We start from the raw sequence: 121,896 nt of genomic DNA, 5'->3' as shown, positions 1-121,896 counted from the left end.
TTCTGACCATGTCAAGAATGGAAAGTTTCAAAAACAGAATTAGTGTTACACCTGATCACTGTATTTGAGTCAATCATCTTATGCACTTCATTTATCAGTTTAGTGGTAAAGCAGAAATGATGAGAAATGCTCAGCAGCCAAGTAAAGGTCATCACACCTCTTTGTCTATTCTAAGGGCAGAGAAAATACAAGTGACTCAACTTCTCTTTATCAAAATAGTTTATTTAGAAGGCTTTTCTCACAAAAGCAAGACAAATCTTGTCTCTAAATGTCCCTGTTCCATCTCTCATACTCCTGAAACTAAAAATATCACACAAATAAAACATCGGTTTATCGCTTGAGAAGAGCTCAGAACAAAACAAAATGCTGTAGATAAAAAAAAGCAATACTTCACATCACTGTTGTCTATAATCTTACACTTGAAAGGATTTGATGATTTGCTATTTTTGTACAAAGTGTGACAGTAAACTCTGCCTTTAACACAGAACGCAGACAAATTGTTGGTTAAAGATGAGTCTGCTGTGAACGATGCCCCCGCTCATGATGACTTACAGGGGCTCTATATGAACGTTCAAGAATTTGTGCATCTATACAAATAAACAGTGAAAGCTGTCAGAAACCTGTAGAGTTGAGTCCACATGGAGGAACTAAAGAAAATGTGTGAGAACAAGACGATAAAGAGGCCGGAGAAAGACAGAAGTAGACTCCTTTAGTAAAAATCTGTTGTTCTTCACACCACATGAGAAGGTGCTTCCCTCTGAATGAAGAACAGAGTGAGCAACAAGTGCACCTTAATACCTTCTGTTTCTGTGAAATCTATTCCCCAATCCTGAGACATCCCTCCCTCTTACTCCTGTTTCTCATTGGCGAGACATTCAGAGACTTAAGGGAATCTAAAATGTGAGGAAGAGACTCTCTAGAAGGGAGCAGAACCATACTTCAATAAAAGGATGGCCATTGTATGGCCACTTTTCTGCTCTCTAACAATATCCTCTGTACATGAACCATACAACACCTTTTATGTCCATTGAAGGCAGGAGAGAAACCTGACCCTCATAGTTTTTCCAATTCACATGGCCTCACTCAGACAGGCAATCAGATGACATGTGGGCTTTGTTTATTTGGTGGGGATCTTTGCTCGTTTTCGGGCAATTGCGTCTTCCACGGCCTTCAGCTGTTTCAGCAGCTCCTCACGACGGGAAAGTGTGTTGCTGGGTTTGCTAGAGCCTGAGCCAGAGCCGGTGGCTGGAGCAGAGCCTGGGCCAACTGGCTTGCCCATCGGCATTGTCGGGCCTTTTCCAGAGGACTTGGCTGGGGGTGACAGAGGACGTTTTCTGAGGGAGAGGAGAAAAAGTCTGAGATAAGAATATAGTATCACATAACTAAAACTGTGCTTTTAACCTAAAAGATGCATTTTTTAACCTCTATTTTATCTCTGGTTCATTTCTTTTTAGTGTGGTTGGTTCAAAACAACTTGTAAGAGTTAGTCCCTCCATCATGTTTGTGCTCACAACATCACAGAGATGGATTAATCTCACCACCTCACCCAAGGAAATCATCTAAAATGAATGTTCTGCTGCTTCCTGATACTTAAACATGGCATTGGAAAACGCATTACTAGATGTGTCTATGACACTTACCTCTAAACTGGTTCATAGTTTGTGGAATTTTTTTAGTAGCTCTATACAACAAGGGGGACAGAGGAACATGTATACCATCACTCTACATATCGACCTCTTGAGAGGGGCCCAGTTCAAGCCAAAAATGCCAGGGCCAAATTTTCTCTGCAGTCCAGCCATGCCAGTGGTTGGCACTTTTTTACTGATCTTGGCTAAAATCTGTCTCCTAGCTAACCTGACATGCCAGATGGATTTGTTTCACACATCCATCTGGGAAAGCTTCAATAGGAAAAATTTGAGAAAAGGCAGAGGCTTTGAAAAAACTTGGAGTGTGATTGGATGAACGTTCTGCCCGTCACATGTCTACCAGCCAATAAGAGCAATAAAACATGTGATGTATCAGCTATCCGGGGAATAATGCAAAACATGCCGACTACAGACATGTAAGTACTCGACTTTTGTCGTTTTGAAAAGAAAACAACTCACTGCAGTTCTTTGTTCTTATTTTAACGAAGAAATGTTGTCAAGTTCTGATAAAACTTACGCTCTAGCAGCATCCATGCTAATCTCTTCCGCCGTAATTGCACCGGCCTCTTGCTGCTGCTTGTTTACGTCACGACTCTGTGTGCCTGAAAGTACTGCCCCTTGTCGCTGATTGGTCCTGTCACTTTCTAACCGGGCCCAAACGGTTCAGATGGGAGCTTAACAAGATGGATTCACCAGTGAAAAACAAGGAAATCGGCGCATCCATCTGCATTGCAAGGTTATCTCCTAGCAGCTTTATGAGTTTAATCTAAGATTTTCCTGTACACTGCAATAAATAGGGGATGCTGAAATCCCTGAATCCTGTTGATTTTAAGAAGTCATGTTATGCTCTGCCAATAAGCAAAACAGCTCTTACTTTTTCAAAGTATAGTTTCTTTTCTGCCACAATCTCAAACATGTAAAATCTGAATGCTGTCAGACTTAAGCATCATGCAATTTTCAAGTTCAAGTAAATACACACAATTTGCAACTCATGATCTGGATTCCTAGGGGAAATGTCACAGCTGTGCACTTTGAATGTTAAGCTTATAGACTTTTAAAACAAAATAATAACCTAAAATTTAAAAATCAAAAATACATTTCTGTGTAGATCGGTCTTATCGTTCACCTCACAAACCCATTATGTTAAAACTAGCTCATATTTACATTAGTCTGCCAGTTCATGTCAAAACAATGAGCTGAAAACACCATCAGTGTTTTACACTTAGAAACACATGGAGTAAAGTTTATAGAGCAAACATCTTAATTTTTGTGCAAAGGTCACCATCTCAACTTGTTTCAGTTTTACGGTGTGTGATATGTTGCTTTAACACCATCATCACCAAAGTTTAGTAAAGCCCAGCACCACATACACTCGCTTTAATAGTTGACAATTTAAAGCTTTGTTTACATCTATAAAAAGACTCAGGCTGTTCAGAAACTTTCCATGTTAGCGGAGTCATAAAATAAACATACATTTCTAACAACATGACTAAATCGAATCAGGTTCCAGCTCATAAATTTGAAAATAAATTGTCCTAGTGGGTGTTACCCTCTAATCATCAGGTACAGCTTGTACTCCAACACAGCTGACTAATGGATCATTAGTCTTAGCTAAAAAAAAAAAGCTCTAAGCTTACTCAGTTTTTGGCCTGATTACACGATAAAGATTGACTAATGCAGATGATACGTCTGATGCTACTGTTCAACAAAGGGTGACAAAACATGAGCTGAACTCAGTGAAACTTAGGACAACTTACTAACTTCAAGACATCGTAAAGATTAGTCAATTCTCTGTTCATGTACAAAAGCTGGTAAACTCACATTGTTGCAAAAAAACAGCTTGTGGTGCAAACACAAGCACCACTTAAATCACCAGTTTTGCGTGTCTCTGAGATCACTTTGGTTGCTGTGGTATCGAAACAGGCATCAATATTGATTTTAACTAATTTTGTGTCTAAATTCAAAATTCTTGTATAGTAACACCTCTACACTTGTGTGATTGAACATAACTGAGCCCTTTTAAGAAAATCTAATTCTGTGCTTATTTTTAACATTTTGTCTGTAGTAAGAATCATTGGGTCTGTGTATGAAAAGCCCAGGTAGGGGAATAAAGTTAGAAATTATTGACAAATTAAGAGGATGCACTCTCTTTTTTCTGCATATGTGCTGCATGTTTTCTCCACCAGCCAGCAAGTCCAGAATCCATGGAAGAAAATGTATTGATCATTAACATTTTATTCAATACATTTAAAATACTAGCTCAAATAAAACATCAATTTGATTCTTGCCCAAAAAGTAGTGCTGTCAACTGATTAAAAAAAAATGAATCAAGTTAATCACATCACTATTCTGTGATTAATCAAGAGTAATCACAGCATTTCTTTAGGTTTAGTAATTTTTGGGTTTTTAAATGTTCTCAATTGTTTATTTTCATTATCTTAACTTTTAAGTACAGTACATTAAAATGCTTTTTACTACAAAAATGTATTATTAATATTATAATAATGTATGAATTAACATTTAAAATACTACTATTTACTTGCATTTTTGTTTCAGATAAATTAGTACAAGTATGGCGTTCAAATGAAGAAATATGAAACAAACTAGAGTTTTAAAACTTATTTGGGGCCTGTGTAAGTATTTCTAATAATGCCAGCTTTCGTCTACATTTCTCTTAGACTAAAAATATCTTTATGATGACTTAATGATGACAAGTTGACTCACTTTTAAATGTGGTTAAGTCGTTTAATTTCAAACGTTAATGTTGGATTTGAAATCTTTGATCTTCGGTGTTTACAAAGCTCGTATCATTACCTGGGGAATTTATGAAAGACCTGGATTAATCATGTGACGCATGCAGTGATGATGTAATGTTTGTGTGCTTCTACTTTTGTGGGATGTTCCCCACTTTGGCCAAACATTTGTGGTCAGCTTAGGTTCACACTTTAAAAACCCTGATGTGTTTGGCCTGAGTAAACAACAATGATAGGGATGAATGGTGAGGGGAAAAAAAGGATGTCAAATGTTCCACACTTCCACCTGAATGCAGCTTTCTTTTATGACAACAGTATAATAATGAAGGCTGCACAAACCTGTCTCCCTGGGGGGGCATGGGTCGGGGCCCTTGGCCTCTGGGACGATCCATACGAGGGGAAAGTGGGGGTCGACCAGGAATCCTCTTATCCCGACCTGGGAAGCAAAGATTTGGAGTTGTTGAGGTTTTAGGGCTGAATAAACTCATTGTGTAGTTCATGTAATCCTGCAGAGCACAATCAGTGTACAATGTATAAAGGCTTTGTTGTCTGTTGTCATAGCAGTGAAAAATTTCAGGTGCTGTCGCCACTTCCACACTGGGTGATCTAAAACAGGATGTAGGCTTTTCTCTATGTTCGATTCGATGGACAGAATAGAGACTTTCACAACAGCCCTGAACTTTCAAACCAGAGAGAGAACAAGAAGTAATCAGAGCAGGAAGACCTCTGTGACCTTTTCGTTTAATTCACATAAGCAGAGCAGCTAAAAAATAGGAAATACTGTCAAGGCAAGATATGCTGACACAATGAACGGATTATTCTATGAGGCAAAAACCCTGTTACAAAAGAAATGGAAAAATTTTACTTGATCTAGCCCCTCAAATGGGAATATTTGCAAGTTTTTGTCATTTTCACAGCTCTGCCCTCCCCTTCTAATTCATTACAATTTTGATTTGCACTTCTATTAACTTGGAAATATTAATTAAATGGTGCATGCTAAAGCAGCTTTTGACAGTAAAATGAAATTGCTTTGATTGCGTAAACTAAAGCTGGTCTGCCAAATCAATCATCAGATTCAGTAAAATCAGGATTAAAAATAGTTTTACTGCAGCTCTCAAACACATGGGATATACAGCTTTATGTCGCAGAATACATTGTAATACTAGTTTTCAGTTTTTCCATTATATCCCTATTTCCAACTGTCTTGTTTTGAACTTTAGTAGGTGTGCAAAATAAACAAACTTGCTTTGCTTACATTAAAAGTACGCAGGTGGCTGTGGAAACTGGAACTCCTGACGAATTCGTACTGCTTTGCATGTTTGATATCTATGTGGCCTCTGTGCACATAAAGTTCTGGTTTAGTTGTTAAATAACAGACTGATAACCAAACTGTGGCAGTATCTGGAATATAACCGTACTAAGACTGGAAAGTTGATCTTTCAGGGCGGAGGAGTAAAACTGAACCAGAAGAAAATGTGTTGAATATATTGGTTATTGAAATGGACATTGAAGTCTCTGTTAAGTAATACAGAAAAAAAATCTTTAGTTTAGGTTTTTTGTATGACAGGCCACAGTGTTATGAACCATCAGGTCAAATTTCAGTCATGAAAAGCAGCTCCAAGTTTATAAAACTGACCTTCAAAATCATGAAAATGAGGCAGTAATATCTGCTCTAAGATGGTGTGGGTGTGTTGTTTAAATGAGCCACAGCCACGCCCACTCACAGGAAATATGATCCCCTCCAATTTACACTGTGTTCCACATTATTATGCAAACGACGTTTTTCTCTCATTTTCTAAATATCAGTGCAAATGACAGTCATAATATTTTTCAAGTCATCAACAGTTAGAGTATAATTTAAATGTTTTTGAACAAACTTCATAATGATAACTATTATTTTTTTAAAAATAAAAACTTCAAAATGCACTTTTCCACATGTTCCACATTATTAAGCAGGCCACAGGTTTCAGCAATATGGGAAAGAAAAACGATCTCTCTGCTGCTGAAAAGTGTCAAATAGTGTAATGCCTTGGACAAGGAATGAAAACATTCGATATTTCAGGAAAAATTAAGCATGATCATCATACTGTGAAGAAATTTGTGGCTGATTCAGAGCACAGACGGGTTTGTGCAGATAAAGGCATACTGAGGAAGGTTTCTGATAGACAAATACATCAGATTGAAAGAGCAGATGCTAAAATGCCATTACAAAGCAGCAAACAAGTATTTGAAGCTGCTGGTGCCTCTGGAGTCCCACCAACCTCAAGGTGTAGGATCCTCCAGAGGCTTGCAGTCATGTATAAACCTACTATTCAGCCACCCCTAACCAATGCTCACAAGCAGAAATGGTTGAAGTGGGCCCAGAAATACATGAAGACTCATTTTCAAACAGTCTTGTTGACTGATGAGTGCCGTGCAACCATGGATGGTCCAGATGGAGGAGTAGTGGATGGTTGGCGGATGGCCACCATGTCCCAATGAGGCCGGGACGTCAACAAGGAGGGGGCGGAGTCATGTTTGGGCCGGAATCATGAGGAGAGAGCTGATAGGCCCCTTTAGGGTCCCTGAAGGTGTGAAAATGACCTCAGCAAAGTATATAGAGTTTCTGACTGACCACTTTCTTCCATGGTACAAAAAGAGAATTGTGCCTTCTGTAGCAAAATTTTCTTCAAGCATGACAATGCTCCATCTCATGCTGCAAAGAATACCTCTGTGTCATTGGCTGCTATGGGCATAAAAGGAGAGAAACTCATTGTGTGGCCCCCATCCTCCCCTGACCTCAACCCTACTGAGAACCTTTGGAGCATCCTCAAGCTAAAGATCTATGAGGGTGGGAGGCAGTTCACATCAAAACAGCAGCTCTGGGAGGATATTCTGACATCCTGCAAAAAAAATTCTAGCAGAAACTCTCCAAGAACTCACAAGTTCAATGGATGCAAGAATAGTGAAGGTGATATCAAAGAAGGGCTCCTATGTTAACATGGAACTTGTCCTGTTAAGATGTTTTTGATTGAAATAGCTTTGATTTCAGTAAATATGACCCCCTGATGCTGCAATTTCTACAAATGACCATTTTCAGTTCTTTACAACCTATAAAATGTTTTAAAAAGCTGTTGTGCTTAATAATGTGGAACAGTGCATTTTGAGGTTTTTATTTTTAAAAAAATAATTTTTGTCATTATGAAGTTTGTTCAAAAACATTTCAATTATGCTCTAATGACTGATGACTTGAAAAATATTCTGACTGTCATTTGCATTAATATTTAGGAAAATCAGAGAAAAATATAATTTGCATAGTAATGTGGAATGCGGTGTAAAAGACAAAGCAACAAACTGAATGGAGAAATCATTAGTCTCTTATGCTGCTATGTTACAACTCTCTTTTTAAGCCACCAGAGAAACAATTAAGTCTGTCATGACAGTTAAGAGCTAGAAAGTCTCACTTTCTGTTAGTGTGAGAGTTATCATGTTTTTCATGAATCATGTAACACACAGCTAAAGTTATGTTTGGGGATAAGAGTGGGCAGGCATCCAGAAGCACTATTTGGGGAAATGTACTATGAGTATGGGACTGAAGTCATCACACGAGTTCCTCCACAGATCAACTGTCAAGAGCATAGATTGATTCAGTGTGTGCATTCTCTGTCTTTGCTTCTGTCAGTGACACAGCTCAGCTGTCAGTTAAACTCTACAGATCCCTCCAGTCTGTCCTTGACATTTCTGAATCTTCCTCTTGTGGCAACACAACAAATATTTCCACACACAACACTTTCATTTCCTCTTTCTGTATTTAATACTTCAGGGATTCCTTCAATCTCATTTTCTGAGTTATATAAAGTTACATCTCTCTCTCTCGTTCATGAGATGTCTTTGTTACGAAATTGCTGAAAATACTCAGTTTCCTTAACCTTGCAAAGCAGAAGGATACGCCCGTTTCTGTATTTCTCACTGGCAAATCCACCTTGCAAAGCTCCCGTCTGAACCGTTTGGGCCTGGTTGGAAAGTGACAGGACCAATCATCGTCGAGGGGCAGTACTTCAGCGGAGTTGAGATGTATGCAAACAGCAACAAGAGGCCAATGCAGTTATGGCGGAAGACATTAGCCTGGATGCTGCTAAAGCGCCAGTTTTATCAGAACTTGACGACATTTCTTTGTTAAAGGAAGAACAAAGAACAGCATTGAGTTTTTTTTTTTTTTTTTTTTTCAAAAACAACAAAAGTTGTGTAGTGACATGTCTTCAGTTATCATGGTTCGCGTTAGACAGTTTTTTTATGGAGTTTACTCCTTTGGTAGGGGCGCAGCTCGGTAGCGGCGACGTCATGTGTTTTGTTGCTCTGATTGGACAGTAAAGATGGGACAGACAGAACGTTCATCCAATCACCCTCCAAGTTTTTTTCAAAGGCTCTGCCCTTTCCCAAACGCTGTCTTTGAGTGGTTACTGTTTCCTGCTGTTGCTCTTCAAAATGAAAGCTTTCAATGATGATTTGCATCAGAGGCCTTCACTGTGACAGACTTGGCAGGAATAGAACGTTTCTATCATCAGACACTTTAATAAACATAAGCATCGCAACACTAGCAGATATGAACTCTTATTGGTTGGAGAGAGACAGTCACAGTCTGCTCAGTGTTTTAACATGTTTAATTCCAACATATCTATTAAGGGTGGGTAAGGATGGGGATACACTGAAATATCGCGATACTTCCGGGCGCGATATTGTATCGATATTTTAAAATGCAGTATCGATATTTAATTAATTAGCTAATTATTCACTTTGTTGGTGCGGTAGTTTGTGGTGTAATTTCACCCCCTGACCGCTAGTTGGCGGCAGGCATCGCCAGCTGGCAGTTGACTCTTGCCTCTTCTCTCTTGAGACAACGAGATCACACGAGACTTCCGGTCTGCGTGAGCCGGTTGCTTGTATCTACCCAGCAGAGCGACTTCTGCCGCATTCATAGTGAATGTGTAGACTTATTTTGGCTTCCAAAACATTAAAGACAGCACAAACTTAGACAGGAGTTAGGCAGTCGTTTGCAAGATATGCCACGCCAGAGTAAAATACTGAGACAACACGACGAATCTACAAGTTAGGCATCATCGCGTTAGCGCTACAGCTAACGGCTAACGTCAACAAACAAGCCCGTCGAAGCTACCGCTGGTCTCTACTCATGCAACCATAATCACAGTCGTTTTATTTGTAAGGACCTGTCCCGTGTAGTGTCGTTAAGAATGACGGCTTCGGTAACACAAGAAAGAAATACTGGCCTGTCACGTCATGCCCTCCACAAAACACAGTCCATCAGTCTTAAAGCTGGATGTGACGATCAGCTCGTCTCCCATAATCTCCCTCAACAAACACATTATGTGATGACATAAAAAACTGATAAAATATGAAATATAAAGGATTGGAGTACATTCACTCTATAATAATTTATTCCCCTTTTCTTAAAAAAAAATCACGGTAGCATTTTAATTCAGTGCAACAAATGGGGAAAATCCTCATCTTCAGATTGAACAAAGATAGGTAAAATGCGAGATGATGCAGGACTATATATTTTTTAAATAGCTTAATTCTACATTGTTAAATTCGAAATTAACTTAAAATTCCATAATAAGTTGTACATATATATACTACACACATATGTATAGACTTTATGCACTTCATATTCAGTATTTAGCTCAGTCTGTGTCAAATTCTGTGAAATTGATACTAAATTGTTATGAATAAACTGAGAAATACTGCACTTGACCATTTTATAACTATTTTGTATTCTCTAGTTAGACACATTTTGTGATGTATCGTTATACACATGTGATGTGTATTTTTCCTGATATAGTCTGTAGGCATCATTATCATTCATCTTTTTCACTGGTGTTTAAAAAGCTAACAAAAGATTGCAAAAATCGGCAATATCGTAGAATCGCGATTTAAATCGAATCGGCACCTAAAAAATCGTAAAAAACTGAATCGGGAGAAAAGTGAATTGTCCCAGCCCTAATATCTATTGTGTTGGGACAAAAATTTGGGATTTCACTTTACAGGGACTTTAAATTGGCATCAAAGAGGCCACGATGAAATCATTTACTGATAAGAGCTGTTACATCTGTATGATTAGCACTAAAAGATCAAATATACAGTACATTTATTAAGGACTAATAAATTCACTTTCCGATAATTAAGACCTACTTATCGTTATTCCTCAAAGCAGGATTAAAAACTTCATGATTTTTGAAACTGTTAGGCTTGCCACACACAACAGGATTTTCAGCCCGATTTGAGGCAAGACTTTCATCCTCCAACGATCAGTGGGGTGTGTCCTGATTGGAGTCTCGTTGCAGATGATTACCATACAATCGTAAATATCACACGTTTGATATGTGTGATTCTAGGTTCTAGGTTGTAGTGTCTCCGATGGAGTACCTACAACAACCAATGAGAGCGAGCAGCCCAGGCAGCGTCACAAGACGGATCATACATACTTTAACCGCTCACAAGCTTAAACCCAACTGTAGCTTCATTCCAGCCAAGATTTCAGCCTGATTATACCATGGTCTTGGTGAATACTTGATTCTGACTGGCTCTGGAAAATTCCATTGGTGTCCATTAACTTCTGATATATGGACACCGTTCGAACTTCACAAGTGGAAGCGGTCAAAAAAATCATTACACTGTTCCAAATTAATGCGCAGCAGTCATTAGCCGTTACTCCATTAGGAGTAACTATAGCAACCAGAGACAGTCGTATTTTCTGAGCAGGGAGTACAGCGCTGCCAGCCTAAAGAGCCTACAGACCAGCATCAACTGTCACTTAACTGACATAAATAAAATGAAAGACTCCAGGTTAAAGACCAGTAAATTAAGATGGTCTTATCTCCTATATCTGACATACTTCTTGTTTCCAGGCTCACCTTCACACTGAGAAGTGAGTGTCGCAAAAACTCACTTCCCTCCTGTTCTAACTGCTACAAACTATTGTCAGAAGATTTAAATAACATAAATAAAAGAGAGGAAGCCATTATTTATTTGTAGAGCCAAAGGAAACGCTTCTGATAAACTGGCATGATACAGGGTCCAACATTAATGGTTGCCTGAATGCCTGGGGCAACTTCAAAAAGCCGACAGGCAAGCAAAACTTGTGAGGACTTGCCCAATCGGGCAAGTATGACTCTGAGCTTTTCTATTCATTAATTTTATTATTTTCCTCTCTCGTTTCTGTTACTACGGAGCCCCCGCGTAGCCAGATGCAGTGTGTTGCGGCCTCCATTGGCTGAGCGTGTCTGCTGACGTGCAGACAGCTGCACAAACTTTAACTAAAAACCTTTATGAGGGTAAACACTGTCATCAGTAAATATTCATGGTAGATCACATAAATAAATCTGTTACCCACATAAAGAAGACAGGCTTTAACTTCCAAATTTAAACGTTTATCATTTTAAGTCCGTATATTATTACCATTTGATGCTCTCGATGGAGGAGCGTGTGTAAGAGAAGAGAGTGGAGGAAGTCTGCCGGTGGTGTGTCTCTTCAGTAAGCTCATCTTTTGACAATTATGCCGATGCAAGTCACCAATGAGCATAACTCACACAGATCACATGTGGAGATAATGTCATATCTAGTGAAACTTGTCCAAACAGGGGCGTTATATTTGATCTTTAATGAACGAATGATCATAAATATTGTCAAAAGAGCAGAAATATAAAACCAAAGCTCCACAATGAGGCAGGGTGAAACGATGTGTCTGGAGAGCTGCAGGTGTCAGGCAAGGCTGGTTTTAGTCATTTGGAGGCCCAAGGCAAAGACCAATATGAGGCCCCTCCCCCTTTTACTAAAGGATTAATAATGAGTAGGAAAAAATTAGAAAGCATCTCTTTTATTTTAACAAAGTCACAGAACTCGAGTAAATGCCCCAATGTGAGATATAAATACCCAAATAGCCAACCATAATTCATCATTTTCTTTGAAAAGCATCTCAGAGCTCAAACTCAGCACATTCTAATATCTTAAAAAGTCTTTAGGCCAGGTGGAATTTTGACAACGCTGGTGTTGGGCCAAAAACTTGTATCTCCAAAATGACCACTTTTCAGGGAATGAAACGTTTACAATTTATAAAAATGATATAAATATTATTTATAAAATCAAATTAAAATCATGAAAAATTGAGATACAAGGTTTTAGCCTGATGTCAGTGATAAATAAATATATACTCATTATCAGTGACATATTGGTTCTTCTGACTCTACATAGACATCTGTATCCCATTGAACCTCATAATTATCCACCAATCCACTGTTTAATTTCATTTCAACTACAGATTAACTGATCTATCATCTACCTTACATTCCGGGTTTGTATTGTGGCTCTTGCTAAAGTGTTTTTTAGACATTGTGGCTCTTTGGTAAAATAAGGTCGAGTACCACCGGTCTAACTCCGAATTTCCATATACAGCATGCGCGCCGCGGAACGCCGGCTAATCGAACTGCGGAGCACTCCGCTCACTCTCTAGTCTATCAAAGCATTTCCATAGCTGGCGCTCTGGACCGACAGCGGCGCGTGCCTGGAGCGCCACTCCGCTCTGCTTCGTTTCAGATACGCTGCAGGTCTATTTCAGCGCCGGCAGCTGCCAAACCTCGTAAATTCACTGTCGTTCAGAAAGCACCAACCATGGAAGTCACAAGCGTAGAACATCCGGTTCTTTCAAAATAAAACACAATGCACGGACTCCTGATCGTAAATCATTACTTTATCAACATTACGTCTCATCCTGCAGCGAGAGCAAAGGGTCACCGAGAGGTCAGTGGGTCACAGAGCTACAGCGGCTCCATTAATGAGGAAAAGTTAGCTTTTTAGAACATTTAGCCAAAGAATTTTACATAAAACAACAGATCCTTTGAGCAAACATTAACCTTTTAAGTTCCTAATGTACTCACTAAGTGGCAGCAATAAGCAATAATAAGCAATAATATCATGGACTCATACCGGACACCACTCAACGGAGGAAGCAATAATATCATGGACTTGTACCAGAAAGGATGATAAATTAACCCCAAAAGGTAAAATAGTCCGCTGTTGACATGCTATTCCTGCGTAAACTCGCAGCTCTCCCTTGATCTCTTCCTGATGACCAGGGCTGCGCGTCGCGGCGCAGCGCTCTAGACTTGCTTCCAGAGGGCGAGGTCGCTCGCCTTTCGGTAGGAGCAAACCCGCAGCGCTTCGGTGCGCGCGCACGCTGTATATGGAAATTCGGGGTAACTGTTACAGTTGCAGGGTGGAACTGTGAAATAGCACTTTAAAGGGGCACTATGTAGTTTTGGGGAAGACATTTTTAATCAAACAAGAAAATCTTAATTGGTTGATTTTCACATGTCAGCAAAATTTCTTCAGTTTCATAATTAATAGACCAAATAAAAACAGAAGAAAAGCACCATTTTGTACTTGGTGCATATGTAGCAGACCAAGGTTATTATAGTTAACTAAAACCAACTAAATAACTAAAACTGAAATGTAAAAATCCTTTTAGTAAACTGAAACTAAACAAAAACTAAGCTTTACAAATAAAACAAAAACTAACTAAAACTGTGCTGTCTGCTTACAGAACTAACTAAAATGAAATATAATTAGGGAAAAAATCTCTTTAGTTTCAGTCTTTGACATTAGCATAGTGACTGACATGAACACCCAAGCTTGGAGAGAGTAAAATGTCCTGATTTGGTTGAAGATAACTTCACACCATGGTCATTTTAGGGCTTGAGTAGTATACAAACATTGAAGTTGAATAATTACACTGAAAAGTACAGAGGCTTTTTAGGTTTTGCCCCAGACAGGTATCCCATGTTGCCGATAAAACTAAAACCAACACTAAAACTAATGAAAACCAAACTAAAACGAAGCATTTTTGCAAAATAAAAAATAAACTAAACCAACAAAGTGGCAGTAAGAACTATTAAAACTAAACTGAAATTTAAAACAAAATGGAAAAAACTAAATAGCAATTAAAACGAATTAAAAATCCAAAACTGTTATAACCTCGTAGCAGACCCCGCCACCTCTCTAGTGTCAGTGTTTTGCTGACCTCATTTTCCTCTGAGTATAGTTGGTTTCATCAGTTATGAAAAAATGTTTCTGAGTTTGTATTATTACCTTATTAGTATTGTAAATATGAAATTCCTGAGTTTGAATTTCTTTGGAAAACAACCTGGTGCAGCTTTCACATTGCACTGATCTGTACAAAGTTAAATATAATTTTCAGTGGGCTAACATGTAGCTAATAAATACAGTTTTCTTTAGAAAGAAGTGTTGTGTATTGCCTTCCACAGTTGACAGGCAATGGATTTTAGTTCTAAGTATGATGTTGTGAGCAAAATGTATGCACTTGACAGCCAGAAAAATTACCTCCTGGACAGGGCAAGTAGGTATTTAGATGGGGCAAGTAGATTTGGAAAGCACTTGTCCTGAAGGGCAAGTAGGCAAAAACCTTAACGTCGGACCCTGATGATAACATCAGATAAATATTGATATGCCTTTGACGGAGAATCAGCACCTGCAGGGCGTGGACAGCTCCGTTTCATGTCTGTGACCTCGTAGTGCTGAAGGAGGAATTGTTCTGTTTATTCAAACAGCTGGTCTGCTAACACTTAGCTAACACTTTTTATCAGATGACTGTCCATGTTAACTTACAGGTTTATAGTATGATCACAGATGATCCTCCGACTCCCTTGTCTTCATGCCTTTCCATTGATAAATCCATTCAGAAAGTGTGCTGAGCGGACTAGATGTTTTGTTCCGTTGTGACTTCATACCTATGGCCTGTCCTATTTACTGGAGTACTGAATAACGTTTATATTCCCTAAGAACGTAATGAAATTGGAATGACTATTCCAGTTATTAGTCGAGCTCTTAGGCATTGCTAGGGGAAAAGAATTGTTGTTTTAGTAAAACTTTGTATTTTGATCACAACGTGTAAGAAATTATAAATTAGTAGTTTTATTAATTTTTCAATTTAATTTTCATTGGTAAGTGACAAAGATATAAGCGGGTTAATGCCGTTCGAGGTGTCCAGTTATCAGATAATGTTGGACTTCACGTAGGCAACCGTCCTCTGCAGGTTCAGGCCTCCACGTCGTCCATTAATCCTTGATAACTGGACACCTCGTTGGGCATTAACTAACTACCTATGTTCCTTATGTTATGATGTTTGCAGCAACTGCCAGGACAGCTTGTGGTGGAGGGAAAGCATGCTGATGGTATAAATAGACATGTTTGTTTTTCTTGTTTCTTGTTGTCTCCCACATTTTAAAAATGTATAAGATTTGAAAATCATCTAGTGTGTGGCCAGCCTTAGTCAAACACAAACAAAATTATCTAAAAAACAGCCTAGTTTAAAATGTGGGAGTTCCCCTTTGATATTAGAGAAGTGGGAAAATACCTGAAAGCAAACAGGTTATTTAGTTAGTTATCTGAAGTAAACACTAGATACTCGTGCCCTTAGGTGAAGAGGGCAACACAACACAGCCATCACGAGGGAACAAAGGAAGAAGGTTGTGTTTCAGATCTTATCAAAATCTGTCTGATGTCAGAAAGGTAAACTTGGCAATACAGGCTATTTTTGTTTTAAGACCTGAATCACAACAAACCTAGATGTATTGTCATTACTAATGCTTGGTAGATAAAGAGGAAAAAAATAGACAACAAAAATAAATACTACTACTAATATTAATTAAATTAATAGTACTATAAAAATGGTCATTTTAAATATATTTCAAAATTCTCAATTTCATTGCTGAAATGTGTTCAAGTTCACCATATTTTGCAGCTAAACTGATAACATGATTTTCCAAAACTCCTCTTGTTTATTGAAATATTTTTTGCTGCACAAATTCTGGTATTACTTTTGCATCCAACATCAGAGACATGCAAATGATAGTTTATCAAACCATTAGTTAATACATGTACATGAATATGTGAAGTCTACAGAATCTGAGCAGCATTACATTATTTGTGAGAGTGAACAGGAGGGAACAGAGTTTCTCAGGACGTTTCTCACCTCGGTCTGGAGACATGGCCATTCTCTTGCTGAGGGGGGAACCCGGCCTGTCCTTGTCTGAAGGCAGGTACCTCTTGCGGCTGCCCTTATCTCCCTGCTGCTGTAAAAAGTTCAAATATTAATTTAACAGGTAGAATAAGTCAACGAGACAATTTCAAAGTCACCTTTTAAGCAATGAAAAAACACTCTTAATTCAAGTCGAATCCACCCACAGTTTTCTTCACATTGATTGATATAGACTGTAGAAAGAGGTGGATGTAGTTACCCTGACAATTACTCATCTATGAAAAACTTTTTTAAGCTTCAAGTGAATCATTTAGGCCGTGGCAGTCTTTGCTATTTGTGGCAGATGTGATGGTATTTTGAGAAGATGGGAGCAAGAGAGAGAGATGCACAGGATGAGGAGTTACTACTGTTGTGAGGGTATAGGTCAGCCAGTGGAGGATTATTTCATTTCAGAGTAAATGTTTTTGCAGCTGCAAAGAAAACCTTACTAAACCCACGTCAACAGTGTAAAAGATGCATTAAGACGTTTCCAGTACAGTGTCAATATTAACAGTGTTGTCAGGGGGTTTTCCTAGCTAAAATTTAGGGACACTTTTATTGACATTTTAAAGTTAACATCAATCTAATGCACTCAGAGCAAAAAGAAGAGGCTAAATCTACAAAAAATGTTTTTCTCTTTAAACAATGTAGAGCTCTTATAGCACTCAAACCAGGGACACACCAATTCCAATTTGATTGGTCAGTATTAATTTCTAAGTCTTTCGTAGTCTAACCTCCTGATAAATATTTTAGATGATACCAATTTTTGTCCATAAAATCTGTTATTAACATCAAAAAGCTTTAACCTTTCTTTAATTGATGTTTAATTTGATGCCCATAATAAAACAGTGTCTGTCAAATTCTCATTGGGAAAAATCTTGAGAATTGGTCATGTATGATATGTGACCTACATGTCATCTCTGATTTTTAATAAGACTAACTTTCACCCTTGATTTCATTTTACCTTTATTCCCTAATTAATGTTGTTTTAATGTTTGTAACTAAATTATTTATCAATTATCTATTGTATTCTGTTATGTGTTTGAATGACGTGATTTAAGTTCTGGGTAAGTTCATTTTCTACAAGAATTAACTCTCTATCCCCTTTTGTTTAATGTCTTTAAAAAATATAAGCAATGAAACTGTAAAGATTTCTGGTCTGCTGCCATTTCAAGGCTGGACATTTACATCCCACTAATGTCTCATTATCACTGTGAATGTGACAGAAACAATGTGGAGTGACAAAGTCACCGTATCACCAATCCAAATGCCTGAGAGTGAGTACATGAAGCACCATTATCATTCTGTTACAGATTAATTTTGTTTAAGTATGAAGGTATAGTGATGACAGAGAGCTTTGTGAAAGTGCTGTTGTAGACTCACACCAAAGAGCACGTGACCCTCTCAGCACACATTTATATTATAATTTTGTCTTTCTCTGTTTTTACAGGATGTCTGCAGTATGCTAGAGATGTTCAAGATGTTTTTATCTTTGACACATACAAATGTTACATCTCTCAGTTTAGAGAAATTGAGAAATTTTCTTGGAATTCTTATTTCATGTTATTGACTGAGTTCTAAAGGGCATGTTCATGCTTAAATTGTGACTAGAAGCTGATGTATAGGGCCTTTCAAGTCACTGGCACATCACATAAAGAGATTCTGCATGTTTTAACACTACTGCTAATACTACTTCTAAAAATAATAATAACAACAATAATAATACTAATAACAATAAAACAGATGCTGTAAGACAAACAATGATTCTAACAGTTACCTTGTTGAGGAGTGTGAGCTTGATATCTTTGTGAGATCCTGAACCTCCGTAGCTCCCTGGGGGGCCCATGTTACCTGGTGGAGGATGCATTGGGTGGCCACCTCTGCTTCCAGGTCCTGATCTGGGCATGGGGTTGCCCCCTCTTTGGGGGGCTCCAGATGGGTCCATCTTCCTACGGTCTTCCCTGAAGGGCTCATCTTTTTTCTGAGGTCTTTCTGCTTTAGGAAATAAAAAAAGCATGTGAATCGATGAAACACACAGTAATAACAATACACTTTTATACCCATTTAGGAAAATTCATAAAACACTCTACAATCTTTAGAATTTATACCCTGATATCAAGACATTTAAACAGCAAATATGTGTTAAAATGAATTCAGATTCAGAAATGTTTTGATTTTTCTTTAAACAATGTTTAAAATAACCAGGATTCCCCTTCCAGACAAGAACTTTTTCTGCAGAAATTCACAATGGCATGAATTGTTGAAAATCCTGTCTTCACAGAAGATGGACTCATGTGGAATTTCATAGGTTATGGGTTATGGATATATTGTGTACAGTATGCATATTTAAGTATTTTCCTGGCAGAATGCAGTGATTGCTACACACCTCTAATGTGTGATTTCTAAATCTTTTAATTATTTTGTGTTCATTTGAGACAAGGACTTATTTTAATATTGGTTCATTCAAGAACTTATTGTTCTTATATTACATTGTTGCTTTTATGCTTGCTTTGGTGTCTGTGCCTTAACTAACCCCTGTCTTTGTCTCTCCCATGTGGAGGCCGGTCCCGTGGCGGCCCTCTCTCCTTTCGTGGGTGATTTGGTGTGGGTGAGCGGGAGCTGGCAGAAGACACGGGGCTCGCCAGGTCAGCATACATGTCATCTGAGTCTGCGCTCCGCACAGAGCTGCTGCTGGATGATGCTGATGACACAGATGAGACGCTACTCACACTCAGTGACCTGCAACAAGACAGTACGATGAAAGCAACTGGTTATCCATGAGATTCTAATTACACACAGGGATGGCAACTGTGTGTACAATTTTCAGCATGACATTTTGGCAGACACCATGGATGTTGGCTATCATACCTGGATTTCCTGGATGGTTTTCCAACAGAGGCAGCACATGAGAGAAAGAGAGAAGAGCACAGAATTAATCTGCATTTGGATGTATCATCAGCATAACCCCTTTAGTGCACATTTAAAATGAGCTATTTTTAATTCTCGGCATCTAGCAGACTGCCTCATGACATGATAAAACACTGAGCCTGATAAAGAAGCTGGATATCTGCTGAATAACTAATAAGGATTTAAAAGAGCTTTCTGATCTTACATAACACATTGAAGTTTTAACGGTGAATAAATTGCTACTTTTTTTTACATCATTAACAGCCTCAGAGACAGTATGCACTGATATGATTTATATTATGCACTGACAAGTTTTTTTTTTTTTTTTTTTTTCATTTCCAAACATTTACTCTTGGAAATGTTCCTTCTCTCAGCAATTCAGTTCACAGATGGAAGTAAAGGTAGTCACATGCGTGCGTACCTGGATTTCCTGGATCCAGAGCGTGAGCGCGAGCGAGAAAGGGAGTTGGAGGTGGATCTGGACCTAGATCTGGAGCTGGAGCCAGAATAACTGCTGCCACTTCCACTAACACTGCCACTCACAGTTCGCCTGGAAAAGACAGAAAAGAACCATTTCACTGACATATTCCATTGATATTCTGCATGGAGAAGCCAAAGTGAGCACAGTGGATCTGTATAAGGTGTTCACTCAGCATAGTATCACAACATCTATTGGGAGTACCAGGAAATTCTAGATTTTCAAACTGGGGTTAAGAGACTCTCCACGTGTATGAGAAGGGCTGGGAAATTAAGCTAAATTTTGATTAAATTGCAATTTTTAAATCTGAAATGAATGTCAAAATACCAGTTAAATATATTTTTCTGCTGCATAGATGTTATGCTCTACATATCAAGCAAGCATTTAAGTTTCGTTTTTTTTTCTACATTTTCCAAAATCACTCAGCCCTACTTATCAGCCAGATTTTTTTTTTTTTTATCAAACCTGACTAGCCATCCAAGATACCCTATGCTGGGAACACAGTAAAATATTTGTATCAGTAGAAATTAATGTCACAGAGGATATCCATAAACAATAGCGGTTGATTGTTAACAGCAACAAATGTATTTCTATTTCTTCACCTTTTATCCTCAACAGTAAAATACTTTGGAGAACCATATACTGCTTTTAGATTCTCTCGCTAATGAAGCTAAGTGTAAGTTCAAGCAGGAAGACTGATTCATCTCCATTCATCCTTCCATTCATTAGTGATCATTCACTCTTGTGTCTTCCTTTTCACGCACCATTTCCTGCTCTGGTATTCAGCTGGTATGGGCGTCTATTCAAATAAACTCTGAGCCAATCCCTTTCAGCCATGACTTCTCTCAATCCTATCATCCTGCAGCTGTCAGATTATAGAATATTTTCTTTTTCCTTCACAGTCAGTTGTTCACTGTGACTGCTGCAACCCTCATCCTCCCCATCCACCTCTATAACATGTCATCGGTGTCAAGGTTCAACTCCTTCATGCCATCCTAAATCACCTCATTGCCACCTCCAAGCTGTCTCTTTGGTATCTGGGTCAAGCTCCTCTGTATGTTCTGCATCCCTTTATTGCTACTCCAAAGTCATCTCATCAGAGTGTGGGTCAAGTTCCTTGGAAATCCACTCTACAGAAGTCTTTTACTCATCTTATCCTACTCCTTCCATCACATCCACCAGGGTCTAGACTCTATAGGGTGGTATCCTATCCTGCTGTGGGCCTCACTACCCCTTCAAGTTCATAAAGGAGTATATTTGCCAAAGACATTTCACAGTTTCAAATATTTCCATACTTGTAAAATGAATCATTATTTAACTTGTATTAAGTTTCTCTTGATTGAAATAAACGCAGCTGAATATTGAACATGTTCTCAGGACCACTGATTGTCCGCCAGATCATGAAAGGAAAGAACACTTCAATAAGAGCAGGCTTTCATTATTAGGCTCATGTTAACGCAATCACCTAAAAATATTTGAGATTACAGTTGAACATAAATCAAGCCTTACAGATAAGAAGACTTCACATTTTTGAGATCTCTAAACGTTAGCCAGACCAAAGATTTGTGATGCAATGGTTTTAGAATGTGTCTGGGGAGAGTCCCAGCAGCCTGAAGCAAGGTGTTGCAGCTTGAATGAAGCTGTCTGATGTAACCGCGATTCAGCCTGTCACGATGCAGAGAGCTGGTTGCAGAAAGGTACAAGCAGATGAATGTGAAAAGGAAATGAAATCTCATTTTGAAAAGCTTAAAACACCAACTCCATCAGATAGTCATGCTTTAATTTCTATGAGTAATATCTCTTTTCTCATCGATCCTCCTGATAGACTTGTCATCACCATTGCCGCCGGGCAGCAAAATTTCACAGCACATATAAACACAAAAATGCTTTGTTAGATCAGTCTTGTTATAACAAAGATATCAGCTGAGAATTATAAATTTTTCATGGACAAATTCAGCTCCTACAACCTTTAATTTCTCATGTTTTATCCCATAAAGCACAGTCAAATAAAGGAGCCCTTTTTTTAACAATGCTTCCATTTCATTTTTTTCACATTTATCTGCTTCTTTGACATAACGTTTTTTTTTTGTGTGTTTTTTTATTAAGCCTGTTAATATTAACGCGTTGATGTTTGTGATTAATCTGGAAAGCTTAATGCATTAAAAAATAATAATGCAATTTAATCATATGACTAAGTTTGACCACAACTTCCTCCAGTAGTCCTCCTGTGTAGATGTTTATGTCCCTGGGGTGAAAAGGTTAAAGGCGGGTCAAACGCAGCCAGCAATGATGAGTGAGGAGACAGACTCAGGTCTGCTTCACGGCAAATTTCGATTTAAAAAGCTGCCTATTGGAAGTCTGGATGAAACAGAAGTTGTGTGTACATACTTCTGTGATGAACTGTCTTTACACCGAAGCACAACAAGTCTGAATTACCAACTCTGGGCAAAACGCATCTTTGCTAATGTTAGCAAAGATGCTAACAACAACACGGGATCAAGCTATAACGCCAAGCTACACCGGCGCAGTCCAGCAGACCCGGATTTGTCCCCAAAACGACAAGATCTAAGCTAACTAATACGATCGCTGATGGGTCGCCAGAGACTGCTGGCCATTGACATCGTTGACGACAAGGGGCTTTAAGACATTATCCAGGTCGCCTGGGATGACCCGTACCACAGAACACCTACGAGAACTACTGTCACAAGAATCTGTGAACTGTATGGCAGCTAAAAAGGCAACTGAAGTGGAGCAGCTGGCCCAAGCAACATTTAAATTTACGAGAGACCACTGGACATCAGTCAGCAACTTCAGCTACCTCGGGCTAACAGCACACCTGATCATTCACTTTACTGCAGAAGTTATTTTTTACCTGATGTGTTTGTCTTCTGGGCTTGTTTGCGGTCTATAAATATTATATATTGCTCAGTGAATTAAGACACTCTGATTTAAAAACCACAAATAGGTTTAAAAACTCTAGTTTGTTTAACATTTCTTCATTTAAAAACCAAACTTGTACTAATTTATCTCAAACAAAACTGGGAGGTGTTTAGAACATCTCAGAGTGGAAGGTTACAAGCATTTTTAAGTATCAACACATCTCATTGCAAATCTTTGGTCTGAACTTGGCTGTATGGGCTATTCTCAGTTCAAGTAAAATAGGAGAATGATGAAGTCATCTTCTTCAGTTACACATGTCTGGACTTAACTATGCTTGATCTGCAGATAAGATGTTTTCCTTCCCCCTGACAGAGCAGATGGGCTTATATATTCAAATTATTCTTAAGTATGGGGTCAAATAATGATGTAGCTCTATTGGATTTCACACAAAGAGAGAGCGTTAAAAAAAGTTTAACCAACTAGAAATAATAAAAACCTATTTTATAGGTTATAGAAAGGCTGTAGTCAACCAGCCTTCTCTCACTCACTCTCTGTCATTGCCCAACCTGGTTGACTGAAATGACGCTCATGCCCAAAAAAAAAAAACAACCAAACAAACAAAAAAAAAAACGCCTGCATGTTATCTCTATTTCAGTCTTACCAGTGACAGTGTTCTTACTGTACCCTTGTAGAAGCTTAAATGAAACTGAAACAAAACAGTAGAAATATACAAGAGTGTGCAGCATCATAAACTACTTTTAATGACATAATGTTGTAATCAACAATGAACTCAGAGCTGACAATCATGGTCCTGGCTATAATCACATGATTTCTGTGATCACAGCACAATAACATCTTGCTACTATAATTCACAGCTTGTCTGTCTGTCTGTGTGTCTGTCTTTATTTAAACAACACACCATTTCTTCAACTGTCTTTGATACCTATCAGAAGACTTCTTGGGTGTATGTCCCATCATCACATATACGCACAGGTGTGCAGGAACCCTGAACTCATGCACAGTTATTTAGGGGGAAAACACCCTTTTCCATGCAAATTGATCTTATTACACTAAACATCTAATGATGAGGACGGTAATGTCTTGGCATCAACAGAGTAAAGATTAGCCGACTGTCTGCCAGAGCTGATGCAAGTTTGCTACAGTTTTTATGACACACAAACTTTCCAGAGATCAGGAAACAGTTTCACCTCTGTATGACTTTAAAATAAGTTATATGTAAATAAGATCAGAAAATATTACTTTGACATTGCTATTACTAAGTCATAACCAGGAATTTAATCAGTCTGAGAATCCCAGCTGCTTTTCCCATGTGTGGTATAGTTATGAATGACAAAGATGTGATTGTTTTCTTGGAGTTTCTTTCAATCCAAGAGGAAACTTAATCACAGTTGTGCTTAAGTGACCATATCAATATTCCCTATAATTGAATGCACCATTATTCTGAATATCTAACATCGATTGTTAGAATACATATGGGATGGAGGTGAGACATGACACACCTGCTGTGGGAGTGGGCAGTAACCTAATGATCAGAAATCTAGGAGGTGCGGGCTGGAGGAGGATTACGAGAAGAGGTCCATGCAAGGCTCTAGTAACCTGTAAAATATTCTGTTTGGATACAGATTAACATTTATTGTGAAAAATAGGGAGCTTTAAGTAGACTGAAGATTATGACATGAACCTAACCCCTGAAGAAGAAACTTGCCATGCATTGCATTGAAAAGGAAAGGGTAGCTGTAAAAAAGTAAATGTTTGATATTACGAGATGCAGATGACTTTTGACTTGTCCGCTGAGTTGTCTGTGAGTTTTTTTTAAGTGAAATGACACATTAAGGAGAAGTGGTGGACATATTTTACATCACTGTGGCTGCAGGGTGACTGCAGTGACTTAAGCAAAGCCTGCTGAAAAGTACAATCGCAATGTAAAGAAATATATGAACTAATTATGGACATTAACTACTTCTATTTATCTATTGTATTTTTTGCAAAAATTGCATTAAAAGATCTACTTTTAATACAAAGTTAAATTAAGTCTCACCATTTTGATTGTTAACAGCAACAAATATTTCTATTTCTTCAACTTTTATCCTCAACAGTAAAATACTTTGTAAAACGTATGAAAAGGAGATTGTGAGAGAGTGTGATGACTTTTTAAAACAATGGCATGGCATCCCATTTCTTATTGAAAGTAGCACAACAATGTCTTAAAATACTGAAACTGTGAAATCTGATTTTTCTTCAAAAATAAAAATGTGTTTTCTCAAGGCATTACTTTCTTGTTTTATCATTAAGAATGTTTTCGCCATTTCAATAAAAAAAATGATTCTTAAATGTTTGCAAATCTTATCTGATTTGGTTCTAATATACATTTATACAATAAATTATTTTAACTTTCATTATTACAGCGCTAGTGCTACACCATTAGGTAATAATGTAGAATTGTGATTATAGTGGGCAATATTGTGATTAGCAATTGCAATAAAGAAATAATACATTAATCGTTCTATTTACTTGGTTAACAAGACAAATGAGAGTAATGACAGTTTTGAAGTTTGTAGTTCTCAACTCAAAACATAATATACAAATGTTAAGTAACATCAAAAATACAAAATCTAAAATTTCCACACTACTGCATCCAAAATAACTTAATGTTTTCCAAAAACACAAGTCTTTCCTTTGTTAAAATAAAGGTACCTCTACAAAAACATAGTGGCAGTATTGTAAACTTAAAAGGATTAAAAAACGCCAGCAGAAAGGCCTTTAAGCAATGCTTAATACAAAAACAACTGCAGCCTTTTATGTGATAATGTAACTGCATAGCATGACGTTACAATTGCAAGTGAGATAAGATTAAATGTGCAGCACTTTAAAGCTGCAGCACTGTTTTAAACATCTACAGACCATCAAGACTGTTTAATTCAACATCCACATCACCATCAATATTTATTGAAACTTGTTTCTAAATCTTAAATGCTTAAATTTAGTTTTTAGTAAAATTCTACAGTGCTCAGTTAGGAGGTTTATGTGTATATCCTGATACTTCTGAGACAAGAACACCCCCTGAAATATGTGATGAATGTTACCCAACAGCTGTAGCAGTATCACTGGTATATTTTTATCAGAAAATCTGAGGGAAGCCGTTTGCAAACAGAACTGTAAACTGGTTTTCCTGGATAGTTTCGAATGTGTGCCCACACAAATCCACCCCCACAAACAGAGAGGGAAACACTCTCACACACCCTTGTTCTTCCCTGCCCTTTAACTGTTCCTCCTCTCTGGCTTATGCTGCCCCATGTCATACATATGCCCACAGAAAGAAACACACAGACACAGCACACAACTCACAAAAGTGAAGTTTTCCCTCAAGGCTTTCCACCCTCACGCCCACAGACTCTCTCCGGTCTTTCCACAAAAACCACACAGGTGTTGGCTGTACCTCCGGTATCACTTAATAATGCCAAAGGACACTAATATGCAAAAATGTCAGCGAGTTTCTTTTTGTTCTGTTTATTTAAAATTAATCCATAAATGTCATCCACAGAAAAAAACTGCAAATGGAAACCCTTTAAACAAAACACCCAGGCATCCCACAGTCTCCCACCTTCATGCACACACTGGATTAGTGGGATTCTGACATTTTTTGGTACTCATGCTCTGCAAAGGGAAAGTTGAAGAAATAATGACCTTGTTTCCATATCAGAATGATAAATACATGAAAATAGTGACATAAAGTGACAGGGTCTAGGGGTCAGTTACTCTATTTAGAACATTTTAATCATTCTTTTAACAATTTTCATTCTAGTAAAAATAGTCCGTTATCAAATATAGTCCATCAAATTTCACTGTTTGTTAAAATTTGTCTTTAATATGTCATTTAAAAAAACAGCATTCAGTATTCCAACAAGTGTATGATAGGTCCAGTATAGGAAATACAGTACTGACATGAAATGAATATAAAACACTAATTAAATCAAAAACCTACAGTGTGAGTATTTATAGCAGTCTAGACCCACTGTCTTTTTAGGATTTTTCACTGGGATTTTTTGTGTCTTTACCACAGAGGATGGTGGATATGGTCAAAAACAGGAATGAGAGAATGGGAAATGACATATGATGACATGTGGGGAAGGAGCCACATGAAGGCTGGATTTGCTGGCATTGTTTGCTTTCCATAGCTTCCTCCAGTTATTTACAAGCCTTTCCACCTGGCAGGTAAACAGGATAGCGGAATCACGAGAGGAACTTTATAACACCAGCGTTTATTAAACTGAGGGAAGCAGTGATGTCCATGAGGTCCAGACATCGATTGTTATTGCGAACTGTTTTAAACAATATATGCATTTATGTTCATGCATTTCTTTAGCCTACATTAATGCATGCTGCAGCACCTTATCCCACATGTCCTTCTCCTCTCTGTTCCATTGTGAATAGCAGCAGAAACGAGTTGACGCGTAGCCTTGGTCACTGTTCATCACAGCTAAATTCACTGCTGTAATGAATCTTTTCACCATCCTTCTTGAAATAAATACTGAGATTATGTTAAAATAACATACAGCCACTACTTTACTGCATAACCACATGTCTCAAAAATTAATCAAATTCTGTGTTATATTTATATTTTCTTTCTTTGGCAATCTCAGTCTGTAAACAAGACTGAAGTAAATGTGATATTAAATTGCATATGAACTGGCTACTTGTTTAAAGCTTCAGCTGTAAGAATTCTATTTATAGCCCACAAGCTTTTAAATGAAAATCAAGCTGTTAAAATGTGCCTAATAAACATTAAAGTAGATTTAAAAACACAGAGGAGGACACATAATAATTCTAAAGTGGCACAAAAAATGCAGAAACTTGTTCCAGAAAACAGATCAGAATGCAGGAAAATAAATGTGTGGTATGTTAATATATTGTGGGATAAGACCTCCAGACCGCCTTACCTGATGACGCCAACTATGGAATTTTAAAATAAGATATTTGTCTTATAAATTGAATGAAAAAATCATGATAAAATGAAGATCGTTATCTGGCCATTAAAAAAAACTGTGATATGATTTTTTTTCATATCACCCACCCCTATTATTAATCTGAGAATTCTCAGCTTCTCCTAAATCACAGAGTTTACACAGTCTCTGCTCCGCTGGGAGATTTTTAAATCTGCCGACTTCAAGAGTCGGAAGAAAGATTCCTGTTAACTGAGCAGCCAAAGGTCTCTGACCTCTTGTTAGGTTAGCTTTAACATAAAATTCAATACCCCAATCATACCTGATTTCAATTTATGTCCTCTATTTAGGTTTTAACAAGACGTGGTTTAACCATTTCTCTTCAAATCTAGATAACTTTTTTCTAAGAGTGTTAACACTACATGCTAAATTGTTTCTATACACATATTGTAACTCAACATCACCAAAACAGGATGAATCCCTGCAGCCCACTGAGAATTCTGTACTCTACTCCAAAGAAAAACTGTGTTACTATTATAGGACATATTAATAAAATGACTTCACAGTCTAATGATGTCACATTTACTCCTAATCAAACCAGGATTCCAATCTTACACCCCTTGTTTTTGTATGTGTGTCTTATAAAGAAGATAGAAGAATTCATATTGAATTCACAATGAGTCAAAATAATAGTTATTTGATTATTTTCTAAACTGTTCAGTCTTAGTTTAATTTACCAAATATTGTGGTAATTATATAATTTACTGCTTGTTTATTGAGAAATACATAACATTAGTACTCGAAAAATTTGGGTTGTTCTGATACTGATACCAGTATTGGAAATACGCCCGATACTGCTTAAAATGCAGGAATTGGTATTGGCGAGTACACGAGTTTATGCACTGATCTGATAGCATTTGGTTTTGCTTTATATCTTGCTTTGTTTAGCCATGCTAAATGTTAGCGCTATAGACAGGGAATCAATTCTTCTCCGCTGCCAGACAGCACTGCATGCACGGGCTGCCGTTTTTAGAGCTCCAAAGAAGATCCAAAGGAACCACTGCAGCAGCAAAGAATGGTGGCTGTGTGACAGTTTCAATTGTTAAAATTCCTTCCAGACCGATGCTGTCGTAAACGACAAGAAGTGACACAGTTTATCAAAAGTTTAATAACTTTTGAACTACAAATCATTGCCTCTTACTTGTTTTTCCCCTTGAAGTTAGCCTATGTGCGTTCCCGTTGATGCTAATGATGCCTTTGAATCCTGTGGGCAGCATTTTCAGAGAGCCTGAAACTTGTTTGACTTTTGGGGACTTCAATGATTAAATCCACACCAGCAAACCCGATACTGAACGCCTTTTTTTATCCATTTTGATTGAATTATGATCATTTATTACTGACGGCTTGAATGCTAACCACCATATTGTTTTCCCTTTGTGAGGGTCTGTCAGCAGGGTCCAAAACTAACACTCGCCACTCGCCAATTACGGGTAGATTTTGTCTCTGGCTGGTAAATTTTTAAGACCACGCGCCATTCTGATGAGTTATTTTTTTACCAGCAAAAAATTATTTTTTGTTGTTACTGGAGCATGATGCTGGTATCAACTGGTTTCCTGGCAGAGTAATGTGTATTTCAGGCCGAGATGATCTTTGGTCACCTAAGTGCGTCAGTCATGAAGTCATTCACAGCGTGCCGAGGTGGACAGCGGCGGTGTTGACAACTTAGTGGCTTTGTCGCTATACTAGCGAGTTTTCAGACCCCTGTAGCGACTCTTCAAAGAAAAAAAAAAGCGACTAGCAAAAAATCTAGCGAGTTTTTCCGGTGTTACTGGAGACTTTTAGAGACTTTGAGACTTTTACAGACTTTTGGAGACTCTGACGTGAAAGCACGTTGTTGCTCCAGTGCGCAATGGGTGCCGCCGTGGGCCCCTCCCCGCCCCAGAGCTCTCACAGGTGGCCTTGTCCTCCCCAGTAGTCTGTCAGAGCAGGAAATGTTTACCCCTCCAGATCCAGGCTGCAGATTAATCGCGCTGTGAAGGCGCCTTCACAGTTTTCTCTATTGTCTCTTTGTTCCATTTAGATTGTTAATGAAGACTGTATACAAAAAAAAAAAAAAAAAACACAATATTAATCTTATGGATAAAAATGTAAATGCACTGGGATTTGGTGTTGGCTTTTAAAGGGACCGTAAGGTTTAAAACCAAAACCTAACGTAAGAAAACTTAACTTCTTAGAAAAACAGAATAATAAATAGAAAAATAAACCAAAAATCAAAATTAAAGTAACTCTGCCAGAGTATCTCTTGAGTCATTTTTACCAGTCCTGATCCCAGAAAAAGAAGGAGCGTTAGAATTGTGACATTATAAAAACAAGAATCAAAAGAAGAAAGTTCATTTGTAATTCTACACATATTTAGGGTATTTTTACTCACTTTTTGTCTCTCTCATGACATTCTTCCTCTCTCCTACATTGTCCATTACAGTCTTAATTTTGTCGACAAAAACTCTGACTAAAATTGTTTGTCAGCAGCCTTTTTTCCATGACAAAAACTAGACTAAGACTAACAAAAATAGATCTGTGATGACTAAAACTGACAAAAACTAAGTAAAGTTTTCGTCAAGATGACTAAAACTAAACTAAAATGTAATGTAAATGTAATGTCATGTTCATATAGGGCTGTTGCAGTCTGGTCAAGCTAAAATCTTATGTCTCAACTGTCCAAAGGAGACTGAAGTCAGCGATTCAGGTAAAATTCCTTACTGAAAGACTCTTTTTGCACTGTAGTAAAAATACTGCAGAATTTATTAACTCAAATATTACACTTAACTTTTGAAACAGTTATTCATATTTTAGCATACATTAATGCTAGTATTAGTGCATACTATTAAAATATTTAAAACTGCATACAAGACCCAAATGACATGTTAAATAATACTGATAGCAAATTACAAAACTTAAAAGCAGTTTTTATTTGGTTGGCTGGTAAAATATCTGCCTGGCTGGTAAAAAAATAGTTAGTTTTGGATCCTGTCTTTCAGCCAGTTGCAGGCTGTTCTGTAATCATGTGATGCTATCCAAATAGAGCATAATGGAGAAAGAGAGCTAGAGAGAGCCTGTGAGGTAGCCTGTATTACTGTTATCTTAATTTCTAATGGTAAAACTCAATAACCAGCAGGAAAACAACTTTAGTGTCACAGAGATGCTGAACATTATGAATATATTTGTTGAGCCATGTTCTGAGTGAGTCAAATATAGGTCTAAAATAATTTGCTAGTCTGCACAGTCACTCCAGAAAGTTCACACTAGTATTGGATTGGTACTCAGTATTGGCCAATATCCAGCACCTTGGTGTCAGAATTGTATTGGGAATGAAAAAATGGTAACCGAACATCCCTACAAACAAATAATCACATTAAATTGCAATCGCAATTATTCCCCTAAATCATTCAGCCCTACTTCACACAGTGTTTTAGTGCTTGATTATAGTCCTCTTTAAATCACACTGGGTCATCTTGTTGTTTGTGTAACAAAACTGTAATCCATGGAGTTGATACTCATCCTAAAACTGCTATGATTGTCTGGCCATCGACTGTTAATAAGCTCTGACATTCAAAAGTAGTATTTATCCAAATTGAAATAAGCTAGCAACACATATCAACTTTAATTTCTTTTAGTCCTCTGACCACATCTCTTCTAAAACTATCCAAGTTTTCCTGAATAAAAATGATGAAGAAGCAGTGCAGACTTATGCCCTTGGCTGCATGCACACAGTAAAAGTGATGCATGTGTTAAAGCTGTTTTGTTTTTGAGAGGGTTTTGTTTCCTGTCCTAAAGTGTTCAAACCCTGAAGGAGTCTGATGTAAATCAGTGTGCTAAATTTAGCTAAAACACATTTCTTTCCTGAGCTTACCAGACTAAGCAAGCTCTCTATTCTTTTGATTTATAGTGCGTGACACACGTGAGTCATGCTTCTCACACTAGTATTGCGAAACGCTGATCTGTTAACGTGCATGCTGGAACAAAAATGAAGTCGCCTTGCACCTGTAAGCACTGCTCACATAGTGACTATGAAAGGCTGTAAATAACTGAAGAGTCAGCTCTTGACAGAAGAGTACTATTGCCTGTTATTGGTTTGCCATTCATACTTACTATAAGAGCTAAATTTAGAAATATCCCCAAATGTGAAAGTTAAAGTTTCATTAGATCTGCATTCTTAACTAGTTAAGTAAGACCAAGCGGCAACTTGAGACTGAGCAGTCTGCCAGGAAGAAAACCTTTGTTCTCCCTGATTCTTACCATGAATTAAATTCCTTTTCCAATGTGGGGCAGCCTCATAGTTTATGGTGTTTCATGCAATACATTAAAAAAATCATAATTTTTAGGAAGCAATTAAAAAACGGAGACACTTAAGAGGAGAACCCTACCTCCGAGGAGGATGCTGCTGTCGGTCTCTCCGTCTGTCTTCTCTCTGGTTGGGAGGCTTTCCAGGTTCCCGCGGTGGCGGGGGTCTAATGGCTCCTCCACCACCACCTGCACCGCCACCTGCAACTCCAGGTTCCCGAGGATTGATGGGAGGCTTCCCTCCCTCTGGTGGGGGCTTAGGAGGCCTGCCTTGTGGTCCACCAGGAGGAGGAGGACTGGGAGCTTTCTTCATGGGAGGCTTGTCCCTGCGAGGAGGGGGCATGGCACCCGGCTTCAGCGGCATGCTTTAAAGGGAAAAGGGCAGTTTTTGTCTTTGTAAGCATGCAGACAGATGAGTGGGCAGGTAAAACCATCAGTCATGCCAGTAGAGCACATGCAATATTTAAACAAGTGATACAGGAATAATAAACAGAACAATCGTGAATCTTTGAAGAAGACATGGCTATGGACTCCAAAGTGTCTGGTTGTAACAGTTGATGAGTTACATTACTGACTTTGGTACTGATAGTACTCTAAACCTGGTCCATATTTGAACTCCTGCAGTGTTTTGCCATAAACCAGAATCAATACCATCATCTGTATTATTTCTGCCACAAAACTGATTTTTTTGTTTAACACCTTCACCACTGGTTTAAATTCACACACCGTGTTGAAGTGCACATAAAAGGTAAAAGCAATGCCGGTTCATGTGCTGGAATGTGACAAATTAGTTTGTCATAAATACAGTACAGCAGTGACTTTCAAGTCCAGCTACTATAGTACTTGTCAAAGGTGTGTTTTAACTCGAATCGCTGCTTAAAAGAAGCCAGTTGTGGCTCTGCTCATGTTCAAAGAAGTGGCTGTAAACACTGTGGCTCTGTACACTCCCTGCTATCTCTGTCAAAGCCAAGCTAAATCAATGATAAACATTATTTCTAACAAGTTCTTCACAAATCAAGTCCCTGTCTGTTGTTTTTTAAGCTGTTTTCTTGTGAACAACCTCATTAGGGACTTGGGTGTTGCCAGTTGCAGCTTAGCACACCTCAGCAGGAAGACACAAAACTTAATGCAGCTACAAGCTGTAATGTACTGAGAACTGAACACACAGACTTATAAAATCCTCTCTCTGTGTTCTTATGAACAGACATGAGGTATCTGTGCTGACATCTGCTTGTTTTTGGAGAAATGGGGGGGGGCATAGCACCTGAGCATGCATTTAAAATCCTAATTCCTTGAAATTTTGCAATACCATATAATAGTTGCTGTAAAAGGCAAAAGAACAAACAACAGTGATGTTGAGAGCTATAATGACGATCTGAAACATATACAGTTTCTAGAATTTCTCAAACAAACTGATTTAGTCAGCAACTAGTAAACAGGCTGTAATGGCTGTGATCATGTTTTTGCATCTACCCTGGAATTGACAAAATGCTTTAAGAGCATCATGGAAAGGACTGGGAGAAGTGGGTTTAGATTCTCTCTCCCTCCCTCCTGCTGTACCCGTCAGTCATAACATCATATAGTCTACGATTCTTACTCAGATTTGATTATTAGCCAGAATTTCATAAACACTCAAGGTAGAGTTAAAACAAGCTACCCAAGTGTGGATGATAAATGGTCATGTAGAAGACTTTTATTATCTTTCTTGTTCTAAGGAAACTTAGTCAACAGCATACATTACCCTTACACCCCATCCCATAGTGCCAGAGTGATGCCTCTATTTAAATAATTCCCCCTTTATCCACAAAATTTCAACGTTCAGCAACTACTATTGGATTTAACAGCCGTTTTTCAACAAAAGATGGTTTAAATGGGTAAATAAAGACATATGATCATACAGATGACACAAGTTTGTATATCATCCACTTCATTTTAAGAAAGACATGCTTTTTTTATCTTGGGCAGTAGCACTAAATTTCATACAATCCTAGAGTGTCAAAGCACTGCTCCTGATTGGTGGATGTGCAAATTAAATTGTTAAAGACCCTGTAAAGAGATAATAAATCTGTACTTAGGTTTGTTGTATGACAGGCCACTGTGTTATGAACCTCTGGTCAAATTTCAGTGAAATAAAACATCTCTAGGTTTATAAAATTAATCTGAAAAGCATGAAGAGTGAGGCAGTAAAATCTGCTCTAGGATGGTGTGCGTGTGTCAGCTGAATGCGCTGAAGCCACGCCCCCTCAGGAGAATACAACTCACTCAAATTAAAAATAAAATGCTACAATCTGAATGGAGGAAAGCACTCACGGCATTAGTCTGCCTCTTGACCTTATGATCAGAGTGTAGCTGCCTAGCTCCATGCCAGAGAAAAGACATAGGGCACACTCACACTAGGCCATCCGCACCGTGCCGTATTCTAACCGTGCTGAAGCCCAATTGACCTATGGCTAAGTCCCGCCCTCAAACGCGATGAGCCAATCACAGTGCTTATAGCCATTCCATACAGTCGGACATCTGCTACCTGGACGTCCATTGAAATGAATAGGAGAAAGTCAGTTTTCGTCTGGTTTTATGAGGTTTTTTTTTTTTTGACATTCTAAGTTTAAAAATGGTTAAACGGTGTTCAGCGGGTACATGCGGCTCTAACACAAAGTATCCTGAGAGTCTGGGCATCAGAGTGTATTTTTTACCCCTTCCTAAGCCACATCTCAACCGATAAAAGTGTCTTCTTTGGATATAGTTGCGCGGTAGACCACAACATCAACTCAACATGAATAAAATGAACATGGATGTCTACATCTGTTCTAAAGTAAGCCAACATCGTCTTTGAGGCTACATATTGTCACTTTGCTGGAAAGAAATATAAAGTTATTTTTAACAACTCTAGCGTTAGCTAAAGTTAGCCTACTGTTAGCTCCTAGCTGTGTTGTTCGTTGTGTGTTGGGAGTTCATTGACATTTTTTGTTCTAGTTGTTGTACTTTGGTGATCGTACAACATTGTTAGCTGTTGTCCAAATGGCTCTAGTTAAACTAACGTTAACTTCTGGAGCTTAGCTTCATGAACTTATCCGTAAAAGCCAAGATAACAAAGGTTGGCAAACGTTATGTTGAATGATTCAATGTAAATACTGTAGCACCAAACTAACGGAGAGACACTCTCAGTAAACATGGTAAAAAGGCTGGTATATTTTTCTCATATTCTGAGCCTAAAACCTTAACTTGAGTGGCACTTTGATTCTGATCCTCTATCTTGTGGTCTGAGATGGTGATGGCAACACAATGCGGTTCATCACATTTGCCCTGGGACCTGTAATTTTTGGCTTGTAACTGAAGCTTTTTATCGACCTTCTCGACAATAAAATGATTTAATGTATCCCTCCAGTACATAGTTTAGACCCTTTTGGTGACTTCTAGCTGATATGTGATCTTTCTGTCTCCAAAAATCATCAATGGCCTCCTGTAAAATGTCTCTTACTGTGACAACTGCAATAGAGCCTGTCACTAAATGTTTGTTTGTCCGAGTGAGTGGAGGGGGCGTGGCTTAGCCATAGGTCAATTGACATCCCCCCCCGGCCTTCACTCACACTGCTCAACACATCCAGGCCTGAGCAGATACATCACGGGCTGATGTAATCACACAAACCATCCACTCTTGATGAACTTAGACATACATAAGAATTGTTTTTTAGGCTGTAAAACAGCAACAGATAATAAACGATGTTCTGTTGGAACATCAGCAATCTAGATCACAGTTTCACTTTTTGATAACTCGAAATAGAATTAAAGGTAAATTAATTCAGTAGATGATAGTAAGGCATTCTAATTTTATAAGAGAGGTTAAATCCGCCATGAGATTAACCCCTGCACACACTTGTCCGCGTATTTGGCACTCTCCTTTACGCACGGAGGATGAAAGGTGTTTGTCATCCTGTGAGCTGCTGTTTGTGGCTCAGTCAAAGGAAGAAGCTTTATTTCACCAACCAAAAAAACCTCTCGCAGTCGTTAAAGCCTGACTTTGCTAGAAACTGCTCAGAAAAGTGGACTGGACTGGGATCCATTATAATGAGATTGTGGTGGAGCTGTGCAAAGTTAAATTCTTCAGCTCTGACAAAATCTTTGTAACTTGTTGAAATACAATGAGACAAAATATATAGATCTCTCTCTATCTTTCTAGAAAAAATCCTGCTGTCTCTAGTATGCAGCTACTGCCTGGTGTGCTCTCTGCGCTCTAAGCGGGTCCTCCTGTTGTTACTTCATGTTACGTCACATTCCCGCTCTTGTGCTCCTTCATTTGCATCCGTGCCGTGCTTAGGCCCGCCTCGTCTTTCTGTGCCGGGGCCATGAAGCGTGCCGCGTCGAAGCACAGAACGATTGCACTGACACTGGCCAAACGAACTGGACTTTAGGCTGACACGAGCATGGGCACGGTACGGATGGCCTTGTGTGAGTGCACCCAAAGTCTGCTTTTGGGGCCGTGAACCGTGCCATGCTGAAGTACAGAACGATTGCACTGCCAATAGCCAAAAGTACAGGACTTTAGGTTGAAACAGGCCCAGGCACGGTACAGATGGCATAGTGTGAGTGTACCCAAAGTCCGCTTTCTGACTCAAATCTCCCTGTTATGATGGTTTAAATGATCCATAGGTCACTGTGGCTGATAGATTTGGCAAATTTAACTCGCAATGCACAAAAATACAGCATTTAACTCACTGTTAACTTTCAATGAAGGCAGTGACATCAGCTTACAACAGACTGTAGTGAGGTAAGTGCTCTGTGATTTTATATCATTGTAGCATTAGGGGGCGGGGTATCATCTATGTGTGGGCCGGTGACATCACCAGTCCACATATTTGCCCCGCCATATTAAACCTAGCCAGGAAAGAGATGAAAAAAAAACTTTCTTACGGTCTAAATCCAAAATTCTGTCACATGTAGATCTCAGCGTTTTCATATATTTACAGCAACCTTATTCAAACATATCTTGAGTGTTAAGACACAAATTTTGGATTTCACTTTACAGGGTCTTTAAGTACTGTCAGTTGTTACAAGTGACATTAATGATTGTCAAAGTGCGCTGTAACTGTTGAGCTTGGTGGTGACGACACACTGCACCACATATGGCACTGAGCACCAGATCAACTAGCAAAAATATTCTAAAAAAATTCAGCTGAAGCTGCCATTTTCAGCCCATAGAGGTCAGAAGCAATACATATCTTTTTTAAAAAATGTAGAATTTAAATATTTTGTGCTAAAATGTCAAGATTCAGATCCTAATTGCCCAACAGTACTACTTAAACCCTTTCATACATATGTTTTAATCTGAAATGGGTCTAAGAGGTTTAGGTATTCTTGTTAATTGTTCTCCGGTGCTAATCAATAAAATAGTTTTATATAATTCAGCCATTTAGACTCCATATTTTGCTAAAATCAGGGCCTGAGTTTTAAAAGACCAAGATTTCAGAAGAGGCAAAGATGGGAGAAGATCAAATTATGGTGTTCATAGATACAACGAATGCAGGATTTACCCTTTAGCCATCATAGGTGGAGGGTCTGGTTTGTTTTTAGCCGCCCTTGGTGCTGCTGGACTTGGAGATGTAGAGAATGATCGAGACCTTTGACAGACAAGAAAGTGTTAGAATGTAGTTTGAACATTATATTAAACAACATATAAAAAGTATACATAAGTTTATAAAGTAATGAAGTGTTTAACTTTCACATGTTAAATGATACTAACAGATGAAAAGCTAATGTCTGGGGACAAATCTATCCAGACATCTTTATTTGGGCATTCAGTCTAGTGATCTGTAATTAGTCAGAAAATGTCAGCATATGGTCATGAAATATAATTAGTAGGAGCACATCAAAAGCTGGTAATCAAAAAGGTGAAATACATAATCATGCTGGTCTATGATAAATTGATTTAAACATATACTGTATATTTTACCATCATGATATATTCAGATCTCTGTTGTTATGTTTCTTTTTTAAGTCACTTTTCTTTCAGACAGTTGTAATACTCAGTTTAACTACTAAAAACTTTTTCATGCTGGAAATTTCCTTTCAATGACAAATTCCAGGTTCCTTTAAACCATTTCTTAAAACTGTAAAATCCCTCAGTGAGGACTGGAAGTGCTGTATAAACACTTCTGCACAGTGAGCAGAAACAGAAGAATGATGTCACAACTTTGTTTTATAAGCGTTAGTGAGACATCAACAGCTAGGTGTGGTGACACAGCAGCTGTCTACCTGGAGCGGCTGCCGCTAAAAGAGCTGCGCTGGGACGAGTGGCTGGAGTAGGAGCTGAATGAAGAGGAGCGGCTGCGGGAACGAGATGACCCAGAGCCTGTGTAGGATGAGGAGCGAGAAGAAGATCTGCACACAAAAACAATGACCATGAGGATAAGATTAACAAGGGGCTTCATAAAGACTTATCAAACCCAGCCATTTTCTATATTCTCACTTAATAGAAATACATGAAAACATTTCAGTATATTTTGGAGACACTGCATGTGCAGGTTGGATGTGCAAGCACTCACCCTTTAAAGAATAATGTGTTTTAAGATAAAAAATACAAGAGCTACAGCATTCAAATAAATAAAAACATCACAGTAACTTAGACAGAGTTTTTCATTTTGAGACTTCACTTAATTCTGCCTGCACGGGATGAGGAAATATTTATGGAATTTATCTAACAGACTGCACAGTTAGTAGTGAAACCAGTTATTAATCCTTGTCTACTTCCTTATTGCTTACAAGTTACCATCCACTAAACTTTGCCTTTAAATGTAGGCCAGGATTTTTTGTGCTTTCACTTACACACCTCAGACATGTTTTACTATTTTACAATTTTGTATCACACTGGATGTGATTAAACTTTAGACTCTGATATACTGAACCAGGCCAACCAATTAAGTGCGGCTGTGCATCAGCATAGGTCTCGAAAACATTTCTTAAACATTAGGGGTCCATGATAACACCAGTGTGATGGCATCATATGCTATTTTAGTCATATAATAGCATGCAGGCAAAGACACATGTTGCATTTCAATAACTGGATGGAAAGTGGGATTTTTCAGATCTTTTTCAGTTTTTGTTTGATGTCAATAAGTCATTTAGAACAGGAAACACAATCATTTTATTTTTACTTAAAAAAAAAATTGCACAACGGAGACACTGTGGACACTGCACAGGACTGGCACTCGCAAAAATTGTTTTTTAAATTTTCAGCATTAAAGGCCTTTTTTAAGAAAAAAAGGAAACTTCATACATCTTTAACTAACCACTAATCATTCATTCTGTAAAAATACAGTCCAAGTGATTTAATTCTACTTGTAATTGTGTTCGTAAAATATTTTACAGAGGGACAGCTAAAATTGGAAAAAACAACCCTGATGCATCTGTATTTTACTACAGATACAGATACTTAAGCTTGATTTTTTGCTCACATAGGCCGGCCACAGACAAGATGATTTTTAAATCTGGCATGATTTCAAAAAAGTGGTAGACCACAAACAGGAGGACAATTTCAAATGATTTTTCATCTGCAATCCTCTGAACGCACAGACTTAACGACTCAGTCAGACTGTAAGACCACTTGAGACCACACACCTGCCAGCGACCTTGTGCGATCATGTGACTTCATAAGAAACAAACAAACACAGATATCTGTCGATCCCCTCTTGCTGTCCCTCCACCAAAAGCTGTCCTTCAGCGGTGCAGAAAAAACAAGGTAAACACTCAGGATACAATACTGGCTGGAATGAAGGGTCAGCTATGTCTATGGCTGTGAGCGATAAAAGTACGTATAATCCAGCTGGTAATGCTGGAGGCGATGACATGATCTGGAGCAATCACGTTGCCAAAACACTGATGCAAATTATTCAGACAAATAATCGATTGCGACGAGGCTCCATTCGGGTTACACTCCCATGATTGCTGGGGGAGGAAAATCTTGCCTCAAACCAGGCTTAAAATCCTGTAGTTTGTGGCCAGCCTTATACATCTTTTTATGTCTATTTGCACTGTTTGGGAATCTCACAGTCTTGGAATGCAAAAATTGCCATATCGTTCTCTGTACACTCAAGTAGTAAGTCATTTCAAACTTGAGCATTGATTAGCAGAGAAAAAAATGCCTGCTTGATAAACGGAATTTAACTATTTTAATGGGTAAGCTTACAACATTTCCTAAATTTCCAATTTTTGAAATGACAACATCACATTTAAATATATGTTTTTTCTTCTTCTGAATAATCTTAAAAAAAAAAAACAGGGGTTTTTCTTGTGCATACACAAGCCAATTCTCCATCCTTATCTACAATTGACGAGCAACAAAAGAGCATGACAAATCACTGCACTTGCAGAACTCTAACTACTATGTGACTGCACACTTTGTAAGGAACTAATATTATATATTACTCCTAAAGTCACACATTTTTGTCTTATACAACATATTTATAGGATATTTTGAAAGAAAGAAATATTATTCATATCTGTGTTGCTTTAATTTTATTATCTTGTTTTGCTTACCCATTTTACAGGGAGGGCAAAAAAGGAGCACCCTTCGATCAATTAACTTCTTAAGGTGCATGACAAAAAAGGACTTAATGGAAAACAAGACGTCAGCACTAGAAAAAATGTCATTTCAAGCAGTTTTATTAAAGCCTCCCACTGAGCCTAAATCTTACCAACTGCGACTTAAAAACTGAGGCACAAACTTAACTATGACCTATGTAAACCTTTACATCCCCACTAAACAGTGTCCAACTGTTTTCTGTATGTATAGGATTATGACCTTATTGGAAGGAGGCTTGTAAAGCCACATTATGTAATAATGCCGCAATATGTAATAACCCTAACCATAGGACTTAGTGTGGGCTCCAAGGCATGCCCTACCCAACTACCTTGCCCTAACTCTAACCGCTTAGTAACTTATGCCTTAACCTAAACCCCTTTCAGGGCTCTAGACTAAACACCTACCCTACTACCTTGCCCTAACCCGCTTAGTGGCTTAGAAAATGCAGCATTATTACGTGATGGATGGAAACTGTATTACATTATTACATAATGTGGCGTTATTACATAATGCGGTGATATTGGCTTTTTTACCGATAACCGATATTGTCCAACTCTTAATTCCCGATACCGATATAAACTGATACGGATAATATGCGGGTTTTTTTCCACCAAAGGTAAGGTAACAACATCACATATACCCTGTTGTGAAATTAACACATTATGCCTAATTTAGTCACTTTATTGTGATGCCCCACTGGATGCATTCATAAATGTAACAACAAGGCTTTCAAATGCAAACATTTGATTTTCCTGTGCAAAAATGAGAAACAACTTCAACTTAAGTCATGGAGAAAAGTGCCAACATGGCACTGCCATATTTATTATAAAAGACAAGTGCTTCTTTTTTCTTATTTTTTTACATGCTTCAAACAACAGCTTGGACCATGCTCTCCCTGAGATAATCCTGACAATACCTGGCCACTACAACTAGGGCAAAATACTTAGTTTTGACTTCTTAACAAATGCAAAACTACAACAAAAACAATGAAGGCAAACAGCTTCAGTCCAGACTAGAGTAGTACTAGTAATTGTAAACAAAGGAGTAAAAATCTTGGCTGATCTAAACTCAGGGTAAAAGTTTTTTGAAAGAATTTTTTTTTTCTTTTTTTAATGAAAATCCGATACCGATAATTTCCAATAATACATTTTTATGCTATTATCGGCCAATAATATCGGGAGGCCGATAATATCGGACATCCCTAGTTATTACATAACGTGGCGTTATTACATAATGCAATGCTACAAGGCTTTATAAAGTGTTATGTATGTACCCCAGCAAGTTTAGAGCACTAAGGTGGCTGTTTGCATTGAACAGAGATGGTGGCAAAAATTTCAATTTACATAAAAAAATAAGTTAGGAGTTCAGCTCTTGCACCAGATTTACAGTAGTTTGCCCTTTGCCATTCATTTCTGGTGAGGAAAAATTTAACTATTTCAGTTTTGTTAGTCCATCCATCATTTCTATCAGAGTTATACCGAATGCTTGATCTGTGTGGTAAAAGTAAAACATTACTGTTGCCGTAGCTGAGAAGGGTCAGACTTTACAGCAACGATAAGCCCCTTCACAGTAACTTTTATCATTCAATCAGTCCATGATAAACTACCATCAATAAGCACTGTATGGAAAAAACAAACATCAAGGCTACTTTCAGACTAACATGCTTAAAAAAGAAAAAAAAATTACTTAGAGGCCCAACAGCTGACTCATAATTTTGGGCTACATTTAATCCATCTTAATTCACTGATTTCCTACCAAATATTTGCAGCAGGATTAAATGAAAGTCTATCTGTCTCAACTGATGAAACCTTGGCCCCTCATCTAGATGAGATAATTCATCCTGAACGAAAGGAGAAGATTCTACCTGGAGGAGTTGGAGAGAGAGACAGAAGAGCCAGAGGGCCGATGTCGCCTGCGCCCTCGTGGTGGGGAGCCCATCCCAGGCCGTCTTCTAGGGGATTTAGATCGACGCCATGGATCCTTCCACTCATCTGGCCGCCTCATGACTGGAATCATGTCCTTCTTTGAGGGAGGCTCCATTGACCTGCTGAAAGTAATGAAAAAAGTATAAAAGGCAAATTAGAGGTGACTGTAACTGTAAAAACATTCATTTTTAAAAAAAGGTTCACACAGATAATAGTTTGGAATAAACAAGGGTTCACTTTCTTTAACATTGAATCAATTAGTTATGATGAGCCAGTGACATGATTATTATTCAAGTTTTTTTCTTCTGTTTCCTGTAACTGTCTGTTTTTTTGACAAAGGTAAATGTCAAATAGGACATTTTTTTAATATCAGCAATGAAATAGACATCTCCCAGTTTAAAACCCTGAAATAATAAACTTTTAAAAAGGGCTGCAAAATAAAGTTGACATTCACTGCCAAAGAATTAAAAAATGATTCTGCATTTTTAATTTAGTGTTTTTTAATATAAAAAACGTCGACATTTTTCTTCAAGAGAATGGCAGACTGATTACTGATTTTTCAAAACTTTACACACTTTCGGATTAATGTTCTTCACTAACAGGAACTGCTACAAAGTTTGGGAGTGCTGTTCACAGTGATCTGAGCTCATTTCCAAAGCATCTGGAGTGACTGCGCTGTCACTCACAAACTCTGTGGCCAAAAGGGATGCACCCTAGAAAAGCCAGCCCACGTGAGACATATGTGTCAGAACTACAAGCAAAAACTCAAGAAACAAACAAAGGATCAGGCAGCACAAATGCAAAACAAAGGAGCAAGGGCAAAAGCCTGATCACTGAGAGAGAAAAAAACAGGAACTGTAAAAGATAGATGCTCCAATTTAAAGACTAACAATTTGTTTGCAATTTTGAAATTGTACTCCTGATGTGAAATTTTTTTTGCTTGAATTACATTTTTTGTACTAAAAGTCTTTTTTGTTTGATACCTAAGTTTCGTTTGAATCTTTCTGACCCAAAATTCATTCCATACACGATTCAACAAGAGTAGCATGTCATATTTTTCTTGTGTTGTTGTCTAGTTTGACACTCTGACCTAATGTCAACAATGTGCATCCTGACGCCTACCAATAATAGAGGATTTGCCCCTTACCCTCACATCATCATTAACCAAAGTCCGATCATTTAAGTGGTAATCTTTATGCAGTCTTCTGTTTTCACTGATGGTTGACCATAGACAGCTGATCAAACAATGGTTGTTAGAATACTAATTAGATGGTTTACTCTTGCAGCATTTACCATCACTATGAATGGGACTTTCCCTATTGGTGAGGTCAATATCTATGTTTACACACAGCAGAGCAAAAATACACTGTTTATCTTCAAGAATGTTAAATATTTGTTAGAGGAAATGACCAAGACAAGCGGGTATTCCACATTGAAGCAAAAGGCGCCAGATTTACATTAGAAGAAGTTAGTCGTGTCATTTGCTGTCTAGTATGGGGAATATTTCAATCTATAATCATTATAGCAGCTCATAAATTAAAATGTTTAAACAATAAAATCAGACTTGTATAAGTTAAATGAGCAATAAGCTTATTTAAATTAGGTGAGCGGGCTTCCTTCTGGGTGCACAGTTCAAGTGTGTTAGTGTTTACTCCCCAGGCTGAATGAGAAATTCCACAGGTGTGATGCAAGAGCAGATGGCCTGACTGGGTTACACCTCATAGCAGCTAAAAATAGAATCACAACATGGGTGCTATTTTTAGCTCTTGACAATAATTTCTATCAGCAAAATTTTTCCTTTGAGGAAGAGGAAGTGGGGTGAATAACCCCATATAGCCAAAAGGGTGTACCAAAACGTAATTTGATGTTTGCAGAGTCTCTTAACATGTAATTAGTCAGCCTGAGGAGCCTGAGGGGAAAAGCCCGGGGCAGTCTAAAACATGAGGTGGCTTGGCTGATTTACAAAGTGAAGATGAGCTTGACATGAACCTGTGATGCAAAGAGTTTGTTACTAAATTTAGAGATGTTAAAAATACACTCAAGAGCTGCATAAAGAACAGGCAGACAAAAGATAGTACAACATTTAGGGAAATTTCATCTTTTGCGTCACCATGTTTGTCAATTTTAAACTCAGCAGCTGCAGCCAGCTGTAATTTGCACTTTCCTGCTAGATCATAAATCCTTGTTGCAAAAGGAAGCTCTGATATGGCTCTTTCAAACCATCCTGTTAATGTTCACTTATGTTGTCATCACCATGCTTGTTGTAAAAAGTGAGAGCCAGACACCTGGCTACAGGAGATTTTGCTTTTATTTTACTTGATACTGCCACTCAGCCACTTGATCAGCTGGATGAACGCTGCTTTCAGTGAATCAGCATAAGGCCAGAATCCGCGCATGCGCGGGTGGGAGTAGATGACAGGTAGAGTGGACAAAGAGTCATCACGCTGTCGCCGTTTGTTCTGCAGGTGCAGGATCAACACCACATTGGGCAGAGCCAGGTGACTCTGAGGTCTTTAATTTCAGAGTTTTTCTGGTAGCCACAGCAGAACTTTAGCTTTTACATTTTTATTTTGGGATTCCTTTGCTCACGGGATGCAGAGCGATCTTCTATTTTAAGGGCAGCTGACAGAACTATCAGCATGATGTCAGAGCAAATGATCAAAATATTAAAATGACTGTTTAGTTCGAACTGTAATGGACTGAAATGAATAATTCGTTAGGCCGATTGTTTTGATCACACATTAAAGCAAATTTTCAAGTCCTATATATTTCCTGGCCAGGTAATAAGAAATAAATATATTTAGGATGTTGCAAGATTCAAACCCACGAGTAGGTGAATGAAAGTCCATGATGTTGCCACTCAGCCACCTGATCAACACATTCAGTGACAGCGGAGTAATGTGATTAAGATGTCAAAATTGGTGGGTGCCGTTCAGCTCCGTGCATGGCCGTCAATCTTTCTCCCGTTATTTATATAAATATAAATGTTACAGACCACTCTATCGATCTTATTGCTAACAACATAACATCACCCAGCATCATAATGGGGATTTCTGTTAAATACAGCACATAAAACCCTGTCTTGTACATATGGCAATTCAACCACCACTCTGACACGATTTTAGAGATAAGGAACTCATTATTTTATTCACTCTTTCAATTAAAATATGAATAATAACAATAACAGTATAACACGATAACATTTCTCCTTCCACACTGACGATATATCGAGCCCTTACTAAGTCTTAACTGCTGCCTCCTGTGTGATTCCGATGTGATGAGAAAGGCAGCCTTGCCTGTGAACCTGTGCTGAGGGCAACAGACCCAGCCTTCACGCTTACAGATCTAAGTACACGCTTAAGGATCTGAGTACAAATTGTGCGCGGTACAAGTGTTGCAAAAGTCACGTGTGTATGACAGCCAACTGAGAGGCCCTAACCCTCTGAACCAAAATGAACTAAGTCCACAAATACAAATTGGTCTACATATCTGCAGATTAGTGCATGCATTTGTGGATCTTTGTACAAATTTGCAAAACTTTACATGGATTTGCAGATCTGTACACACATTTGTGGATTTGTGCATGCATTTGTGGATTTGTGCACAGATCCTTGCATGCATTTGCAAATACTTTTACAACAATAATAGCTGCATAGTGATCCAGCTGTTCTAACCAATTATAGACCAATATCAAATTAATGTGTTTTATCCAAAATCCTGGAATCTCTTGTTTGTGATCAGTTGAAAGCATTTCTATACTCTAATAACATCCTCTCTAAATTTCAAAAAAGCACAGTACTATTACCACTACAATGAAGGTGACAAATGATATTATTGTGGCTCTTGATAAAAAACAGTACTGTGCTTTTCTTTTTATTGATTTTTCAAAAGCTTTTGACACTGTTGACCGTGCTGTTTTAAAAAACAGACTACTTTGCCTAGGATTGTCAGAGAATGCAGTTGCGTGGTTCTCAAATTATTTAAATAACAGTACTTAGTGCATTAAATATGAGGGTCTCTGTTCTAAATTTGTTGTTGTCCACAAGGGGTGCCACAGGGCTCTGTATTGGGGCCCCTCCTATTTATTATGTACATCAATGACTTAGGTCAAAATGTCTCAGGTGCTAATTTGCATTTTTATGCGGATAACACAGTTATTTACTGCCATGGATCATCTCTTGTTCAGGCCATTGAATCTCTGCAGAAAGCTTTTGTTGCTGTTCAGCATTCACTTTTTCAGTTAAAACTAGTCCTCAACGCTGACAAGACTAAGCTAATGTTGTTTTCAGACTTTAAGAAGGTGCCTCAAACTATCCCAGTAGTGTCCACACTTGAGGGAAATGTCATAGAGGTGGTTCATGAATATAAATACCTTGGTGTCTTGATTGATGACTCCCTTACTTTTAAACCACACATAGAAAAACTTGTGAAGAAACAAAAACTTAAATTGGGGTTTTTCTTCCGTAATAAATTATGTTTTTCTTTTGAAGTAAAAAAGCGCCTTGTCACTGCCACTTTTTTATCAGTGCTAGATTATGGAGATCTCTTTTATATGAATGCTTCTTCTTCATGTCTTCAAATAGTTGACACTGTTTATCATGCTTCTCTGAGGTTTATTACCAACTGCAGAGCCATGACGCATCACTGTGAACTGTACTCACGAATGGGATGGCCTTCTCTGTCCACTAGGAGGCAGGGGCATTGGTACACTTTTATTTACAAGGCCATGCTTGGATTACTGCCTCCCTACATTTGCACTTTAATCTCATAGAGAAGTGTTGACTCTTACTCTTTACAATCAAATGATCCGCTGTTGCTCTCTGTTCCTTATGCCTGCACAGAACTGGGAAAGAAAGCCTTTGTTTACTCAGCTCCTTTTGCTTGGAACATGTTGCAGAGAGACTAGAAATTGTCTGAGTTCTTATCCTTACATGCTTTTAAAACCAAGCTGAAAGCATTGGAGTCTGCTTCAATAATGTGCACCTGTTTTTCATAATCTGTGATGTTTAAATGTTGTTTTAATTTTGTTTGTATGTTGTAACTGTGCGTCAAATTTTGCTGCCTCTTGGCCAGGACTCCCTTGAAAAAGAGGTTTTAATCTCAATGGGATTCTTCCGGTTAAATAATAATAATAAATAAAATTTATCTCTGCCTAAGAATCAGCAGTGGTCTTCCTTCTGTCTCTAGTACTTAAAATCTTGAGGTGTCTGACATCTGCTTCAGTTAACTTTCGTTTCCTGCCTCTTCCTTGGCGCATTTTCTAAGTACCAGTCTCTGCAATTGACTTCAAAGCATACCTGAACACACTGTGAGAACACTTTATGTCTTTCCCTATTTGTCTCAGAGACCATCCAGCATCATGAAGTGCTTTAATGTGGACTCTTTCATTTTCACTGAGCTCTCCACATTTTACCATTTTGAATAGGAATGAGGGATTTCAAACTGAATTCACCTTTTCATACCCAAATTTGAGCCGGGTCACTGGGCTTCTCTGAGAAGTCAGAAATTAATCAAGCATAAGATTCAACCACTAAAACTAATTTTTCTGTTCAGGAATGCAAGTACATAACTATAGTTTGACATAAAATCAAGAAATATTAATGTGCTTTACAATTTTTAAAAAAATCAGTAAATCAGTTAATTTGAAAATTCATGAATAAAATAATAATGACATTTTAGCATTAAAAATATCATTTTGGTTACAGAGCTTCTACATATTGGTGTATTAAGCACTGCAGAAACATAAAAAATGATTTTGGTAATTACCAACGCTGTTAATTGAGTGCAGCTGTGGCATAAACCTTACTTTGGGTGGTGGTCTAAAAAATTTGTTAAGCACTGTATATATATATATATTATATATATATATATATATATATATATATATAGATAGATAGATAGATATATATAGCAATAATACACCTGCATGGCTGTCTTAAACAGTATTTAGGCTGTACAGAAACCAATGAAAGAATTTTTGTTGAAACAGAGAAAAAAAATGACATCAAATCAGCAATTTGAGCATTGTTTAGAATTCAGCTAAAAGTATTCAAACTATTAGGCAATTTGGTTATACAAAATAAGTATCCCTAAGATGAATAAATAAAAATAACCATTTAAGCTCATGATAATGTGTTCTACATCTTTCTACTTTCAAAACTGCTCCATCAAATTCAAATTCAAATTCAAAAAAACTTTATTTGTCCACGGGGGGCAATTAAAGGCACATAGAGCAGCAAGTAACAACAATATAGAAATTCAGTCAACCACTGCACATAGACAATAAGGCTAATGTTCAAAGTGCTCAAATACTAAATATAGAAAGTAGCACTACTACCAAACAATAAAATAGGGGAAGAAATAAGGGAAGAGAGAGAGAGAGAGAGACAGAGAGAGAGAAAGGGAGAGAGAGAGAGAAGGAGAGAAAGAGAGAGAGAAAGGGAGAGGGAGAGAGAGAGAGAGGAAGAGTTTTGTGTGTTTTTTAAAATGTTAAACAATGTGACAGAAAAAAATGTCAGTACTTTTTCAGTGACTGGAGGCACACTCAGACCATATTGTTTTTAAGTTTTAAAAGTTTCAGGGACAAGGTCTGCTTTGGGGTAAATGGACTATTCTTAGAAAGCTAAAATTAACAAAACAAGGAGATTCATTATAATAACCAGAGTGCAGATCTAATATTAGAGATAAGCAAGTATCTTAAATGTACAAGTTAAAAAGTAAAAAAAAAAAAAAAAAAACATGAGAACATCGTTCAGTTTTTAGCAGGGCTGTCAAACTATCAACATTTTTATTCAAGATTAATCTCAGAGTTTCTGTAACTAATCACTATTAATCACCTGTCACTTTGTAACTCCACTTTTATGCATTTTGAACTGTTTTTGTTTTATTTTGAGTATTTGTACTGTAATAACTTAAAGCTGTGGCATTCCTAGCCAATTCAGACACAAATGTTTGGTCCCATGACTCACTTGAAAGTCAAGCCGACTTTACATCTGATTGTGCTTGATTGGTAATGCTGTTTACAGGGGAAAAACATGGACGACCACAGCCTGGTCAGCTTCTCCTAACTGGTCAGATGGATTCCCAGTAGGGCTGGGCAATATGCAGTATTTCTTAAACCTAAATTTTGTGTAAAAAAAAAAAAAAAAAAACAGTATTTGCTATAATTTTGCTGCTGGTTGTGTTTGCTGGCAATGCTGTGTGGGTGTGCTTGGGAGAGGGAGATAGCAAAAGCACCTTTATCGCTGCTGGTAGCTATTTGAGGAAACGAGAAGACACCAATTTTAACCTCCATCTGTGAGACTTTTTAAAGGAAATTTCAATGATATTTGTTCCAGTCTGTCCTAACTTCACCTATACAGTGTGAGCACACAGGTTGTGGCCGACTATCATACCGTGTGAGAACAGAAATAGTGAGCATTGGTCATGTGTTGTAAATTATTCAGTCGTACAGTGTGAGCTGGTTAAACCACAGCCATCTGCAAGAGAGTAACAGACCTGCTTTTATTTTGGAAGAAAATTAATAAAGGGGCAGAATTATGCTTATTTAACATCAATGTGGCTGTAGGGAGATGTTGCAGAAATTTCTCCAAAATTTGTTGAAAGGGACAGTAAAGCACACGATCATTCGGGATAAATAAAAGAATACATTAATGACAGATTTGAATCACATTACGATTCAAGCATGAATGCTAATAGCCCTAGTTTTTTGTCATGTATTATTGTTATTATTGTCTAATAGTGATTTATCTTTGGCATCAGTTTTTATTTTGACAGCAATTTTTAAATTTACAATTACAATACAAGAACTTTATTTAACCCCGAAGGGAAATTCAATGTCAAATCTGTCAATGTCAAAATGTCAAAAATCAAATTTAGTCTTAGTCACAAGAATAAAATGGTCATTCATTTTAGCCACATTTTAGTTACTTCTATTCTGGTTTTAGTTGACAAAAACTAAAACATTTTAGTCCAGTTTTAGTTATAAAAAAATTTAATCCCTTTTAGTCAAAACTTTAAGTAAAAAAAACAAAAAATAAATTATTTCCTTTGCCTGAACCCAGTGCCAAATCATAATTGTGTGTTGGATGCACCCTGCAAAACCTGGGGTCCCTGCTTTCTACAGCTAAAAGTAGAGGAGCTACAGATATGTTGTATTATGGCGGATTTACTCACTTAAGTCTTGTTAAAGTCTCCTTGACAAAAACTAAACTTACTTTTGTATCTGTATCACCGAAGATCTATTTTTTGCCAGTCTTAGTCTCATCTTTCTCATGCCAAAACGATGGACAACAGACATTTTTAGTCATAGTTTTAGTTGATGAATTAACACTGTCTGTCATCTGGAATAACATTTAAATTGAAGACTGGAACTAAGAAAGCTGAGAAATTTGGTCATCAAAAGTAAAAGCTTACACTATGGATCCACTTTTATTATAACTTTGATCTTTTTTTTTTTCTTTCTATCAAATTGTTGTTCCTACCCAAGACTGCTTTGTATTCTTCACAGAAATCTGTACGAGGATCAGCATGTTTGTTTTTTCAGCTGAACTGTTTGAACTTGAAGGATTTCAGTGTTGCCTCTAGCAGGTAAAATTGCTCAAGTGCTTTACGTCACTTATCCCTGAAGACAAAACAAACATGGGTGTGAAAATTGACAGGAGCGTCATCATTAACCATGAGAGTGGAAAAACAGTTGTTTAAATTCCACTATTTCAAAACAATGCATGCAAGAGACCAAAAGATAAATTAAAACGTGTGACTCGTAGTGAGCTGGAGGTCCTGACTGATGACAGTAACCAGTTTTGTTCATTGTGAATCACATATAGAAAGGGTTTCCACATGTGTATTGAAATTTTCCTCTTTCAAGTAGATTTTTACTAGTTACAATGAAACACACATAGATATGACATAAAGAAACCTGATCAAAATCATTATTACTAACTAATCATTACTTTTACTAGTGGAAATTTCCTCTCATGTTCTTCAGTTAGAAATGTCCAAATCTAAAATGCACTGATGGGATGCCGTAGTTTTCCACTCATCACCCCAGACATTTAAACTTGCTTCAGCATGATGGTACACAGTTTTGCCACAAAAGGATTCCTTTATCAGGGTTTGCACCGACACCCTCTGTAATACTATTTAGGACCCTTTCCAAGACCCTCTCAAAGTATTTTAAGAACTCGATGCATCTTTGCATCTTTAGTTTCTAACCAGTTATATTGGCAATACAGTTATGTACATGTTTTGTGCACGTGGTAAGATAAAAATGTGACAGTCAGGAAAATGCAGATAATATCAGATATTGTAGTATTATACAGTGTTTCCCCTACCATTATGTTAGGTGGGTGCCATCATAAAGCACATCTAGAATAATACAATGTATTTACCTATCATAAATATGTTACCAAAGCCTGTGGCTTAAATAACTTTTCCCATTCTGCCTTTTCTGCTAAATCTTTAACATGTCAGACTCATTTACATGTGGAGAGACCTTTTTGACAGCATAAGCAAATTTCACACTAATTATTGGTATTTGAAACATTCCTAAAGTTACTCCTGATGATAATACTGTAACTCATGTGAATCAGACATCTTGCCATTGATGAGGTGGAAGGACACTGGCGCATTACAGCTTTGAGAATCTCAGGGCGATAATTTGCAGAAGAGAGAGAAATATGGCAGACAAAATCTGAGTACTGACAGTTAAAGTAACAGTGAGAAATTTAAAGTTTGGTTTATTTTGGGGAGCCCTGTAAAGAAAATGTTCCATCTGTTCTCTGTCTGATCTTGCCCTGTACATTTCTGAGTAGTTCTAGAATCATCCAGCTATTAAAGATGGGACGTGTTATTATGTTACAACAAGTTAACACAGACTGTTCAACATAAGCTTTATGATTGTGATAACTCACCTGAAAAGCACATAACAAGCTTACCAAGCAGAATTATATTAACGTGACAGAGAGCATGCCGTTATCTTCTGTAATAGATGAAAAATTTTCTTGTATGAAATGGCCAATAATTAAAATACTGTTGCTATTATATTCAACCTTATTACATTATGCTGCTCGTTAACATAAAGTGGCTGGTAAAAATGCAGAGGTATTCAGGGTTTATACAGAAAATCTGATGTAAAATATAATACTTTCTAAGACCCTCTCAATATATTTTCGAACTCCATTGCATCTTTAATTACTAACCAGTTTCATTACTGACACAGCTGTGTACATGTTTTCTGCATATTGTAAGATAAAAATGTGACAACACAGTCAAGAAAATGCAGATTGTATTTGTTATTGCAGTATACAAATAAAGCTTTCTTTGAGGTTCTAGCAGGACTAACATTATCAGGCTCTGTGCTGGTGTTACACTCGAAAAAAGCTTCACGGCAAACCTGCTTTTATTTGTTAAATTTTGGAAAAATGTTAACAAGTACCAGGCCCAGCCTCAGTTCCAACACCTTCTTCTTCCATCTCTTCTCAGAAAACTAGCATTTGCCCATCATTTACATGCACATCAATCCATCAGATACTTAGCTTGTTAACTAGGGACACAATTTGAAAACCTACAAAATTAAAGTACTTATGGTCCCACATTTACGATCTTTGAATACTTTCAAAGCCTTAATTGTTGATAAATTGATTGATCAATTTTTAGTACTTTTAAACATTCTGCAAAAACCATTTATTTTTGAGTTTTTAACTAGTAAATATATTTGTTGTCTTACTATTCAAAGCCCCTTTTACACCACAGGTCATACTAACCCATTCACACACTGATGGTGGAGGCTGCTATGTCAGGTGTCCATTTGTATCAGCTAATCCCATTCAGCCGTATTTATATGCCACTGGAATGTATTTGAGTTAAGTTGTTTTGCAGAACAACATCTCGCCATGTGACTGCAGGAGCTGGGGATCGAACCCCTGACCTAATGGTTGAGTGTTGACCAACTCTAGCACTGATTCACAGCCTCAGGCAGTAAAGAACCTTGTGAGAGAATCATGATCTCAGATCTCAGGGAGAAAAGTGATGTTTATGTTTTTGTAAGAATCTTGCAGCCCTAGTGTAAAGTAAAACAGTTTAAAACATCATTCCTTTGTGTCTCAAAATACATCAAAATAGCAGCATTATGGCATGGCTTTCAATTATATAGTGGAATTTGAGAAAAGCCAGCCTACTTCCACAGAACAAACTGTCCTGTTTGATTATGCCCTTCACATAATACCACAGCACACACTGCTTTCTTACAATTCTTTTATTGCCTACAAAATGTAAAACTGACTGTTGTAGTTTGTGACTGTCATTAGTTGAGAATCCAAGACTTGGAACGGACTGAGATGAACAGCTTAGATCCAGTTCTGTCTCTCTGCTCACTTGGTATCTGTCTATGATGCAGCTGATCTATTTAGAACCAGTCTGTGGTTAAAACTCATCTTCTGCTGCCTGTTTTAGCTGAGAAATGCACAATCATTGAAATTTTTTAACTTAACACAAGAAGGGGGCAAGTTTTCCTTTCTCCAACTGTGCAGAGAAGTGCAACAAAACAATCAATGTAAAAAAAAAAAAACAAACCCAAGGCATACTGATAGCCTAGCGCTTACACTGTGCCCCATGTACAAAGGCTAGAGTCCTCCAAGTGGACACCCTGGGCCAGACCTGAAGCTGCTTTCATGCATGTTATTCACCACTCTAACTCCCTAATTTCCAACCCAATACACTATCATATCTTCTAAAATGAAGTTAAATAATTAAATAGATAAATGCTTTAAAACAATGATGGTAGATTTTAGACTGTATTACAGATAGCAATACATGTTTGTTTGATAAAATCCTCACAACACTACCAGGAAGTCCTGATGACCCAGCTGTGATACTGCTGTCTGAGCTGATAAGGAGCAGTCTGGTTAATGCTTATCCATTTACCTGAAGCACAGAAGCAATTCACCATTATATCAAAGCAGACCTGAATTCAGTAGGTGAGAGCAGGTCAAAGGATATTATGATGTAATAGAGTAACAATGAAAGTACAAAGTGAACTTCGGCACACCTCCCGGTATCAATAAAATACACTTCAACGGCAGATACAATAAAGAGTCAAAAAGTCTCAAATGACTGAGTAACATATTTCAGAACTTGCTACAAAATCATTATACGACAGTGTCCACCTATAAAAAAATACATTTTTGGCAGTGTGTTTTAGATATTCCAATAAGCAAACATTCAAAATAAAGCCAGAACAACTTCATGCAATTCAACTCTCCCCTGGCTAAATAATTTTAATAATATATAAAAAAGGCAAAATCCAAGACCTTTTGGTGACATGTTAGTAGGTGATGAAATTTAGGGACAAGAAATGCCAAAGTAGGGTATTATGGAATGATATGGCCTTAGCATGTAGTAGAAATCCTCATTTTACAAAGTGCTTTATGGCCTTAAATCTTTGCACATAAAGTACATGATGGACCGTGTTTTCTCTGTTCACTCTGAACTGGGAGACAGCTTTGATACGCTTAGATTTAGCATTAGCCTTGCCCTCATCAGCTATCGCTATCTCTGAGTGGTGTGCAGGTTTGTCATATTTCTGCAGTATTTTGTCCTTAAGTTTGATTTTTCACGTTGCTCCTCATGTCTTTCTCTGGTGCAGCCATATTTGTTGTGCTTACTTTCTCCAGGTCTGTGACCTCACCCATTATCAGGGCCCTATGATTTCCGGGTTAACTGAATTGCAAAATTGGGGAAAAAAACAAACAAACAGAATTTACAATTTAATGTGGAAAATCGCAGAAATTGAATGAACTTGACTGAAATGCTGTGTGTTTTTAGAAAGAGGAAAGTATATCTGGGAATATGTTTGGGGGGGGTCACTGAAGTGGGGCACACTTCACAAACACTAACCCCGCCCCCTTTCTAGACAATAATGCATGTCAAAGCAGCTGCATGTCAACTAGCTTAATAATTCCTCCTGTAGATACTTTAGTTAACTGTGGTTGCTTAAAAAGCCAATTAGGGATGTAACCATAACCGGTATCACTATAAACCGTGGTAAAATCTGAGACAGTTAGTATTACCGTTTCAAATTTTAATTACCGTTAAAACCATGTTTGATTACCGCACTTTAAACTCACGGTGATACTGCTCAATTCCTGGAGAAGCCGCAGCACTCTGTGGCAGTAATGCAACTTCATGGATGCCAGTTGCCGTTAAACACCATAGAAGAAGAAGGAGCAGCGCTAGACTCTAGTGTGCATGCGCAGTTCGAAAACATGGCGAGAGAGAGCGAGAGAGAGCGAGAGAGAGAGCGAAAGAGTGAGAGAGAGCGAGAGAGAGAGAGAAACCGAAAGGGCGAGAGAGAGAGAGAGAGAGAAAGCAAAAGAGAGCGAGAGAGAGAGACCGAAAGAGCGAGAGAGTGAGTGAGAGAGAGAGATTGTACACAAAGGTACATGAAACAGTCAAAGTGTTCTTTCTGTACCAGTTTTTCTTAGATCTGTAAAACTAGATCTAGTCTTGAGCACTGAATGTAAAGAAAAGTATTCTTGGATCTTATCTACAATTTGCACAAAGTGCAGCTACCTCTCATGGCCATAAGGTGCCATCTTTAATGCACATTTGTATGTTTGATGTTAATATTTTAATGTTCTGCCAACAAAGTACATTGTGTGTGTTATTTTATTTTATTAAAAAAAACTTGGTTAAATGATTTCAGTGTGTGTATAAGTACCTTTTGAACATTTTGAGCAAATTTCAACAATACCATTATAATAATGATAACTGTGATAATTTGGGTCAGAATAACCATTATATTCAATTTTCATATCGTTACATCCCTAAAGCCAATACGTGTCAGCATTCCCGTACCAGTTCGATATGAGGCAGACGACAAACAGCTAGGATGGAGGGAGATGAGGAGAGAACCAGGAGTAGAAGACAATGCAACATCAAACTGCATGGACTGTTACATATTGAGAGAGTAAAGAAAAGTTTAGGTAACAGGTTAATTTTTAACCATTTCACTTTAATGTTAGTTTCTTATTAAGTCACTATCACTCTGAGTTTGAGAGAGCAGAAGGATTTCTTCATTTCCATTGTAAACATCAGTTAGGATCCAGAGTAATTATACACGTGGATGTGTCTTAAAATGTTGCATTTATCTGACTCTTACACTAGTTATATTTATATTATATCAGGGTTATCCAAACAACGGCTCCTGGGCCAACTGTGGCCCTTTTTCAATAAATTTAAGGTTATTTCTATTTAATTAGCGAACATTTTATTCATTTACGTAAACAAGACACTTTTTTATGGCAAAATTAGCAGAAAGGCTACAAAATGGACTTCCAAAAAATTAAAACAGAAAAAAAACGGAATTTAGAAAAAAAAAAACAGATTTCATAGGGCCCTACCTTATTATATACCAGGTATAGCTATTAAATAATGAGACTGCGCATATGAGGATAAAACCACATGGTTTACAGTCACACTGAGTGTTAAAGGTTGGCTATTCACGCACAACTGCTATGAGTTTCGAATAAGTGTCATCTTTAGTTCACTGCTGGATACTGATTTAAGTGCAGGTGGTTTTGCTAAGGTGTCAGGAAATGCTTGGCTCAAAAGTTTAGCAACGCATTAACTAGACATTTTGGTGAAATGGAACAAAACAGCTTGTGGGATTTATCAACACCAACTGCATTCTAATGCCCATGTGCGTGGTACCTGGCGTGTTCTTGTTGACAAAAATGAATGGCATGAGATTTCATGGTGCACCAGACCACTACCCTTGTTTAATGACAGAGAAAACCAACATAAATGCGGCTTACTTTGGTGGCATGCTGAGAGGTGAGCGTGGTTTCATTTTGTCCTCATCTTTCTTTTCCCTGGTGTCTCGAGGAGGACGCATCCTCGGCCGGTCCTTCTCATCGCGCTTCATCCGGTCCCTCTCCCACTCCTCTTTCCTCCGAATCCTTTCCTTCTCACGCTCACGCTCCCTCTCTCGCTCCCTCTCTCTCTGTCGGCGCTCCCTCTCACGGTGATCTCTTTCCCTCTCCCTGTCCCGATGTCGCTCGCGAGGATCTCGTTCACGTTCACGCTCCTGTAAAGACAGATACAATAAGTTTTGCTGCAAAAAAGTCAAATACTGTCAAATAAAGTATGACAAAAACTGACATTTTAATGAATGTAAAAAGCCAGCAACGTGCCAGTGGGTCTAAAAATACTTTATAACTTCCTGACATTCATGGCACACAGCCATGAAACCTTTCATTTCCAATGCAGACAAATTCCTCAATTTCTCCTATCATTTAATCGTATCATCATATTAATCATTAAATCATCACCTTATCATTTAACATTTTAGTATCATTTCTCATTTATGTACCATCTCTTCAGGTAGCAGCATTAATAAATTAACAAAGTTGAAAGATGCAGAGACATTTCATTTTGTATAGAAACAAGTTGCATCAAAAGTTAAGAGGGCTTCCATAAGAGTAGTGATAATAATGAAACTCTTCAGTCATGAAGGAGGATAAATGTGGCGAGCTTGAAGTTATGCGTCTGTTTTAAGCAGACACTGTAGAGAAAAGTAGAAAAAGCTAAATTAACACAAAATCTAAAAGTGTAGCTCCTTCTTGCAGCGTTATGTATGGGGTGTTACAATTAACTTTTTGCTTTCAAATGGAAACTATCATCAAAAATCATTTATTTTTTGGATTGAAATTTTTCCTAGTTTTGCTAACTTGCTCCCTCTCTCCTTTCACTCTCTAACTTGCTGGACCAATGCTGTTTTCTCTCCCAACATTTAGGACGCTTTAAACTCTAATTCAAAAATAGACAGAATGGTCATTTACACTGAAATAAGTCATCATTATTTAAAAAATATCTAAGAAATAAGAAATAAAAATTAAATAATAATATGGGGCGCGCAGATGGTCAAGTGGTTTGAGGCGCGCCCAATGTACGCGGGTGGCCCAGGTTCGACTCCAGCCTGTGGCCCTTTGCAGCATGTCTCTCCCCACTTTCTCATCCCTGTTTCCGAGTCTATCCACTGTCCTCCTCTATAGAATAAAGGCTCAAAAGGCCCAAAAGTAAATATTTAAACTAATAATAATAATAATAATAATAATAATAATAAAAAAAGATGTGCCTCCTGGCTGAAAAAAGGATTACACTGTTTATAATCCTACATGTGCTTCGAACGGCTTTCCTGTGATGAATGATCAGAGATAAATAATTAATTCTAAATGCATAAATACACTGATATCAGTTAAATAAGACGGTCTTTCTAGACACAAGTGAGAGATATACAGGTAGTGTGGATACTCACAGTGTAATGGTAAGGAAGAGGTGCTTCTGTGTACTGCACTCTAAAGTTTTCATATTGGCCACCTCGCCACAGGGCCTCCATTTCATAGTCATAGTACGGATCAGCATAAGGGTCTCTAAAAAGGAAAACACATTCAACACTTAACATTTTTTTGGAAAATACCACTTCAAAATGTCTCAATACAATGGACAAAAAACTATTTATGTTGTGTTTTTACTAGGGATGGGAACAATTCATCAATGATTGATTAATTGGTCATTAAGAATTTGGTCGATCACGGGGAATTTAGTCGATCTGATGTTGGCATTTAATAAAAAGACTAAACACGTCTTACGCTGCACTGCACAACAATATCTACTGTCATGACAGTGTGAGTGGGTTTTGTTTTTGTTGTTTTCTTTTTATGAGGCCTTATCTTTGTTATATGATGGGCTATTGACTGTGGATTCCCCTAACTTTATTTTGTGAAAAAAATGGCAGCCAACTAAGGCTATTGTTTGTTGTGGTTGTTTTGGGGTTTGAATAGTTTTTTGAGATGCTTGCATATTTTTTTTGCGCACCCCTGCAAAAGGTAATACAATACACCATCTCTTGTTTATGTTTAAGAGTCCTAGGCTTTCGAAGGGCAAAAATAAATAAATCATTGAGAAACACACTCAATAGTTACCTGTTTCTGTTATATAGGGAAATGTTATATATTTATATGCCCATGTATGTATGTATGTATGTTTTTATACATACATAACGATTAATCAATTAATTGTTCGCTAACATTATAGATGCTTGAGTTGGCAGCTTTCTTCCAAACACCCATCCCTAGTCTTTACACATTGCCTCAAAGCAAATTTCACAGCAAGATCCAAAGTTATGTGTATAAGTTAAAATGTTTTTCAGTTTTTCATCAGTTTAAAAATAATAACTTCAATACAAATACACATTCCATTTGATTTATTTTACACAAAAACTGAATCCTTTTAAATGGGTTTGTCTTACCCATATATGGGATCTCTGAAGTCCATTTCACTGAAAAAGAAAAAAAGGATTAGGGTTAATACAAACCAAACAATCGTATTTGGGGAATCTGCAAAAGACACTTGTGTGTTGTCCTTAAGAGATAACTTGCATCTGTATATCTGTTAGAGAAGTGGTTCCCATTTTTTTTCCTTAGAAAACTACACTTTATGAACCTAAACAAATTAATACCCCCAAATCTTTTTTATGCCCAAAAATTAACAGATCCTCGTGTTTTTCTCTTAGGGTGGCCCTATTAAGCTGTTGAATACTGTGTTTTTTAATCATGCTTTAGAAAAATATGTCTCCCTGAGATCTTTGGCAGCCCCATGGGGGCATCCGGACCTGAGGATGGGAACCACTGTATACAAAAAAGAAAATTCTATTTAAAAAAAAAGAATACCTCTTAACATTATTAAGAACTGCTAAATCACATTGAGATGATTAAGCTATTTATCAAGAAGATAAACAGTCATCAAGTCAGCCTTTCTAGAAGCTTTCTTCACAGGTGAAGTAGTGGTTTGAAAAGATAAACTGATCCAGTCCAGGGTCGATTGGTCCGTTTCTTAGGACTTGTTTGGACTTGTTCTTTGGACAGTTGGAGTTCAGGTTTTTATGTGCCATTCAATGTTCAGGTCAAAATGGATCCCAGTTAAGGTCTGTTGAGCAATACGTGATTTGGGTTTGGCATTTTCAAGCTTTCTAAGCAGTAGTTACATTTCCTGCCTAACTCTGTAAACCTTGGAGCAAGTGTTAGTAAAAGTGACAGACAGGAGGAGAATGTGACACTCAAGCCTCAGTATTATAGTAATTATATTCCGCTCAAACCAAAGCACCCCAGGTTTTCTTATGTGAATGGGACTTGGAATAATCAGGCTAGTGTCTTGTGTGTTGCTGGGTCTTACTCTCTGATGATGCGGTAGCTGCGTTCTCTAAAGAACTCGTTCTCTTTGTCAAACTCTCTCTCATCTTCTCCGATGGTCACATTGAAACGCTTCTCCTCAAAGTCCGGCTCCTGCTCTTTACGAATGGTGGCCTTCTTTAGCACCTAAGGGACACAAAACCAGGTATTTTGAGTTGTTCCTCATCTGCTTTAAATTACACTGTTTGTTTGTTTTTCAACCAATGGCATAAAAACATGAACATCATAACAAGTTAGTTTACTGTGAGCAATGGTACAGAAGGCCTCTACTATTAAGACATGGTGAATCCAATCAATCAATTTATTCTTCTCTTAAAATTAGGGATACAAGAAGTTAATGGCATGATGTCAGCGGAAATTAAATTAAAAAGTCAAGTATTTGTATCTGTATCAGCAGATAAGAAAATTTCTGCCAATATTTATAGCCAATCAAGGCTTTTCCTAACTAAAATTGAGGCAGAGGTGGAACTATTCTAATGATGCATACTCTGACTTTTCTAGGGGGGACTTTTCTACATTTTGAGAGTGGAATTAAGAGGCTAAATCTACCAAAAAAGTTTTTCTCCTTATATAATTTGTACTAATTTTGAACAGTTTCCTTGTCTGACCTCCTGAAGGGTTTTGGAGGATACCAGTTTTATTCCTAAAAAAGCCGTTATTAACATCAAAAAAGCTTTTTTTGTCCTTCTTTAATGGATGTTCAATTTTATGTCTATAAAAATAACTGACTGTCAACTTGAGGAGGTCATGTGACCTACATGACCATCTCTGATTTCAACTAAAGCTAATTTCTACCAGAAAATTGTCAGTCACAACCGTAAGTTCATTTTACCTTTATTCCCTTATTTATGTTGGGATTGTTTTCAAGTTTTCTATTATATTTTTCTTTTGCTACCTATTATAATAAATTATTGATTTGAATAATATGTGATTTAACTTCTGGGTTAAGTTCCCATTCTGCAATGATCAACACTTTTTTATTCGTCTTTGCTTAATACATATATACATATATATATATATATATATATATATATCTTTTAATAAATAAATTCAATGGAACTGACAAGTTTACTGCAACTGCAGCTTCTGCAGGAGAAATATGAAATATCTAACAACTACCTACAATCAGTGACTGTTTAGTTAAGCTGTTGTTCTGCATTGTTTACCTGAATGTCTCTCTCCTCTCTGCCTAATTAAATGGGGTTTGTGGGTGCAACGAGTTTTGATCATGTTTTAAATCTGCTTATCATTAATACTGATCCATATTTCCTGTCTCCACTAGCTTATGTGTGTCTTTGGCGCACACAAACACAGCGCAGTGTTCATCCGATGAATTTTGCTGTAGGGAAGAAAATCTAGGAAATATAGGAAACTTGTGGTTCTTTTCTTCTTCTTCTTCTTTGGCAGTTTAGCAGTGAATCCTGATGCACTGTTACTGATGCAGCACCCCCAAATCGGCATAATACCATAATTTCAGTTAAACTGACATCCACCTGCCGTAATGCTTGTCAGACAATACAGTTTTCACTGAGAGTCAGAGGCTGTAAATATTGGCATGTGATGGCAAGTCTGTGGAGTTTGGGGCAGGATCAACAGACCTACATAAGCTGAAGTCTTTTTCTTTGTTCATTCTCACTCTTTGAAATATACAGCATGCTTTATGGACTAAAGTTTCAGGTCAGAACTTGTCTTAACACCAGTATAGACCAAAGTCAATTTTTAATATCAACATGTCGGATACGGACAAAACTCTTTTTCTTTTTTGTCAACAGGCTGATTTTATTGACTGCATAATAGCAAAGGCATGTCGGATAAACTGGTCAAGTGTTTTCATGTTTATACAGCTACAGTTATAAGAGGACAGTAACTTAGGTGGCTTTCACACTAGGGGCCCGGTCCCGGATCCGAGTGCACTTGAGCCAAATGTCCGGTTCGTTTTGGTAGTGTGAATGCAAACCTGGGGCCCCTTTAGGAGGTGGTGTCAGGCGTGATTCAAGTGGACTCTGGCACAGTTCGGATGAGATGTGAATGCAACTGCGCTCGGATATGGGACAGAGCGTCATATCAGCTTTATGACATCATCGTAAAAACTAAACTTCTTTCCATAGCCCGGCAGTTTGTTACATTTTTCCTCCATAAAGGGCAGAAATCATCAGAATCCAGTCAATAATCAGTCTGTTGTGACTCACCTTACAGATGAACACAAGTTGGAGTCAGTGAGAGGAGGTGCAAAAGCAATAGAAGTCTCCTGTCACCTCAAAAACCGCTGTATCTGCGCAGCGCGAGCCCATTTAATCCTCTGAGCTGTAGTAAATGTGCAGATACGAAGAGCGAAGTTGCTGGCATCTTAAAAGCAATTTTAATCATCCATGGCTGCAGGATGGACCTTTTGCTGGGTCAAAACAGAAATAATCTTCGCTCAGGTCATGACCCCAGTGGTTGCCATGGTAGCTTCTTCACCTTTCTCCTCCTTTGCGGGGTTGTAACCTGGTTACGTGCATATCGCCACCTGCTGTTTCAGACCAAGTAAATACGCAAGTGTGCCTGGGCACAGTTTGATGTTGCTATTGTGAAAGCATGACTGGGGGGAAGGGGGAGGGGGAGGAATCATGCCGTGGTGCGGTTCGAAACAACTGGGCCTAATGTGAAAGCGCCCCTACTTTACTTTAGTGTTTCTCTTTTGTACTACTACTTTAATACTTCAAATCCATCAGATTTAACTTACATGTAAGTGAATTTTGTGGACAATCTTCTGTGAAACCTCACTGGGCTGACAAAATTAGTTTAAAAATGAGCAACATTCTTACATTGGTGAGAGAAAAAGCAAGTTTCAGAAAAACTGTTCAAACCCTCAGAAAGCACACACTTATTTCACTTGTCAGGAGTGTTGGAGCTTTAATACAATCTGTGCAGTATAACGGATGTATCATGCAAGTATAAGCTAAATGTTGTGTGAAGGACTTTTGTATGAAGGTATACCTCTTTGGCGTGCCGTAAACCTCTCTCCCAGGCACTCTCAACAGGAGGCTCCACTGGAGGTGGTGGGGGAGGGAGCTCCTCTACTGCAGGTGCAGCCTTAAAAACAGAGATATATCAATAATTTGTTTTTCTTCATTCAAACATATGCTCACTGAGAGATTTAGGGAGAACTGCTGAGAGTGCAGATGTAGTTGCTGAGATTTTCAGCTCTGAATCTTTTTTATGTCTGATTTTCCAGTTTTGTTCGAGTAACAATACAACAACAATCTATTCCTCTAAAACATAAGTAAAATACATATTACTCATACCATTAACATAGTGCAAAACTAAGAATTTGTTTTTATTAGTGTTACAGCAACACAGCATGGTGAGGGACAGACATACCCAGGGATTATTGGGGATGAGTGGGTGTGGTCCTCCAGGTGGTGCACCATTAGGAGAGAAAGGGTCTGGCTTGGTGATGAGGGAATAGTTTCCTTTGTCGTTGACTCCAGGGTGAATAAACCGACAGTTCATGCCCCAAGTGCAATTTCCTGTGTGATGTAAAGAGAAAAATAAGTTTAAAACCATCTGAAGGCAGCATATAATTCAGAAAATCATATACAGTAAATTCTTTGTCAAGAGTAGCACTCGCATAGGCGATTCCTGGTATTTTCTAACCTGTGCCTCATTTAATGATCCAAATGACAAAAAGGTGAAAAATTGAGATTGCTTCAGTAAATAACCTCAGCCAGCAGTCACAGTACCAACTGTTGCAGGGCTGGACTGGAATGTCTCTATTTTCATATGGAGTATGTAACAGAAAACAGACAGCTTCCTCTGGAGAGATTTTTTCAAGTAAACAATCTCTTCTTTTACTGGAAACAGGACTAGGCCATATCTGTTCAAAGCCAACAGATTAAATTAACAAAACAGTAATTTTATATTACAACAGAGTAATAGGCATACATCTACCTTGTTCATCTTATTTGTCTTATTCTGTTATAATGTTGCTCAAGAAGGTAAGAGTATAAGAAGAAACACATGGTGAACAAAATTAAAAAAAAAAAAAATCTAACCCAAAGAAAATGGAGTGACAAGCAATTCTTGTGTTTAGCTAAGAATAACAGTTTCTATGGCCATCTGTAGAAGCAATCTAATACTTAATGTAAGCACAGGTCATCTGGATGCCAAAATATCAAAAAATAACAAACAAGCTCAAAATGAACTTTTAAACAATCAAATGATTATCTATGGGCTGTTAAATCGCTGGTTATTTAGTCATTAAGGATACAATATGATCTTAAGAGAAAGTAAGGTGTTTTTCATAATAGTTTGACAAATGATGCATGATTATCGAGTTAAAAACGTGGGTTGAACACATATCTGTTCTTATTAGGACTTTACAAGCCGCATTATTAACAGTAAACAAAGATTGATATTAAATACAACAGCTCCCCCTGCTGAAGAAAAGTTTTAACTTCAGAGGATGAAGGACTGGTATCCAGAATCAAAAAGATAACTGTTATGTAAATATCATTGAGAACTCAGGGACATGAAGAATCAAAGACTGTTGTTCAAGTTGAAATCCAAAAGTAAAACAAACACCATTCTCGTGTTGCTTTGTACTAAGCCTTGGAAGAAGCAAAATCTCTTATAGCTACAATAATCCTAGTCTGGAATTTACACAATAAAATGTAATGGGCTTGTGACAACATCAACTTTTGGTAAAATACCTTAAAAACAAACAAACAGATAGGGGTGGATATCCTTTATTCTTCTTTGTTGATAATGATACACTTATCAATAGTGATTTTCAACCAGCTGTGCATCAAAAGGAAACTGATATTACATGTAAATGATCAGTGTCTGATGCCCTCACTTTAAATGGGAAGGAGAACCCCACTCTCATGTACATCAAAGGTCCACTGAGTGGAGTGTCTAAGATGTTCAACTACAACCAACTCTTCTATGTGCTGGCCTGGTGATGACCCCCCCCCCCCACTGCCCACTGAGGGCTGAGTCTGGAGAAGGATGGCACTACATCAATACACACTGGATTCAAGGTCCCAGAGTCTGGAGGAAGAGTGGAGAGGCACAGAATCCACGTTGTTTGAAGTCCAGTGTGAAGCTTCCACAGTCTGTGATGATTTGGGCTGCCATGGCATCTGCTGGTGTTGGTCCACTGTGTTTTCTGAAGTCCACAGTCAACGCAGCCATCTACCAGGACATTTTCAAGCAATTCATGCTTCCTTCTGCTGACAAGCTTTATGGAGATGCTGATTTTATTTTTCCAGCAGGACTTGGCACCTGCCCACACTGCCAAAGGTACCAAAAGCTGCTTCAATGACCATGGTGTTACTGTGCTTGATTGGCCAGCAAACTGGCCTGACCTGAACCCCATAGAGAATCTATGGGGTATTGTCAAGAAGCAGATGAGAGACACCAGACCCAACAATGCAGACGACCTGAAGGCTGCTATCAAAGTTACCTGGGCTTCCATTACACCTGAGCAGTGCCACAGGCTGATTGCCTCCATGCCATGCTGCATTGATGCAGTAATTCATGCAAAAGGAGGCCCAACCAAGTATTGAAGGCATAGGAATGAACATACTTTTCAGAAGCCTGACATTTCTGTTGAAAATATCCTTTTTTTAATTGATCTTAGGGAATATTCTAATTTTTTGAGACACTGAATTTTGGGTTCTCTTATCTGTAAGCCATAATCATCAAAATTTCAAGAAATAAAGGCTTGAAATACTTCACTCTGTGTGTAATGAGTCTATATAAAATATGGGTTTCACTTTCAGAAACAAGTGACAAAAAATATTGAACTTTTTCATGATATTCAAATTTTTTGAGATGCACTAGTACTCTTTTGTTAATTGTCTGATATTTGCATGTGACATCAAACTTTTTTTAACCACAACAAGCTCTGTCTGCATCTAGCATGAGGCTACACTGCACGAGACAACGGCTGTTAGAATGCATCACTTCACACTATGAACATGTTTAACTAGTCTACATTATAGTTTAGTATTCTTTGTTGGTGAGGATTTTTTGCCAAATCATTTTTAAGAGTATTTTTCTGTTCATCAACTCTTCATTGATTTGAGGTTTTCTGTGTGTGTATATAGGCTGCCATCCTTTCATTGTACCCCTCACTCTGTGCTGGTTTGGTTAATCTCTGTAAATAAATGTGAAATATTTTTGGCTAACTGTAGGTTTGAAGCAGTAGCTGTGCAGCAGGACACCACAGTCTGATATGAATCATTTTTGGGTTCTGTATATCTGTAAAAGTCAGAATAACCAGTCAGAAATCTTGTGCATTTTTAATTTTTGTCATTTTAAGGCTTCAGAAAACAAAGCACACATAATGAGGACATATTTGAAATAAGAGGCTTACAATTTTTATTTAGCCTAAATTAGATTGGCATTAGTCCCAGGCCTCTAGTTACAACATACAAATCTTGTCTAGGCAGTGGCATATTTTCCCTTGTTGACAGGTCTGCTTGCGTTCACATGAAACTAGCCACATGCAGAGCTGGCTATGCCTATCCAATACAAAACAGCCATGCATTCTGGGTTTCAAAAGTATCTGAATCCTTTGGCTTAATGTGTATGGAATAACTCAAGCTATGAAAACTTTTTTTTTACATTTCTTGTAGGGGTGTAGCGGTACAGAAAAATTTCAGTTTGGTATGCACCTCAGTTTTGAAGTCATTGTTCAGTACGCTTTCTGTACAGTATTTAAAGCAAGCAAAACACACAATTTCTTTTTCTTTATTAGGAACTAGAAAACCTCCCTTGTACACATTGTCTTATTTGCAGCATCACAGTTCAGGCTCTTACGCATACTTTTCTGTTTTTATCTTACATTTAGAAAATATAAATTAAAATAAATAGGCTAAATAAATTCCATCTGAATTAAAAATAATGCAGCAACCTCCTTCCAAAATGACTTTAATAAATAAATTACTGAAACTTTTTTTCAAATACAAGGTAATTTATTTTTGTTTATATATTGAAATATTTCTCTCTCTTCTAATCCTCAAATTTCCCAGCGAAGCTTGAACACATCATAACATAATGTCAGTGAGCTCATTAAGTGAGCTAATTAGCATGTATCCAGCCAATTTCAACACTGACTTCAGCATTGGATCCTTTTTTAACCAACAGGGCCTGCTACAAAGTTTGGGAACACTTTTCACGACCCAACTGAGTTGATACAGAGAACAGAGTTCATCTGGAATCTGAGAATAACTTTTACTAATGCTATGATACAGCTGCAGACATGACGGAGTCCCCCTCCACCCTCCCCTGAGGTTGATAGTGGAAGGTACTGCATTAAGATTGAATGTGATTCACAAAACAAGAGCACCAGGGTTTCAATAAAGAGACCTTTGATCAAGGGAAGTTCATAAAGGGTTAGTGAGACCGTTTTGAGAGGTGGAGGATGAATATCTATCCTATATAGGATATATATTCATAGAAATATTTATTATTATATAATAATAAATATTTCTTTACTTTGGCTCAGTTAACTTTAACTGATGTTTAAATCTTGTTTTCCCAACAACTTACATGGTTGTAGATCAGCTGTTTAAAAAATCCCTTTCATCGCTTTTGTCCTCCAATAAATGCCAGAAAGAGGCTGTTAAACTTCTGGAGGAAGCTGTTTGATCAGTTTTTCCTCCTAGTTGCAGTGAGTCTCATGCTTGTGTGGCATTTCATATGCATTACTGATCTGATGGACGTGCCGTCAGTGAAACAGATGCTGAATAATGTCTGCACTACTTTTGTCTCATCCTCAACTTTGTCCACTGTTGTATTTCACTAGGAAACAAAGTGTTCCCAAACAGGAGACTTTTATCTAGAAATATTCAGGCTAGTGCTGTCATTTGCCATGGCTGTGTAGTTGCCAGGACAGTATGGGTTGCTCTTCCTGTCTATATATGAGCTCTGCTCCATATGTATTCTTTTAGTGCACATCTCTACTGTACCGAGAGGCCCTAACAAATCTGTGCAGTGAAAATACACTTAGCTTTACACCACTATTTTCTACTCTGAAGACATACTGGTTTTAAGACAAGTCCATCTTCCCAACGGTTAATTTTTGCATTAACTATCCAAGTACTTATCAATACCACTCCTGATCATTTTCTATTGTTTGTTAAAAGGACCAAATTAACAATACATCTTTAATAGAAGTGGCATAAGCCAAGTAACAGCCAATCAAAGCAGAAAAAGAAAACCGTCAAGAAGTAGCTAAAGCTGGTGTTATGATTGCATGCTGCTCCTAGTGCAACCAGTGTTTTTTTTCATAGCTGTCAGTCAAAGGTATCACATTTTGGTTTAATTTGATGCACAACACTGATTTGCTTTGAGCTCATGTTCCCCCCTGCAAGGACTGATGTATGTTCTTTGTACCAGGGATAAGATAAAATAATGTTAGGTCACAGAACCTGTAAGACTCAATAGCAGTGTTGATAAGCTAAAACCTTATTGATTTCTGGGTTTAGAAAAAAAAATGGAATCAGGTATTTTCATACCCAGGTTTTGACCTCAATCCCTATAAACAAATTCATGAAAAAAAAAACCCACAAAAAATATTCAACCTCTTTATAAAACTGTTATTGGACGATTCTTCATGACATGTGCTGATACTGTATACATGTCAGGGTATGCAGGGTATACATGCTGTTCACACCTACCTTTGATGAAGAATCTGCAGATGGGACGTGGTCTGATCTTCCTGTCAGAGGGATCTTTTACTTCTCCCTCCTCCAGATCATCATCCTACACACACAAACAAAAACATTACTCAATAAAGCACCTTGTAATCATGATCAAAACAAGGGACAAAGTATTCATACTAGTGTTGAAAAGTTGATACAGCTTTCTGCATGATGTATTATTTAACAGCCCTGAGTTTTCAAGTACTGGTAGGAAAATAAAGAGACTTGAAGAGATGTGCACCAATTCCCAAGCAAAAGGCTAACGGAAACATTTAACACAGAATGTGTGCACCAGTGGGCAAACTCTGACCCATTTCAGAGAGAAAGGAAATGGTTAACACAAAAAGGCAAAGTAGTGAAGGAAGCTAGATTACATAATAATGCTGTTCATACTTGTATGTTTACTTGGAGTCTATTTAAATTAAAGATTCATATTGTTGTAAACATTACATTTTTGCACGTGCCTAAAGTTTGTCAGAACCAGTCATCTTATTTTTATTTGAAACGACTGAGGCAACAAGTAAGCACTGTCTCTCAATCATCCCAACTGGAGCAATATTATTTTAGAGTTTTGTGTATTCATGTTCAGTATGTTTACCCACGTGTTTCTTCAAACATGAGCCCAGATCTTAAACCTAAATACCTGAGCTGTGAAAATAGAATATTTCATGAGCTTAGTAAAGTTGTCAGGAGATTTTTCCCTTAAGCCGACAGCTTGACCAGTGAGTCTTTGGTATGACATTTACTTCTTAATATTAAATGTACTATTTAACAAGTACTGAGAGAGTAAAAACTTCATTTTTACATAAACAGTGTTTTGTCAGGATGCCCTGATCAAGAGTTCTATCTGAGGCCACGTTCACACTGCAGCCCTTAATGCTCAATTCTGATATTTTGCTCAGGTCTGATCTTTTTTGTTTAGTTAGATTAGTTAGTTTAGCAGTTAGATTACTGTCCTAAATCATTATAAATATTGTTTATTTGTTTATCCTCAGATTTAAAATGTGTTTTAGAGGGGGAGCAGGTGGCCTAGCGGTTAAAAGCGCTCCCCATGTACGCGGGCGGCCCGGGCTTGAACCCGGCCTGAGGCCCTTCACCGCATGTCTCTCCCCCACTCTTGACCCTGTTTCCGACTCTATCCACTGTCCTCCTCTATCTAATAAAAGCACAAAAATGCCCAAAAATAAATCTTTAAAAAAAAAAAAATAAGAGGAAGAAGTTTTAAGTCTGAAGTTCATTAAATTATTGGTATCAGGTAAAATTAATTTGTAAGTATCAGCAAATCAGATATCAGCAAAAATCCAATATTGTGCATCCCTAGAATAGCCTCATTAAGTGAATTCATCGGTATGATAGAAAAAAACATTTGACTGAAAATAATACTCTTTCTGGCCAACAATCTGTTGTCAATTACTGAATTTGTTTCCGAGACTATAGAGCTTGCAGAGAGTACACAAACTCAACTGCCACAGTAAGTCACATTAAGGCAGATAATGCTGATCAGTAGTATTTTCTATTTTAACCACTTAAAGTGTTGATAGCTTAGTCCAGGCTGAAACTAAGAGGCTATTTCTTTAATGTGTTGTCCACATCTCTTTGCAAAGAAGATAGAGATTTAGCCTACACAATGACTCTTTTCTGCATACATGGATCAGTGTTCATGTAACGTTTCACATTCTCACATATACACAATATAAAAACTTTACATGGTAACAGGTCGAGTCCAGTTTAGAATCAACAAAAATTATGCTTTAATTTGTAGATATCAATATGTACTAGTGTCTGAATGAGCCAATCAGCTTGAGATATTTTATCTCTATTGCAGTCCATAAATTCAACACAAACAGTTGATGCATTGTTGTAAGTAAATCCCAACAATTAGATCTATAAATATGTCAAACACCTTCCAATAATGTGGGGTTGGGTACTAAAGCAGTTTTACTAGTACAACGTGATCATTTTAAGGTCAATAACAAAGTTTAACTTTGCCACTCTCGTTTAACCAACAAGAATCCCCTTCATTTGGTTATCATACTTGCAGGCCTAAAAACTAACTGTATTTCGGAAATAGGCCTTAATGAGATTATCAATTCTGATGAAGATGTGGGACCAACAAAGTTCATCCTAAGGTTTGATATGACCTCACTGTGATAAAGGCACAGTAATTGTTATACAAAGGAATACCTTTAAGCCACATTGCTATTTTAATTCCACATATTTTGTAAAAGGCTTGAATGAAATGCCTCTAGAGCATGCACTCTGTAGCAAGTGCTTGCGCATGAACATCAACAAGTGCTTGGTCGAACCTGTTACTTGAATAATGCAGTTTTTAAGCACTTGACAGTTATATTGTATAGTGTAGTAATTTTTTTAAAGGTTTAATCGTATTCAAAAATGGATATTGCCCAATCCTAGAGTGCATAAGAATGCTCTTGCATTTTCTTACCTAAGAGCAGACCCCTGACAAGAAAACATTGGTGAATGTCAGAATGTTCTTGAAAACTGCATAAGTTACAAAAGCAAATCTACTCCTGAGAACGAAGCCTTTTTTATTGATCGTTAGCACAGAATATCCCAGAAGTTTCCTAAGGCAGTTTGCTCTTTAGTCTTCTGTTATTACCAGAATAGTCACAGAGCTGGTAGTTTTATCAAATTATGTGACCATAATATAAAATACAGGGATATTTTCACTAAAAAGCCCTGCCATGAATGGCCCATAAAAACATGCCAAATTGTGATCACTTACATCAATCTCTCCTTCATCAATCTCTCCATCATCCTCATCCTTCTTCTTATCTCTGAAGGAATCTCTGCGTGTTCTCTCTGACCCTTTGGAGTCCTCTGTCTTCTTGGATTCACTGTCTTTAGGAGATGGAGGAAGAATCATTTTTCTCTCCTTCTTCTTACTAATTTTGTTCTCATTCTCCTCCTCTTCTTCTCCCTCCCTTTTTGTTTCTTCCTCATCTTCCTCTTCCTCCTGACCAGGAATGCTGGGCTCTTCTGGCACCTCCTCATCATAATCCAGTTCATGCTCATCCAGCTCCCTAGAAACCGACGCTGAGTCATCCTTCATTACTCTTATAGCCAAAGCTCTCCTCCTCTTCTCCTCCTCTGCTCTAATCCTTTCATCCTCCTCTTCTTCCTCTGCTTTGCTTTTGTCTTCCTCTTCATCACCCACTTCAGCTGTCTCACGCTCTGTCGAGGCATCCTTCTGGTAGTCCCTGTATCCTTCGTCCCCATCTTCTCCATCCTCTTCAGCAATGAAGCTCTTGCCCTGGTCTGGCTCTGAGTCTGGGGACTGTGGGGTGTCAATCACTCTATCCTCTTGCTCCTCTCCTTCCTTCTCATTCCCCTGTGGACCATCTTCATCCCCCTCCATAAGCAGGATGGTCCCATCCTCTTGTCCCATCCCTTCGGTTTCTCCTAAAGGCTCCTCGTCTTCTGGATCTGAGACAAAGTCGGGGACCACCTCATCTTCTTCCCTCTCTGCATCAAATTCCAAGCCTCTTCCTCTGCTTTCCCCTGCATCATCATCTTCTTCTTCCTCATTCAGCGCCCCATTATTGTCATCATCACAGACTACCTCAGTATCTGAGATGGCCCTGTCCTCGTCCTCATCATGAGAATCCAGCAGCTCACTGTCAGAAAGGCCCTTTTCCTCCTCTGGGGACTGAGGGGACTGGGTTGGGCTTTCAGGAGTATCCATTGGAGAATATTCTGTTGCAAACAGAAAAAGTAGACTGTCAGAATAGATATATCAACATCCTCTTTGACATCAAACAGAATAAATAGCAGATAATTTTTAATTTCGGCTTTGAAGTTACGGTTCGTTGACACAATGGCTACCTAAGTGGAGAAGACTAAACACATCTATAAAGATATTATTGATACGCGTTTACTGATAAAAATGGGGGTCCGATACAGCTAATTCAACAAGAATAACCCTCTCTGTGGCGAGCTAGCTATCTACCAAAACAGTAATTCTGTTTTACTCTAAAAACATGCTAATTTTTCGAGATATTAGCTGCCATCATGAGTTTTCGGATCAGAAAAAAAACATGGCTATGCTCGAGAATAATACAGAAGTTCTCCTGCAGCTAGCACTACTGGTGTCAGTTGTAACGGATTAGCTTAGCCGCGCTACTTTATGGAGGCCCAAAACTTGGCAGCGTGAAGAGAGCAGGCTAAATAGCACACCAAGTTCAACAAACTAGAGAACGGTTTTCTCTAACATTAATTAACACTCTAGTTAGCTTTACTGCCACTTGCTGCTAATTAACGGACACCAGCGGCGTTAGCGGTGAGCGGACAATGTAGCCAACTCGCCTGTCTTTCAATTAACAATGCAGCCTGTCCGCCGCTAAGCTAACATCGCAGCTTCACTCATGCAGCCAACAACCACATATTTTCATTCACCTTGTCGCCCCGGACCTCTTTAAAGACGGCACTGCTGCGTTAATAACTTCGCTCTTCTGCCTGTGTGGTTTTTAGCAGACTACAATAAATAATACACGGTTTAAATTAACCACGGCGGCGGACAAGATAAAACATTGGGAACGGCACAGCGAGTGCGGCCATTACCTAAACGTCATCAAAACACGACAACCAAGGAGGAAAAGGCCGCGCCGACAGTGAATGAGGACCGATCTGAGATCAGCTGACGGGGTCAGATGTTGGCCGCTGGAGCTGTGTGCTTTACGCAGGTCAGAAAAACGGAATCTGATTTGCGTTCAGTGACGGCTGTCCCACAAGAGCGCAGTGCCTTCATTATAAACAGAGACGATAAAAGTTACAAATCCTCAACTCTGGAAAATAAAATAAAGATTCTCCCATAAAATGAATAGTTCTACCATACGTAGGTTTATATTTTGATAAATTGCACATTTTTTATTGTTATTGTTGTCCCAGCTTCCAAAATATAAAAGTGCATTTCATAAATTGCATTATCATGTAAAAGTATATTTTCCCCCAGTGATTTACTTCAAAAGTTAAACTTTTATAAATTATTGATCCAATTCATACAAAGTGAAATATTCCGAGACTTTTGTTTTGTTTTTTATTTTGATAATTGCAGCTTACAGCTCATACATATAAAAAATCCACTTTCTCAAAGGGGTGGTAATTAACTAATTACATTTATTCAAATTATTGTAGCCGAGTAGTTTTCTTTCTTTTTTTTTTTCGGAAATCAGTTTAGTTAAGTAGGCTACATTTTATCAAGAGTTCTTTTAGTTTAGTACAATTATGTTGTACTTTTTCCACCTCTGTTGACTACATCATGCACATAGCAAGGGTTTAATTTATGGGCTTTTCAATGATACTCAAAGACAGTTTAGATTACACAAAAAAGCATAAAATAACATAAATAAAGAAACAGTATCATAAACAGAACAATCATGCATTAAAAGCTAGTTTAAAATAGCTAGTTTTGATATCAAATTGCATTGATATCTTAGAGTTAACCATGTTAGAGATGATTTTTTTATTCCCAAAGCGTAATATTAACCTCATTCTGAGTGAAATGGCCTTCAGTGTTGGAGTTAATGACAGTGTTGATCCATAAGTGTTAATTCAACTCTGTAGAGTCATTTGATGTAATCTTCGCCCACTCTGACTTCAGATCTGGGAGGCTGTGTGGGTGGAGTTCACCATCATGCAAAGTTTTTAGATGTGTTTCCTTATGTGTGTTTAGTTGTGTTTAAATGTTGCCTGTTGTACAATGATCCCTGCTGGAATTCCTTTGCTCATGTTCTCGTGGATTGTTGCCTTTGTTGTTGTGAGACACAGCTGCGCCACGCATGAAGTTATTTAGTAGTCCAGTCCAGTAAAATTTAAAAAAAAAAATGTTAAAGAAGGTCTTACTATAGCAATGTTTCTGAGATGGAAAAATTATGTACTAAAAACCTTATTAAAATTTGGATAAAAATGTAAATCTGAATCTAAAACCACCCAAGTTTGAGATTGTTGTTGTTGAGTTAAACTGTTTAAACCTTTATGTTGTGTTTGCAGTTTTCCCCATTGTTCTTTGGGTGCCACTAAAATAATTTGAGGTTATTTTGTCTGTCAGTTTTAAAAAGTTCTTGCTCATTCATACATTAATGTCAGTGAGACAGGCTGTGAGTGACTGCAGTGACGTGGAGTCATCAGGCAAAACAGAGAGGTAAAACTGGGTGTCATCAGCATATGAATGACATTTGATATTAAATTGTGTTATATTTCCACATGGTAGCATGTACAATGAGAATAAAATAGTTCCAAGAATGCTTCCTTGTGGAAAAAGTACAATTTGCAAAGGTTTCCTGACCCTTCATTTTCTCACTCTGGTGTAGTACACACAGTTGCAATCATGAGGAAGACTGCTGACTTGACAGATGTTCAGAAAACAATCAGTGACACCCTTCACAAGGAAGGTAAGCCACAGAAGGTCACTGCTTAAAGGGCAGGCTGTTCTCAGAGGCTGGATCAATGCATATTCATGGCAAGTTGACAGGAAGAGAAAAGTGTGGTAAGAAAAGGTATTTGAGCAACAGGGATGAGCTCAGCCTTCAAAGCAGACTCAAGATTTTATAGGGAAGCTTCACAAATAGACTGAGGCCGGAGTCAGTGGATCAAAAAACACCACACTGACAGGTCCAGGAAATGGTCTACAAGCGATGTGTTCCAACTGTCAAGCCACTCCTGCCATTTAGACAGGTATATTAATTCCTATTATGATAATTTTTCAATCAAGTTTGTTCCACTGAATGCTACTTCGCTAAACATTACACACTGCACCCATAGGTGGTTTTACCATTAGGCAAAGGTAGGCAATTGCCTGGGGCCTCGTCCATAAGGGAGGCCTCAAGAATTTGCGAAGGTTTGTTTTCCTACAATTGTAGCTCCCTTGTGTTTTTGCCACTCCCCAGGTCAGAGAAAATTATTCATAGTTTAGCATTTAGAGCCATGAGGAACATCATAAAAAAGACGCAGCTGCAGCATCACCTCTGCTCTCTCAGTGAGTCTTGTCCTGTCCACACCTCTGACTAGTCTCTTGCACAAGGGTCTTAACGAATGTCAAAGCCAGAGGATTTTGCCTTGTAGAACCAGAGTTCATCCACTGAGTGGGATTAAAACAGCTGCTCTCAGGGTAACAAATACTTTCTCAGTGTAATTGTCCCTCAACCACAAACGCAGACATCGCATCACGCTTTGGTGAGCGACTCAGTTCAATCTCAAGCCTAATTTAATCCTACATTAAAACAAATCTGTAATGCCAGACTAATATAACCTAATTTTATTTACATAAGATCTTATTTTACGTCATCAAGAAGTGAACTTGTGGTCTTGATCACTTAAGTTTAAACAGGACATCATTTATAAATCCTGTGGCATATTTAACTCCAACTCTCATTAAATGGTAGAAATTCTTCTCATAACGGTGAAAATGACTTAATAACTGAACATTCAAACCTAATCTGGACACAGGCTGTCCTATGACAAGTGAGGTCGGCATGTTTGATCTTGCTGCAGCTTGTCCATTATTATGTGAGATGGCCCCGTTCATGATGCATGCAGGGATGTCAGGGGGATTCAGAAAGTGGACATGAAGAAGAAGTACTCTAGGGACTAAGACGTGTGCTTTAAAGTCAAGTTTTTTACTAAGCAGGTGAGGGTTTGTATCTCTATAAGCAGTAATAGCGCCAAAATGCGATGAATCTCTGCAAGATCCTCGTCTTTGTCTCCATCTCTCTGTGCCTCCCCATCTCTCCCTCTTTCTCTTGTTTCCTCGCTGGACTCTGTGCACTGATCCCAGGCCAAGTAAAATAAGTGTCAGATCAGGCATTGTGGACGACAGGTTGCTGTTTTAAATCCATAAATCCATAAACAGTCAAATGTATATTCGTAATGAATACTAGGGCTGCAAGCAGCACTGAAGGGCCCTCGCACCCCAGTGCAGGTCGGGGTGTGGGACAACCGCCCATTAGCGCCAACAGTGGGGTGTAGGCAAACCCTTGCAGTGAGCTGCAGAAATGCAGAGACAACGGAGATCCTTCTTTAAGCGCCCTTACATTAAAAAAAAACCAGCACGGTGCACTTTGTACATGAACATAACAGTAGGGGGCGCTACAGCAAAACCATGAAATTAACATTGACATTTGTAGAGAGGCAGACCCTGAACATACATGTGAAATTTGAAGGCAATCTGGTGTTTCGTATGAGAGTTACACTCATTTCCTGTGTCATGGGGAAGGATCAAAATGGCCGCCATGACCACTTGGGCATCTGTTAATGAGTCATGTCAATGTTAGGACAGATATTGATGAGTTCAGGTGAAAAACAGAGCATGATAAGTTCAAACCAGTAAGAATAATACAGAAATGACCCATTCCTATATGAGGCAAAGGATCAAAATGGCCGCCATGGCCATTGGGTCATCCGGGAATGAAACATGTCCATATTGGGACAGATATTGAGAAATTCAGGTCAAAGTCAGAGCATGATAAGTTGAACACAGTAAGATTAACACAGAAATGACCCACTTCCTGTCCAATGGCGAAGGATCAAAATGGCCAACATGGCCACTGTGGTGTCTCCTGCAGAGCACAAACTGAAATCTCCATCTTGTCTAGTTTCAGGAAATACCAGTCTGGAGTCCAGGAGATGATCCTCGGATGAGTTCATTCAAATACGAGGACTGTAAATTGACCAAAAAAAATGGCCAAATTTGGACACTTTTCCTTTATGATGTAACTTCTTGTGCATTGTAGAGCATGGTACCAAGAGGATTTTTTGTTCATCTAGTCATGATACATAGGTGTGCCAAGTTTCATGCATGTCGCTCAAACCTGTGGGCGGGGATCCTGAATACCATTGAAAACCAGGTTTTGGGGCCCCTGAGAGGCCATTTTTTGAGTGAGATGAATGGAACGTTCGCTGAATTGAATACTGAAGGTGGCAAAGCTCTCGTGAAGGGATTTTGCCCCGCTTTTCCACTGAAATCAATGGCCGAATTACAGATTACAAAACACTTCATCTCAGGATGAAGAAATTCTACATAGGACACCGCTGGTAACTTTGCCATTGTATCAACTTTTCACTGAGCTGAGGTGCAAGCGCACCTACTACAGCGGCCAATAGGAACGCTTCCACTGTCCTGAGCCGTGACTGGCTGCGAGTGTTAGCCTCCTCATTGGCTGGAGCATTGTCCCTTGCTGGTTTTCTTCAAGTGAGAGTGCAGCGAGAGGACGCGTTGCAGAAGTATGTTATTCTTTTTGAAGGCTTCAATAACAAGACCCTGATGGTTTGTGTTGTTTTTGTGGGCGTACGACACTGAAAATAAATCGCTTACTGCAGCTTTAAAGTAGCAGAGGAAACACTGGATTTGATAATACAGGACTGCATTCTTAGTGATTTAGCTGCTTTATTCCGAAAATCTTGATTCAGGTGTTATCTTTGCTCCCCAGCTCTATGCTGGCTGTTCTCTTAGTTTGACACCAGTTTTTCACTGAAAATGACATATTTCCACATTTACACAATAATGATTTAATCCATCATGACTGTTTAATTCTGATGAAATTAGCTTCAAATGACTATTTTGAAGCAAACAAGATTGACACCTATCTCAAACAGATAGTTATATTTCTTCAGTTATGCAAATGGTCAAATGAATGAATCTTATTCAACAGCTCAATGATGTTACTGGGGTAGTGGATAATTCAGATGATCTATGTGCCTTTCTTCTACAAATTATGATGCTCTCTGGGAGGCTGCACAAAATGAGTCATTGAAGAATACCTCTGATTTAATGGATAGATAATGTTTGTTTGGCTTACAGCTCTAGCAGATGTGGTGGAGCGGCTTCCATTGTCCCCTGGGGTGCCTGTAACCACAGTGGCTCAAGTATCCCACAAAGGTAAAACCTCCTGAACAGTACACAACCTCAAACATGAGCATGGGTATTTATTAAGTCAGGGTTGATGATGAGTTCATGGCAGATAGAAGCTTTAGTGATGTTGACATCTGATTTTCAGAGCCACTCCAGTAGCAGAAATAATCTCACTAGTTGGTTATATGTCAGTAGGCAGAGCCAAAATACCAGTTGGTTAAAGCTGAAGGCCGAGGCAATGAAAAGGAAACAAGTCATTTGTTCCCGTGAACTAGCTGGCTGTGTACTTTCCACAATCATACTAGTATATGCAATTAGATTTTCCGTGTCTAAATTTACCTGTGAGCCAGTCTACACTTTTTGATTTTTTTTGCCACTTGTTGAAATTTACCTTCAGTTTTGTTGGTGAAGCAGCTCTGCTGCCAAGAGGTGTCCACATTACTAATACTTCAACATCTAGCTAATGATTGTGTTTCATTTACATTTTAAATTTTTTATATAATAAATTTACCCAAAACTGTTTTACAGACTCAAGCATTCTCCATTTCTACTGTGACCATAAAGGCTCTGAGCACACTGTGACCAAGTATCCTGCTTTTGGGCATCCAGTTGGTCATGCTGAGGTAGAGGCTCTCAGGGAAAATCATCTGTCCATAAGCCCCCCGTTCTTCCTGCAACTGTGGTCTTTCTTTCTTCCTGGGAGCCCAGTGTCTGCAGCCTAATGTCACTGTAGCAATGCCAGAAGAGCAGGAGAATATTGATCCCCACATCACGTATCTTTTTAATCAAGGCCTGACACAAGCTGAAATAGCTTTATGCCTTGCTGTGCGACATACCATGCACATAAGCCATCTTAAAAGGCTGCTAGTGAGGCTCCAGCAATGCAATGCAATCAAATGCAGTCTGCAGTCTGATGTAGTTAACTTTTTAGCTGACCAGCTAAGCGGTCCTGGACGTCCTCATGGATATCAGATGATGACCAAGAGATGCAGATCAGGAGGAGTGCACATCACTAGAAACCTGGTGCATGAACCCAGAAGGAATATGACAGAGAAGAGGTAGGAGACTCAGAAGAAGGCATTACAGTATCCTGGGACCAAATTACATTTGGCACATGGACTCTTATGAAAAACACACTGTTTGGCATTGGAGTTAATGGGTGTATTGATGGCTTCTCATGACATATCATCTGGATGCAAGTAAACTTTACAAACAGCAAACCAGAGGTGATAGCAGCATATTTCATCTGTGCTTTTAGTGAGCATGGGGGTTGCCCAAAAATAATCAGATCTGATCTTGGAACAAAGAATGTACATGTCAATAGATTACAGTGTTTTTTGCGTGAGGATGAAAATGGCACAGTTCAAGGACCACGAGTTCTTCAAGAGAGAAGTACTGCAAGTCAGATGATTGAAAGCTGGTGGGGGCACTATCAGAGACAGAATGCTGACTACTGGAGATAAGTGTTCCAGGAGTTCCAGGCAGTGGGGGACTTCAATGGGGACATGGTTGACAAGGGCCTGATTCAGTTCTGCTTTCTTATTGTCATTCAGGTATCCTCAATCACTGACTCACTCACTCACTGACTCATAGAATACTTAACTGACTGATTGACAGACTCACTCACTCACTGAAAGACTGAATCACTCACTATTTTCTCCTTAAATCATTTTAAACAGAAGCAGGTGTACATCCTCATGTATCAGTGACATTTTCTTAATTCACTATTACAATCAATAGAGGTACACAAAACATTACAGAACATAAGATTACAAACTTGCAACTATCTTGTCATCTTAGTTTCAAACCCAAACCCTCCCCTTCCCCATGGGTCTTTCTGTGCTGTAACAAACTGATAAGAGATCTTTACAATACATAAAAAGAAATATATATATATATATATATATATATATATATATATATATATATATATATGCAGGTTTTCTTACACTGAATGGAGTTAAATGTGTTATTAGTGGAGCACTGCACACTGTACTGTTTCTGTTAAATCACGTTCACATGGCGGTCATCAAAGAAGTTGAGGTGAGTGATATTAGGGAGGGCCTCACATTGATCTTTGCCTGAGGCCTCCAAGTCAATAAAACCGCCCCTGACTGCACCTTTAAGAGACCCAATACTTGCCAGACACTGAAAGTTAGAAAAAAATCTTTACATTAAAGTCAGATATTTTTCAAACAATCAATCCCTCAAAACGTTAGTTGATGTCTGAACAAAGCTGTTCAACTCTGGAAGTTATCATTTGTGGTGACCGTATTTTTGGCGATGAAAAGAGACAAGATACAATTATACAAGAAAAGAGAACAGTATACAAGAATTACAAGGGCCGAAGCTTATGTCATGAGCATTCAAACACAACATATTATTTGTTATACATGTAATTTTATTCATAGGCTCCTGCAAAGCAGATGAGTTCACCTTGCATGGCAGACTTAGATCAACAAATAAAACTAATAACACAAACAAATCTCATGATACATCAGACTTGTTTGCCACATTTTTCTCTATAAATTTGACCAGTCCCTGAAATCTCAGTTATACTCTTCTTTTATGCAGCTTGAATAGATTCAACTGTTTAAACACAAATGCACACCTCACGCAGGGAAACATTTATTTTTGTCCTTGCACATAAGTTGAGTAAATACAATTCATCATCAGGTTGGCCCATTACAAGAATGCATTCTTGTTTTGCGCCGCTAGATGGCAGCAGTGACCTAGTATAGAAGGTTAGGAACCTCTTGGTTACAGGACAGCTCGAATTATAAATGTAACCAAATTATTCTACGATTACCAGCGTTGCTCACTGCCTGAAGGATGCTGAAAGTGCTATCACTTGAGGATAAGGCACTCTTGAGGTAAACTGGAACAAATGCATACATAGGTTAAGCTTCTTCTATATAAAAAGTTGACTGAATCATTTTGATCATTAAGTCTAATGCCAGGGGATACTTTGGGTAATGTTGGGGTTTAAACGTTGTATTCCGATTAAATATGTTCGGTAACTATGTGAGGTGCGGGGGACAAAGGGTAGAAATAGTGACAATGAACGTAGAATGAGGGAAAGTTTGAATTTCCGTTCATATCTTAAGTCATGATTTACTAGCCTACATTTTGAAAATTCTTGTCCGTTTCTTGTAGTATACAGTTGTTGAAAGTTACAGGTAAAGTGGTCTATTACTCCTTTAAGTAGTCAAAGTGATATGGCTGATGATGGTAACTAACTTGTTTATTTGTCCCTGAACACATTATAAAAACGAGCTCTTACGTATTTCTATAGTGTGCGCTTTTATTTTGAAGGCACGAGTGCTCCTGCCGTCGTAGGCGCGCGCTTGTGTGACGGAGCTCAGCGCGTAGTGGCAGATGGTTGAACTGTGCAGTATGTAGACAACAGCACGAGTCTACTGCCAACTCCGTTTGTAGCGACAGGCACTTACCATACACGGAGATAAAGTCTTTTTTTTATTATTATTTGTGAAGAGAGAGACAACTTTAAGAAGAATCTGGAGGAAACTCATCCAAAGAACAACAAGGTATTTTTTTCATTTGAATAATCAGAAGTTTGTAGTCAGTAAGTCTAAATGTGCTCCTCTATTGTCAGGATCATATTTACCGTACTGACAGTGATGACATCAATCCATTCATATGTAAGAGAATGATGAGTATTCTGGTATAGACCGGGATTGGATGATTTTCTGGGCTTTATGATTGTCTCAGACATAAAAATATTTTTAATGACACAATAGCGAGATTGGGAATATTTAAGTCATTTGTATCATGTGGCCAATGTTTTTATTTTTAGTTTTAAATTATGCATTATGCTGTGGATATTCTGTAAAGTTCTGTGAAATTATTCGAGAGAAGTGTCTTGAATGAAAGTTGCTGTTTTATAAGTACGTATGGGTCAGTTATCATTTCCATCATCATAGTTATTTTGTTACTTAACCAGTCAGACATAAATCCATCCCCACTGTATTTTTCATAGTTCATCAAATCCTAAGTGTAAGTTCAATCGCTTATATTTCATATTTGCAATATGATAAGCTATTCTGTATTAACATCCCTGGTCTCCAAGCTGTCCACACCTGTCACATCCATGACACTGATGCAATGCTGCTGTTTCCTACTATCCACTGTGCAGTGATGCAGCTGTAGACTACCTGTACACTTTCCCTGTGTGTCTGATGATCGCAGTTCACCTCTAAATGATGAAATCACAAGCTATTCAGAGAGGAAAGACTAGCTGATTTCTACTTAGGCAGGAAATAGTGTAGTAAAAAGAAGCTGCAGGGCTCATCTGATGAGGTCTTAAAAACACAAGAGCAAAAGCGTGAACTTTAGACAGCAGAGGAGAGAAATAAGACATCGGTGTCACTGACTCAGCCACAATAAGTACAAATTATAGGTTAGCTTTAACGAGTAAAGTTACCAAAATGAGCCATGTCTGACAAGATTCCCTCAATGCTGAAGTGTTTGGAGAAATTTGGGTGTATATAAGACAAGAGAGCTGAGCTGTATTTAAGATCTGTGCAAAAAAACAACAGTCAGTGGCTAAAACAGTCTGTGGACTTAGATTTTGCTCTGACATGACTATGTAAAAGAGAGGACATTTTATTAAAGGTACAATAAAACTTTCAGAGTAGATGCCAGTGATCCCTACTGACAAGCACACCACTTCCCTACCTTTCCCCCAGTCAGTCGCAGACGCGTATAGCTGCGTTTCAATCGGGTGGTCCAGTTTGATTGAGTGTGGTTTGTTATGGTTCAGGATGGTAAACCTCAAATAGTCTGTTTCCACCTGTACCCTCACTTGGTGGGTGGACTGTAAACGGTGCATGTGATGTGACAGGCAGGGTGAGTCTCTGCTGTTCCAGGTGCTGAATAGCTGAAAGGATGAGGTGGGGACAGAAATCAGTAGGGAGTAAGCAGGGAACAGATTTATTTCGGCTGAAAATTGACGTCTTTTACATCTTAAAGTTGCTCATCAGTTCAGATCAGTTCAGATCCTCAGCTGATGGAATATGTTTATAGAAATGTTTTGAGTCAGGATGGCAATGAAGCCACAGGATGAATCTGGACTGTTACAGTAGCTCAGTTAGTGATGAACATAATGTATTGAAATGTAAATGCACTTTGAAAGTCCTGTTTTGTTCAGGTTTACACAATAAATTAGCATTTTCAAATGCATGGAACTCTATCAAGTGCAGTAACCTATTGCAGCTGTTTGTTGAATTGATCTCAATTCAGATATGCAGCCCAAGGTGGATTTAGTTCTTAATTTTTTTGGAGTACTTAATACTTCCAAAGAAAAAAAAAAAGTATTTTCTTTAGTTAGAAAGTCTGCTGTACTCTTGTGACAACGCTCTCCTGTTGTGCCTCTACACATCGTTCCTGAGTGAGTGGTGAAGTTGGACAGGGAGGGGTTCACAGAAAAAAAAAATGTATGAAGCATTGTCAAGCCTCTGAGAGAAACAACAACAGGCTGAAGGCAGTGTTGTCTTGCCAGTGTGAACACAGAGCTGAGAACAACAAACCTAATGGGAGCTTTAATTTCACTCTTTTAAAGTTTGGGTGCTGTAAAAAAATGTAAATAAAAACAATGCAATGACATTTAAATCTCATAAACCCATATTTTACTCATTAAAAACATAACCAACATATCGGATGTTGAAATGGAGATATTTTACCATTTCATGAAGCATATTAGCTCATTTTGAATTTGGTGGCAGCAACACATCTCAAGGAACTAAGGACAGATCCATGTTTACCTTTGTGAAGCATTCAAGTGGCAACCTCTGGTCCTAAAAAATGAAGCCAATGCGGAAGTGCAAAAAATTGCAATACCGCGAGTGTCCACATGAGGCTGGCTGCAGGAACACCGGAGGTCCGGTACACAACACATGTTGAACAGCCAGTTTTTACTCTTGAAATAAACTGGTTTACAGCACGGCTCCAAAAAACATGTTTCTTACAAGCGGCAACCTCCAGTCCTAAAAAATGAAGCCAATGCGGAAGTGCCAAAAATTGCAGTAACAAACATTTAACACACATGTTAAACAGCCGGTTTTGACACACAAAATAAACTGGTTTACAGCCTGGTTCAAAACACCAAACGTGTCTCATTAGCTAGTGTCTTATTGTGCTCCCACTGTACGGGGGGTGAATTTTTTTGTACCACGATCGTTTGGATTATATTTAGGATGAAAGCTGATTGGCACGTCTCATTTTACTGACAGATAGCTCGGCAGGCAGAGGCTCCGTTTCTGTCAACCGGAATGCTAGGAGCAGGCTGACAGGAAGTCACGCTTAGTGGGCAGGCCGTTAAGTTGATCCAAAGTTCGGTTGAGACTGCGATTTCAATACGGAGGCCTCCACGAATGGGCTTCAAGAACCGTTTTAGCCCGCCTATTGGAAGCAGACGACTGACGTCACACAGGGTTTGTCCAATTCTTTCTACAGTCTATGGTTTCTCATTAGCGAATGTGTTCATGTGCTCTCACTGTACGGGGGGGAATTTTTATGTACCACAGTCATTTCTATTATATTTAGGAAAATCCTCACTACCCACTGATTGGCGTGCCTCATTTGATTGACAGATAGCTTGACACGCAGAAGCTACGTTTCTGTCAACCAGAATGCTAGCTAGCTATAGTTCTAGTCTGATGTAGGATTTAAGCCGCTCAACAGTCCTGGGTCTCTTTACCAGACTTTTAGTTTTCTGTTGTGCCAAGTATGTTATGTTGCTGAAAGGTCTGGACTGCAGGTCAGTTCAGCATGCAGACTCTTCTAATGTGAAGCTGTGCTGTTGTAATGGGTGAGGTGTGTGGTTTAGTAATGTCTTGCTGAAATATGCAAGGCCTCCTGAAATAGATTGTCTGGATGGGAGCATGTGTTGCTCTAAAACCTCTACATACTTTTCAGCAGTGGTAGTGCCTTTCTAGATGTGTAAACTGTTTACTAACACAAAAATGCCATCAACAGATGCAGGCTTTTGAACTGTGCCATGATAACAAGCTGGATGGTCCCTCTCATCTTTAGTCCACGGTGTCTGTGGTTTCCAAGCAAATTTAAAAATTTGAATCGTCTGACCTCAGAACAGTTTTCCATTTTGAATGAGCTTCAACCCGGAGAAGATGGCGGCTTTTCTGGATTGTGTTCAAACACCTCTTCTTCTTCACAGGATGCAGCTTTAACTTACATTTGTGGATGGCATGGCAAACTGTGTTGACAGACAATGATTTCTGGAATTGTCCCTGAGCCCATGCAATGATTTCCAGTACAAAATCATGCCTGTTGTGGAGGTCTGTTTTTTTAGGTGATGATCACAAGCATCCAATACTGACCTTTGACCTTGTCCTTTGTCCCCACATGGGAGATATTTATCCATTATTATGTAATGTAGATGGCGGGATTTTCAGAGTCTTAGCAGTTTTTCCAAAATTGTTTCTCAAGACAGTTTTTCGGCACAGCTTTTTTTTTGAGAGCCTCTGCCTTTCTAAAATGCTCCTTTTATACCAAGTCATATTACTGACCTGTTGCCAGTTGACCTAATTTATTGCAAAATGCTCCTCCAGCTGTTTTTCATCAGTACAACTTACTTTTCCAGCCTTTTTTTTTTTTTTTGCCCCGTATCTACTTTTGTAACATGTTGGGCTGTCATCAAATTCAAAATGAGCTATTTTTCATGAAATGGTAAAATGTCTCCATTTCAACATCTGTTATGTTGTTTATGTTCTATTATGAAAAAAATATGGGTTTATGAGATGCAAATCATTGCATTCTGTTTTTATTTATATTTTATACAGTGCCCCAACTTTTTTGAAATTGATGTAATATTATAAGATTGTCTTCCAGTATGTCAGTTAAGGCAGATTGGCTGTATTGTGATAATATAGTTATAGCATTCCATGTATTGATACTGTGTTGTATATTTAATATAAGATACCCTGTTGCTGTTGGATGGACACTGATTTTAACATGACAATACTCTAAGTGTAATAATGAAGCAAATGCAGCGCACATATTCAGCAAAAAAGTACAATATTTTCACAGCATATTAGTCACCCTGGGCTCTCCTTGATTTGAATAGCTGGCTGTCCCATAGGTTAACAGCCGTAGATCAGCCCTGCTATGAAACAGTGCTTCCTTGCTCACTCAGCCAAGCTTGACAGATTGTCAGAAGTCTTGTAGAGCTTCAGCTCTGTTGGATGGTTGAATGTGAAACGGAAAGGAAAGTGAATGCAGCCTGATTGGTAGCACAAAAATGGAATTAAGTCACTTTTCATTTCACATCCACCTCAATTTATTAGAGGCAGCCCTCAGGAGGAAAGATGAGAGAAAGGAGCAGCAGATGCCTCACAGAGCTTTACAGGCTGGCTCGCTGGTTAATTAGCCTCCAGCAGAATGGAAAAACTCGGACACAAAGCTAAGGATTCTTCGGATTATAAACATGGTTAACACTGCCCTCTTTATAACCTAACAAAACTTCCAAGCAGTTAAAGGTTAATAAATATTTTTAATCAGAAATTCCCCCCTCTCTTCAGCACTTTAGGAATGTGACTGTAACTTTAGCAGACATGCACTAGGAGGCATCATTAGTGCATTATGAGAGGAAATAAACCAGAAAGCAAGTCTTGTGCTTTGCCAGAACATTATGTTAAAATGATCTTAATGCACTCATTACGAGCTTTTATTTTTTGCCTTGAGCACGGCGTTGGTTGTTATTTTATACTGCATGCTTCAATGAACCAGGATGGCTTATTTGAATTTTGCCCATTAATGTCGAACCCCATCACATCCTATTAAAGCTTCCTCAGGCACCATTTCAGCAATGACTCTCAATCTGAGGCCTGCAGACCAACAGAGGAATGTTATTAGGCTTCATGAGGTCTTCAGGAAGTAATAATCTCTTTTGATTGGTTAATTTTTTTATGAACAACAGGATGCAAAGGGCTTCTTACTGGCTCTGAGTCACTCTGTTCGCTGTCTACTTGAGTGGAGGCGTGTTGCTGGGAGTATCCCTGAAATTTATCTCCAAGTATTATTATTTTACTGCTTCCTTATCAACTCTAGTTATTACTGCACAGAAGATTAGTGTTACAAAAAATGACATAGGAAAGATTATATTAAGGAAGCAGTGATTTATGCATCAAGTGTTGCTAGAGTTTAACTTCAAACACAAATAACACAAAATCAGATGAGACTAACCAATCATGAAAACCATCTGCTTGTAGTCTTGCAATGATGTGTGCCTCTGGCATCATCTCTGTGATTCAGGTGTAGCCATTGGCTAAAGTTGAACCATTCGTCCATTCATGGCATTCTAGTTTGTGTGCTTCATTGTTTGCAGTTTAATAAGCAACTCGAGAAGAGACTGTGATTGAATAAAAAGTGAAGCCAAATTACACTCCTCCAGTAATTTCTAATTATTTGTTACCACCCCCCTAATTCCTGCCTTTTTTCTGTTTCTGACTCTTAGCTCTGGCTGTCTTTAGTGGAATACAAAACAAAGAAAGCGATTTTCTTTTGATTTACTCACAAATACAAGGTCTTGAGTCTGCCAAAAAAAACAAAAGTCCTGATGAGGATTTGTTAACGTCAATGGTAATGGTAAAATTCAAGCTTTCTCAAGTTTTTCATATTGAGGAGAAGAGGAAAACAATGCTGGCTTATACATAAGGATGGATCGATCATATGGTGAAGTCTGGAAATGGTAGCTGCATGTCTAAACAGCAAAATATTTCCTGCCAGCCTCCTAGTACATTTCTAATGTGAAGTTGGAGTGAGCTGAACAGTGAGTGCAGCGCACAATATTCAGGAAATTTCACCTTGATAACATTCATACCACGTTACTGGTGAGGGACCAGTGTGCTCTTCATTCACATGAAGAGCTTCCTGTATGTTCTTTACCACCTGCTCAATGAATGACTTCAATTATACATATGGCATGATATGATGTATTTGATTTAAAGACAAGCGCAGTCATAGCAAAGAAATTATCATACATTCAGGGCTTTTCACAGACGTGGAGTAGTCAGCCAGTAGGAAAGGTAGCTTGCAAAGCAGATGGATTGGCCAGATTCCATGTCTGCCATAAGACAGATTTATCCTCTAGAGCTCCAAACCGTACGATTGTGCCCAGTCGGGAAATGGACCTGACTAATCAGCGTCATTTGAGGAGAACAGGGTGATAAATGCAGACGCAGTTTTGTTGTACAGGAAGTCGACAGCAATGACAGCACCTTTAGTGGTGTTATCCAAGACCAAGAGGTGCCCAAGACCAGAGTGCACCAAGACCAAGACTTTTAAGGGTCGAGCCCGAGACTGTGACAAGACCCAGACCATAAAAATCCATTTTTTAAAAAAATCTTTAAAAAGTTGAACAGTAAAAGAGCATCCTTTCTTGAACTATACTTTTTTTTTAAAATTAATTTGACTGCAAAAACACAAGGTTTCTACAGCTCTGTTTTCAAAGCACCACAATGCTAAAATCTCAACTCTTAGTAAATTTGTTCAGCTAACCTTTTGTTAAAATAAATCCTATATGTATTAAAAAGCTACTGGCAAGTCTGGCATTGTTTTAAATATCAGAAAATTGGATGTTTATCTAGATTTGTGAGGTGAATGAGGCCTAAATTATGCCACGTAAGGCACTTGAATAGATTTCCAAGGAGGCATAACAAAGTGACTTAACGGCAGCTGTTTTAAGTCAAATATCATATGCCCGAAAGTCCCATTTCTTTTCATGGGAAATAAAGTTTTAAAGAAGAGCTTGGTTGCATTTAAGAAACATAAGAGACTACAGCATTTTGTGACCTAAACGTGCACAGGGGTCTCATTATAATGCCCCTACTAAAAACCCTTTCAGCTGGTGCAGAGGTGGCAGGAACTCAGTTGGTCATGATGGAAAATCCCAAGCCAGCCCAAAACCGAGACAAGACTGAGTAAAAATGCTCTAGATTTTGAGACGAGACAAAGACATTCAAAACATGGTCACAAGACAAAGATCGTTCTCAAGTACTACAACACTACCATGGAGTTGCTAATCGGATGTAGCTATAGTATAACAGCAGTTTTATCAGAACTGGACCACATTTCTTCATTAAATAAATAGCCTTGAACGACACTGAAAACCACACTACTTTGTCAAAGCAAAAGCAAAAAGCCACACTGATTCCTTTTCTTCATTGAGAAGATGTCTTTTCACTTCTCCCTACCAGCCTCGGCTTGAGTGTTATCCACCAAAAAGCTGAACCATACACTATGATATGATAGCACCTACCTGTTGAGCTCCCTTTGCTACTGGAGCTGTGCATGCCTAATACCTTATTTTGTCTGGTCGCTCTGATTGGCCCTTAATGAATATGACAATCACAGTGTTTATCCAATCACCTTATGAGGATTTTTTTTTTTTAAAGTTCGCCTATCCAAAACACTTTGTACAGGAGGTTTCCCATCTGAATGTGATACATATCCCATGCAAAAGATCCATCAGTCTACCTTGGGTGTCAGGTTAGGGATCCAGAGGCATGAGCTATCCTGTCTTTCCACACATTTACTTGCAGAGGCAGGGAAGTCACAGATGGACAGGCATGTCTCATAAATGTAGAGGTTTTAGCGTAGGGGATTGCTTTTAAATGTACAGAAAGAGCAGGTCACAAATTGTCTTTCAAACTATGATAAGTCAACAGAAGGGAAGAGTAGCTAGCTGTGACTAAGTTAGTGATCGGCTATTTTGCTGACAGCTGAGGCCTGGAAACACATTTGACTTTGATACATGGACTTGTGGATTTGCATAGGACCTTTCTAGTCATTTGAAAGCTCAATGCACTTTATACAATGCATGTCACAATTACCTTTTCACTTAATAATGGTGCTGCTGTGCATGAACTAATCCATTTATATTTATTCATAAACATTCACATGTCACTGTTGCACCAGTTTAGGGTTACTTGCAGAACCAATTGCATGCAAATCCTGTTTATTGTTGTTACTGTTAACTATCATTACAGTGTTGGCTGCTGGTCATACATTCCCCATTTCTACACTTTTCTTTTTACACCATGCCCTGTCTCCTGAGACTCCCTGTCTCGTCTGAAAGCTTCTGCTCTGAGGTGCAAATGGAAATAGACAAGTCAGAAGGATTTTGGCAGCAGCCTGTTCTAAACTTTCTGGAAATAATCAGGGGTGCATGCGTGAAAATAGGCTACTGATTGGCTTTTGTGACACAGCGTCAAGCAGATTCTTTGCTCATGTTTGAAGGTTTTGATCTAGAACAGATTTTTAGTTGTGCTTTAATGCAGATTTTGTTCATAAAGATAAAAAAAATGAGATTAAGATTAATCCTGATGAGAGGATTGTGTTCCTGTGCTTTTGAACTTAATTCGAAGTGTTCATTCTGCATGCGTAGAAGCCTGCTGACATGTGAATGGTCTGTTCAACCTGAACTACAAACAGAAATGAGCAGACTTCTCATGCTAAAATCCAGACCCCGGATACCTACTGTATAGGGGTTGGAAAGTAACTAATTACATTTTTTCAAATTACTGTAATTGAGTAGTGTTTCAGGTACTTGTGTTTTATTGAGTATATTTTGAAATCAGCATTTTTTTACTTTGACTAAGTACGTTTTAGGTAGAGTAACCGTACTAATACTTGAGTACATTACTTGTAATAATTTGTAATTTTTCCACCACCTTTGACTACACAGTAGCTCATAGAGAGAGACTGATTGCACATCACATCCCCGAGCAGCTGTTGTACACGGCAAAAACTGGAGTGCTGACATCTCAGGGTTACATTTTCTAAGATGACTCCTGAGGTGTTATTTTAACTCCATTTGAAGTGAAATGGTCTCCAGTATTAAAGTTATTTGACATTGTTGATCCACCAGTTTTAGTTCAACTCTGTAAAGAGTCAATTGATCTGAGCTCCGTCCACTTCAATTTCTATTCTGGTGAGATGTGTGGGCAGAGTTCTCCATCGTGCTCTTGAGCAGAGTGTTTCGATGTGTTTTAGATGTGTTGTGTTGTACAGTTATCCCTGCTGGGGTTTTTAGCTCCTGATTCTAGTGGACTGATGTGTTTTATGTGAGACACATTTGCACTATGACTGAAGTTATCCACTGACTTCAAGTTCCCACCTGTGACATGCATGCATACTGCATATTCTGCATCAGTATACATTGTCTGCTATGAGGTTAATTCTCTGCTTCATTTTTGCCAGAGGAGACCCACCTTGCCACAGATGTTTTAATTACTGCAGCTCTGTCGTATTGTGAAATGTTTAGCACTTTCAAAAGTGTAGTTTAAATATATGTAGTGTGGACCAATATAGACACTTTTAAAGATATATAATGAAAAAGTGAATATTATTGTTAAATTAATTGCTAATATGAACTGAAGTCTGTGACACTGGAAAAATGAAACCAATTGCTTTTCCAGTCCACTTGATGATGTTGTGGCGCTCTTTGTCCAGTGAGTTGGGCAGAAATGACAGTCATAGAGAAGGAGAGAGTTAGTACAACAAATAAGGCAGCACCAGAGAAAGACACTAGGAACGCTGCATCGGTGTTTATATCAAATGTATGGGAATAATATGACAAACATGAGAGCTCGCCTCACTTGCACGACCCAGAGGAAGCGATAGCTGATGAGGGCAAGGCTAATGTTAAACCAGCTAAATATTAAAAAAAAATGTATGGAACGCAATATATCTCAATATATGGTATTGCAATACTGATGGATTGCAAAATGATTAAAATTGCAATAATATCGTATTGTGATCTAAGTATTGTGATAATATATCGTGGGGCCACTAGTGACTCCCACCCCTTGTCCAAGGGTGCCTGCTCCATCAACCAAGCCAAACCAGTGCCCCTCATGCTGTCAGTTTTGCAGTGTATTTTACTTTATTATAGAAGTTTGACATTACCTGAACAACCAGGCTGGTGATCTATTCTCTTGTTATTATTACCAATAAAGAAATATATTTTACTGTACCACTTCTCAGTAGCTCCTCACTATTCAGTACTTAAAGAAAACTTTAAATTAAATAGTTTATACTTTTACTTGAGCACAATAGTCATGTACTTTTTTCCATGTGTACTTTTTTAGGTATCCATTTAATGTGAAACCTTGAAGTATTTGTATGCATTAGGAGCTTTACGTTACTTTGCCCTGTAGGATAACAAATCAAATACATCAATTATGGCTCATTATTAAAAATACACCTGAGTAATGAACTTAGTGCTTAACACTTGCTCATATATATATTTTTTTTTTTACAATTACTGCACTAGTCTTTTTAAACGTCCCTCTTTAGATGCATTTTTAAATTACCAGTCTTTGTTGTTCTTTAGCTGTTTCATCCTTTGCTTTCAAAATGTATTCTGTATTTAAATGCATTGGCAATTTTCTTCAAACCTCATTTCATCAGCTGATTCTGGCCAGAACTGCAGACACCTGAGGGAGGAATAGAAAGAAACTGTTTTTGTTAACCTCTTTGACTCTGATATGTGAAAGTACAAAGCCAATCCAAATGTTTGCTTCCCCATTAAACCCAGTTCATTCATTTAATTGAACTCATTTTCTGTTTCTAGGTGACTCAACAGAAGCCGGATTGGAATTTAAAAGTCGTGGGATTATCATATTCAGCAGGCTTTTCTTCCCACCTCTCTACATTAGATAAAAGGAAGAGAGTAATTCTGAATGACACAAGGAACAGACTTGTAGTGAGCAAATCAACAGCTTTCTCTTTGTTTCTAGATAAAGTCAGTCATACCAGGCTTTAAATGAAGGTTAATTCTCTAAATGAAACAGAAAAAAACATGGCAACAATTCAAATCCATACCTCTCTTCACTTAGCTTTTTTTAAGTGAACAAAACCTTCATTTAGAAAACTCTTTGGGGAAAACAAACAACATTTTTTAGCAGCAATGACCGAGAACGGGAGCTCCAGATTCGACACCCCAACAAACATCTCTCTAAGTACCTGCGCCTCCGTCTTTGACTCGTTGGAGTACAAGACGGTATCAGTGTTCCTCGTCCTGCTGGTGTGTGGCGTGGGCATCGTGGGAAACATCATGGTGGTTCTTGTAGTCCTCAAAACACGCCACATGAGAACACCCACCAACTGTTACCTCGTCAGCCTGGCTATAGCAGACCTGACAGTGCTTGTGGCGGCGGGGCTGCCTAATGTGGCAGATAGTTTGACAGGAACATGGATTTTTGGTCACGCTGGCTGTCTGGGGATCACCTATTTTCAGTACCTAGGCATCAACGTGTCCTCTTGCTCCATCACTGCCTTCACCGTGGAGAGGTGAGTACAAGCAAAGACTTTAAACTATTTTCAGACTTTCCTGAGCAGCTATTGAGGAATACTTTGACTTTATAGTGAAGCAGTTTGTCTGGAATGATCAGGCCACAATCTACTGTATTTGTTACATATTAATAACAAATAAAGGAGGATACAGTAGATGTGGCAAATGGCATATTTAGATGGACACACATAATGTGACTGTATTTGTATCAGGTGTCTCCCATTTCTCTGAATCCTTGCTGAGATGTTTCTACATCTTGAACTTGGTAAATTAAATTGATTGGACTTCATTGATTGGAAAGGCATACATCTCTCTACAGAAGGCCTCACAGCTGACAATGCATATCAGAGCAAAAACCAAGCCATGAGGTCAAGAATGGCCTTCAGAGCTCAGAGACAGGACTGTTGCAAGGGACAGATCTTGGGAAGGCTGCAAAAAAATCCACTGCACTGAAGGTTTCCTAGAACACAGTGACCTCCATAATTCTCAAATGGAATAAGTTTGGCACAACCAGGACATCTCCAAGAACCTATCATTTGTCCAAACTGAGAAATAGGGGAAGAGGGAACTTATCAGAGGTTATCAAGAATCCAATAGTCACTCTGACTGAGCTCCAGAGATCCTCTGGAGTGACCAGGTGTCCACTGACAGTCCCCATCCACCCTGACTGAGCTTTAGAGGATTTGCAAAGAATGGCAGAAAACCCCAATATCAAGGTGTTCAAAGCTTGTCATATTGTCATCATATTCAAAAATACTGTAGGCTGTATTTGCTGCCAAAGATGCTTCAATTAAGTACTGAGTACAGGGTGCGAATATTTATGTCAATGTGATATCTCAGTTTATTTTATTTTTTAATGAATTTGCAAATATTTCTAAAAGTCTGTTTTCACTGCCATTACGGATACTGAGTGTAGATTAAAGAGAGAAAAACATGAATTTTAATAATTGTAGCATCAGGCTCCGGCATGATGGAAATAAAAAAAGTTAAGGTGAGTACTTTCCAAATGCAATATAAATGTCTGGTTGGCCTTAGACTTTTCTCTCACATGTTTCCCCATCCCTCATATCAAGAGACTGCCTCTCTCCAAAAGACAGAATTAGTCTCTGTAGCAAATGCTTTAAAACAACACATATTCAAGTCACAGAGCCCTATGGTGGTCATTGAATTATGATGGGATAACACTGCAGTACATTTCCTTTTCTGAGTGACTTATCAATGCATTGTAGTTATTTATTTGTAATATATTGAACATTTCAATAGCCACTTTAAATTCACTAAGGAAATACAACTATAAACACTGTTAAGATGCTGATTTGATGTTGAGGAATTGTTTTTCTTGTTTTTTTTGTGCAGCCAGGGAAACAGAGATAAAACATAAATCCCTTGTATAACCATGGCAATAATCTGAAGAACTGACTTCATGTATTTTTCCTTACAAACTGCTGGAATTAATAAAATAATAGCTTCCAAAGCAGTTTAATCTCTGCTGTAGCACAAAGGAAAAAACATTTAATGAATATTGGTATGTACATGACAACAGGGGTCTGTGGGTAAATTCATTGACAGGCATGATCATTTTCATGATTTGTTTGAACCCCCTATTGCCTTTTGCGTGCAGGTACATCGCTATCTGCCATCCAATGAAGGCTCAGACAGTGTGCACAGTGTCCAGGGCCAAGCGGATCATTGCTGGGGTTTGGATCTTCACCTGCATCTACTGCATGCTGTGGTTTTTCCTGGTGGATATACAGGTCAGACAATCATATTTTGGATTAAAATTTTGTTTTAATGTCTTAGCTTCCAAAGCATGAAGAGTGGAGAACATAAACAGTCATGTGCATAAGTTTTAGGCACCATGGATTCATCATAGGGACTGATGTGCCAGAACTAGGCAGCCAAGGTCAAGCTTGATGACATTTCTTTTGTCCAGGAGTTTTCACCCCTGGTAGTATGCCCGTAGACCACTGGTGGTTGTCAGCCCCTTGGGCCATCCACAGAGGGACCAAAGACTATTACCTGCTCAGACAGTACCCCAAGACCATACTTACCTGCCAGATCTACCCCTTACTCTGCCCTGAAGATGTGGACATTGTTAATTCTTTCAACAGATGCCCATCCAGAGCACAACTTGGGCTGTGTCGATCCTCTTTTCTGCTCAGTCACCATTATATGCATTACTTCAGCCTCAATTTCTGGCCCAAACATGCCTTAAAGTTCCACACAGTACTGTATATTTTTGAATAATTATGTAATTACCACTCAAAACTGATGGAAATGTTTCTCTATGTACTGTTAACACAGCAATTAGTGTTGGGTAATAAGAAAGTATAGTAAGATTTGAGTTTTTCCTTAAGTAGTAGTACTGTGTTAAGAGTTCTGGGGTTTTTATATGCCAGCCTGTATGCAGGAGCATGTTTTTATGGTATTTTATGATAACTGTGTGTCATCCAGATCAGCCAGGATGGACATGTGCAGTGTGGCTACAAAGTGAAACGGGAGCTCTACCTGCCAATCTACCTCATCGACTTTGCCATTTTCTACGTCATCCCGCTGCTCCTCGCCATCGTGCTGTATGGCCTCATAGCACGGATCCTCTACCTCAGGTACAACAAAAGCTCTCCCAAACCATATCAATGAAAACATAGCCCTCTGAATGCCCCTTTATTGAGAAAAAATTGTTTAAGATGGTATTTGCTTATCAGCATCAAGCTCTAAAATCCAATCAGTGCAACCTTGAGTCAGAGTGGACACCTGCAAAGGTGTAGAAATCCCTTAAATGGTTCTTGAGAAGCCAGGTTCACAAGAATGGCTGAACAGATGGATGGATGAGAATAAATACTGACAGACAGACAAGCTACCTTAAAATATTAGCACCCTTGGACCCTGGCTGCAACTTCCCTGAACTAAAGAGCCTGGGAGACTAAATCCCAGGTCCTTGAAAGACTACTTTAGGCTGTTTTAAAGTTAGCACCATATTAAAATGCCCTGCCTTCATGCATATATTGGACTCCTAATTCATGACAACTGAAACAAGGAGACTAATTTCCAAACAGTCACCTATTTTAGTTATCATAAGTGTAAAAGGGGGGTATATGATGCAAAAAATGTCTTCTCATTTTTGCACATGAATTTGTATTTCTGACCCACAAATGGGAACTAAGCCAACTCAACAAGCCAACCAGGCTAAAGGTCAAGTGAGGAAAATCTTAATTACTGAAATTGACAACCTTGCTGTTTTATTGTGATACCTTTGAGAAAATTTTTCGTGCAATTAATGCACATTTACATGTCTCACAGTGCGATCTATTGCAATTCAATCTAGTCTTATTTGACTGATAAGCTTTGCTATTTGATAGCACCTCACTACTCTGCAGCACCATCCCCTCATCCAGATTGGCAATGGTCACAGCCACAGTCCTGAACCACAATCCTGAAACCTGCCAGGGAAGTTGCAATGCCCCCTACAGTTTCAAGGAACTTAGTTGTCATTGACAGTTACATGACCTATTATTATCTTGTAAGTCTTTCTGCATCTCAGGAAATCTGAATCTGCCATTGCAATTGGAAGACTCTTTCAGGCTTCAGTGTAAAAGTAGTTCTCAATATTGAGGCATTGCAACTTTATTTGATATAGTAACACTTTTCAATTGCTTCATTTTATACAATTTCAAAAAGGTCTTTTGTGAAATACTATAATAAATGTCACTTTTACAAAGACTTCTATGCCATATCCTTAAAAGTCAGTATCTAATTAAATCCCATTTGTTCTTAGTTTGTATGATGAGTGGAGTGTCCTTCTGCATGCCATTAACAGAAACCCAGGTATAAATGTGTGTATCTTGTGTGTATCTGCTGACAGATTCATCTTAACAAATATGATAATTTATCAATTGAATATTTGAAGCTTCTTATCTGTGCCCGAAGGCCAAAACACATCTGTTAATTCCCCTTTGAAGTTTATGAAAATATGAGAAGTGTTGTATCACATTTGTGAGTTGCAGTCTCTTAAAAAAAAGTCTAAAAAGTCATTTGAGGAATAGAGAATAAATATTCAGGTTGCTTCTGGTAAACTGAATTTTGAAAAGTGTATTTATGATTGCCTCACATCTCGCCAGGGGTCCACACCAGTCACTGGTATTCAGAATAGCCTTAAGCAGAAAGCAGAGATTGGATTTTGTGCTGTCAGATTGATTTTCTAAATTAAGTTGCTGTGCTTTCACAGGTTGTTTCACGGGGTCCTGACAGTGAATGAACCAGACAAACAAACTTGAACTACCAAGGCAGATTTAATTCTGACAACAAATATTGATGGCAAACTCAGTACATATTTACATATTTCTTACAGTATTTCTTTCCTCAGCCTGAAAAGATAGCCTGTGGCAAATATTAAACCAAACCACATCGACTTCCCCTTCGTTTATGTGGAATCAGAATAACTTGAAAAAGAACTTCCCAAATGGGACAGTTTGGTTAGTTTTTCTTGAGTGGAAAAAGTAAAAGACAAGGCTATTGTACTCAGTAAACAGGCCATCCCAGGAGCCATTCATTGTGGGTAGACTGATAACTCAAGAGGAGCAGTCAGTAGCTGTTCTTCTCCTGGGGTTTGATTTCTCTTACCTGCTCTGTGTGTCCCTGAAGCCCTCTGCCCAACCATCCTGACACCAGCGCCACCACGCTACGGCGAAGCTGCCGGGAAGCCTCTGAGGCGGGAAAGGGAGGACGCCAAGGCCGGCCAAAAAGCGCACTCTCCTCCAGGAAACAGGTCTGTCTCACAATCCTGCTCCCATTAACCCTTTCTGTGCTCTCTGTCCTTTCTGTTAAAACTTGTCCTAACCGTCAAGTAATTGCTGTGCGATAGCCTCTGTCACATTTGACCCTCCACATCCCTGGCTGTGTTTGTGATCTGCTGGGAATATAGAGGCCATGATTCCCTCTTAACAGCGTTGATGATGTCTCTGAAAAGGGCCCTCTTGTTTGCTCTCAGTCACGGCTGTTACGAGACCCTGAAGACAATTTTAGTGGTAATGGCTTCTTTTCTTTAGACTGAGCAATCACCGATGTTTCTCAGTGAGAAACTCACTCTCATCCAGATTGAAGGGGTTGCTCAGCAGCCCTGCTTTCTCTCTGTGCTCTTGGATGTTGGAACATTCTCTCAGGCTTTTTTGTTTATAAAAGCATCTACCTTTAAAAGCCTTCTACCAATGAAAGGTCGAAAATGAAGCCCTGTTGGCCCAGAAGGGCATCGTTTTTGTTTACATTTTGTCTTTTGAAAATGTTCATGGCATTTAAAAAAAGTAAATAGTGTCAGAGATTGCTCTGAGCCAGAAGTGCAAGTTTCATTTTCTTCTTTTATCAGTACTTTTTAACAGATTTACATATTTGTTTATAGAAAAAAGTATTTTTTACAAAACAGCTTCAATAAGACGGAATAAAATAGTATTTCTCTGACAACTTTACAGCATTAGGAGACAAAAGCAAGCCTTGAAACTGGCTGCTGTAACTGTTTGGTTGGGATAGAAATATTTACTAAGAAATGTACTGGAATAGATAATTCATTTGTTATATTTCTTTGAATATCTACAATAATTCAGCTGTAATCGTCTATGTCATTGGTTCCCAACCGGGGGGGGGGGTCCAAAGATTTCAGGGGGTGTGAGACTTTGTCTGTTCTGAGGCTGCCAAAATTAGGTCTGCAAATATTGATTAAAACCAAGATAAAGCAGTTATTATGTTGTTTATGCAAAGGTCTTTTGATAAGAAAAACATGCATTGGCCTTTTTTAGGTTTTTTATTAGTGAAATGATTCAAATCTGTGTTTATTTTTGACAGCATATGTCACTTTTTCCTCTCTCTTGGATCCTGAGGTGGGCTCCGCTTTTCTTGGGTAGTTGAATGGGGGCTCCAAGGAAAAAGGGTTGGGAAACACTGATCTAAGTCATATCGTATTGTTTCGTATCGCATGATATGGCCAATTGAACAAAGACAGGCTTTTTTTGATGTCATCCATGTTGATCACATGAATATTCATCACCTAAATTAGCCATTTGCTGTCTATGAGTTTATATTACTTTAAGTATATTTGACTTTATATAAAAGGATTCTTGCAATACACTGCGTTCCAAATTATTATGCAAATTAAATTTTTCTTTGATTTGCCTAATTAGTCGATGCAAATAACAGCCAGTATAATTTTCAATTCATCAACCGTTAGAGCATAATTCAAATTTTATTGAACAAACCTCCCAGTGTGAGCTGTTTTTTTTTCCAGAATAAATAACTCAAAATGTATTTTTCCAAATCATTATGCACAACAGAGATTTGAAATATTTTACAGGTTTTAAAGAACTGAACATGGTCAATTGTTGAATTTGCAGCATTAGGAGGTCATATTTACCAAAATCAAAAGCTATTTCATTCAGAAACATCTTAACAGGCCAAGTTACATGTTGACAAAGGACATCTTCTTTAATATCACCTTCACAATTCTTGCATTCATTGAACTTGTGAATTTTTGGAGAGTTTTTGCTTGAATTTCTTTGCAAGCTTTCAGAATATCCTCCCAGAGCTGCTGTTTTGATGTGAACTGCCTCCCACCCTCATAGATGTTTTGCTTGACAATGCTCCAAAGGTTCTCAACAGGGTTGAGGTCAGGGGAGGATGGGGGCCACACCATGAGTTTCTCTCACTTTCTTCCCATAGCAGCCAATGACTCAGAGGTATCCTTTGCAGCATGAGATGGTGCATTGTCATGCATGAAGATAATTTTGCTACAGATGGCATGGTTCTCCTTTTTGTACCATGGAAGAAAGTGGTCAGTCAGAAACTCTATATACTTTGCAGAGGTCATTTTCACACCTTCAAGGACCCTAAAGGGGCCTACCAGCTCTCTCCCCATGATTCTGGCCCAAAACATGACTCCACCATCTCCTTGCTGACGTGGCAGCCTTGATGGGACATGGTGGCCATTCACCAACCATCTACTTCTCCTCCATCTGGACATCCAGGGTTGCATGGCACTCATCAGTAAACAAGACTGTTTGAAAATGAGTCTTCATGTATTTCTGGGCCCACTGCAACAGTTTCTGCTTGTGAGCACTGGTTAGGGGCAGCTGAATAGTAGGTTATGCATGACTGCAAGCCTCTGGAGGATCCTACACCTTGAGGATCGTGGGACTCCAGAAGCACCAGCGGCTTCAAATACCTGTTTGCTGCATTGCAATGGCATTTTAGCAGCTGCTCTCTTAATCCGATGAATTTGTCTGGCAGAAACCTTCCTCATTATGCCTTTATCTGCATGAACCTGTCTGTGCTCTGAATCAGCCACAAATTTCTTCACAGTACGATGATCCCTCTTAAGTTTTCATGAAATATCTGGTTTCATACCTAGTCCAAGGCATTGCACTATTTGAGGCTTTTCAGCAGCAGAGAGATCCTTTTTCTTTCCCATATTGCTTGAAACTGTGGCCTACTTAATAATGTGGAACGTCCTTCCTAAATATTTTTCCTTTAATTGGGCTCACCTGGCAAAATAATTATCACAGGTATATGAGACTGATCCAAAGAGCCCTGAGACACAATACCATCCATGAGTTTAACTGATAAAAAATTGAATGTTGATGACACTAAAATCCAATTTGCATAATAATTTGGAACACGGTGTATATCTTCTAGTTAACGCAATATATAATATGTAAATTTTTATTTATATAGTAATGGGCATAATATTAAGCCACACATTTTGGCCTTTGATATTTTCAGATTGCATGGTATCCTATTATCATACCATACCACACTGTTTTGTATCATGTCACATATTTTTATTTCATGTCATACTGTATTCTACCATATTGAATTTTACATACCCCATCATATCATAACGTATCAGATTGCATTGTAGCATTTGGCATCATATCATATAATTTGGTATCATACCATATATTGTATCATACAGATTTTGCTTTTTGTTTTGTCATATCAAATTCCTTCATGATGCATTATTTCATTTTGTTTGTGCTGTATAATATCATATTCTATTATATTAAATCTGACAGTATGGCATTGCATCACATTACATCATATCCAATAATCAGTTGACTATGGGCAAAAGATTCAGATCAGATAAGATTAGATTCAACAATGTAAATCCTTAGAAGAGGACATCCCTGTCTGAAGGTTGAAGTTTTACGTCCTTGTATTTGTTACTCATGTCATGAGCCTGTATTCCCTGGTCATGGCAGTCTTGTCTGCATCACTGGAAAAGCAGCTTTGACTTTTGTTTGCTCTGTGGTTTCAGGGGATTTAGTAATGCAGCCTTTTTATAAGCTTTTAATTTAATAAGTGTCAACAAGAATCATTTTCAGGAACTGTTTTTTCTTTTGCTGTTATACCTTTAGAGCTTAGTCGATGTAAAGGACAAAAACAACACTCTGGTGCATAGATGTGTGTCTTTGTCTCGGGATTTTCACAGTAATTCACACTCTCATACAAAGTGTAAATTATGTCAAACTGACAATAGTCCCTTTAATAATGTATTCTTTAATGAAAAGAAATAGAAATGCTAAAAAGAGTCTTAATCAGAAACATGCCCACTATAAATAGAGAAAATTTAATGGGAATTTTTGTTGTGATACACACTCATCAATCACTTGATTAGGTACACCTGCTCAACTGCAACATAAAAATCTCATCAGCCAATTACATGACAGAAACCAATATTAGACATGTAAACTTGGTCACCAAGTCCAAACCGAGCATCAGAATGAGGAAGAAAGGGGATAAGAGTAAGTAAGTAACCACCTTTAACTCTTTTATTCATATGTGATTACTTTATGATTGCACGGTTAATTTCTTCCTTCTAACATCACCCCTTAGATTTGTATTTGATTGTAAGAGCAGAAGGCTGATGGTTGGATCTGTTAGCAGATCGTTTCCTCTTATAGAACAGCACCACTGACAAGAAAGACATGTTCCAATTATAAAGGCCAGATATCATTTTAAGCCTGACTTCTGCCAGTACCTGGACCCTGACGTGTCACAGCAACACGCTGCTTGACATCAATTCTTTTGATATCCAACTATCTCCTTTTAATTTCCTCTGAGCTGGAAAGAGTCCACTGACATGCTGTCACTCAGCCTTCTCTCGCTGAAACTACCAAACCACAAAGCGTGACCTTTATGGGAATAAATGATGTTCACAGTAACCTTTGAGAAGCTGTTTTTGCTCTAGCACATTTCAATGTTTTCCTCCATATATTAGACAATATGACATGTATCTCAGGAATAATGGAAGTATTAGGAGTGAAATGTCATGGCCAGCAGATTTAAAGGTATGTTATGATTTTCTGATAATAAATCCCCATAAAGTATTCATGTTTTTTCATGCTTTCATGTTTTCTGAGGCGGTTATGTTTTTGTTGTTACAAAGGAAGAGAATGTGGATGAAAGATTGGTGCTGCCATTGACTGTAATAGACTAAAATACTGGTTCTCAAACTATTTCTGTTCCCTTTTTGGCAGATAAAAAATTTTCAAGCCACACCACATCCCCACATAAACATCACATAAACGTTAATTGATACACTGAAACATCCAGTCTCAAAATAGGGAGGATGTGGCAATGGCTGGAGTATGGCAACCTTTTTAAGGTCCATTGTTTTTCAGGTGCATTGAAATTCAATGTGTTGTGCATTCAGAGATGGTATTTTGCATACTTGATTGTAACGAGTGATTATTGAGTTACTGTTGAGTTACTGTTGCCTTTTGTCTCAAAGACATCTGCCCCTTCTACTCTGACCTCTGACATCAACAAGGCATTTTTAGCAACACAACTGCTGCTCACTGGGTATTTTCCCTTTTTCTGACCCTTTTCTCTGTAAACCCTAGAGCTGCTTGGTGAAAATCCCAGTAGATAAGCAGTTTCCATAATATTCAGACCAGACCGTCTGGCACCAACAACGATGCCACGTTCAAAGTCACTTAAATCCCCTTCCTTCCCTATTCTGATGCTCTGATTGAACTTCAGCAAGTCGTCTTAACCATGTCTACATTCTGATTGGCTAATCAGCTATTTGTGTTAACAAGCAATTGAACGGGTGTATCTAATAAAGTGGCCAGTGAGTATATCTTTTTTAAAGTAGTTATAATATCTGTTATAGATTGATTATTAGCCCTACCTGGATGTTATCTCCTGAAATTTGCCATGCTTTGCTAGCAGTGAAAAACACTGCAAACTGGTTTTAGTTGGCCTTGCTGAGCGCCCCTGGCATCACTGCAGGCCGCACTTTGGGCATCACACTTAAAATGAAAATATACAAAAGCCAGGAAGAAGGCAGCTTTCAAACAAATTTACATGAACTTATAAATTAAAGTGCTTTTTGGGTTGTTGATTTTTCCATAGTATAGTGAATCATCATTTAAATGCAAGAACTTGCATTTAGATATGACTTTTCACAGACATTTTTTACAATATTATAGGCAGCTGTAATGCAACACTTTGGATGCCAACCACCATTCAACCCAAGCAAAGAGGATGAAGTTGGTAGCTAAAATTCATGTCTAATCAGGAGACATGCAAAAACATCTTACCTGACAAGAGGAGCTGTTGGTGTAACGCTTTTCTCCTGTTATAATAAAGAAATGTGGTCAGGGTCTGATTAAACTGATGCTTTTCTACAGCTACATCTGAGCTTAAAGCTGCAGCAGCAACCATTATACACACCGTCAACACTTAACTCCACCCATAACGATTGCAAACTAATGCCAACGCAGACCAAGAGAATAGGATAGAATTTGTTGTTCAGGCAATTTGCCAGTTGGATTTTAGTGCAGTTATTACAGCCCTTTTTGGGACTGCAGGCTGAGGGTATCGGTATACAGTTTCAGCATTTATGTTTTGTAAAGACATTGTTCTGTAAACTAACAGTAACTTATTTACTCTTCAGGCAGTGGGGCTTTAATGTCCCCAGTCTTGGGTGATTTACCTTTCATTACCTCCTTTAGCATAAGTTGTTTCCGTGTCAGTTTGCATGAGAAGCCGACCACAGAGAGACTGAACTCTTATGTGAGAGCAGAAAGGAGATCCTAATCTTATGTGTTCAAGGGGCTCCATCTAGGAGCAGAAGATTTGCATAATGTGATTTGGGATTTACATTGAAGTGTGCTCAGTACCGCAGATGATTTTACTCTCACTTCTTCAATAGGCACTTCACGCTCTTTCATCCATCTTTTGATAGGCCAGCTCAGTCTGATGGGAGATTGATAAGGTTATGTCTGCCAATGAATGGCACTTTTATGATTGGAGATTAATACAGTGTTGTGTGAGAATGCTGCATGCTTTTAATGCTGGTGTTTTTCATGTCTGTGAACTCCTCAAGTGCATGTTGAAGGAGAGATGTGGGACCTAAATGCCCCAGGTGAATCAATAGCACTGGAGGCTAATTCTTTGACTCACTGTGCCCATAGCTGAAAACAGTCTCCAAAGAGGCCGTTTGCAGCAAAGAATCTGATATGTTTGTAATTTCACACTCATTTTTCCTGCAGCCACATAATTACAGTCATAATATGCATACTTAAAATGTGACCTGATGCTTTATTTCTGAGTGTTGCAGCGTTGAGATAATTAGATTGCTCTACTCCCCACCTAATGACGTTCAATTAAACACTCTGAAGTGCATAGCCTTCCTTTTTTTAATCTACCTGCTGAGGTGGCTCTCACCAGCTTAACACTCAAGACGTGGACACAGAGCCTTATCTCAATTAAAATTTCCTTGGAGGATGCCAGTGCATCATTCATTAAACAATCTGTTATGCTTTTTTTGTTGGTAGAAAAACTTATGCCAGCCAAGCAAAGGCATCCAAGCATTAGCTGGATTGTTAAAGCAGAACAAAGGTATGTTATAAACTTTACAATGGCTGATGATGGAGGTATGGATGGAAGGGTCAGGCCAGAAGGGAGGAGGTGCACAGCATCACTGGCAACTGATAAGACTAATCACTTGAGTCTTACTGGCTGGCAGGCTCTGTTTCCCTTTCGCTGTCTCACAGGGGTCCAGAAATGTCTGAGCTGTTTCCATGGTCACAAGCCAGTGGGGTGGGGGGTGTGATGGGTGGGGAGGAAGGTCAAAGCATGCTGAGTGTTGTACATACAGAGAAACACACCTACATCACTATGCAACTGGATGCTCATGCTGACTATTTAGCTTTCTCGCCGACTACATTTTTCATGTTTTAAATGTTTGGCTTTGTAACCTTGATTAATAAGACAATCCCCCTTCTTTAAAACTTGTTGCTTTTTAAATTAAAGGCTGGAAAGAAACTCCAAGAAGACATATCAAAGGCAAAATGAGTCATTTTGAAGAGACTTCAAGCGTGATACTGTGATGGATGCCACCTTTGTGATAGGATGGTTTGTGAAATTGCATCCCTGCAGGATATTCCACTGTCAACTGTAAGTGGAATTATTAGAAAATGAAAGCATTAAGGAACAACAGCAAGTCAGCCACTAAGCAGAAGACGGGGTCTATGACTGCCAAGGCGCATGGTACGTAAAAGTCGCCAATGCTCTGCTGATTCCATAACTAAAGAGTCCCGAACCTCCACTGATATTAATGTTGGGACAAAAACTGTGCAGCGGAAGCTTCATAGAATGGGTTTCCAAGGCTGATCAGCTGCATGCAAGCCTTACATCAAGTCCACTGCCAAGCATCAGATAAATTAGTGTAAAGCACAACAAAACTGGACTGTGGAGCAGTGGAAATGTGCTCTGTGGAGTGATGAATCTGGCTTCTCTGTATGACAGAAAAATGGGGTAGTCTGGGTTTGGCAGATGCCAGGAAAATGTTACCTGCCTGACTGCACTGTGCCAACCGTGAAGTTTGGTGGAGGAAGGATTTTCGTATGGGTCTGTTTTTCAGGATTTGGGCTAGGCTCCTTATCTCCAGTGAAGGGCAGCCTTGATGCTTCAGCATACCAAGAAATTTTGGACAATGCTATACTTCCAACTTTGTGTCAACAGCTTGGGGAAGGTCCTTTTGTATTCCAACAGGACTGTCCCCCCACAAAAGACAAAGAAAGAAACTGACTGGCCCACACAGAGCTCTCAACATCATCGAGCATCTTCAGGTTTTGATAGAACAGAAATTGTGCAATATCAACTCCTGACCTCATTAATGCTCTACAGAATGAATGGGCACAAATTCCAACCAAAAAAAAAACCAAAAAAAACACTTCATTGAAGAGTGGAGGATGTTATAGGTGGCCAACTTCATATCAAAATATATGTATTTGAAGATAATGTCATTACAGTCCCTGTTGGTGCAATGGTCAGACGTCCAAATACTTTTGTCCCTATAGTTTTATCCTTACCTGTTTAAGATATGACATACCAGCATTGAAGCAGGATGTATATGAATACATTTCTTGTACAAAACATAGATGCAGTCTCACAGGGGGGTGAAGAAAAGAGCTATGAGCTATAGACCCCATCCACTGCCTGAACCAGACTGTTTATTTCTGCTGTCAAAATGGCAGAAACATGAGTTCAAATGAGGATATCCCAGCTTTGCAGCCAGCCTCAAGTGAATGCCCAAAGAAATGGGCTTTGTTGCTCCTCAGCATGGCTTCATTTTTAACACACATTTTGTGTTGCACTTTACTCGCTGACTTCTGTATCCTGTCAAAGCATTTTTCTGTGACAGTTGTTGACAGTGTTGTCAGTTGTGCTTTGTAGAGAGTAAATAGAAAAAAGGTTCATTCTATTGGACTGTCTCTTTAAGATCCACATCTTGTGTGCCAGTGGTCATCCCTTCTTTCTTTCACACATGGTTACTGGTCCTTTTTAGCAACATTATGAATCTGTGATATGTCAAAATTCTCAGTTGACAGAAAACTTACTCCAGTGGGGAGCACGTCATTGTCTATTATGATTCTTTTTTGCTCACTTACCTTTTTGGCTGGTGGATCTACACTCCAAGCAACTCAGAGAAAAGGTTATTGAAAAGCATGTCAGGAAATGGATCAAAAAAAAAAAATCTTCTAAAATGCTAAAAGAAAAATGCTTCTCGGCTGCTGGTCCCTGAAGGCTCGTAAGGTAGAGAGCAAAATGAATGCGGGAAATACATGAGAATAGAGGAGGGCAGTCATATTCAGTCTGCAAGAGTGGGAGAAGATTTATTTTCCAGCAAGACAATGACCCAAAGCAAATAGTGAAAGCTACACAGAAATGGTTCAGAGACAACAAGGTGAATGTTCTAGAGTGGCCAGGTCAAATCCCAGACCTCGATCAAATATAGAATTTGTGACTGTACTTGAAAAGGGCTTTTCATGCCTAATCCACTGTTCAATCTGAAAGAGCTTGAACAATTTTGCAAAGAAGAATGGAGTAAAATTGCAGTGTTCAGATGTGGAAGCCTGATAGAAACCTTTCCACACAGACTCAGTACTGTGATTGCAGCCAGTGGTACTGTACATCTACTAAACACTGACTTGAGGGTGTGAATATTTATGCAGTGACTTATTTAATTGACATTACTCTGTAGAAGTCTGTTTCACTTTGACATTATTGAGGTTTTTTTTATTGTAAAACCTGGCAGGTCAGCTTTAACTTTCAAAGAGAAGTTTATTTGTATGGCAGACATGCTTGTCTGTAGAGACAGTGACCTCTAAACCTTAAGGGTCACTTAATCAGAAGTTATGATGTGACTGTCCAGCAGATCAATAAAAAGAGACAATAAATAGAATGTTCCATCCTGCAGTCCTTCTGGAATAAGAACTGCACACCATCTTGTTCTTTGCCTAAGTGAAAATGTTGCTCTAAGCTGTTTTTGCAAGTATCCAGAGATGTGTGCTTGCCACAAGCACAGAAAACTGAGTTTGACTTTGTCTCTCCTGCTCGGGGGTCATGTTTCCAGTCAAGTGACTTTGTACTCTCTGTTGAAGTGCCCCATAGCTCTCTCACTGGACAGCCCCAAAGCTCAGTCTGAAGATTACACGTCTCATGTGCTGGCCCTTCAGACATCCTGGAGGACATTCTCATGTCTACTCATGTCTTGTTAAAAAAACAATAATAATTCTTTAATTTTTAATAATTTTTCTTTAAGGAAGGCAGAAATAAATTCATCAATTTCATTTAATGGTGTCAAGATTATTTTAACTTCATGAAATCAATACTTTTTGAAAACGTTCATCACAAGAGTTGTGATTTCTCTTTATTTATATTGCTCATGAAACAATGATTAGGAGAACAATGTTTAACAGTGTTATTGAATATGAATCACTTTTGTTTTAATGAAAATACATAAAGTTGACCAAATGTGGTGCTATTAATCATATGATGAGAGGCTGTATCATCTAGTTTGTCATACAAAATCTGTAGTTTCTCATAAAAAATGGTGTATTCACCAGTTACAAATCAACTGTTGCATCAGTTACAAAACACTTCCTCTATCTTTCTGTATCCTTATCTTCTCTTTCTGAATCTTCCTCAGTCTTTCCACATTTCTCTTTTGTATCTCCCTTTTCTCTGTTTCCATATCTCCCTCTTCTCTTTCTATACCTTCCTCTTCTCTCTTTCCGTGTTTTCCTCTTTCTGTATCATCATCTTCTCTCTCCAAATCTCCATTTCTTTTTTCCTCTTCTCTTTCTGTATCCTTTTATTCTGTATCTCCCTCTTCTCTCTCTGTATCAATCTTTTTCTTGATCTCCATCTTTTCTCTGCATCTACCTCTTCTATCTTTTTTGTATCTACCTTTCCTCTCTGCATCTAACTCTTCTCTCTTATTGTATCTCCATCGTCACTGATTTCTTAGAATTGATGGATTGATGTTTTTAAAGCATCAGTTACACATGTTATTATTGTTAATATTACAACACATGTTATCATTAACATGTTACAATGGTAAGAAAACATGTTAATGATGCAGCAGTTTATGATTTATTTGTTATTGACGCGAAACAATCATGAAGCCTAAGACAAATTTTAATATCTTGGGGGGATAAGAATGATGACTTAAGGGTTAATTTAAGGTACTTGCTGGAGTTTTTGTGCAGCGTGCATTTTGTGTTAATTCATCAGTAAACATTTCTTTATTATAGGAGGAGCAAAAAATCACCTTGAAAGCTTTTCTTGGCAGAAAGGATGGTCAACATAAGCTTGTTTTACCAACTGTCTCCACTTATAGCTCACAAAGAAAGCATCTGATAAAAAAGTCTAGCTCATTCTCCAGAGCGTCACATGACCACTGTGTCATATGTTTTTGGCTATGCCATCTGCACTCTGATCTTCCAGCTCAACAAGCTCAAGGAACATGAATCCAGGGCTGTCTTCCAGAATTGATGATTAAACTGACACAACAGCTTAATGACTAGAAGTAAAGGTCTCGTCTTTGTGAACAGCTGAGATGAATAGCATCTCAGTGGCAACATGCCTGGTTATCTGTGTTGCACGACATTCAGAATAATTTATTGAGCCCATATCTGCTCCACTCAATTCCTGCAACTCAATGGGGCTCTCTTTCTGGCCAGTAAGGGGGTTTCTGGAAAATAGCTTTAATGCTCAATGCTACCCATCCATAGCCTGCACTCTCTGACTGTTTCATTGTGTCGTTCCACCACCTTCACAGTCGTTTTCCTCACTTTATTTCTCAAGGCTGACTGACTTGCCTCTTAAGTTCACTGAGCAGATGGTTCAGTTACAAAGTTCATTCATTCTCCCTCACTTTCTTGATACACTTTTCACCTTGTTGACCCTGATGCAGTTCGCACTGCTACAAACCAGACACCCTGTGAAGCATAAATAATGTAACTGTATTCACACCTGATTACGTGTAGTGTGCATTTGTCCCGCATATATACAAGCACTCAAACTGTATGATTCTCTGTGTCAACTATTATAGAAGCTGAAGGAACTAACAAATTGCCCATGGATTATTGGATTCAAAATCAGCTTTTTGTTTGACTGTCCACAGGTCTGATCTGTCAGTGGTGTCAAAGAGATATGACTTAATGAATAACAAGCCTTAAACGTAACTGTAGAGTTTGCTTTGTGGTTTTGGGACCTCAGGTTTTTGTCCCTGCTTTTTGCAGATGTTATGGTCCTGTTCCTGTTTGCTTCTTCAGCTATTGAGCTCCAGCAGATATTAGGACTAGGGTGACCAGTATTGTTTTTTTTCCTCACTAATACCGATTTATAGTAGTTTCATGAGGCTGATAACCAATATCTGTAACCAATGTGCATTTATTATGACATAAAAAATGTATAACCTGATACACCATCTGGGAAAGCTTCAATAGGAAATGACTGAGAAAAGGCAGTGGCTTTGAAAAATCCTCTAAGTATGATTGGGTGAAAGTTCTGTTTGTCACATCTCTACAGGCCAATCAGAGCAACAGAGCACATGACATAGCCGCTAGCAAGCTGCGCATGCGCAGCTACTGATGAATAATGTGAAACATGGCGACTATAGACATGTAAGTACTCGACTTTTGTCATTTTTTGAAAAGAAAACAACTCACTGCTGTTCTTTGTTCTTTTTTTAACGATAAATGTCGTCAAGTTCTGATAAAACTTTAGCAACATCCACGCTAATCTCTTCCTCCATAACTGCACCAGCTCTTGCTGCGGCTTGTTTACGTCACGAATCTGCTGCACCTGAAAGTACTGCCCCTCGTAGCTGTTTGGTCCTGTCACTTTCTAACAGGGCCCAAACGGTTCAGATGGGAGTTTGCAAGATGGATTTGCCAGTGAAAAACAGGGAAACGGGCGTATCCATCTGCTTTGCAAGGTTACAAAATGTACGTAATGTGGAAAAAGTAAATTTACATGATCAAAACAACGAAGGGAAATAAACAATTTAGCATCATCAGCATGAGAAATGGCACAGAGTAAAACAGAAGAAGCTGATATGCAGGAAGCGCTGCCATACACTCACTGTGTCAGTGGCACCCAGGCTTGGGTGTTGATTGACTAGGAGGACTCATGTGACATCAGCCAAATCAGACTGTGTTGTATACAGGAAGTTTGGTGAAAATGTGTAAAGTGAAAATAAAGTAAGAGAGAGAGGGAGCTGAACTTGAAAGCAAAGTTTTTAGTTTACCGGTCCTCTTTGGTCTTCTGGCCCAAAAACCACCGATGGTCTCCAGGCTTATTACCAGGGGTGAAAAAGCTCACACAACAAAGGTGCCATTGACCTTGACCTTGACCATCCCCGCCCCTCCACCCCAGGGTTGTTGTGGCATGTTAGGCCCAATGATGAATCCTCCAACATGCTTTAAGGCTTATGCGCCGTATATTTTTGAACAATCTATTAAGCTTGGCCCTAAACAATATTCTCTGTTCTTCCAAACAGGTGACGAAGATGCTGGCTGTAGTGGTGATCCTATTTGCCCTTCTTTGGATGCCATACCGGACGCTAGTTTTGATCAACTCTTTTGTATCAACGCCCTACCTTAACGACTGGTTCCTCCTGTTTTGCCGGACGTGCATGTACGCCAACAGCGCCATAAACCCTGTCATATACAATGCCATGTCTCAGAAGTTTCGCTCTGCATTTCGTGGGCTTTACCGTTGTCAGCACCCAGAGGTAAATCAGAGAACGCTGTCGCTGGTACAGACCGGATTCAGTACTGTCAGAGACCCCCGAACATCGCAACCCAACAGCAATGGAACAAATGAAAAGACGAAAACAGTCATCCTGAATACCGATGCGACAGCAAAGCAGAATGGGAGCAGTTATCAGGAGACCGAAACCTCAGGTGACAAGAAGATGGACCATCTCATTGATATCAGCTCAAATACATTAAGTATAGCTTTACATGGTGATGAGAAGTCAAATTTGTCCTCCCAAAATGATACAACAGATAAGCAAGAAAATGTATAAATAGTTTCATAGTTTGACGATCCATTTGTGACAACAACCCGAAAAGACAAAAACAGCTGTGCTGTTTACATCCGGTGTGAGACAGCTGCTCATACATGGACACGTTTCAGTTTAGTTTATGATGACAGATAGAGAGAACCTGTGACCTACATTACAGTTCAACTCAAAATCACAAAAGAGAAGCAGAATGTGTGTAATATAGCTAGAGCTATTATTAACCATTTTTAATTTCATTTTTAGCCTCCAAGGATACACAATGGACTTTTTCTTAACAAACAGCCTGACTAGAAGACATTTCTTTTTCAGGCAGTAGTGTAGTGAAGGTCAGATATGATATTGAATTTTCTTTCTAAAAGACTGCATGTGGCGTGTTAAAATTCCTTCTGAACATAGACGTAGAGACAAGGGAATCAGGATATTTAGTTATATTTTATATGAAAAAGAAGTAAAACGTTGTCTAAACATTTCCAACAGTGTTAAAAGCACACGTTACTATGACTACCTAGGCCTAAAAGATTTCTCCAGCTGATTGGGGTCAAAAGCTGAGGTACAGTCAGAGCATTTAAAAAGCTTGGAGGAACAGTTTGGAGAAGACACACCTTTTCTGTATTTAGAAGAGCCAAACTTGAGGAAAAGATCAAAACAACACAATCTCTAGAAGATTTCACTGTTCACCAAATAGCTTCAAAAGTCAGTGAAGAGGTTGTTAATCAAAGCCCTTGTTTATCTCTAATTTAGTCAGTCAGTTTGAAATAATCTAATGAATTATAGGCTTTGCAATTGCTTAATCACAATTAATTGCATATCTCGATAACTTAAAAAAGACTGCTTTACCAGTAGATTTAATAATAATAATAATAATATTGGTCAAACAATCAATGGACATGTTTCTGAATGGCAACAAATTTTTTTTTGTTAGAAACATAAGTACAAACCAAGATTGTCCACTTACTAGTCAAGTTATGATGGTTTAATCTATTGAAAATTGATATTAACTGTAAAATTATACAGAAATTAAGATCACAGAGATTGTTGCGTGTTCCCATTAGTAGTAACAAAGCTGCTTTCATTGGTTCTGTGATGGCATCAATGTTTGATTAATCAGCATGTATTTTGTAAATGCATTTTCACCCCTGTGATTGATTAATCAAAATTATTTAAAAATTTGGGCAGCACTATTTCTCTCACTTTTCCTTTTGTTTTAAGGTTAAAAACACATAGTGGCTGAGGAGAATGAGTTTAAAATGACTTCACATGAGAGAGCAGACTACTTTAAAGGGCTGTCTGCACAGAGACAAGTTAAGGATTATCCACAAAAGTTTTTTTTCACATTGGTGTTTCATCCATGGAACAGGCATTTTGGGAGCCTGAAAACTCTTTTGCGGGTCCCAGAGCGAACAAATATTCACTATCCTTGTGTCTCCATGTGCACAACTAAGCACATCTTTTCTGAAACGATCACATTATAGCCCCCTTAACCTGCATGTGTTAACCCCACCAACAACAGTAATGGCAGATTACAGGATTGTATTCATGCAGCAGAAGTTACTGAGCTTATTATGGCTCTTACAGCAAAATGTCTTGTTTCTCTACTACCACCGTGAGCAACAAATGGACATGGAGACAGCATACACCACATGTTCTTAGATCCACATCAGAATGCAACCTGAAGGGCAACCAGGAGAAATTTTTGGGTAAGAGCAAAGTTTTGGGTGTGCAAATTCCTTAATCTTCTTCTCTTTTTGTGTGTTTCTGAGGCAGCATTACAGCGCCACTTACATACCTGGCATATAAACCAATATAAACCATTTGTGCTTATGCAGACATTTTTTCGAAAGGTACTTTGTATAGAATAAAAATTGATTGTTTTTCCTTTCCGTGTGGACAAGACCTAAAAGTCATAATGTAATCCTTAAACGATTTCATGGTAATCTTTTTAAAAGAAGCTGTGTTTTTTTTAAACATTGATTGCTGGTTACAGAAAGAAATCAATCCTGAGTTTCCTGGAGGAACGTCCTGTGATTGCTTGACCAATGTGTTGCCCTAGATCAAGGTTATTATAGTGAACTAAAACTAACTAAAATTAAATTGAATTAGAGACAAAATCTTAGTTTTAGTCGCTGAGAGCAGCATACTGACTGACATGTTCACTCGAGCCTGGAGAGAGTAAAATGGCCAGATTTGATTGAAGAACATTTCACACAATGACAATTGAAATCTAATGGTTATGAGATAAAAATTCCCAAACTATGATAACCTTGCCCCAGGCTCCTTAAAAGCCACATCAAATAAATGCTGTTTAGACAGGACATGAGTCGGGCCACTGACCAAGCTGCAAGCTATCAGACTTTTTAAGGTGTTAATGATGAAGATTATAATGATGCTAAGCATTACATTTTTGTAAATAATGTAAATTTTTTTACATAAAAAATATTTAATTGGACTGATACTCCAAAGTGTAAATAACTGACAAAAAAAATGTTTTTCATTGAGAAATAATTCATACATCCTCTAACAAAATAAGCATAACAAAGAGCCAGTTCCTCTGGTAAAACACATACAAAGTTTATTTATGTCTCTCTTCGTTGCCTGAAACACATCTTATTTCTATAACCTGAGTTTTGGTCCCTTACACTAGAAACTTAGTTGGTGTGAATGATGTTAAAGCTAACTGATCAAAAACAGAGGTAAACATTCACATTCATAAACTGGATTTTCATCTCTGCAGCCTATCTATCATTTTGAATTATATCATTTTAATACCTTTGGGCTGTAATGTTTGCTGAACTGTTATTACAGCCACTATTCCCTGCAGGATGAATGAGCCATGTTTTCTGTTGTGCATGTTAAAGTGCCTGTGATTAAATTTTTCCCGCATAGAAAGCGGTATCTCCCCTGTGCCAGGGTTTCAGAGGCATTAAAATGCCACTGACTGACCACTTTATTAGGTACACCTATTCAATGGCTCATAAATGCAAATGGCATGTAAAAACTAGTACATTCAGGCATGTAGACATGGTCAAGACAATCTGTTTGAGTTCAAACCCAGCACCAGAATGGGGAAGAAAGGTGATTTAAGTGACTTTGAACTTGCTGTAGTTGTTGGTGGACTTGCAGGTTTTCATTCTAACCTAATTATTTTGATGTCACAGCACAAATTCAGACCTCAGTACATCTACTTGAAGGTTCCATGTGTTTTATATTGAGTGAGATGCTCCTCTGTAGACTTTGGTTGAAAAATGGGGTTATTTGACTTCATCTATCACCTTAAATCATTCTGATTATTTTTCTCCGACCTCTGCCATCAATGAGGCAATTTGACCAAGAGAACTGGATGTTTTCTCTTTTCTTAACTGTTCTCTGTAAACCCTAGTGATGGTTATGTCTGGAAATCCCTGTAGATCAGTTTGTAAAACACTGAGAGCAGGCCGTCTTGCTCCAACAACCACGGCACATTCCAAGACACTTAACTCATTGAGTGCCAGCCCTTTTATAAAATGGAAAGTGGCTTGTGCCAGCGTTTTTAGCCATTTTGAGTCACATTTCAAGACCCACAGAGTATTTTGTACTATGACTCTGAAAACACCAAAAAGCTCAAATGAAAGAAGAAACTCTCTATTTCATCATGGAAAAAAACGTTTGTTTGCATCTTGTTCCGTTCTTGATTTATCTTAAGTTGAATAGAAGCTAGTTTCACTAAAAAGACCACTTTTTTTCTAGAAAGCTGAGAAAAATGCATTCTTGTGAAAGAGAGTCTGTCAAGCAAAACAGTGATTTGAATGTTATAATTTTGCCTTCAATGACATAAAAGACATCTGAAAATTGTATTACAAATGTTATTTTATTGTAAAATAAATGCTTCCACTCACTGTCATGCCATTCACACTCTGGAACAGGACGGCCTTCACGTGACCCTCCTATACGCCCACATCCTCTCCTGCTTGCGTGTCTCCTGGCACTGCCTGTAAATTATAGAAGTAATATAATATATAATATGTTTTATAATCAATACATATGTTTTATTATATATATAATCTATAACATAGATTTTTTTTTGTTCTTATCTCTTTTTCTGACAACAGACAGTGTTGTAGAACTGAATGGGGCTTGCTCTTCTCTCAAGTCTGCTTCTGAAATCACTGGAGCACATGAGTGATGGTTTCATTCGATAAATATGGCTGAAAAATCATTGAGTTCCTAATGTTAACTTACCTCCATCGCTCTGGGACGGAGAGCAAGATCTGCTCCGCTCACTCAGGAGCCATTCCTCAGAGTCTGGGTCAAAAAAGTCCGTCTCTGAAGTGTCATCGCTGTATGTGTCCAGCTGGTGAGCGGCTGCCTTTTTCCTCTGACGCACGAGGGAGACCTTGCGGCATTCTTTAGCCTCTTGGCCAGCCAAGGCAGATGAATGGCGGCGCTGATCTCTGGATTCGCTCTCATTATGTTCAGTGTCGGTTTCAGTTAGTAAGCGATTTCTCAGGCAAAACTTTAAAGTTTCCTCCAGCGTCTATTCTAGAACTTTTAGCTAAGATTACCTCCGTAACGATCGCTCTGCTCTTTGACCCCAGGGTCTCCACCTCTGATCTTTCTACCGTCTCTTCTGTGTTCCGACTACATATCCCAGTATATATATATATATATATATATATACATATATATATATATATATACGTATATATACGTATATATATGTCAAAGGCACTCAATGAGTTAAATTACCTTTCTTCCCCACTCTGTCAGTTTGACCTCCAGCAGCTTGTCTTTACCATATCTACATGAATAAATGGGTTGATTGGATGATAAGACATATGCATTAATGAACAGTTTAACAGCTGTACCTTATTAAGTGGTTGTGGTTCAGAAATTGTTCCTGTTTGTGCTGGTGCTGTGGTTTCCTTCTGTAGGTCAGAAGGAGATATCTGTGTTAATTTTGAATTATTTGCAGAAACAATCTCCTCAGAGGAGCTTTCAGTATCATCAAACAGAGTGAGAGAGATGAGGTCATGACAGCACTTCTGTGGCAAGAGAAACCTTGAGGCAAAAGTAAATACTTTTCTGATATTAAACAAAAAAGGCACTTATTATCCCCTGCAAGCAGAGTCACTATTAGTCACATTATCTGTGATTTTATCAATGCAGCGTTGTGTGTTGATCTGTAGATCAGGTTCTTAGTTAAAAAACAGATGAAATTTATAGAGATATGTCAGTTTTTTGGCTTGTCTATTTATTTTTGGACTATTGTGAGTTATTTGTAAGGAATGTCATTCAATGAAAGGAAAAAAGAAAAAGTGAAAAACAAACAAAAATTAATATCTTTATGAAAGATTAAGATGAATAAACAGTAAATGTATCTTTGTAGAAGAAAAGCTGCTGTGTAGCTTATGCTAGCATGTTTCTTTGCCACGCTTTGTTTGGCAAGAGACGTGCACAGAAATAGTTGAATGGATTGTTATTTGAACACTATCCCTACTACACATCTTTTACTGAAATAGTACATGTCCGGGGTCCATGGGCAGTTTTTGCCTGGGGCCTCTTTTGCCAAGGGTCCTCAAGGTAGAACTCCGAGGTCATTCGAGATTTGTCTCAAATATACGGTTTTCATCTAGAATACTTAAAATGTTTTAAGCCAGGTATACACTGTGCGATTTCAAGCCGACTTTATGACAGTCATGGCAGAATGCTTATGACGCACGACCATCGCACACTGTACAGGTGAAGTCAGTACGGACTATGACAACTGAGGTAGAAGCCGTGTTTAGTCATATCCTTGCTCTCTCTTACTCTCTCTGTTTCTCTTCCACTATCTCTCTCTCTCCCACACACACAGACAGCATTGCCATTCGTGTCAGCTGCAGGTCAGCAGGTAAGAATAATTCCAGCTCGTTTATTTCCTCTATCATAGCGGGTGTGGGGGGCATTTGAAAATCATTCCTGCTGTTGTCATGATGATTAAGATGCTGTCTCACTGTTTACAAAGGAAAATATGCCCCAAAGTTGAGAACTGCTCATGGTTCTGCTCTGACTGTGGGAGTGTTTTGAGACCAAAATATCAAACGTATCAGAAATCCGTCCTACCAGTTTGGAGCATCTTGTCGGGCCGTTGTCAGGTCGCGGTCTGCTGTCGTAACCCCTTGTACACAGCACGACAAATGACCCACAATCCAAGTGAAAGTAGGCGTGACTACAAAGTGGGTTGTGCGTCTTGAAATCCGGTGTTTAACTGGATGAAATTTACACAGTGTACACCTAGCTTAAGACGTGCCTGGAGAGAATAAAATATCATCAGAGTAGATTTTAATTATCCAAAAAGTCCCTTTGAAAGACCCCTGGACCCAGCTGTAACCTCCAGTTTCCACATACAATGGCTGTGCCATGATCCACCAGTGAATTGTACTGCGTAGCAAATCGCTCCCTCTCTTGTCAGTCAGATAGTTCCACTGCCTGCATTCCAGTCAGGCTCCAGCACTTTCCTGAAGCACCACTCTGCTTCATCTGAGATACGCTGCAGGTCTATCTCCGTTGGTGGCTGCTGCCAAACTGTGTCAATGCACATAAGAGCAGATCGATCCAAACAGCCAGAAAAACCTGCAAAGTATCTGGTCAACTTGCAACTTGCAATACAATGCACGTACTCTTCATTGTAAATCAACACTATATTCATATTATTTTTCATCCTGCAGCACATACAAAAAGCTATATTTAAGCCACTGACAAAGTAAAGTTAACTTTTAAGGTAAAAAAGCCACAGACTTTTACATGAAACCCCAGATTCTTTATAGCAGACATTAATCTTTTAACCTCATAATATACTTACCTGTGGCAGAAGCAATAAAATCATTGAATCATGTCAAAATGAATGGCAAATCATACCCCAAAAAGGCAAAATATTCCACTGTTGACATACCATTCCTATGTGAACTTGCAGTTCCTGGTGTTCTCCGCCCTCTTATCTCAAGCATCATGTTTCTAGTGTGTGAGGTCGCTCGCCTCCAGTGGAGCTCTGGAGCGCTGCACAGCCGCTGTATGTTGAATTATGGGTAAGAGTTGAGATCTTTAAAAAGCCCCAAATGTCCCAACCTCAAGCAAATTATAGTTCAATAGCTCCCTATAGACATTGAAATAATGATTTTGTAGGTTACTGTGTGGTAAAATAGCATGCAGTAAATAAAAGTGTATGATATGAATTGACAGAAGAACAGATGTTGGACCAGTAGGGAGTATTTTGTAAGGGTCATGTTAAAATATTTCTATGGTTAAGTTTGACTTATGATGCCTCAAAATAGTTTGTTTACTTTCTTTAAAAAGTGAAGAGCCTCATGTTGATCTCTTCCCGGGCCTCCAAATTCCTAAACTCCCCCCACCAAGTTTAAAATGTACAGGACAGATCAGAAGGTTACCAGTCTGTCCATAGAGCTGTGGTAAGAAAGCTCTTGTATAAATGTTTATTGTCCTCATAAAATGTAAAGAATACAACAGTTATTAGGGACTTTGTAGTGAAGAACAAAATGGCCACAAAATCTTTTGTTTAACTTGTAATTACAAGTACCACTGACATATATACACTGAATGGCACTAAGTTGGTTTTAACTTGTGCAATTTCAGAAAATTTACTGCAAGTGTAAATTTAAAATGTATATTTATTTCTACTAAGCAGTTTTTTTCCTCATTTAAGCACTCAGTCATTAAAGTGACGGTTATTTGCTTCCACAAACTTGTCCTATAAGTCAGCCAACCCTTTAAATAATGAGAGTACCAGTCACCAAGGGCCCCAGGAGATTCTTGGGCCTACCATGCTAATGTTTTAACACCTTAGAATACATAAGTAGATTGTAACAGTGTGTTGAAAAATTTTAGCTTTCCGTTATCGTCATTTATGGAAGTGATTGTAAATAATTTTTCATTTGAGAATAAAACTCTTGAGATTATTATTTTTATCCAGTTGGGGTTGTCCTGGTGTAACATGCAGTCTAAAGCAATTTGGTATTATAGTCTCATAAAAAGTCTGGCATAAACTCTCAAAGAACAAACTGCATGTAAATATTGCCAAAATAAATGTGATGCTTAATCTTTATTTATATTAACTGTAGATTTTTTGGATACAGTGCTGTAAGTGACTTTAAAATTATGTTTTCATTGTTTTTCTTGGATTTCTAAAATGCCCTGCATGCATGTACTGATCCTGCTGGATGCTGTTGGTTTATTGATCTAATTGCTTCACAAAATGTATTTGTGATTGTGCGCTCCCAGAGTTTGATTGCTTCTGGAAAAGCAGTTCAAGTTTACCCCAACAATATTTAAGCTTTTTATTAAAAATGCATGTGGTAC

At 38.4% G+C, this 121,896-nt stretch overlaps 2 protein-coding genes across 4 annotated transcripts; one reads left to right on the top strand and one right to left on the bottom strand.

The window, feature by feature from the left end:
• Positions 1 to 201: 201 nt before the first annotated feature.
• zc3h18 (zinc finger CCCH-type containing 18) lies at positions 202 to 74,080 on the bottom strand. 3 transcript variants are annotated; one of them, XM_041795543.1, is made up of 20 exons: positions 73,915 to 74,080; positions 72,245 to 73,215; positions 69,475 to 69,559; positions 64,166 to 64,314; positions 63,782 to 63,877; positions 60,786 to 60,928; positions 59,863 to 59,892; positions 58,870 to 58,984; positions 57,368 to 57,639; positions 42,491 to 42,673; positions 38,301 to 38,426; positions 37,580 to 37,666; positions 32,135 to 32,416; positions 19,813 to 19,941; positions 19,353 to 19,361; positions 19,018 to 19,223; positions 18,262 to 18,479; positions 16,440 to 16,539; positions 4,739 to 4,835; positions 202 to 1,334 (listed from the first exon to the last, which is right to left on the bottom strand). In XM_041795543.1, the coding sequence occupies exons 2-20, from the start codon at positions 73,202 to 73,204 to the stop codon at positions 1,118 to 1,120; spliced, it is 3,504 nt and encodes a 1,167-aa protein (XP_041651477.1). In that variant the 5' UTR covers positions 73,205 to 73,215; positions 73,915 to 74,080; the 3' UTR covers positions 202 to 1,117. The 3 variants fall into 3 exon arrangements, with proteins under 3 accessions (XP_041651477.1, XP_041651479.1, XP_041651478.1); XM_041795545.1 differs by having other exon boundaries at positions 16,440 to 16,536; XM_041795544.1 differs by having other exon boundaries at positions 18,262 to 18,476.
• A 20,233-nt stretch (positions 74,081 to 94,313) lies between these two features.
• trhr2 (thyrotropin releasing hormone receptor 2) lies at positions 94,314 to 113,571 on the top strand. Its single transcript, XM_041795189.1, has 5 exons — positions 94,314 to 94,696; positions 96,319 to 96,451; positions 97,152 to 97,303; positions 99,339 to 99,462; positions 113,041 to 113,571. Exons 1-5 carry the CDS (start codon positions 94,314 to 94,316, stop codon positions 113,569 to 113,571), a joined length of 1,323 nt encoding a protein of 440 aa, XP_041651123.1.
• The last annotated feature ends 8,325 nt before the right edge of the window (positions 113,572 to 121,896 follow it).

The sequence above is a fragment of the Cheilinus undulatus genome, linkage group 9, assembly GCF_018320785.1.
Source record: "Cheilinus undulatus linkage group 9, ASM1832078v1, whole genome shotgun sequence".
Classification (NCBI taxonomy): domain Eukaryota; kingdom Metazoa; phylum Chordata; class Actinopteri; order Labriformes; family Labridae; genus Cheilinus; species Cheilinus undulatus.
Note: the sequence above shows the minus strand (reverse complement) of the source record. Positions and strands in the feature narration are given on the sequence as shown.

Excerpts from the sequence above, each read along its gene's own strand:
- zc3h18 (XM_041795543.1), bottom strand. The coding sequence starts at position 73,204 with ATGGATACTCCTGAAAGCCCAACCCAGTCCCCTCAGTCCCCAGAGGAG. Across the intron at positions 37,667-38,300 it reads TTTAGCGGCAGCCGCTCCAG|GTCTCGATCATTCTCTACAT; the intron begins GTAGACAGCTGC and ends TGTCTGTCAAAG. Across the intron at positions 1,335-4,738 it reads ATGCCCCCCCAGGGAGACAG|AAAACGTCCTCTGTCACCCC; the intron begins GTTTGTGCAGCC and ends CCTCTCCCTCAG.
- trhr2 (XM_041795189.1), top strand. The coding sequence starts at position 94,314 with ATGACCGAGAACGGGAGCTCCAGATTCGACACCCCAACAAACATCTCT. Across the intron at positions 94,697-96,318 it reads ACTGCCTTCACCGTGGAGAG|GTACATCGCTATCTGCCATC; the intron begins GTGAGTACAAGC and ends TTTTGCGTGCAG. Across the intron at positions 97,304-99,338 it reads GCACGGATCCTCTACCTCAG|CCCTCTGCCCAACCATCCTG; the intron begins GTACAACAAAAG and ends GTGTCCCTGAAG.